A 144,179-nucleotide genomic window follows, 5' to 3' on the forward strand; every position below is an offset into this window, starting at 1 on the left:
AGGACCTATATCTATCACTCAAAGATTATACATCCAAACAGCAGCTACAAGAACAGCCACCACAACAACTATCCATAAACTGGGAAGATATACACCCCTTCAATATAAACTACGTAGCAAAAGCAGAAAGACTAGTCTCCCAACATGTACTCCATTGTTCTCCGTTTGGAGAACATGCTGCAAATAGGACAGCATATTGTCGTAGTGGATACGACCTGCGAGAATGAATGGAGAGGATTACCGATGATAACCACTAATCACCCAATTTTGCCCGCTCGCGCTCCTCCAGTCCCGATTATTTCCGATATTCCTGTTGGACAGTTATCCTCAACAAACATGACTGCATTCTGTTTTAATGTTGACAACATTAAAGTTACCAAGTTGCATCCATAATTATTGCGATGACCGATACGGGATTGACTGTCCAGCCACTTATGTTGAGAAAAGAATGCTGGTGGCTCAAATCAAAATACACATACCCGGCATGCAAAAAATAAATAAAATATTGTATCGTCCGAAATACGAATGAGAGGGATGACCCTAAGATGGGGTCCAACGGTTCTCAGAAGATGCTTGTGTGTGAGTTCTGTGAGATTCCCCCCGATAACACAAAGCACATATTCCTGGACTGTACCATAATAAAGAGGTATCTATCCGAAATTGTAAAGTTTTTAAACAACTTTTTAAACACCCCATTCAGTGAAACGCAGGAGGAAATCTTTTATAACAGGTATAATGGCCCAAACCGAACATATGTCACAAAATGCTTCGTTATATTGAAAAGCAACTAATTGGCTCGGAAAAGAAACTTGAGGTATTAAACAAATATTTGACCCCCACTGACGATAAAATAATACCCAGCACAATTGCCCACTTCATAGCATTTCTGACCACAATTGAAAATAAATTCAAAAACATTCAATTTTTGGACTCGAGAAAAACTGGAAGGAAATGTTAAACGGATACTCAAAAAATTAGAAAATCATAACTCTCCAGTCACCACAAATGGTAACCCGTAACCGACAACAAAATTGTGTAATATTGTCCGGTTTTTTAATCCTGACGGAGAGGATTACCGGTGATAACCACTAAACACCCAATTTTGCCAGCTCGCGCTCCTCCAGTCCCGATTATTTCCGATATTTCGGTTGAGCAGTTATCCTCAACAAACATGACTGCATTCTGTTTTAATGTTGACAACATTAAAGTTACCAAGTTGCATCCATAATTATTGCGATGGCCGATACGGGATTGACTGTCCAGCCAGTTATGCTGAGAAAAGAATGCTGGTGGCTCAAATCAAAATACACATACCCGGCATGCAAAAAAAAATATTGTATCGTCCGGAATACGAATGAGAGGGATGACCCTAAGATGGGGTCCAACGGGTTCTCAGAAGATGCTTGAGTGTGAGTTCTGTGAGATTCCCCCCGATAACACAAAGCACATATTCCTGGACTGTACCACAATAAAGAGGTATCTATCCGAAATTGTAAAGTTTCTAAACAACTTTTTAAACACCCCATTCAGTGAAACGCAGGAGGAAATCTTTTATAACAGTTATAATGGCCCAAACCGAACATATGTCACAAAATACTTCGTTATATTGAAAAGCAACTAATTGGCTCGGAAAAGAAACTTGAGGTAATAAACAAATATTTGACTCCAACTGACGATAAAATAATACCCAGCACAATTGCCCACTTCATAGCATTTCTGACCACAATTGAAAATAAATTCAAAGACATTCAATTTTTTGGACTCGAGAAAAACTGGAAGGAAATGTTGAACGGATACTCAAAAAATTAGAAAATCAAGACTCTCCAGCCACCACAAATGGTAACCCGTAACCGACAACAAAATTGTGTAATATTGTCCGGTTTTTTAATCCTGACGGAGAGGATTACCGGTGATAACCACTGAACACCCAATTTTGCCCGCTCGCGCTCCTCTAGTCCCGATTATTTCCGATATTCCTGTTGGACAGTTATCCTCAACAAACATGACTGCATTCTGTTTGAATGTCGACAATAGAGTTACCAGCTCAAATTTCATCGAAAGTTGCATCCATAATTATTGCGATGGCCGATACGGGATTGACTGTCCAGCCAGTTATGTTGAGAAAAGAATGCTGGTGGCTCAAATCAAAATACACATACCCGGCATGCAAAAAAAAAATAAATAAAAAAATATCGTATCGCCCGAATTACGAATGAGAGGGATGACCCTAAGATGCGGTCCAACGGGTTCTCAGAAGATGCTTGTGTTTAAGTTCTGTGAGAATCCTCACGATAACACAAAGCACATATTCCTGGCCTGTACCATAATGCAGAGGTGTATATCTGAAATTGTAAAGTTTCTAAACAGCGTTTTGAACACCCCATTCAATAAAACGCAGAATGAAATCTTTCATAACAGTTATAATGGCCCCAACCGAGCAACTGTAACAAAATGCATTGTTATATTGAGAAAACAACTAATTGGCGCGAAAAAGAAACTTGACGTATTAAACAAATATTTGCCCCCCGCTGACGATAAAATAATACGCAGCACAATTGCCCACTTCACAGCATTTCTGACCACAATTGAAAATGAATTCAAAGACATTCAATTTTTTGGACTAAAAAAAACTGGAAGGAAACGTTAAACGAATACTCGAAAAATTAGAAAATCAAGACATCACTCCCGCCACCACAAATGGCAGCCCGTAACCGACAACAAAACTGTGTAATATTGTCCGCTCTTTTATTCTTGATGATACCATCCAAGACCAGCGTAAGTGATGAACCGGGAGCTCCACGGTGGAAGTCGTGCTGCGTAATACGTGGTATGTACGAAAGCCGTGGTGGCGGAAGTAGTGCTTTGTCCTGCATGACATGGACAGAACCCTTGGGTGGAAATTATGCTGCGTTACACATAGCATATACAGAAGTCCGGGGCGGAAGTCTTTGCTCTGCTGGTGCACGGCGTATACCTAAGCTCCCAGAAGTAGATGGATACTACTGCATACAGTAGTATGCTTACGAAGCGATACACCGATATGACGTGTCTTGTGTGTCAAAATGGTCGTGACAAAATAGGGTCGTCGAGTCAAGTTAGGGGTGGCGAAATAGGTCGTTGCGTGGGGTCAGGGCAGGGGTGACTGAATACGGTTGGTAGTGGTGTCAGATTAGGGGTGACGAAATACGGTCGAGGCACCGAGGTCGACGACAAAATATGACTGAGCGTGTCAAATTACCGTAAATCTGGCAGTAGGGTGCCGGTACGCAATCAGCGAGCTGGATTAAATCAAAAACTACTAAAATTTGAAATTCGCCGAGTATTTATATGTTTATTGTAGCAATTGAGCCTCTGATAATTACTATCAACCTAAATAAAGATGCGAGGGGTATACCGGTATTGACGTCAGGGAATATAGAATTGAATAGAAATTATTTATGAAATCGGCGATGATAAATCTTGAAAAGATATCGGAAGTTGTGATTCATGAAATTGTGCATGCATCTGGTGTTTTATTGCATGAATGAGGAATCGATCACGGACCAAAATTTCGGAAAAGAGCACGCCGTATTGTAAAAACAGTCAAAGCTCAAAAGAACAATCTTCACTCGGAACTTCGCGCCCTAGATGTAACATTCAATGAAAGTCAATAACGGAGGCACAGTTCGGATGCCAACGTTATAAAATACATCTGCATATTTATTATCTTGTAGTACAATGTTGCCTGAAATACGTTTGTGTTCGTCGGGAGCTCTAAAACAAGGTATGAAAAACGAATAACAGAATAGTTTACAGTTAGTTGAATTTGTTTTAAGAAAATTCCCATGTCCTCAAATAGTGTCAAACAATTTTTTTCCTATTTCTGATATTTTATGCATAGAAATAGCATGAAACAAAAAGATGTCATCGTGCAAAGTGATTGTGATTTAATTTAAATTTGACGTACGACTGGGATCACTCGGCATAGAGAGAAAGACTAAAATTAACAAAATCTCTCTATGCAGAGTGATCGAGTCGTATGCCAAATTTAAATTAAATCAAAATCAGCTAATTAAATTTAACTAAACATTGTAAATATTTCTTAAAGTTTCTTTCAAATCGATTATTTCTCGAATATTGATTTGAATAAAATTTTTAATGTGAAGGTATGTTTGATACATTATTACGTTTTGCTCTTCAAGTCTTGAACATCTCGAAATAGTTGCAGATTTTTCATATTTTAAGTTGAGAGTTTATTTGTTTCGCCAAACAGAAAACAATAATACGACATAATAATTCTCGGTATAGACTGTGTAGCAACTGGTATCAATAGGATCATGTGGACATCGAGATCAGTTACCAGTACCACTCGATATTTATAACGTGAAAGACAAGGGCTTTAGATGTGATAAGACATCTAGGATGTGATATTGTAGGTTTGTCCGAAACCATCAATAACTTTCAATGGAAGAATAATTCAGTTGGCAAGCGTTTGAGATGATATAAGCATTAATTAAATTTACCTAGATATAAATGCAGACAAATTGCTTGCTTGATCAATTATGATATTAACGAATTTGACATTTTTGATTAATGACTAAAATAATAAGAGAAGGTTTTCATATTAGTGTATGGCATTGGTTACTTAAAATATGTAAATGGCGAATGACTCTAAGTAACGTCTATATAGGTACATCAAAACGTCTGCAATAGTCAAGTTGTTCGAGAGGTTAAAGTTCGGAGCAACAAAGTAGGTATAAAAAAGCAATTATATCAAAATTGAGCTTAAATGTTTTCGTATGAATAAGGTCTACAAGCATCATGTAAAATATCAAGATGAATACCCATGTTAGAATGTAATTTACACTGGTTTTTCACTCTTTCAGTTAGGAACCGAATTCTATGAGAATGTCTTTAAGTGATGAAACGCTATTCAGTAGATGTTAAGTAAATGAAACGAATTCTATAGTGCAGAGTGGTCCAACCTTTTTGGCCGAAGGGCCACATTTAGTTCACGAATGATCGCGCGGGTCACTTGACATGGTGGTTATGTTGTAGTTTTCACTACGCCGACTGCAGATTAATGAAAAACAAACAAATACCGCAAACCAAAATTATAAGCACAATGAAAATACGAAGATACAGTAAAGTCAAAAGTTTTTACTACGCATATATATTTCAATGTCAAGTATGACGCCGCTTTTATCCAGAATGCATTAACGAAATTAGTGATCTCATGGGGGATTTGACATGGTTCATCTGTGAAAAAACTTGCTCGCGCAAGTAAGTGCTGTCAAACATTGAGGTCATGAAAACTGCATCTTCTAGCTTCGCAGAAAAAAAGACAGGAAATCAGATTGAAATACACGGCAGACGATAAAAATAAATTCAAACATCTCTCTCCATCAATTACGTCCACAAAGAGACATAAAAATAAAAGCTCCCGATAGCTGGGTGGTGCTTCTCGCGCGTTTAAACGACGAGGAATAACTTTTTATTAGAGGTTTCAATAATGGGTCAGATTTATGAAAAACAATGGGATTCGAATAATATCGAACAGGCCACTCGGAAACCTTCGGCGGGTCACATGTGACGACCACATGGGTTGGACGACCCTGCCTTAGTGCCACTCATATATATTCCATCTGATGCAACTAAGGATGTACAAAGTCGAAATGAGAAATAGTTTTTGAAAGAAATGATTCCAATCAGAAGATTGCACTCGAAATGTTACGGAGAATCTTTTATATGTTTATGTAAATATGAAATGATAATTTGGTGGAACCTTTTAAATTAGTGTGTTTCATTCTAGATGTGCTGGATAACATTGGATGCTACATTTGAAATATACAGGGTGGTCGCTAGGAAAACAGAAATTTGGAAGCTCGAATGAGATCAGGGATAAAATCTATTCTTACTAATTTCTTGAACTAAGATACTGCTGTGCACAGACGACATTTTTAGCATTCATGAAAGTAATATAGCATATGCCTTTAATAATTTCATTAAAGTTATTCTTTGTAAGGATTAAATGTTTGATAAATTTTCTGCTTTTATAGCGACAACCCTGTAGTTCGCATAGACAAGCAACAGTAGCCATAAATAAACTGTAAAACAAGTATTATGAGAATGATTGATTACAGTTGATCTATTACTTCTATGCTACCACCCCTGTAAGTTCCGGGAGCTTCGTGGGGCCGAGGGATGTACATTTGAGCATTACTTTATTTTCGAATCGGAATGTTCCGAATCTGATTCTATTAAATATAACATCTTTTAATATTTATTTTTTCAATATTTGAAATTTACAAGAATGAATTATTATTTAAAAAATGATCAAATATTGTTAATGAATTAAAAAATGAATAAAGTGAGTAAAAAGATACATTTGTTATATATGAGGGTTGTGAAAATGTATTTGTAACATAGAGCTACACCTTTTAATTATTATTTTTTTTATTACATAAATTTTAGTTCACAAACAAACAACGTATAAGGGATACTTTTTCTCCTGAATTGACTTTCAAGTACCGCCATGCTTTTAATAAAAGCTATGATTACTAGGGAGACTATGTTTTTATTAATAAGGAATAATCAAATTATGTTGTTCTTGTAATTATATTGGCGGTAACGAAGCGTTTATACACGGTGGTCGCTAGAAAAGTAGGAAACTTAAGTGCGGGACCACGAGAGAATTGTGACAAATTATAAAAATAAACGCAAGCGATTCCAACTAATAGCTAGAATGCGAAATATCTCGGAAATTGGGGGGAAATACTTAAGAGGTTCCATCCACCTCCCAGAAAAAAAAGAAAAAAACCGTCGAAGTAAAACATTCAGAAATACTGAAAAAATGTTTTTGCTCTCACCTGTTTGATTTCTTAGTTTCTCTAATATTCTTTCCTCCAGAATCCCCGCCATTTTGTCCACACCTGAACAGATAATAAGAATTCTATATGTTAATAAATAAACACTGATTAAAATAAAGGTATATTAGGAACTGACTTCATAACAAAATTGTAACAGGACTTCGAGAACAACCTGTATATCATTGGTCGTGTCTAGGACAAACGAATCTGAGTGATGACAAGTCAAAGCATGTGCGAAACCGATTGAGCTCAATTTCCGTTATGGCTGATTAATTATTTAATCGTACTCAAAACTTCATCAAGTTCATGGGTATGAAACTCTGAAATATGATCCCTGTTACCATTCGTTCCAAGAACTATATTTTATTTAAACAAGCATTAATTTTTACTTTCTCAATTATAGTCCAGTTAATAGGCTTGATTCCGATCCTAATTTTGCAAAATCTGACGTTGCTTTATCTGAGTATATCTTTGCAAATTTTAGATAATGCTGTTGGCATTGTCAAAATATTTCTTTGGTGACCTCATATAATATGTACATTATTATTGCTTATGTGTTATTGCTCAAAGTGCCTGTTAAGTGAATTTCCCACTAAATACTTCTTTTTCGTGTCTGTAATTTATTACCTATCGATTTTAATCGGTAAGTATGTTGATAGGTATTTGTCTGTATGTATGTCTGTTAGATGCACGCGATATCTCACGAAAGCGAGATTGAATCTGCTCCAGATTTTGCATGTGCATTCATCTTATCTCGGACCAGAAGCCTATTGATATTGGGCGAATTATGTCGTATAATTAGCGAGGTATTAATTAATTAGTGATGGGACACAAGGTGTCACTATGGAGTAAGAGCGCTGTTTTGGGGATCTCCTAACTTTCGATCGATAAGTCTTCGGTCTCTGACCGATATTCTCGTTTATATATTGCTCTATCAGTATAATCCAAACCAAAGTGACTATAACAAAAGTGAGAACATGCATTGGTAACGTTATAAGCACTTGTGTGACTTCACACCCGCCAATTTGGGTCCAGAGTTTTATCGCTGTGTAATCCTAACTAAGTGATTTAAACCTGCGTTCGTTAAACATTTGAATAAAAAAAAAAACGACGCTCAATAATTCGGACCAAACTTTCGCAGCAGCAAAACGAAGAATATTCTTCTGAAAATCAATTTTCCGCAGATGTTTCTCAGATAACTCGGCTCAGCGGTATGGTCAGCGTATACGAAGTTAAGGTTAAAGTCATGCAACTAAACTCGATAAATCAACACCCAATAAGACCAAAATATTGAAAAAAGAGACACACATTTTAATATAAAAATTCCTGATGTAAGTATCGCTAATTACACAAAACTTATTTTAACAAACTGACAGAAATATCTATCTTATCTAACTACAATGCAAATTACTACAGAATCTTGCAACTATTTGTACATGATAAAATTTTCAACACGGTGTACATTGCCAAAATATAATAAAAAAATATACTACATGCATGGAATGAAGGATAACGGTATATATCAAAGTTACAAAAACATCTAATAATCTGGAGTGTATAAAATAATATATTATCTATTTGACTTGCGCTCTTGCTGCAGTTTTACTAGCATACTGTTTTTCAATAATTTTACTTGTCACCTCTTTTGCGTGAATATTTAACCTTATATTAAGAAAACATTTAAAAATTTTAAAAGTGACATTGTGGCAAGATGGGAAATTATATTTCAAGCAGTCAACTTTATCTGTCAGAAAAGTAACTGACGAACATATATTATCAAAGGCATTAATATTGGCGCGATATATAGTTTATACTCCGCGCAAAAATACGATTGCTTTTTGGACGGGTGGCATAATTATTGGGTAAAACTATCAATTTTCAAATTATTACCATGTAAGACCGAAAAACAGTCTAGTAACGATTGTGGTAAAGATTGATTGAATATAGATAATAATTCCTAAAAAACAAGGGCCATGATATATACATTTGGTATCTGATTATGGGACGTAACTAAATGGCCAAACCAAAAAAATTGAACCCCGTGTCTTTATAGGGTTCCGCAGCAAACATCAAGGCTAATTCATTGTTGGATCTCATTACAATTGCAATCAAGTTTTATCAACGAGAACGTGGAGGACGTGATGGCGTCGCTAGATCACCTAGTAAATATTTTACATTTTCCGACGCAAAAAAAATCGAAATATTCTGCCAAGAGGTTGATAGGTGCTGCAACATCAGACGCGGCGATTGGTCTTCAAATTTTGTACGTTATAATGTACAACTTTTATACTTTGATGAAATTCATTAAGTATGGGCTAGCCATGAGACCGTTTATATTCTATAATTTTTGGAGCAACTGTTGCAACAGCTCGTTAAATCAAGAAAAATTGTCCCGGGAAAATTCGGACTATTCATCATCTTCTGGAATGATTAATGCAAAACGCAGACTTTAAACGTTCTGCATGGTGTGAACAGATATCACAATACCTGTTCAAATAATACCTGCGTTTTTGTTTTGAATCAAGGGTTTTCAACTCAAAATACGTCACGGCCCACTTTATAAAATTTAGCGGCAACACGGGCCACAAACCAACAAATTAGGTACAGAATTGATACAAAAAAAAAAATAACAAAAGGAATCTGAATATATTTGTTGAAATTATACTTCCACAAAACGAGACATGAAACATATTCATTTACTCGTGCTGGATATTTGGCACCGTTTTGTAGCGATGAACTCGATTTTTATCCTTATTTTGCGTTGGTTTGCTAGTATTAAGACAGCACGCAAACGCTCGTCTGTTAGTCGTGAGCGAAAGGCTGATTTTTTGACTTCAATTGTTGAAACAAAAATAATGCTGCTGTTACTTCACAGGCCTCCAGCATACACTCTTTAATAAAGCTTCATTCAACGAAATGACGCGACTATTTTGCAATAATCTCACTTATGGCAAAGCTTGCTTTCACTGAAGCTTCACAAGTTTTGTTTATGTCTGAAAAATGTGTTGGAGATCCCTGCTTTAGGTAAATGACGTTTGACACTTGCGAGGGACAGCGATATGTGTTTTTCATGAGGAACCCAGAGTTGCTAAATTGCTCCTAAAAAGCTCCTTAACAACGAATCGCTTGCAATTTGTCAAAATTGGTACAGCCGAATCATCATATTTACTCATAACATGTGGAGTTCCGCAGGGTTCAAATCTAGCCCCATTGCTATTTTTAATTTTTGTTAAAGATTTACCAAATGCCTCTTCCCTTTTCACAAAACTGTTCGCTGACGATACAGTAGTCTCAAAATCTTCCAAGTCTTTAGTGCAACTGGGACAGAAAGTTAATATTGAACTAAATAAGGTCGCAAACTGGATGGCCAGCAATAAATTGACCATAAACATGAACAAATCAAAATCTATTCTGATTTGTCCAACCACCACTGAGACCAATGCTCTGTTCAATGTTACCATAAATAGCAACTCACTAGAATTAATCCAGTCATACAAATATTTGGGCATTACAATAGACAATAAATTAAGATGGGACAAACATATTGACTTAATTATAGCAAAACTTTCAAGAGCTGTAGGAATATTACGCAAACTTAGAAATTATCTACCTAGATGTACCCTAAGGCCGGTATATTTTTCCCTATTCCAATCATATGTACAATATGGGATAACAGTTTGGGGATCGTGTCTCCAGAAGAGCCACAGCCGCAAAATTAAATCTTTACAAAACAAAGCAATCCAATTTTTGACAAATTCCGTACAGTCCTCGAACCTGGGCCAACTCTATAAACTATCCAATATCCTTAAATTTGATGATATCCACACATTTGAGATAGCCAAAATCATGTATTAATTCACTCATGATATGTTGCCTAGAGCTTTTCATGGTTGCTTCACGACTCAGTCATCAGTACACGACCACAACACCAGTAGATAATCTTACCAAGTTTAAAGATTTACTTCGAATCGAACCCAACAATTCTTGAAATATACCGGAGTCAAAGTTTGGAATAATATACCCTATTACTTTAGAAACCTGACGTATTGCTCCTTTAAAGCTTAATATCGTGCATACCTAATAAGCCAATAAACAGCTATTAACGTTATAACTTACATGCAATGTTTTTGGCTATGATGTTAATACAGCCATACCGTACCGGTAACTGATTTGTAAACCAATGATATTAAATTTGTTAATATTGTTTTACAAAACCCTATTTTCACAAACTTTAAATATTTTGTTCGTTGTTTAAAACTTACCCTGCTGTTGCAGTTTTCATTTGCTTCGGAGGTTGTTTGTTTTGTTCACAAGACTCGGGTTTTCTCCGGTCAATCACGTGGTTTGAATTTGTCGATTTCCCATAATGCTATATTAGAGGTTTGATACTGTCACCACTAGTGTACGCCAATGAGCAACCGGAAATCTATTTAATTCTATTGTGATATACTGTTCATTCTCTTTTTATTTGTTCATTATTTTTCCCTATTTTTCAAAAGGTGCTGTAGACTAGATGACGGAGCAATCCGTCCTTCACATCACCTGTCATTTTGATACTGTATTTATTACATACACTTTATTGTTGAATAATTTCTTTATTCGAAGTGACAAATAAAATATCTCTGACACTGCTCGCATACGGATCCGGCCCGCAATATGCCCACTGACGGGTTACCAAGTCAAAAAAGTTCAATAGTAAACGGAAGAGTAGTCGCGGTCCGTTATTCAGTGGTTCCCAAACTGTGGGTCGAAGAGTTTCCGGGGTCGTCTAATTTCTGTCAAACATGCGCACACAAGTGACTAGCATTTGAAAGTTGGAAAGTGAAATTTGTTCTGGTCGACAAGTTCCGTAAAAGTGCCTAACGAGTCGCGAGTATCTGCAGGCTTTGATTTTATGAAAACTGGGGTCGCGAAAAAAAAAGTTTGGAAACCGCTGCAAGGGTTATATCAAGCCACGCCAAGTTTGACCCGGCGAAAATTTACGATTGACGTGTTGTAAACATAATCAGACCCCGCAGCTCTTTAACTTATTCCCATGCTGGATAACCAATTTTGGTTTCCCGCAGTTTCGCTTCCCCAGTAAAATCTGTGTTGAGTTTTATTATTCATTTTTCACTGGATGGAAAAAATAAACTTGAATATGACTCCGGTCTATCTGCGCTGTTTACCGCACAGAAAGCAGTGGTTTTCCATTAAGCCATTTGATTAAGGAATGTCTCATCAACATCACGACCACAAAAAACTAGCACCTGCTAAATCTGGAAACACCCCCTCCTCATTGAACACATAAGTAATCGAGGCCGAACAAAAATGTATTATCTTGTAATTTGTGATATTTCAGGCGAAAGCCAATGCCAAACCCGTCGATAGAGGCTTCCTTGTAAAGGGAATGGCGACAAGAGAAACCGCAGCCTATGAAATAACTTTAACATTAGCCGAGATTCTGTGGACACTACTGGCAACCAGCAATATGACTCGAACTAAGGAGAGTTTGAAAATACAACTCCAACTCCCGCTGCAAATCTTTGCTGATTTTCATCTTTGGACTCGGTTTCTCTTTGATGTATATTAAATAGATAGATTGTTTATTAGAACAGGGATCCGCAACTACGGGGTCGCGACCCAAATTTGGGTCGCGAAGCCCTCCGCTCTGGGTCGCGAAACAATTTAAATTTTCCATAAATATGAGCATCGCGTCTGTGCAGCGTATTTATATATAACAATAAATCTCTGATTATAATTATGAATGTTTCCCCGAGTATACACTTCCTTATTTACTGCTGTAACATTGGCCAATCAGCATGAGTGCAAAATTGAAGTAACAATAAACGTTTCAGAAGCGCTCAGATACTTTTGCCATTCAGACAGTCTTTCGTGGTTGTGATATTACCTTGTTTTGTCGGTTTTCGCGTGTTATTTGTTAGATTTTAGTTGTGTTTTGGTAAATATAAGTCCTAAACTCGAAAAATCATTTTTGAAAAAAGTACCAATAATTTTGCAATGGTAGAGTGTAAAGAGGAAGAATCCAAGAGATCAAAAGTCGGGGAAACATTCGTTACTTAGTTGTTCGCATTGTTATATCCTACCTACTACGTAGACTTTGGGTTCTCATAGTGCTTCGTACGGAGCCCCAGGACTCCGTTAAAGACAGTTAAAACTGTCCTCGACCCACTGCCCTATCTCCCCCAACCTTCCTATCCTCGACCCACTAGGCTATCTTCCTATCCTTGACCCACTGCTCTATCTCCCCAACTATTGCATCCTCGAACCACCGCTTTATCTCCCCCAACCTTCCCATCCTCGACCCACTAGGCTATCTCCCTATCCTCGACCTACTGCCCTATCTCCCTCAACCTACCTATCCTCGGACCCACTGCCCTATCTGCCACAACTTACCTATCTTTGACCTACGGTGCTATACTATTCGGTACCTGACCTAACGGCGCTTTATTCACGACCCGATCGCCACACTGAACTTTGCTATCTTGCGACCAACTTCCATGGGTTATACTGGTAGTGTATGCCAATGAGTTTATTCAATCGTACGTCGACAAAACATGATTGGCAGCATTCGTATATGTAGGCTGGAATCTCAAATAGTAAACAATAACCTTAATTGGCAGTTTAAAAATGTTTTACTAATTGGGCTACTGATGGTCTTTTGTTGGGAATAACAGTTTTCTAAATTTTAACAAGCCGTTTTATGCCCTTAATAATTGGCCATGCCGTGAGTCTTGTGACAATATGATGCTGATCCGAGATAAGCAATAGTGCTCTGGTCCGTATCAAGTATTTTACTTCAACATTTTATAGTAAAAGCGATGCCGAAGATTACGTACTAACTGCGTCCTTTGCAACTTCATTAAGTTGCAGATAAGATAACCTCAATTTATGGACTATACGCTAAATTAAAGGGCAGTTGGCAACGCTAGCTAAAACAAAACATTTCATGGCTCAAAAATAGTTTGGAAGGGATTACACTTACTGAGCTCACTCACACTGTTTTTGACTTTTCGGCCTTCTCAGTCACGTAAAAGAAATTTGTATATATAACAGAATATGGCAGAACATTTGTTGCAAATGACTAAGCGTGCAAATATTTGATTATTTCCTCATGGTTTTGCCTTGCATGGAAATACAGGCGACATTAAATGAGTTTCTAGAAATGAATTCAGGTATGTCGATATCGAATGGCCTTTCAAAATTTTAAAAACAGTCACCTCAAACCCGATGCCATCAGTAGCTTAATTAGTAGCACATTTTTAAGCTAGTAATTATGGTTACTGATTACCAATTGAGATTCCAGCCCACATTTTTGAATGCCGTCAATCATGTTTTGTCTACGTACGATTGAATCATCTCATTGGCATACTCGACCAGTATAACACATGGAAGTTGGTCGCAAGATGGTAAAGTTCGTTTTGACGATCGGGTCGTGATTGTAGCGCCGTTAGGTTAGGTACTGAGTAGTATAGCTTCGTGGGTCGAAGATAAGTAAGTTGAGGGAGGTCGGACAGTGGGTCGAGGGTGGGAAATTTGAGGCAGATAGTGCAGTGGATAGAGGAAAGAAAAGTTGAGGGAGATAGGGCAGTGGGTCGAGGATTTGAGTTGGGATGACTGTATAACTTCACTGGCCTCAAAGTCTAAACTAGAGGTCGGCAAACTTTTGTCGTTTGCGGGCCAAAATTAAAGGTTGGTCATTGGTGGGTAGCACGTATTTTAGCAAGTTAAAAACCAAAGGAATGGCCAATGAATCACATTTTTTCACCCAGAAATTTCAGGCAGTGCGCGAAGACTGATTATTTGAATATTTTCAGCGTCATTAAACCATTTGCACTCAGCATCAACTTTTTTACGTTCTGTTGCCATGTCTCTAATTATAATCAATGATAGTCTCATTAAACGAGTGATTGTGAATTATATACTTGTTAGGTTATAGTATAATTTAGTTTCTCAAAACAAATTTTGTCACGTAAAAAATATATTCGTCAATAAAGCTGTTTTGTTAATACAATTCAGTGAAGCGTCGAGGGCCGAATCCAGATAAGTGTTGCTCGGAAATTTTCTATTCTGAACCCCCTCCCTTTTCACAAAACTGTTCGCTGACGACACAGCACTCTCAAAATCTTCCAAGTCTTTAGTGCAACTGAAACAAAAAGTTGATATTGAACTAAATAAGGTCGCAAACTGGATGGCCAGCAATAAATTGACCATAAACATGAACAAATTAAAATCTATTCTGATTTGTCCAACCACCACTGAGACCAATGATCTGTTCAAAGTTACCATAAATAGCAACTCACTAGAATTATTCCAGTCATACAAATATTTGGGCATTACAATAGACAATAAATTAAGATGGGACAAACATATTGACTTTATTATAGCAAAACTTTCAAGAGCTGTAGGAATATTACGCAAACTTAGAAATTATCTACCTAGGTGTACCCTAAGGCTGGTATATTTTGCCCTATTCCAATCATATGTCCAATATGGGATAACAGTTAGGGGATCGTGTCTCCAGAAGAGCCACAGCCGCAAAATTAAATCTTTACAAAACAAAGCAATCCAATTTTTGACAAATTCCGTACAGTCCTCGAACCTGGGCCAACTCTATAAACTATCAGTACACGACCACTACACCAGATCAGCCAGTTGATAATCTTACCAAGTTTAAAGATTTACTTCGAATCGAACCCAACAATTCTTGAAATATACCGGGGTCAAAGTTTGGAATAATATACCCTATTACTTTAGAAACCTGACGTATTGCTCCTTTAAAGCTTAATATCGTGCATACCTAATAAGCCAATAAACAGCTATTAACGTTATAACTTACATGCAATGTTTTTGGCTATGATGTTAATACAGCCATACCGTACCGGTAACTGATTTGTAAACCAATGATATTAAATTTGTTAATATTGTTTTACAAAACCCTATTTTCACAAACTTTAAATATTTTGTTCGTTGTTTAAAACTTACCCTGCTTTTGCAGTTTTCATTTGCTTCGGAGGTTGTTTGTTTTGTTCACAAGACTCGGGTTTTCTCCGGTCAATCACGTGGTTTGAATTTGTCGATTTCCCATAATGCTATATTAGAGGTTCGATACTGTCACCACTAGTGTACGCCAATGAGCAACCGGAAATCTATTTAATTCTATTGTGATATACTGTTACTTCTCTTTTTATTTGTTTATTTTTTTTCCTTATTTTTCAAAAGGTGCTGTAGACTAGATGACGGAGCAATCCGTCCCTCACATCACCTGTCATTTTGATACTGTATTTATTACATACACTTTATTGTTGAATAATTTCTTTATTCGAAGTGACAAATAAAATATCTCTGACACTGCTCGCATACGGATCCGGCCCGCAATATGCCCACCCCCGGGTTACCAAGTCAAAAAAGTTCAATAGTAAACGGAAGAGTAGTCGCGGTCCGTTATTCAGTGGTTCCCAAACTGTGGGTCGCGTGAAGAGTTTCCGGGGTCGGTCGCGAAAAAAAAAGTTTGGAAACCGCTGCAAGGGTTATATCAAGCCACGCCAAGTTTGACCCGGCGAAAATTCACGATTGACTATTGACGTGTTGTAAACATAATCAGACCCCGCAGCTCTTTAACTTATTCCCATGCTGGATAACCAATTTTGGTTTCCCGCAGTTTCGCTTCCCCAGTAAAATCTGTGTTGAGTTTTATTATTCATTTTTCACTGGATGGAAAAAATAAACTTGAATATGACTCCGGTCTATCTGCGCTGTTTACCGCACAGAAAGCAGTGGTTTTCCATTAAGCCATTTGATTAAGGAATGTCTCATCAACATCACGACCACAAAAAACTAGCACCTGCTAAATCTGGAAACACCCCCTCCTCATTGAACACATAAGTAATCGAGGCCGAACAAAAATGTATTATCTTGTAATTTGTGATATTTCAGGCGAAAGCCAATGCCAAACCCGTCGATAGAGGCTTCCTTGTAAAGGGAATGGCGACAAGAGAAACCGCAGCCTATGAAATAACTTTAACATTAGCCGAGATTCTGTGGACACTACTGGCAACCAGCAATATGACTCGAACTGAGGAGAGTTTGAAAATACAACTCCAACTCCCGCTGCAAATCTTTGCTGATTTTCATCTTTGGACTCGGTTTCTCTTTGATGTATATCAAATAGATAGATTGTTTATTAGAACAGGGGTCCGCAACTACGGGGTCGCGACCCAAATTTGGGTCGCGAAGCCCTCCGCTCTGGGTCGCGAAACAATATAAATTTTCCATAAATATGAGCATCGCGTCTGTGCAGCGTATTTAAATATAACAATAAATCTCTGATTATAATTATGAATGTTTCCCCGAGTATACACTTCCTTATTTACTGCTGTAACATTGGCCAATCAGCATGAGTGCAAAATTGAAGCGACAATAAACTTTCAGAAGCGCTCAGATACTTTTGCCATTCAGACCGTCTTTCGTGGTTGTGATATTACCTCGTTTTGTCGGTTTTCGCGTGTTATTTGTTAGATTTTAGTTGTGTTTTGGTAAATATAAGTCCTAAACTCGCAAAACCATTCTTGAAATAAGTACCAATTATTTTGCAATGGTAGAGTGTAAAGAGGAAGAATTTGAAAGTCGGGGAAACATTCGTTACTTAGTTGTTCGCATTGTTATATCCTACTACGTAGACTTTGGGTTCTCAAAGTGCTTCGTACGGATTAAAGACACTTAAAACTGTCCTCGACCCACTGCCCGACCTCTCTATCCTCGACCCACTGCCCTATCTCCCCGAACCTTCCTATCCTCGACCCACTACGCTATCTCCCTATCTTTGACCCACTGCTCTATCTCCCCAACTTTCGCATCCTCGAACCACCGCTTTATCTCCCTCAACCTCTCTCTCCTCGACCTACTGCCCTATCCTCAACCTACCTATCCTCGGACCCACTGCCCTATCTGCCACGACTTACCTATCTTTGACCTACGGTTCTATACTATTCGGTACCTGACCTAACGGCGCTTCATTCACGACCCGATCGCCACACTGAACTTTACTATCTTGCGACCAACTTCCATTGGTTATACTGGTAGGGTATGCCAATGAGTTGATTCAATCGTACGTCGACAAAACATGATTGACAGCATTCGTATATGTAGGCTGGAATCTCAAATAGTAAACAATAAAAATGTTTTACTAATTGGGGTACTGATGGTCTTTTGTTGGGAATAACAGTTTTCTAAATTTTAACAAGCCGTTTTATGCCCTTAATAATTGGCCATGCCGTGAGTCTTGTGACAATATGATGCTGATCCGAAATAAGCAATAGTGCTCCGGTCCGTATCAAGTATTTTTCTTCAACATTTTATAGTAAAAGCGATGCCGAAGATTACGTACTAACTGCGTCCTTTGCAACTTCATCAAGTTGCAGATAAGATAAGCTCAATTTTGGGACTATACGCTAATTAAAGGGCAGTTGGCAACGCTAGCTACGACAAAACATTTCATGGCTTAAAAATAGTTTGGAAGGGATTACACTTACTGAGCTTTTTGACTTTTCGGCCTTCCCAGTCACGTAAAAGAAACTTGTACAAACAACAGAATATGGCAGAACATTCGTTGAAAATGACTAAGCGTGCAAATATTTGATTATTTGCTCATGGTTTTACCTTGCACGGAAATACAGGCGACATTGAACGAGTTTCTAAAAATGAATTCAGATATGTCGATATCGAATGGCCTTTCAAAATTTTAGAAACAGTCACCTCCAACCCGATGCCATCAGTAGCTCAATTAGTAGCACATTTTTAAGCTACTAATTATGGTTACTGATTACCAATTGAGATTCCAGCCCACATTTCCAAATGCCGTCAATCATGTTTTGTCGACGTACGATTGAATCATCTCATTGGCATACTCGACCAGTATAACACATGGAAGTTGGTCGCAAGATGATAGAGTTCATTTTGACAATCGAGTCGTGATTGTAGCGCCGTTAGGTCAGGTACTAAGTAGTATAGCGTCGTGGGTCGAAAATAAGTAAGTTGAGGGAGGTCGAGGGTGGGAAATTTGAGGCAGATAGTGCAGTGGATAGAGGAAAGAAAAGTTGAAGGAGATAAGGCAATAAGTCGAGGATAAAGAGGTTGAAGGGGATAGGACAGTGGGTCGAGGATAGGGAGTGGAGCAGCTGGCCGAGGCGAGGGAGACAGGGTAGAGGATCGAGAATAGGAAAGGGGAGAGAGATAGGGCAGTGGGTCAATGATTTGAGTTGGGATGACTGTATAACTTCACTGGCTCTAAAGTCTAAACTAGAGGTCGGCAAACTTTCGTCGTTTAAAATTAAAGGTTGCACGTTATTGGTGCGTAGCACGTATTTTTGAAAGTTAAAAACCAAAGGAATGGCCAATGAATCACATTTTTTCACCCAGAAATTTCAGGCAGTGCGCGAAGACTGATCATTTGAATATTTTCAGCGTCATCAAACCATTTGCACTCAGCATCAACTTTTCTACGTTCTGTTGCCATTTCTCTAATTATAATCAATGATAGGCTCATTAAACGAGTGATTGTGAATTATATACTTGTTAGGTTATAGTATAATTTAGTTTCTTAAAACGAAATATTCGTCAATAAAGCTGTTTTGTTAATACCATTCAGTGAAGCGTCGCCGGCCGAATCCAGATAAGTGTTGCTCGGAAATTTTCTATTCTGAACCCCCTCCCTTTTCACAAAACTGTTCGCTGACGACACAGCATTCTCAAAATCTTCCAAGTCTTTAGTGCAACTGAAACAAAAAGTTGATATTGAACTAAATAAGGTCGCAAACTGGATGGCCAGCAATAAATTGACCATAAACATGAACAAATTAAAATCTATTCTGATTTGTCCAACCACCACTGAGACCAATGCTCTGTTCAAAGTTACCATAAATAGCAACTCACTAGAATTATTCCAGTCATACAAATATTTGGGCATTACAATAGACAATAAATTAAGATGGGACAAACATATTGACTTTATTATAGCAAAACTTTCAAGGCTGGTATATTTTGCCCTATTTCAATCATATGTCCAATATGGGATAACAGTTTGGGGATCGTGTCTCCAGAAGAGCCACAGCCGCAAAATTAAATCTTTACAAAACAAAGCAATCCAATTTTTGACAAATTCCGTACAGTCCTCGAACCTGGGCCAACTCTATAAACTATCCAATATCCTTAAATTTGATGATATCCACACATTTGAGATAGCCAAAATCATGTATCAATTCACTCATGATATGTTGCCTAGAGCTTTTCATGGTTACTTCACGACTCAGTCATCAGTACACGACCACAACACCAGATCAGCCAGTAGATAATCTTACCAAGTTTAAAGATTTACTTTGAATCGAACCCAACAATCCTTGAAATATACCGGGGTCAAAGTTTGGAATAATATACCCTATTACTTTCGAAACCTGACGTATTGCTCCTTTAAAACCCAATATCGTGCATACCTAATAAGCCAATAAACAGCTATTAACGTTATAACTTATATGCAATGTTTTTGGCTATGATGTTAATACAGCCATACCGTACCGGTACCGGTAACTGATTTGTAAACCAATGATATTAAATTTGTTAATATTGTTATACAAAACCCTATTTTCACAAACTTTAAATATTTTGTTCGTTGTTTAAAACTTACCCTGCTTTTGCAGTTTTTATTTGCTTCGGAGGTTGTTTGTTTTGTTCACAAGACTCGGGTTTTCTCCGGTCAATCACGTGGTTTGAATTTGTCGATTTCCCATAATGCTATATTAGAGGTTTGATACTGTCACCACTAGTGTACGCCAATGAGCAACCGGAAATCTATTTAATTCTATTGTGATATACTGTTACTTCTCTTTTTATTTGTTTATTTTATTTTTCAAAAGGTGCTGTAGACTAGATGACGGAGCAATCCGTCCCTCACATCATCTGTCATTTTGATACTGTATTTATTACATACACTTTATTGTTGAATAATTTCTTTATTCGAAGGGACAAATAAAATATCTCTGACTCTGACACTGCTCGCATACGGATCCGGCCCGCAATATGCCCACCCCCGGGTTACCAAGTCAAAAAAGTTCAATAGTAAACGGAAGAGTAGTCGCGGGATAAAAATGTATTATCTCGTAATTTGTGATATTTCAGGCGAAAGCCAATGCCAAACCCGTCGATAGAGGCTTCCTTGTAGAGGGAAGGGCGACAAGAGAAACCGCAGCCTATGAAATAACTTTAACATTGGCCGAGATTCTATGGACACTACTGGCAACCATACATACATAACCAGATACTGTTCGCTGACAACACAGCACTCTTAAAATCTTCCAAGTCTTTAGTGCAACTGAAACAAAAAGTTGATATTGAATTAAATAAGGTCGCAAACTGGATGGCCAGCAATAAATTGACCATAAACATGAACAAATTAAAATCTATTCTGATTTGTCCAACCACCACTGAGACCAATGATCTGTTCAAAGTTACCATAAATAGCAACTCACTAGAATTATTCCAGTCATACAAATATTTGGGCATTACAATAGACAATAAATTAAGATGGGACAAACATGTTGACTTTATTATAGCAAAACTTTCAAGAGCTGTAGGAATATTACGCAAACTTAGAAATTATCTACCTAGGTGTACCCTAAGGCTGGTATATTTTGCCCTATTCCAATCATATGTCCAATATGGGATAACAGTTTGGGGATCGTGTCTCCAGAAGAGCCACAGCCGCAAAATTAAATCTTTACAAAACAAAGCAATTTTTGACAAATTCCGTACAGTCCTCGAATCTGGGCCAACTCTATAAACTATCCAATATCCTTGATGATATCAACACATTTGAGATAGCCAAAATCATGTATCAATTTACTCATGATATGTTGCCTAGAGCTTTTCAGGGTTACTTCACGACTCAGTCATCAGTACACGACCACAACAGCAGATCAGCCAGTAGATAATCTTACCAAGTTCAAAGATTTACTTCGAATCGAACCCAAAAATCCTTGAAATATACCGGGGTCAAAGTTTGGAATAATATACCCTATTACTTTCGAAACCTGACGTATTGCTCCTTTAAAGCCCAATATCGTGCATACCTAATAAGCCAATAAACAGCTATTAACGTTATAACTTATGTTTTTGGCAATGTTTTTGGCTATGATGTTAATACAGCCATACCGTACCGGTAATTGATTTGTAAACCAATGATATTAAATTTGTTAATATTGTTTTACAAAACCCTATTTTCACAAACTTTAAATATTTTGTTCGTAGTTTAAAACTTACCCTGCTTTTGCAGTTTTCATTTGCTTCGGAGGTTGTTTGTTTTGTTCACAAGACTCGGGTTTTCTCCGGTCAATCACGTGGTTTGAATTTGTCGATTTCCCATAATGCTATATTAGAGGTTTGATACTGTATTTATTACATACACTTTATTGTTGAATAATTTCTTTATTCGAAGTGACAAATAAAATATCTCTGACACTGCTCGCATACGGATCCGGCCCGCAATATGCCCACCCCCGGGTTACCAAGTCAAAAAAGTTCAATAGTAAACGGAAGAGTAGTCGCGGTCCGTTATTCAGTGGTTCCCAAACTGTGGGTCGCGACCCCGGATGGGGTCGCGTGAAGAGTTTCCGGGGTCGTCTAATTTCTGTCAAACATGCGCACACAAGTGACTAGCATTTGAAAGTTGGAAAGTGAAATTTGTTCTGGTCGGCAAGTTCCGTAAAAGTGCCTAACGAGTCGCGAGTATCTACAGGCTTTGATTTTATGAAAACTGGGGTCGCGAAAAAAAAAGTTTGGAAACCGCTGCAAGGGTTATATCAAGCCACGCCAAGTTTGACCCGGCGAAAATTTACGATTGACGTGTTGTAAACATAATCAGACCCCGCAGCTCTTTAACTTATTCCCATGCTGGATAACCAATTTTGGTTTCCCGCAGTTTCGCTTCCCCAGTAAAATCTGTGTTGAGTTTTATTATTCATTTTTCACTGTATGGAAAAAATAAACTTGAATATGACTCCGGTCTATCTGCGCTGTTTACCGCACAGAAAGCAGTGGTTTTCCATTAAGCCATTTGATTAAGGAATGTCTCATCAACATCACGACCACAAAAAACTAGCACCTGCTAAATCTGGAAACACCCCCTCCTCATTGAACACATAAGTAATCGAGGCCGAACAAAAATGTATTATCTTGTAATTTGTGATATTTCAGGCGAAAGCCAATGCCAAACCCGTCGATAGAGGCTTCTTTGTAAAGGGAATGGCGACAAGAGAAACCGCAGCCTATGAAATAACTTTAACATTAGCCGAGATTCTGTGGACACTACTGGCAACCAGCAATATGACTCGAACTAAGGAGAGTTTGAAAATACAACTCCAACTCCAACTCCCGCTGCAAATCTTTGCTGATTTTCATCTTTGGACTCGGTTTCTCTTTAATGTATATTAAAAAGATAAATAGTTTATTAGAACAGGGGTCCGCAACTACGGGGTCGCGACCCAAATTTGGGTCGCGAAGCCCTCCGCTCTGGGTCGCGAAACAATATAAATTTTCCATAAATATGAGCATCGCGTCTGTGCAGCGTATTTAAATATAACAATAAATCTCTGATTATAATTATGAATGTTTCCCCGAGTATACACTTCCTTATTTACTGCTGTAACATTGGCCAATCAGCATGAGTGCAAAATTGAAGTAACAATAAACGTTTACCTCGTTTTGTCGGTTTTCGCGTGTTATTTGTTAGATTTTAGTTGTGTTTTGGTAAATATAAGTCCTAAACTCGCAAAACCATTCTGGAAATAAGTACCAATTATTTTGCAATGGTAGAGTGTAAAGAGGAAGAATTCAAGAGATCAAAAGTCGGGGAAACATTCGTTACTTAGTTGTTCGCATTGTTATATCCTACTACGTAGACTTTGGGTTCTCAAAGTGCTTCGTACGGAGCCTCAGGACTCCGTTAAAGACACTTGAAACTTTCCTCGACCCACCGCCCTATCTCCCCCAACCTTCCTATCCTCGACCCACTGCTCTATCTCCCAAACTTTCGCATCCTCAAACCACCGCTTTATCTCCCTCAACCTCTCTCTTCTCGACCTACTGCCCTATCTCCCTCAACCTACCTATCTTTGGACCCACTGCCCTATCTGCCACAACTTACCTATCTTTGACCTACGGTGCTATACTATTCGGTACTCGACCTAACGGCGCTTTATTCACGACCCGATCGCCACACTGAACTTTGCTATCTTGCGACCAACTTCCATGGGTTATACTGGTAGTGTATGCCAATGAGTTGATTCAATCGTACGTCGACAAAACATGATTGACAGCATTCGTATATGTAGGCTGGAATCTCAAATAGTAAACAATAACCTTAATTGGCAGTTTAAAAATGTTTTACTAATAGGGCTACTGATGGTCTTTTGTTGGGAATAACAGTTTTCTAAATTTTAACAAGCCGTTTTATGCCCTTAATAATTGGCCATGCCGTGAGTCTTGTGACAATATGATGCTGATCCGAGATAAGCAATAGTGCTCTGGTCCGTATCAAGTATTTTTCTTCAACATTTTATAGTAAAAGCGATGCCGAAGATTACGTACTAACTGCGTCCTTTGCCACTTTATTAAGTTGCAGATAAGATAACCTCAATTTTGGGACTATACGCTAATGGCTTAAAAATAGTTTGGAAGGGATTACACTTACTGAGCTCACTCACACTGTTTTTGACTTTTCGGCCTTCTCAGTCACGTAAAAGAAATTTGTATATACAACAGAATATGGCAGAACATTTGTTGCAAATGACTAAGCGTGCAAATATTTGATTATTTCCTCATGGTTTTGCCTTGCATGGAAATACAGGCGACATTAAATGAGTTTCTAGAAATGAATTCAGGTATGTCGATATCGAATGGTCTTTCAAAATTTTAAAAACAGTCACCTCAAACCCGATGCCATCAGTAGCTTAATTAGTAGCACATTTTTAAGCTACTAATTATGGTTACTGATTACCAATTGAGATTCCAGCCCACATTTTCGAATGCCGTCAATCATGTTTTGTCTACGTACGATTGAATCATCTCATTGGCATACTCGACCAGTATAACACATGGAAGTTGGTCGCAAGATGATAGAGTTCATTTTTACAATCGAGTCGTGATTGTAGCGCTGTTAGGTTAGGTACTGAGTAGTGTAGCGTCGTGGGTCGAAGATAAATAAGTAGAGGGAGGTCGGACGGTGGGTCGAGGGTGTGAAGTTTGAGGCAGATAGTGCAGTGGATAGAGGAAAGAAAAGTTGAGGGAGATAGGGCAATGAGTCGAGGATAAAGAGGTTGAAGGGGATAGGACAGTGGGTCGAGGATAGGAAGGTTGAAGGAGATAGGGCGGTGGGTCGAGGATAGGAAGGCTGAGGGAGGTGGAGCAGTTGGCCGAGGCGAGGGGGACAGGGCAGAGGATCGAGAATAGAAAAGTGGAGGGAGATAGGGCAGTGGGTCGAGGGTTTAGGTTGGGATGACTGTATAACTTCACTGGCTCTAAAGTCTAAACTAGAGGTCGGCAAACTTTTGTCGTTTGCGGGCCAAAATTAAAGGTTGGTCATTGGTGGGTAGCACGTATTTTAGAAAGTTAAAAACCAAAGGAATGGCCAATGAATCACATTTTTTCACCCAGAAATTTCAGGCAGTGCGCGAAGACTGATCATTTGTTTTTTTTGCAGCGTCATTAAACCATTTGCACACAGCATCAACTTTTTTACGTTCTGTTGCCATGTCTCTAATTATAATCAACGATATTCTCATTAAACGAGTGATTGTGAATTATATACTTGTTAGGTTATAGTATAATTTAGTTTCTCAAAACAAGTTTTGTCACGTGAAAAATATATTCGTCAATAAAGCTGTTTTGTTAATACAATCCAGTGAAGCGTCGCGGGCCGAATCCAGATAAGTGTTGCTCGTAAATTTTCTATTCTGAACCCTCTCCCTTTTAGAAAACCATGGCTGCTGCGTCCTTAGTTATAGATAAAGTTATATTTGAATCACTACCACATTTCGACACCACCATCGTCAAATTTTATTAGTGACGGTAATGCTTCTTCACAGATACAAAATTAACCAAGTCAGTTTTTTAAGTGAACAAATAGCTCGCGGAGCCCTGAGGCTCCGTACGGAGCACTTATAGCAGTGGGTTTCAACGCCCGACAAAAGACTCATCTTCTCACCGTCATGGGATAGAAATACATCACTCAAACCATACATATAAGCGGAATAACAGCGAATAATGTATAAAGATTGGTTTCACGTGTATCTTAGAGCAAAGCATCCAAAATTCATTAAAAAAACAATACATTTTTTCCCGCCTATCAGCGTTTTCATACATAAAATACAATTACAGATCAAGGCTAGAGGTAGAAAAATATCTTCGAGTTGCCGTCTCCCAAATTAAACCTCGATTTGATATGTTGTGTAATATACACAAAGCTTATAATTTGCATTAGTCATAATAAACGCTATTATTCACAATTTTATGTGATAAGTCTTATATAATTTTGTGCAAGAAAAATGCTAGTGTCGACAATAGTCTTAAAATCGATAACTAATTACATGTTTACCAAATGCTTGGGTCGCGCTAAAAAGTAGTTGCGGACCCCTGTATTAGAATACTCCATAATATACACATATTTGAAATGGAGAATTCTGGAGGGCGAGCAAAACCTTTAAAAAAGTTTAAAACATGAGAAATATTATGTACCCGCCGACCAGCACACACACACACAAAAAATAAATCACATAAAACACAAACCCACCTAAAACAAGGCTTGGGCCAGAAATAATCAAACAAAAGATACTCGAATGTATTGAATTTCCGGGCTGTTATACTTTTAAAACACCTAAGCTATTGCAGTAATAATGACCAATTTAATGTGTACCGTATATGCCAGCAATACGCTGTTAATTAAATGTCTATTTTGCAGCATCGTATTTACTCTTTATCTTTGAAATTTTGTTGATTTTACTGTTTTTTTTTTATATTAATCCAACTTGAATATATAATTAATTGAACGACAATCACCGTTTTGAGTCGTCATATCGTTACGCCGTCTTTCCTCGCTCATTAAAAATCGAAAAACAAAAGAGTATAAGAATGAATGCATTACAGTCATGAAATTAACACTTAATTTACTTCAAATTAATGTAGTCCGAACGACACTTTACCCGAAATAGCCTTAGTAGCTTCTGGTGCTTTAGTGATCGCTAAGAAATTCGCTTAGAAATCAATCTCCTTTACTTCTGAGTCATTATCGTTAAGACGGCTCATCGGCTTTCCTCTTCCCCGTGATAATTTAAAAATTCCTCCTTTGCTTATAACGGAGCCAACGAACGAAAGTAAAACAATAAATGCATTACGGTCACAAAATTTAACAAAGCACAGGTAAGTTCATTAAAAATAATGTAGTCATCGAGAATGGCTCAGTTAAAGAGCCCTGTAACTAGGTCATTACGGCAACAGTCATCGACCATGTCTGATTGAGACTAACCCAAATTATCATTTCCCAAAGCCCGTGAGGATGATTTCCGTTTAGAAGGTACATGAACACGGAAGTCCCACGCAATGCACATAACTGCTAAGCTTGCGAATAGAACACAGTATAGATAGTTGTTCATCAGGCTATTTTGGATTTGAAACAAGATTGGCAGAAATTGATTATGGTAGAGACGCCGCTAGCTTCGTAAACGCGGGGCAGGATATGGTGGGTCTTCGCAATGATGATAAAATGCCGTGCCCCACTGTTTTGTGTTACTGTTAAATATGTATATTGCGAGACTAATGGTTGCAGTCACAGTTAATTAACTTAAATTAGTGAAGTCCTGGCAAATGATACATAGTGAAGGTGATGATACAGACATGATACATTAGTGTTCGAGGGGAGCCGCTCTGTAGTCCTATAGACCTTTTCCCGACCTTTGACCCCCGGAAAATTCTTCCTATACTTTACCATTGCAAAATTTTCGGGGCTATTTTAAGTGTGCTTTTGCGAGTTGGTGCCTGTGAAATGGGATATGTGTTTCTAACCCTCATTATGATTCATCGCATACAACAATCTGTTTTTTAAAAGTACCGGAAAAGAATTTCAGGCTAGTCTATCACAGCTATTTCTACACTAATTTTTATTACTGCAATTAAATTAAAACTCCTAGGAAGACAGAGTGATCATTGAATTATCTGATTTATATTCAAGTTTCCGAAACACATCTAAAAACTAACGAATAGAGTTCAAAAACGAGGTAATGTTTACAACCACGCTTGAAAATCTGTCTGAGTGAGAAAAGTGTCTGAGCGGATGCGAAAAGGGGGCATTGTTACGTCACTTTTTGCATCTTGCTGAGTGGTCAATGTCACGAAGTAAACAAGGAAGTCGATGTTCGGGGAAAAGTCCATCGCAGGCCCAGTTTATGAAACCCTGCTTTAGACTCAAAAGTACCGCTTAGCAAAGCTTGATAATATTGTTTGAATGTTTTGGAAATATGCACTCAGATTTTTTGTCAATACCGCTAAGATATTTCAAGAGGGCAATTGCGTAGAACAGAGGTGACGAACCTGCGGCCTGCCAAGGAGTTTCGTGCGGCCCGCGAAGCATTCAGGCGATTGTGTATATGTTTGGCTTGAAGTCATAGGCCTTTTTTATTGACACCGCTATTTCCAATACATCTTGTTTGGTTGTATCATCGATACCTTTACCGGAGGCGTTGGTGTTTTTTAGGGCGAGGGATTTGTACAAAAGATCTCGAAATACTTATCGGAAGCATTATTAATTGGAATGTTGCATATTAACCCGACACAAAATGTCACAAAGTACGAGGGTTCGATAAGACTTAAAATACGTTCAAGGGCGCCGTCAGAATTACCAAAAGTTGTAAAAAAATCACTTTTTCGACGGATAATGTTTTTTCTGATATGGTATGTTGTCGGGTAATGTTTCGCAGTTGCGCAAAATATTCAATTGACGACTGATCCGAGTCTATTCATGCTGCTTTGCATTTTATTAATCTAATTCTGTGTTTTATCGGCGGTTGCGTCGACAAAAGAACATTACTACGAAATATCACAGCAATCCGCGGCCATAAAAAATATTTCAAACTGCCCGATTATATTTAGTTTTGATTTGTATTTTTTGCAATGTTACAAATCATACAAATTTAATCTGTTCTTGAAACACTGACTCCGCTTTGTCACAATGGTATCTCCAACATTATTTTCATGATATCAACATTAGGAAAATTCCTAGATCTGTGATAAAATATCAAAGACTACAATTTCATAGTGCAATATAAATTGATTGCACAGTGATACCTAGGTATCTAGGTAGATCAAAACATTCGAGTCAAAGATGATGCTGTATTCTAACGGAAATTCGGATCTCGAATACCCGAACCGAGCGGAGCTCGCGGCCGAGTGAGATGACAATTGTGTGTAGTTGAGAGTTTCCAAATCGTCAATTCGTCTTAATAAGAAGCGCTTAGTAAAGTAAAAAAGTTTCCAAAAACCTCGATAAGAACATGCATTGAATGTTCTATTTTTATTTTATGCTGCAATTTATCATCAAATAGCTTCAACTGTATGGATGCAGTTGTTCGTTTTAGTTGTTGAAAATTAATAGGCATCACAGTATGACTAAAAAGTTGTGCAGTTCGCTCACTCATCGGTGACTGATAAAATGGCCCGCGTTAGCAAATGGGTTCGTCACCCCTGGCATAGAAGCATAAATGAATTACCGAGTTAAGAGTTCATTGAACCGGATATACCCGCTTCACGAAGACGATTCATTTTTCATAGAAGACGATACAATAATATGACGTCACTATGATACAAGGAAATCATTGTTCCAGCACACTGTAATCAAAATAGCAGGCGCTTGTAACACGAGTTAGTAGACACGAAAGATAAGACAGGTACAGTAGCTTACGACATAGAGGCAGCAATGGAAGTTAAGTCAGGAAAATAAGGTCTCATTTCTTGTTGTTGTTGACTTGCTGTTAGGGGGAGGGGATTGTTGTTGTTATTACTCGCTTTTCTCCGTAACCATACGGAAAAATCTATTTCAATTTCGAGTACTTGAATACTCTCAGATTATTTCAACAAGCTCAGTAATGCGTTTCATGTCAATAGATTAGAGCATTGCTCGCTTGTCTGGCTTTCAATCTGTAGTTACTAAAATACATAGAATTTCAGTTCAAACTCCAGAGATTTTGACTCGGATAATTTTCAACTATGACCCCGACCACTAGTCTCAAACCAGCAATTAAGCCACCAGAAAGATTCTTTCGTAGAGAATTCTCTAAATACCCTCCCTTCATCTACAAATAGTGCACGGCATTGTTAATATTTACATATTTTTTTTTATTTTAGGACTTGGTAATACAATACAAATCCGCGTTAACGCTAATAGCTCATTACCAGATAGCAGAAATGAAACAAATCATTAACCTGATGTTAATTGGTAAGTTTGTTAAATATTTTTAAGTCGGCTTTCTTCTACTATTAACAAATTTCACTAGAAAGTTTATAAGAATTGACTTCACCTCCAACATAAAATTTTTTTGTACTTCCTGCTTACGTCACCCACAATTTCGTAAAACCAACGGTAGAACGTGAGGCTATATAATTAGTAATCATCCAGAATGGGTTAAGGTGACGAGTGCAGATTGCGCTGTAAATTTATAGAGTCAAATCATTTCTAATCCGAACTCTAATTGAATAAGCATAATTTTTTTTTTAAACGTGGCGGTTGTGATTTTCTCAAATCCCACATTTTTGCGTTAGTGACGTGTGCTTTCCAGTGGTGGGATTCAGCCGGTTTGCACTGGTTCTATAGAACCGTCTCACGGAATTTTATGAAATCAGCGAACCGGTTAGCATTATTCAGTTTATCTGCTAAAAAATATGACTTTTTGTAATAGAACCGGCTGTAAAAATATGACTTCTGTGATGGAACCGTCTGACAAAAAATTTGAATTCCATCACTGGTGCTTTCTACAAAATATCCCCAAATTCTTATTAGCAAAAAAAAAATTCAAATGATGAAAAATAGAAAAAATTTATCTAGAACCGGAAGTTGGGGAACATTCATTTCGAAAGTCATCAAGTTTAAAAATGTTGAGAGCGACTCAAGAATTTCAAAATCTGGACCTGATTACAATAGCATTGAAAATGGCAAAGTTAGACTCTTAGCACGGCAGACCCGGTCGCTTTAGGATAGCACGTATTAGAAATAAATAGATATCAGTGACCGCTTGTCCAGATCCAAATAAAACCCAAAATGAACAAAAAAAAACATGTTTTTGGTATTTCTGGACCCCACAAGCATTTTCTGTCCACCGACCTCAGTGTCTCTCATCACCGTATTTTACGGCCCTGCGCGCACCTTCAATGAATTGCTTAGATTGGGTTTTGTCCACCCATAAGGCAAACCAAAGACGCATAGGTTTTTAGGGAGTATCGGGTTACCGTACAAAGCTCATTGAACAAAAAACTCCATATTTTACTAGTTTTAAGTGTGGACAATAAAGCACTACATGTGCACACACTACATGTGACTTATAAGGCCGTTTAAAACATAAATGAATTTAAAGTGCGTCATGTCGTATACAATTTGTTTCCCAGCATTGCTCGCATTTTGTGCGAGTGGAGAATGGAGATATAAGACGTTAAGAGATATGCAAGGGAATATTACATACAACGACTTCAAAACTACTGATCACAATGACTTGAATCCAATTACAGAGTATAGCGACAACCATGTACTTTTTATCCACATTAGAGATGTTTCTATGTATCGATGGAAGGTCGGAAACTTCGGATATAAATGGAAAGAATGTACAGCGGATTTGTACCTGCCAGGTAAAACAGCTTATATTTGGTTTAATATCAACTAGGCGCGTCGGTGTGGCTCGTCGTGCTAAGCGTTGGGAATACACTCGCCGCCGGACCTCTGATTACTCTGCGTGGGTTCGAATCCCATGCGGGGATGTTTATGTGCGAGGGGATTGCTGGATGGTTCATGGCAAGCGGATTATGGCTTCCTCCACCATCAAGTCCATGCTTCCGAAAACAAATAACTAACTAATCCCATACCCGACATGAAATGGTAACCGACAAGAGGTCGTGGTTTGCCATACGGTCAAGCCATCTTATCGGCTTTCCTCTCCCCCAGAATAAATATGTAAATCCTATCCTAACTACCTAATTCGCCTAGTTCACATCGTTGCAGTGATTTTATATTGGCACCAATTCCAGACCTACAGGCTTCATATGAGTTAAAGTCACTGCAACGGTGTGAAATGGTGCCACTATAAAGGGTGTCTCGAAAATGCCATATGCACATTGTCTTGACGTAACAACTCGCTGAATATATAAATGTCATCTTCCATTCTGTCAGATATTTCGGGAAGGGCATCCATCTGTTTGACCCCGAAAGTAAGATGTTTATTCTACCAACCGATTGGATGTAACATAGGAAGTAACTTCGATTTTGTGACGGATTTCAACGGCTTCGAATGCGACAAATACGCGTGGTTTGTTTTACCAAAATTACCATCGACTCTCAAAATATACAAACGGTGGGAAGGCGAAAACGTTGTTCAACTTCAGTACAAGTATTTCGAATGCCTGAAAAAAATCTCATCGACAGTGACCGGTAGGCTTCCTATTTTTCTATTTTCATTTTGTTATATCAACGTTTTCCTACCGGGGGGATTTCAATCTCGGGTAGTATTTGCTAATATTCCTCAAAATTCTTACTATAATGCTCATATATGGTACTCCCGAAGTATGTGAACCAAGAGGGCGGACACCGGAGAATGTGTATGAAGTACTAGGTTAGGGATAGGCCATAATTTCATTCCAATTTCCCTTATTTTAGTTCTATTATAAGTTCGGGGACTAGCCAATGTACCTCAAATTATGGCCTAGCCCTAACCTGGTACACATACTACGTTTCGGTGTTCGCCATCTTGGTTCATATACTTCGGGACTACCCATTGCTGTACACATAAACTACTTAAATAGTACAAAAGCCCGAATGCGACTCGTGCAAGCCTAGCTAATGATTTATGAACAATTCAACAAATAGTAGTTTTTATGCATAGGGAGGGAAGAATATAAAGTTCAAAAATGGCCGAAAGGGATAATTAAACGAAAAAGGTGAGGAACAATCCGCCTCGCCATTCACTCTTGCTCCATAGTCCTCGCTGCATGAGCTGGCCCGACATTAACTATTGCGGGGGAACGAATTGCCCAAAGTGAAGTCTGGGTAAAGATTAAGAGAATAATTGAAGATTTTGCAATAGAAAATTCGTCTTTAAACAGAAAACCTGATTTTAAAATTTTTACCGCCATCACTGAATAAAGGTAAGTATATTTTACGACAGACGCATCAACCATCGCAAATCCTGATTCCACGACACTTGACTACGATCACAGCGTGTCGACAAATGAAGAAATTGTGAAGACGGACAGCGGGGCGCAGATGTTTCAAGGCAAAATGCAAATGACTGCTGGACTTTCGATCGCCGTTGCTTTGCTTGTCGTATCTTGGGTGGTGTTCGGGGTCGTATATATGCGAAACCGGTAAGTATTTTTTAAGTGAGTATCAATCTACCAATAAATTGCACCCAACACATTGCTGATGGATGTTTCTCCGAACATCGCTTTCTCGTTTATTTCCGTAACAATGACCAGTCAGCAACGTCGTTCATATTGCAATTGGTGCAGCCGCTCAGACAGATATCCAAGCATGATTATAAGCATTGCCTCGTTTTTGTGGGTTTTGCGCGGTATTCGTTACTTTACAGTTGTGTTTCCAAAAGATATTTGTGAATTAAAAGTGAAGAGATGCTTTGATACTTTTCTTTCCCAATGCTTTGATACTATCCTGTTATTGCCCACCGCAATTTTGTCCCATTTCGTGGTTTACTTAGATTAGGATAAGTTTTCTCATCGATGTGCAACTTTCGATACAGGTGGGGCAGATACAAATAACTGGGTGAAACCGTGCACCGCGCCATTATTTAACATAGGCTTTCTAGTAGTTGCCACTTGCAGGAACAAAAATTTTGGTTGTTGATCTTATGACATGCGTTGTTCTCTTTGCATAAGCTAGCTGTTATGGCATTGTAACGTCATAGGCAGAATCGGGTGTAGCCTAAGCTCTTGAAAAATGATATATTTAACCTCAGGTCAAAGGCCACCTCACGCAAACCGGATGTCAAAGAAACTGAGGCGGAAGAATCAAACACCCGGGAAATCGTGGTCAATGCAATATATGGAGAAAATTTCGAAAGAATGGGAGACGATTCGCAGCAGACTAGCTCGAGTGCTGTGTATAGCGTGGTCAAGAAATAAAGAGTCATTTGCAATTGCACGGTGTACACTAACGGCTTGACGTCTGATGCATCGCGATAAGCGATTGAGACACCTTCGCCATCGCACCTCTGATTACCTTGCGCGGGTTTAAATTGAGCGCTCCAGAAGTGTATGTACCAATATGGAGGTAACTAATTTTGTTTGCCGTACCTTTAATATAACTAAAATAAGCAAAATCGGAATAAAATTATGCCCTAACTCTAACCTGGTACACAAACTAAGCGAGTACCAAAAATGCATCATCTTGTAATTTACTATGTTCTATTTCAAGCGAAAGCCAAGCCAAACTCAACGATAGAAGTGTCATTGTAGTAGCAAGGTCGACAAAAAACCGTAGCCAAAAATATAACTTCATCATTAGCGGAGGTTCTTACCACACTACCGCCATCTAGTTATTTTTTTGTTATAGCTATTTCTGTACGTCTACAGATACTGGTACCGGTATATATAAATTCTATAGGTAAACCATATTTGTGAAACAATTTTCGTCATTATTTATGCCTTTTTTGATCAAATTGTCTGTAGTATGATTTATTTCCTTTTATATATCGATATGGCTATTTCCCAGAAAGTTAATATAACGGCTCAATCATATAGCAAGGCAAAGCCTTTCATCCGGTTACTAGTCAAAGTCCAGTTATTTCAGTTGTATTTGATATGAAACTGCCGGTTTTTATGTTTGGGCTCTGTTTCTCTTTTAATGTCTATTAAACGTGTTTGCTTGTTATCTGTGAAATTTTGTTGATTTTACTGAATTTTTTTTATTTTGTTTCAACTTGAATATATAATTAATTGAACGGCAATCACCGGTTTAATTAAATCAAGGTGAGTCGAATCGAAGAGTAAATTATTCCAATCGGTTCAGAGCAAAATTTTAAATCGCCGCCATCTTGTTTTTTATCTTCTCGCCAATGGTCGAGGTGAATTCCCCTTTTTTTTCATGCAAGTCATATTTTTTTAACGCAATTCTCACATATAACTATTTTCTGTAGTGAGTTATTGATAAAACGTGTTTGTTATTGTGTGTGAGTTGTCAGTAAACTATCTGAGTGATGTCTTCTATGTTTTCAGTAATTCATTTGTTGAGAGGACCAATTACAATAAAAAAGTCGCTTACAATTATATATTTCCAAGTATTCGAGATTCGATTCAAAAAAAATATTCGATTCGGTTCTGAAATCAGAAGGTATTCGAAAATGCCCAGGCCTAACTCATACCCGACATGGATTGGTAACCAAACGAGAAGTCGTGGTTTCCATATCGTTACGCCGTTTTATCGGCTCTCCCCTTCACTTTGATAATATGAAATTCCTTCATTGCTTACAAAAAGCCCAACAAACGAAAGACAATAAATGTCACCAAATTTTAACAAATTCCAGTTAATTTACTTTGAAATAATCCAGTCATCGCGAATGACTCAGCTCTATGTCATCACAGCAACAGTCATCGACCACGTCTGATTAAGAGTAATTCTATGATCAATTCTCGAAGGCTATGAGGAACGCACAAAAGATAATTTCCGATAGAACGGTTTAGGAAGTCCCACGCAATGCACCACATAATGTTTGCGAATAGAGCAGAGTATAGACTATATAGACAGATGTACATCAGGCTATTTGGATGGGGATTGTGAGACATTGCTTATGATAGGAATGCCACTAGCCTCGTAAACAAGGGCGGGGCAGTATGTTCTCAAGCTTTTTATATTAGGGGGGTAGGTATTATGTTTTTGGTGATAAAACTATTTTTAACCTATAAAAATGTGTTACGTATTTGACTGATCGTCTTCACCGGCATATGAACCACTTTCTGATTATTTGATTACATTTTTATTTGCGTTAAGAATTGGTGTATGCTGTCAAACCTGAAAATTAGGGGGCTGTCTGAAATTTTAGAGTGTTCACCCCCTATAAAGGGATGTAAAGAAATTAATGGGGGAGGGCACGATGAGCTTTCGCAATGATGGTCCTTATAGTAGTGTCATGCTATACTGTTTTAAGTTAGGGCAGATATATATTGTGGACAAATGGTTACAGTCACATTTAATTAACTTGAAATTAGTGTGAAGTCATCGCAAATGTTACATAGTGAGGGTCTGCTCGTGGAAAACCGCTTGGTAGTACCATAAAAAGCATCGGATGCCCAGCTTATGAAACATCGCTTTAGACTGGCGTTGTCGGACATGTCCGCGATTTTAATGGTCAAATTTGCGTCAGGGAGAAATGTTAGTGCTTTAAATGTCAGAGATTTTTGAACATCGTGCCACCCTGCTACAGATCCTTGAGTTTTCAGATATTGCGCGTCCGCGAAATTGATTTCAGAGATATAGATGTCATAAAAATTTGTCAACGTGCCAAATTAAAATTTTGTCAGGGATTTTGTTTTTTCAGATATGGCAACGCTACTTTTGACCCAGAGGCATCACTTACCAGAGATGTCGAGTTTCAATATTACTAGAATGCTGTAATAATGTGTAATAACCTCTTGTTTGCCAAGACTGTTAAGATGCGGTCCAACAGGGTAATTGCATTTAAGCCTAAATGAATCACCGAGTTAAGAGTTCATCGAGCCCGTTTAACATGAATGGGACTCCCGAAGTATGCGAACCAAGATGGCGGACATCGGAATGTAATATGTGTACTAGGTTAGGGTTAGGCCATAATTTTAGGTATAAATACTACGGGAAGCTCTTGGCTAGTCTTCGAACTGATAATAGGACTAAAATAAGGAAAATTGGAAAAAAATTATCGCCTAACCTGTTACCCATGTTACGTTCCGTTGTCCGCCATCTTGGTTCGCATACTTCGGGAGCACCAGACGAAACCTTATTATGACGCCAATATTGTATACGGAAATCATTGTGCTGTCACACTGTAATCAAAATAGCAAGCGCTTATACCACAGGGTACTCGTCATCAACGATAGGTAGCAGAGTATGAATGTTTTCCCGAGCATAGATTTTCGTAATAATGATCAACCAGCAATAAGTCAACAATGTTGTAACAATTGCAATTTGTACAGACGCTCAGACACTTCTTTAGCTCAGACAGATAGGTATTCAAGCATGGTTGTAAACATTGCCTCGTTTTCGTGGTTTTCCGTGTTATTTGTCAATTTTCAGTGGTGTTTTCAAAAAATATTTGCAAATCTAATAACTCTATTGTCATATACTGTCTTCAGAGAAGCTTTGCAACACGAGGTTGTCTTCATGAACGATAATGTAGTTTGTACAGTTGCTGGCGACGGCTTTCTATAATTCAGTATATGTAATTAATTGGGATATGACAGGGTGGGCAAATTGCCGTCCGGATCCGGCCCACCGGAGTATATCATCCGGCGCCTTTGCGTCTGCCGATATTACGACTATATTTTTTATGAATATAAATTTCGGTTGAAGATATCTATGTAAATAACGTCATAATGACCCCGATTGTTACATGGTGCTTATTATTATTATGTAAACGTTAGCCTTGCTGTTGGAATAACTTTTGTAAATAAACTGTTTTATTCATAGTTTTTCATATTGAGTTTTTCGACTCCGGCCCAGTAACCAAGTATATTATCCAAAACCAGCAAATAAGTCACAAGGAAGATTTCTCTGTATAAAAATTTTTATCCGTCCTTCACTTATGAAAAGTGCACGACATTGTTAATTTTTACATCTAGGACTTCGTATTACAGTACAAATCCGCGTTAGCGCTAACAGCTCCTCAGCACAGTTTCCAGATTACTGAAATGAAACGAATAATTTGCCCGATGTTGATATTTGTTGGTAAGTTTTGTTGAATTTTCGTTGACTTTGTTTCCTGCAATATGACCATTAACAAATTGTAAGAATTGACTTTACTTCATCGCCAAAATACGAGTACTCCCTGTTTACGTCATTCAACATTTCCGCGAAGTCTACTCAAGAAAAGATCAACGTACGTCATATTGTATTGCCAAAACTTTGTTGCAAAGTTGAATGTCGACTTGACATTTCGCGCATTTCGTAAAGCTCCAGGACACGCTTGCCATAGCTCAGATGATTACTAGTCTATGAACCATACGAAGCCTGACATGAGAAAACTACGGCCCGCGGGCCAAATCCGGCCTGTTGGGTAAATTAATCTGGCCCACCTGATGTTGCCACAACCAAACTACAGCCAAATTTTAATCTTTTAGCTGAAAAATTGCTCAAGGAATTCGTTGAGATTGCGATTAAATTCAGTTTTGACACGTGGCTTATTGTTTTCCGCATTTGTTTTTGTAACACTGTTAATTTTGTTCATGAGATGTAACTTATTAGGTCACACTTACATGACCCGCCAATCTGGGTGGGAAAATTTTTGGATACTCCCGAAGTAAGTGAACCAAGATGGCGGACACCAGGAACGTATTATGTGTACTGTACCAGGTTAAGCCATAATTTTATTCCAATTTTCCTTATTATATTTCTATTACGAGTTCGGGGACTAGCCGTAGTTCGATTTGTACCTTAATTTTTTGGCCTAACCCTGACCTGGTACAGTATCTCCGCCATCTCGGTTTGACATACGGGAGCACCAATTTTGGGGCCCTTATGCGAAAACCTTGCTCACCCCTGATACAAAGCTGTGGTCAGTGGTAATGGACTTTCTTCCATGAATGAAGAAGGACTACAAGTTCTGATATTGTTTTTGCTTTGTTTGCAGCATTACTTGCAACTGGGGTGAAAGGAGGCCTGGTTGAGTTGCGCAATCGATCGGGAGAAGTCACATATGAAAGAGTCGACGCTACTAAATACAATACTTGGAAATTTCCTCCTGATTATAATAATAACCACGTGCTATTTATATTTATCAAAAATGTTTCGATGCATGGATGGATATCAAAGAGAAACTCCACGGGCTGCATTGGCAGGTTGTATTTGCTAGGTACGCTGTATATTTTCTTGAACATGATTACATTCCTTCCAGTGATTCACAACCTTTTTGGTGGAGCTCAATGAAACATCCAAAGTCTCGAAAATATCCCGAACAATTATTATAATTACTTATTATTTTAATGGTCTGAATTATATAAATATGAATATATATATATATATCCAGCAAACCAAACTTACTTACTATTACTATTACTTACCAAACAAAATGATACTTAAAATATAGCAAGTGTTATAACAGTTCCAAACACTTTAGGATTATTACATTTAAACAATATGCGTATGGTAATATAGTCAAGAGATGGGCAAACAAATCCGGCTCGTTGGGTAATTTATTCTGGCGCCCCTGATGCTGCCACAACCAAACTAAAACCAAATTTTAATGTTTTAGCTAAAAAATAGCTCAAGGAATTTGTTGAGATTGCGATTAAATTTAGTTTTGGCACGAGGCTTATTGTTTTCCACTTTTGCTTCTGTAACATTGTAAATTTTGTTCATAAAATTTAACTTTTCACGTCACACTCACATGGCCCGCCAGTCCAGATGGGCAAAATTTTTGGCCCCCAGTCAAAAACCTTGTCCACCTCTGATATAGACTCTTGGATTCAAATGAAAATTTGCTGTACTGGTGGTTGGAACCACTGGACATCCCGAGTCCACTTCATCGCAAGTAAGCTGCATCGCATTTTGTTTTTGTCTCAAACTAACTGCAGCTGGAATTAAAACAAACTTTTCAGGAATAGCAGGGACATGTCAAAACACCGAAATAAAATGTCTGTTCTATCAACCTGTCGGATGCATTTTGAAAAACACAGCCAGCATATTCACAGGACCGCATATAAACGGCGTTGCCTGCGACAAGTATATATGGTTTCACCTGTCAAAAATGCCACGGTCTTTTAGTATATCTGAATGGTATTACGGTGAAAAATTCGTTCAAGTACAGTACAAGTATCTCGAATGCCGAAGAAATGAAACGGAATACTCAACAACGGTAACCGGTAAGTGAACCAGCTTTTGAGACCTGAATGGTAATATAAAAATTATTATTTATTTCAACACCGGGCATAGGTTTACTCCATCACCCAAGTCTACCAGTGGTTAAACGACAACACTATTCATTACGGGTCGTACATGAGTGTAAATCAAGAATGGGCAAGGTTTTCGGACCAGGGGGCCGGTGGTCGAGGGTCAGTGGTCGCATGAAACTCACTTATTATTATCATTTTAACTGAGGTCTCGAGTACTCCTTTACAGAAAATTTATATTCTTAATTACAGACTCATCTACCGATCAGACTTCTTCTGTGACGGCAAATGACGTGACAAGCGACAATTCACCACAGATGCTCAATGGCAGAACCGAACTGATTGCTGGCCTGGCAATCGCCATCGGATTACTTGTCATGTCGTGGGTGGTGCTCGGAGTCGTGATTTTTCGAAACCGGTTAGTAAAATTACCATGCTTTTGTATCATCCTGTTATTGCCCCACCACTAATCCAAGAAAAAATAGGGATGAGGCAATAGCAGTATGGTAACCGTGCTTTTAATATAGGTTTTGTGTCTACACTTGGAACTAGGCGCTGTACGAGCATGGGGGTTAAAGGTCGAACCCTCCCTCCTTTCGAAATGTAAAAAAAATTATTGTATCATACATAGCGATTTTTCGTAGCCTGAAACGCTCTTAAGACGCTAAAGACTCTAGCCGGATCCGCTTGATATTACGGTCTAACTTGGCCATTAGAAATTTCCTCTCTACGAAAAATCTTGAATGAGATATTTAGAGCACCCTCATTTCCTATCTGTAATATGAGGCGTTTGTGAAGAAATAATGTAATTCTATCCTCAGACTATTTGACGTAATTATTAGATCTTCGTGTCCTTTTATTTGAGCATTGATTCTGTTATTAGGTAAATTTTACTGACTAATATAGGGTAGATGGGTTATACCAGTCTTTGAGTGAAGATTAAAAGGGTGCACCATTCAATAAAAGGTTGACAAGCACTGATCCACGGCAATTAACTGGTTAACTATTCTCTGTTTTGAAGAGTTAACAGAACACTTCACACTCTCATGGGATAAATCTTAAAATGCGTGATGAGCACTGCAGATTCTGGTGTAGCCTAATCTCTCGATATGATATATTCAATCTCAGGTCAAAGGCCATCTCACGCAACCCGGATGTCAAAGTAACTGAGGCGGAAGAATCAAACACCCGGGAAATCGTGGTCAATGCCATATATGGAGAAAATTTCGACAGAATGGGAGACGATTCGCAGCAGACTAGCTCGAGTGCTGTGTATAGCAGGGTTCATAAATAACTAGCTTACAACTTCCTTACCAGACATATGATCCAGCCGTTGGCTCTTTCCTTGCCATGGAAAATTATGTAATAATGAACGCCAAAACGTAGCTACTCTATGTTTATTCGAGTAACACGCATACCCATACTGCCCCCGTTTTTATATATCTCGCCTACTAAGAATAATCCCCAACCAGTCTTGGACGATGTACAGGATTAACTGATAAAGCAAAGCGGCTTGATATGTAGATATATCACATTTTAAGTGTAAACTATGCAATACTATTTTTATCGGGTAATATTTACGTTTCAGAAAATGATATTTAAATAAAATTTTCAGTTGTATCGTACATACAGGGTCGTAGCCGGAAAGTGGATTTTCAAGAATGTTGAGTCTCTTTTTTACATTTCAAGGGGGGTGGTTTTGACCCTCAAAGGCTTGTTGCCACATTCCGACGCTACCGCTTTCAAATTTTATTAATGCCGTTATTGCTACTTTGGAGTGCTATAAATTTAGCCAAGTCGGTACTGTATTTCGATGAGTAAATGAATATCTCACAGATCCCATTAGTTTCTCGCACGGAGTCCTGGGACTTCGTATACACAATTTTTACTTCGGGAACACAATATTTTACAGTCAAGGATCACATAGATTGAATTTTTTAAGGTAAAGATGTCTTTTTCATTAGCAGTCACGGTCAAACAGAAGTTTTTAAAAGGCTCGAAGTTTGGAATTGGGTGTTTATTTTCCCGACTTCACAGCATAGTCGTAGCCAGAACAGATTCCTGATTCAGACATAGCTTCTTACATTAAAGTTGGGGTCAGTGGCTGCTTATGCGTAACCTTGTTCGATGCCAAATTCGTATAAATACGTCGAGTAAAAATAACGATGTCGGGATTGGCGGATCACCTACTAATCAGTTTGAGTATAATAATATTATGGTTATCGTCAGTGGTGTATCTACCTAAAATGGCGTTCATGGCAAAGTTTGAAAATGCAAATTTTAGTTATTACCAACATTTTGCGATTCAAACTTTTGCCGAAGGCGCTCCAGAAGTGTGTGTACCACTACGAGGTAATTAATTTTGTTCGCCTACTTTACATCAAGTTGCATAAAGAGACTGAAGCCTATGGGCGGGGCTATATTCACTTGGCTAACACAGACAGTTCCCGAACTCGTAATAGAATTAAAATAAGAAAAATCGGAATAAAATTATGCCTGAACCCTAACCTGGTACACACACGACGGGAATACCAAAATAAGAATTTCTGGACTCCTCGCCATGACAAAGTGGTCGTTTGGGGCTTCCTTCATCGCCAAGTTCATGAGTCTGGAACAAATTACTGGTTTACTATTCTCAAGGACGGATCATGGCCTTTAGAGGCCCTAAGCACTCATGACTTTGGTGACCTATATATAAATAATTTAGGCACTCCCTTAGTATGTGCAACAAGATGGCGGGCACCTGAACATAGTATGTGTACCAGGCTAGGGTTAGGCCTTAATTTAATTTCCCTTATTTTAATTCTGTTATGACTCCCGTAGTATTTGTACCTAAAATTATGGCCTAACCTGATACACATACTACGTTTCGGTGTCCGTCATCTTGTTGCACATACTACGGGATTACCTAAACAATAATAATGAAATTGTTGTTGTGTGTTATCTGTTATTGATTGAGTGAGTTTCAGAATAAATTGATTACTGATTTGAAGGCCGAGTTATGATTAATTCAGATAATTATCATACCTACAAATATTTATAGAGAGGTTAAAGACGATACTTGAGAAAGAAAAAAAAGGCAAAATTTATTTCACTCAAGCAATATTAAGTTCTGAGTCGTCTGACCAATCATTTCATTAAACACTGAGGCCCTATTGAAAACTCCGCTATGAAAATATGCCGCCTTTTTCTTGGTATCCCAAGCCCTGCCTATTTTACTTAAAATTCAGCCCTTGCTACAACATACTTGCATTATTATACGCCTACAAATCTGAGGCATAATAAAGTAAGACCAAATAGAGTTAGCCTCGCGCTGTCACCCAAACTATTACCTTCAGTGAAATCGAATATTGATAGGATCGAAGGTACTGTGAAATGCTATTCAAACATTTCACGACTGACGCTTTTTAACAGTATTGAAAATACAGACAAATGCTATTTAAACGCAATCATCTTAAATAAATATGAAAAACCCATTCCAAGTTTCTTTTCGCAAAACACTCTTGTCAAAGCTGTCGAGTTCCGATATTATTAGAACGTTTCCATAATACGCATTCAGCTTGTTATTTTGCTAAGACAGCTGAGAAATACCCAATGGCGTAAACACACATAACAATATATGAATCACCAAGCCGGATATACTTGAAGACTAATAATTTTTCCTAGAAGACGATACAATAATGTGACGTCACTATGATACAGAGAAATCATTGTTATGTCATATTGTTATCAAAATAGCGAGCGCTTGTAACACGAGGTAGTTTCCTACATGAGCGACAAGATAGAGTAGTATGTAGTAGTAGTGTAGCAGAACTTTAGTCAAGTCAATTTGTTAAATTCCTGTTGTTTTGGAGTGATTATTTTTGGGTACTCCCCAAGTATGTGAACCAAGATGGCGAACACCGGAACGTAATATGTGTACCAGATTAGGGTTAGGCCATAATTTTTTTCCAATTTTTCTTATTTCTGTTCTATTACGAGTTCGATGATTAGCCAGAAATTATGGCCTAACCTGGTACACATGCTAAGTTCCGGTGTCCGCCGTCTTGGTTCACATACTTCCGGAGTACCTATTTTTGTACTAGAAATTGCTTATGTCTGCAGCGAAGCACTGATCGATCTCAAACTTTCAGTTCTGGAAAGTGTAAACTTTAAAACGGCCCGATATTTTCCAAAATTTTAATTCTATAATTGATTATCCCATATTGCTCTACTGCATTGGTATCGCTTGTCCGAAGACCTTTTGAGTAAATTAGGTGTATTGTAAGGCAGGGGTGCACAACTCAAATGGGGATGCGTGCCAAATTATACGAAATAATCTTGTCACGTGCCACGCACAATCGTTGGTATTGTAAACGAACTTCCGTAAAACACACATCAAACAAATTTAAATAATAATACATAATAACGAATATCTATTTATTGAAACGATTTAATGTCCTGAATGACTGCTGATTTGAAGACGTGTGTGACGAGTCATACGGTAGTCGCTTTGGTATGAATGAATATTCCGATTTAGATTATTACGACATAAACAGACCTTATTGCCATCAACGATAAGTGGAAAATCACGTTTCACCTACAGCAACTACCTTCGGAAAACAGGGCCACGAGCTAGCAATTTGTGGATAAACATGACACCATTTGGCATGCGTTCCCCGTGTTGTGCACCCCTGTTGTTAGGCCTTACCATGCCGGTACCGATGCGCAATCTTTGTGTCCATATATTTTAGCATTGATCTGTTATTTGTTTGTTTTTTTCATCTATAGTTAGATTATATCTGCGGCTAAGCATCAGTACAAATCCGCGTTAGCGCTAATAGCTCTTTAGCAGTTATCAGAATGCAAAAATGAAACGAATCCTTCACCCGATATTGATGTTATTTGGTAAGTTTGGTTGAAATTTTGAAGTCGACTTTGTTTCTGAATTAACATTAACAAACAGCTCGAAGAAAATCACTGGATTTGCCTTCACCTTTCGCATCACATTATTTAGTACTTCCTTTTTGTGTCATTCGACACTTCCGCGAAATCTGCCCCTAATAGAACGAATTTGCCTAGTTCTGGTTATGATACTAAATAGGTATTTCTTGTTTACAGCATTTATTGCCACTCAGGTGAACGGAGTCTGGGTTTATGAAGAGTTGCGTAATCCATCGGGTGAAATTACATATGATAACGAAAGCGTTTTCTCTAAGATTTGGAAGTTTTCTGCCGAATATAAGGACAACCACACCCTCTTCATATCTGTCGAAGATGTGTCGATGTATGGACAGATACCTGGGGAAAACAGTTCAGGCTGCAGAGGATGGTTGTATTTGCCCGGTACGCTTTATATTGTAACTATTTTTGACCGCGATTGCCTTGTCTATTCCAAGTCACTAAATGCATTTTCCCTTGGTCATAGGCGCACGCACCCAAAATATCGACGTTTCGTTGCTTTGCTATCAATCCTTTCTCCAAACGAACCAATCTAGATAAATTACATTGAATAAGATTGTTAAAAATATCGTTGAATATCAGTGGCCATTTATACCTATACTTGTTCAGAGCGATAATTACACAGTTTCACTGGGAAAGGTAATTTGTAGGGAACCAAAGCATGTCACTGAGCAACGACACCATGGTTATAATATTTAATTTAAAATATCGAAGATTCAAGTTTCGTACTGCTGTTGTTGTCGGCCAGTGGAGATTTTGGCGAATTACCTAATCAACGTCACTTTCGAGAAGTTACGGATTATATTATTGAAGCGCTATTTTTAAAAACAGATGAAAAATGAATTTTAATAAAAACCCTTGATTTTCAGAAAAGTATGGAATATGCCAAAAGCCACTAATAAAATGTCTGTTCTATCAACCTGTTGGATGTATCTTGCCAAATACAGCCACTTTAATGAGTGCGGGTGTAGACGGTATGGTCTGCAACAAATATATGTGGTTTCGTCTGTCAAAAATGCCGGAGCAATTGAAGATATTTGGCCAGTATTTCGGTAGAAAATTCGTTCAAGTACAGTACAAGTATTTGGAATGCCTGAGGAATGAAAAGGAATACTCAACAACGGTAACCGGTAAGTAAACCAGCTTTTGAGACCTGAATGGTAATCAGCGGCGTGTCTAGAGTGTGGCAGCCATGGCTCGTGCCATGGGCGCCGTTTGGACAGGGGCGCAAAGTTGGCGAAAAGTTGTAATTGTAAAATGTTTCAATAAATTAATTTCAAATTGGAAATAATTGAAACTGATTGATTAAAATTATTTGGTATTTTTCTTAAATAATAAAATAAAATAAAAGTTTTTTCACGTATCAATTCTAACCCCCACCTGACTACACCATCCAAAAATTACGTCATTACGACGTCACAGTGACGTAATAGAGCCCTTCAAACTATACGAACTGCCATCTAAGACGCGCAAACGAGCACCCGAAATCGAACAGTTATTTCTCTCGTTTTCTCGTCGCAATGATTCCAATAGGAGAGAGATCGATAACGTCAGTCAGTTCTTTATCGTCGGCGTCGATGCCATTTCGGTCGATCGTGCGTATATTTGGCAAGCTCTATGACGTGATTGTGATGTCGTAGTGATTTAATTTTTGGATGCCGTAGTCAGATGGGGGTTAGGATTGACATATCAAAAAATTGTTATGCTACACCCACTATCTCAATTCAACGACAGTCGTTAAAACTTGTCGGTCAACAATCAAAGGGGGCGCATATTACGTAGATACGCCACTGATGGTAATATGAGAAAAAATAATTCTTTTCAACATAGAGCATAGGTTACCATATCCATATAAGTCCATACATCGTTGTAAACGACATGCTATTTATTCTGGGTCGCACACGAGTTGCAAATGCTTCCGGATTCTGAAAATCAAGCACATTTCTCTTTGCTGTTTCCTGTACGACGTTGAGATTAACCTAATATATGGTGTTACCTCAAAATACACAAAGCCCAGGCCATTTGGAACATATTCTAGAGATAACATAGCTTTTGTGCAAAGCGTCCTAGATAGATAGTTTATTTTGAAAACTCCATAATTCACAAAATTTAAAAATAGAGAATTTGGGAGTGCGCGCAAACCTTTAAAAAAGTTTAAAACATGATAAATATCATGTGCCTGCTCATCACCACACACACAACAAGAAAACTAATTAAAAGAGGTTTGGGCCAAAATGAAAAAAAATTAAAATACGCGAATGTATTGAACTTTTAGACTGTTGTACTTTCAAAACGCTAAAGCTAACAATTCAATCTGATACAATATATGCCTTCATTTATATGTCTCGGAAGGATGGAAATATAAAATTTAATTTTCAAACGTCATGAAACTTAGTACACCAATATACAGATATATGTTGTTAATTAAAGTAATTTTCATTTTGCCCTATCTCTCTGTGTTATTGCGATTAACCAAAGATATTTAGCATCAAATGTAAACCATGATTTTTTTATTTTCGTAGAAGTCATAACGAAATGTATGCCAAATTTGCATTCTGAATTACAGACTCATCTACCGATCAGACTTCTTCTGTGACGGCATATGACGCAACAAGCAACAATTTACCGCAGATTCATGTCGGAACCGAACTGATTGTCGGCCTTGCAATCGCCATCGGATTACTTGTCATATCGTGGGTGGTGCTCGGAGTCGTCATTATACGAAACCGGTGAGTGTAAATACCAGAGAGAGATTTATTGTTTGGTCAATCAGAAAAACAAGCATTGCAACAGCAATAAAAATATACAACAATAAAATTATTCGGTATAGACCGGGAGGAGCGATACGACCATACGGTCATCAGAGTCAGCTCCCCCCATATTCACTATTTTATAGTATGTACGTATAATATTTTTTGCTTGCAGAGAGATGTCAAAGTAATATATAAGAAGACAAGTGAATGTTAAATAAAAATGTAAATATTTATAATAGTATGAGTTGATGTAACAGCAAAATATAATGCAGTATCGTAATTTCATTATCACAAAATATGAATATAAAAAGCACCATTGGCACCATCGGAGTTGTCAAGTCAAAGGGTCTCGAATGTAGAGCAATTCAACCTAAACACAACTGGCATTTAACATTGCCAGTTGTGTTTGAGGATTTGTTTCTTGATTGAGTAAATAGTTGATTTATAAAGGACACTATGATTTAACAAGCCACTGTCTACAGATGCAAAAAATTTTCACATTTTAACAGGATGTACTACTGAGTTGGTAGTATTCCACAAGTATAATGATGGAATACGAGACCAGGAGGAAAATATTCAATGATGTCTAGGACCACAGTAGGCCCGAACGAGTTGTATAATATATACAGGAAGTACTTAAGACATGTACGCTCAAAAGAAGAGTATAAGCTGCAATATACTATACGAAATATATATATTAATATAATTTGAATGACAGAAGTACAATGTTAGGTGACACCACTCACAGTGTTCCCTCTAAGGTGTGCGCAGAGGCTGCGCACACGCATAGATTTACTGCCCACGGACGTATTTCGATGTAATGTAACAATGTGCTCGGTTGGCAGGTTGAGATAGTTTGTTGTTGGCCCACTTATTACCCGGTTAGAACGCCAAAATTTTTTCATTGGTTTTTGCACAAATATGAGTCATTTCCAAAAATGTGCGCACACACCAAAATTTCTGCGCACACATACTACAAAAAATTGGAGGGAACATTGACCACTAATTATATACACTTGGAATAATACAAAGTCTAAATGATCTACACTATACAAAATTGATTTCATATTCTAGAATCCGAATAGTTGTGAAAGATTTTTCATCATTGTTCAGTCCCTTATCAATTTTTATAATCCATATTGCCCACATATAGGGTCCCAGTTTCGTATGGACTCAACGTAGGAAGAGAATGTGGCATTTTTTATCAGTATAAACAATAATCATGATTTGAGACGTATAGATGCAAGTTTGAACACAGAAAATTGGATGCAGCAATTTATATCAACATATACAATAATAATGATATGAGATATAAATCCTTTAGATTGGATGAATAATATAAATGCAAATTTGGTTTAGGGTTAGGCCATAATTTCAGATACAAATACTACGGGAGTCACTTGGCAAGTTGGACCGGAACTTGTAATAGAACTAAAATTACTAAAATTGGAATAAAATTATGGCCTATTCTAACCTGGTACACATACTACGTTCCGGTGTCCGCCATCTTGGTTCACATACTTCGGGAGTACCGATTCTGGTGTAGACCTATTTCTTGAAAAATTTTATATTTAACTTCAGGTCAAAGGCCACCTCACGCACCCCGGATGTCAAAGTAACTGATGCGGAAGAATCAAATACTCGCTCACTCACTCGTGAAATCGTGGTCAATGCAATATATGGAGAAAATTTCGACAGAATGGTAGACGATTCGCAACAGACTAGCTCGAGTGCTATGTATAGCATGGTTCATAAATAACTAGCTCACAATTTCCATACCAGACGTGGACTGGTAACCAGATCAGATGACGTGTTTCGCCACGTGATTAAACCGTTTTATCGGCTTTACTCTCCTAGAGATGATTATTAATTGCCCATGCTTCACATCCTAATCTTAAACAACTCAAACGCTTGCTGCTTTGTGTTATTGTATTTCGATGCTTATATGCCTGATTTGCCAAAACCGCATTCGCCGACAACAACAGTAGCAGGAAACTTGAATTTTCTATCTTTCAAATTAGATATTTCAACTTTGGCGTCGTTGATCTGTAACCAGTTTTGGTTGCCTGCGAGTTTCTTTCCCCGGTCCAATTATCGCTGATAAAGGCCAGGTTTAAACAAACATCCACTATTATACAACGATATCTTAAGCCAGTGGTTCTCAAACTTTTTTTGCTCACGGCGCTCAAAGCAAATAAAAAAAAATTTGCGCCACACTTGTAAAAAATAAAGTTGGCTTTAAACGAATTATTCTGCAAATGTTAATGCGATGTGTGTGCCTGTTTTGAGAAACAATTGAAAAAAGGTTCCGTCGCTCCTTTTTTTGCTTTTAATTTCAGCCATAGCAGATAATACGTTTTTACAGAGTCATGAAGATGCAAATGAATAGATTATTTTGCACCGATGATTGGATAAAACTTATAAGGCGGTAAGACTCGCCCAAAACTGTTTCCCTGTTAATCTAACCTGAGCACGCAAGTCAATATACTAATACTGTATGCGACAGTCTCACAAGCTTACCTGTTGCATGCATAGCTTATTTTCTAAAATTCCAAAAATCTCCGCGGCACACTGTTTGAGAAACGCTGTCTTAGGCCGTCGGCCTTCCCTTGGATAAACATAAAATTCCTATCCTTTTCCTAATATATACCGCATGCTACTCTATTGGTATTGGGAGGTATTACAGTGCACATAACCATACTGGCCGTGTTTGTATCTATTTTGTTTGTATTATCTGTGTGATGAACTGATTAGCAAAGCGCCTTTATATGTAGATACATACAGGAGGCCAAAAAGTTTCGCCCGATTTTATGATAATAACAAATGTAAATTAAAATAAATTTATTGTATGATAATAGATAGGCACAACATCCAACATCTATAACATCAAATTCAATACAGGCTGACTGTAAATCTTTTTACAATTAAAAAATAAATTATCATTCGATTTTAAAGACTTTATGACCGGGCGAAACTTTTTGGACGCGCGTAATTTAAAATAGGTGTAAACTATGCAATATTATTGGACGCGACGTGGATCCATGGATTGTTTCAATATTTTTTTGTTGTTGTCATTATCTTAGTATTTTTCTTCTTCTTGTTGTGAAAGAATCACTTTTCTCATTAATTTCTGGACCAATTGCTTTGAAATCTCCGATGGTTGAAGATGCATGGAGTCTATCTTTACATTAACGACAGTCTCAGGATTTTCCAAAAATCCTCTGGATACTTGAACGTTTCCAATATACGAATTTATTAGTGTGAATATTTTGTTTCTACATTCATATTCAATTTTAGGCTTTCTATTTTCATGTTGTGGTTAGACCCCATCCAGAGTGTCGCTGTTCAATAACCAGTACTGGTTTTTCTGACGTCTTCCTCCACCCTGAAATGCTATTTATTCTTCTTTTATTCTACTTCGTAAGGTACATCCTTACGTATTTTCAGCATTGGTGAAATTACTGTATTGTTCGCTAGAGGGCTATTACTTTTATTTATTTCGAAACTCCCTGTGACCTGTAAGTGATTTTGTGTGATGACCTCTTTAAGATTAATAAAAATTATTTGTAGCGGTTCTGCAAACTCATCCGCGCTGCGCGAAATTCGGAAGTTTTTGACCGTACCTTATACTAGTTAAGGTGCACCACTGCTTCGCTTTGGACTTCGTCTCCACATATTTAAGCATTGCTCACTTGTAATTATTAATATGGTGTGGCATAATGTTATTTAGTTTGATCATTTACTAAGCGTCATAACTTACGTTTCTCTTTTCTAATTTTATTTTGTCTGCGTGAATGTGTCAGCGGACACTTACCGTGTTTCCCCGAAAATAAGACCTAGCCCGAATTTTGAAAATGATTTTAATATAAGCCCTCCGATTAAAATAAGACCTAGTCGACAGCGCAGATTTCTTTTTGTCTCCTACTCGTTTTAAATGATTAATCTAAAACGTGTGAGAGAGGGAACGGTTCAATTGCCTGAGGTAACGTGTGGGTCACGCCACTATTCATATTTTGTGAGTTTGAAAATCTCGTAGTTCTCTACTTTGTAATTTTATCCTTGATAAGGAAAATAAAAGACATCCCTCCAAAACAAGTCCTAGCGTTATTTTACTGAAGTTGAAATAAGACCGTCTTATATTCGGGGAACCACGATATTACTTATTTTGACAACGACATTAAATCTAAAATCTGTACGTTTTTTGTTTGAATCAGTTGTATTTATTTTGTTTTTATCAATCATCTTGTCGTTTTTTATGCTGATTATGGAGTCAAAATAAAATAACTCATTGCAACTGAATATCGAAGTCATACCTCAAACTGCTATACGCCACCTAGTGATCTGAAAAGCCGGGGAAACATAATTCTGAGTTCATGCATTTGTAAACAAATCAATGGCTAACAAATCCCATACACGACATGGACTGGTAACCGGACGATTGGCCGTGGTAAGCCATATGATTGAGTCGTCTTATCGGCTTTCCTCTCCCCCGGGATAAATGTTTAAATCCTATTCTAGTATGGGATTACTTATCAGCCCGAAGGCCTAATACTATCGCGTGTTTTGTTCAATTTTGGCCCAAGCCTAATTCAATTGGGTTTGTGTTTTTGCGTGTGCTGGTGTGCAGGCACATGATATCTATCATGTTATAAACTTTTATTGGACACGTAGTGGACATAACGATCGTTTCAATATTATGTTGTTCTTGTTCTTTGACACGTTTTCAAAAAGTCGCTCTTCTCTTCGAATACTGGACCAATTGCCTTGAAATTTTCAGTGATTAAAGATAAAAATTTTCTCCAGAAGGCTATTACTTTTTTTTTCGCTATGACGTCATCAAAATTATGTGACTCTACGTGTCCATATATTTGAGCATAGCTCTCTTGTATAAATTTAGCTTGCCCCCCAGAATTCTCCATTTTTAAATAATGTTTTTATTATGAAGTTTTGAAATAAACTACCGGTACTCATCTATCTAGTTCAGGGGTTCTCAACCTTTGTTCTGGTAAGTACCCATCCGGCCCGCCCCGCCCCAAGAGTCACGAAACAATCAAAGGGAACCCCCAATAATCAGACACCAAACAAAGTTGTGATATATTGACTGACAAATTGCTGCAACGACAACTGCTGTAACTATTCGTGTATCGTGCTGTATCTATTAGTGTTGATGTTATTGCCCTTGTCCTCCACCCAAGACCCAACTAATGAATTCTTGAAATCACTCTCAAGTTTCGATGAGCACATCACTTTCTGCAATGCTCGCAGCGCATTGTCTTTTGAGATTTCACAGTTTGGCTGAAAAGCCGTGCATTTCACATTGTTGCGTCACAATCACAACAACGTTAGATCAGTGAAAATTAACGCTGAGTTTCAATTGGCATTCATTTTCATCTGGTAGTTACTTAGTTTTCCTTTGTTAAAAGATATTGAAAAAAAAAAAACTCGACTGCCATCCAAGTACCCCTGGAAATCTTCTCGTGCACCCCTGGGGGTTCGCGAACCCCAGGTTGAGATCCCCATCAAGTAACACCTCATATATAGTTAGAGGGCTCCAGCAAAACTCTCAAAGTTACCTGTAATTATCTCTGGCGGGAATAGTGCTTCTAAAACTAAACACACATATTGCTTCAGATATAATGCTGAGTATTGGGAATGAACGAGAGGAATATGAAAAAACATGATTATCAATGATTTACAAAGAAACATTTGATTCAGCAAGAACTGTTAAGTATGAGAGACATTGAAAAATAGTAAAGGTATATAGCACCAATGAAAATGTTGACATTTGGATATCTATATCAGGAATATTGAGATAAAGTATATTTCAAGCATATTCCACTGCAGTGCAAATAAGGATTGAGTTTTTTTGAAAATTGGGAAATATATAGTGAATGAAAGGTACTCCAGAAGTATGTGTACCATGTTAGGGCCATAGTTTTATTCATATTTCCCTTATTTTGGTCCTATTACGAGTTCGGGGACTGTCTGTGTGAGCCTAGGGAATATACCCCCTGCCCATGGGCTTCTGTCCCTTTACACAACTTGAATTAGGCAGGTGAACAAAATTAGTTACCCTAATATTGGTACACATACTTCTGGAGCGCCGAAAAAATAGAATATAGCACCAATGAATATGTTGACACTTGGATGTCTATATCAAGAATACTGAGATGCACAGGGTATCCATAAAGTCTCAATTTCATTATGAAGTTAGTTCTCAATAAATGTTGACCAGATTTGTTGTTCTTAAATCAGTAATTGTTCAATTATTTTAACTTCATTTAATACATCTGTGAGGGCCAAAACAATATATAATATCGATAAATTCCCTTTGTAAATCAAAAAAATCAGACTTTAAAGACACCCTATATTTTAAAACACACTTTACTTCTGTGCAAATATTAATTAAGAAGCGAAAATTTCGGAACTAAATATTGAATGAAAGTATTGTTATTCAAAAAATTCCTGAAAAATGTCGAAAAATAGTAAAAGCACTGAACACGCACAGGCACAACACTGTGGAGTTGATTAGGAAAGGAAAGTGCTTCCTACAATATACCCAGTTGTGGGATTCAGCCGGTTCTATAGAACCGTAAATAGAGTATAGACTCAAAATTTTATCAGTTCAGCGAACCGGTTAGCATTACAGAAAAAAAACATTACTTTTTGTAACAGAACCGGCTGAAAAATATGGCTTTTGTCATGGAACTGGCTGACAAAAAAATTGAATCCCACCACTGATTATACACCAGGTGCAGATAAGCTTGGCAGTCCATGGAAAGTGAGGGAGTCATTCATTTAGCATTTACGGTTTCAAAATTAGAGGGAAATTCCATATGATTAATAACAGTTGCATTTAAACTAGAACTCTCGAAAATCGAACTTTTCAAAAGTGGCCCATATTAACAAGAGTTTGCCATATTTTTTGATGGCCCACAAATTTAAAAACATGTCTGCGAAGCTAAGTATAATGAAATCACAGAATCCAACCTGATGATATAATATGTGCACCATAGAATAAAAAATTGAAAAATGTGAAACAAATAAATTTCATGTACCAGTTAAAAAACATAAGTAATATTCTGTTACCGCTCCAACATTAATTTTATAACCAGTTGTTTTCTAACACAGTATGTTCCCCAACATTTTTTGGGGGGGAAATGGGGGTGTTTCCAAATTTTAGGATGGTAGATATTTTATTGGGGGGTTGATCACCCCCCGTATAAAGAAAAACTGATCGGAATAAAAAAGTACCAATCAAAATGAGTGGCGATTGCAGAAAAGTATTCAACTGTATCGCTAGTTCAAAATACGAAAAGCAGTACCAGAAAAAACAAATAACTAATAAGTATTTAATTTTCACACTGAGGAACACTGCTACTGTACCTGTAAAGTTGTTGCCTATTTGTAATTAATTTGTTTAAAACATGGTTCGCTCACTCAAAAGTAGAGAAAAAAAGCAGACTCATCCTGGAGTCTGAGCAAAGTTATGTTTAGCCCCTGAAATGCTAAAAGCTGGAGTGAGAGCTAGCTAGCCCACTTATATTTTACGAAGATCAAGTAACACTGAATGGCGCTATATAATTATCCCAACCCGTATTTGACATGATAAAGACAAAATTTACAGCAGCTGAAAATTAAATAATTGCATTTATCAAAAAAATGTACAGAATAAAAGTTGAAAAAAAAATTGTCAGAATAAGAATTAAAAATTCAAAATTTGATATGTTTGGCTGTATATAGGCTACATTGTAGCAATTAAATTGCAGTGATAAACTAAGAGAGGACTTTTCATAATATCTTAATGGAGAGGAGGGCCGACTGGATGGCTTACTCATATTTCAAACCATGTCCTCTCGTCTAGCAGGACATCCAGTAATTTGTTCTAAAATTTCACCTTAACACATTGGTTCTCAAACTGGGGTCCACAGTCCCTTAGGGTCCGCGAAGCGACTTTAGGGGGACCGCGAGACAACTTTAACCTCGGCACAGAAGCACTGTGATTTGAAGTAAAATTTTGATAGTGTTTCTCCAAAGCACGACACGCTCTACCGAAGACATTATTACGTATAACAAACGTTGGAGAACGTGTCAAGTACCGTAAATCAGAGCGCATTGTTTATGGAAGGCGTGTGCGTCTGGTTGTAAATCTTCACAGGGTAATTTAAAAATACCCCTGCCATAAAAAATAAATTTAGATATAAAATTCTGCCGTGATAAGTTCTGAAGGAAAAAAAAAACCACAGTGGCAGAGATGGCGCTAAAAATGCTTATTCCATTTGCAACAACTTACGAATGTGAGACAGCTTTTTCTACGTTACTCGCTATTAAAACAAAATGTTGAAACAGAATGGACACAATATGAGAGTTGCATCATCCAAAACAGAATCCAAGTTGGAAGAACTATTGGAAGCCAAGCAGGCGTACCCATCTCATCGAACTGTTTCAATATCATTCAATAAATAAATGCTTGAAATACCGCGTTGCTATTTGCTTTCATTTCTTTAGTGGGCCGCGAGTAATCAGAAAAATTAAAAGGGAACCGTTATGCATAATTTTTGAAAAAGTTTGAGAACCACTGCCTTAACAGCTAGTAGGACTGGCCGGAGGCGTCGAAAATGTTGGTTTTTAATAGTCTTGAGGGTCTAAAAAGTGTTTCATCCCACGAAGAATTTCTATGCATGATACAAAAAAATTCTATTTTTTACATTTTAGAAGGGGGGTGGGGGAGGGGATGAATACCCAACATCCCCCTTCTTCAACCCTGCCCATGTATTTGAGGCTGAAAAAGTTGAAACTTTGAGGATTTTCCTATTTATCTCTGGAGAGAAAAAGTAATAAGATTGGCTAATCAGATAGCAAAACACATCCTCTCTATCTGATTTACTAGCTAGGGAGTGAATGGAAGAGCACATGAAATATTAATCAGCTAATTAAGAAAATTGTTCTAGATTTGATATTACAAACAAATTTTGAGTTGAAATTTTACAAAAATTATGTACCAGTCATGGCTATATAGATATGGAAATTTTGTTCATACGTGATGGCCTTCTGCTAAATGGATTGGATATGGTGTTCTCTAGAAAGGTTCCACAAGAGTGATTTACGATGACATCATACTGTTGTAGTAGTGAATTTGAATTTATCCCAAACCAAAGCAATATATCCATAAATAGGGGCGCCAAGTTGGGAAACAGTGCTTGAGGTAGATACATAAATGTGATGTTTTTCTTGCATCTAGGGCTGTCCAAGCGAACCAAATATTCAAAAGCGAATCGCAAATTATTCGAAGCGTTTTTGGTACATAATGCACCTCACGACCATCTTTTCACCGAGCAAGCAAAAACGTATTTCTATCGATTTCTTTGCTATAAAACGGTTTCTCTCCGGTGACATGTAATTATCCATTTCATGCATGATCATAAATGAAAAGTTATCGTTAACAAAGATTTAAAGATGACGTTTTTTGATAGAACACAAGGAGAAAAGGGCAATTTAATAATATCACCAACGGCGTCCTATAAATAGAATCGATTTTTAGCTGCTGAGTTAGTAATCACAGGAAAATTTGGAGGTCCAATATTTTTTTTTTAATAGAATTCTAATGACAATACTTTGTACTGTATTACTCATCTATTACTTTGACAAATAATTGCACTTTTGCATGTTGATAGCTGCTGTAAAAACATGGTCATCAAACTAGCTCTAGAATTCCCGAAATACAATTCTAAATTTTTTGGGCAACAGTTATTACTTATCTATCTCAAGTATGTTGATAGGTATTTGTCTGTTTGTCTGTTAGATGAACGCGATATCTCACGAAGGCGAGGTTGAATCTGCTCCAAATTTTACATGTACATTCATCATATCTCGGATCAGAAGCCTATTGATTTTGGATGAATTATGTCGTATAATTAGCGAGTTATTATTTAATTAGAGATGGGAGACGCGGTGTCACCATGGAGTCATGAATCGAAACTGCAGTTTCGATCGATAAGTTTTCGGTTTGCGACCGATATTCTTGTATCTATATTATTAGTTGTTTATCATTTTGCTGAAAATCACACAAGTCTGTGCAATTTCCAACTTCCAAAACTCGATAGTTTTAGAATCCCTAATTTTTTGACCATTTCAAGGAGGCTTGTGATCTACTCTTATAACTCTGAAAACATAGTTATGCAATAATTTAGATGTAACTGCAAATACGTTATCACAATATCGAAGAGGAAGTTTTTATTGTGCAATAGAGACAAATTTGGAATTGCGCAATAATATTCGGTTCGATTCGAGAAAAATATTTGATTGGAATCAAAGAAAATATTCGGTTTTGGACAGCCCTACTTGCATCCACTCTTGATTTGATGGCGTTCCACAGTTTTGTAACTAAAAATTGTCACATGAACACTCTAGGTGTATTATGTGATTCTGTGAGTAATTTACAATGACTTAAGATGTTTGTTGATAGTAAATTTGTTCAGCGATCCGCCACCAGAAGCAAACTCGCCCGAGGAGGGTGTTTTTCCAACCCTTATGCGAGATGAGGATAACATACAACACCATTGCACATCAAATTTCATTTATCGTCTATTCGATGGACCAGCTGATAAATCTTCTCTTGACGTGTACGGGGGAGGCGGGGTGGAAATACGCTTGTTCGGATCCTCTTCACTTTGGGGAGAAGATGGGGGTGGGTGTAACAACGCAGGCATGATTGGTTCACTGTTATTACCCCCTGAAGGAGGCCCGGGATACCCAGGTGGCACAAGGGATTCCCCTTGTATTAATATATATTGCCCATTGCCAAGTTCCACAAGTTGTGGTCGTCCAGAAGAATAAAAAACCTGTCCGTGATTGCGTTTTGGAATGCAACATATCGCAGCACAGCAGAAAGCAGCGTGAACAATATTAATAATAAAACCAGCTGACGCTATGATACTTAAAAACACATACACAGCTAAAAGTGTAGATACATTGGGGAACGCTGCTAGTATGGACATAATAAACATCACACACATAAATATACAGGAAATAATACTCAGGGCCATGTTAATTCTGATGATACAAGCGGATGATTGACGGTTGACACGAACTCCAGCGATCCCAGAAAATATAAGAAATATTCCGCACCATAAACCTGGAAAAAAAAAGACGTTTAGTAAGAGGACCACAGAATACCATGAATGTATTTACAGCACATAATTATCACCCTTCAATATACAGGGTGATCGCTAGAAAAGCAGAAAATTTGAGGGTCAGATGAGAATGCGTGCTTATTTATTTTCCCATACTTTTTTTTTCCTTATAGATTCTAGGTTGTTTTAGGTACTATTTGATTTCAATTTGACACCCACATCATTTCTGTTTTTCTAGCGACCACCCTGTATATGCATGTATAGGATAGGATTTACATATTTATCCCGGGGGAGAGGAAAGGGATAAGACGGCTTATCCATATGGCGAACCACGGCCTCTCGTCCGGTTACCATTCCAAGTCGGGTATGAGATTAGTTATATTGTTTTGTTTTCGGAAGCATGGACTTGATATGTATATCCCCTCAGGAAGACTTTGCAAGACTGAGATGCCCATCATGTCCCCAATACCCACAACAAATACAATAACAGTTTAATAAGACTGCTGCATTATAATTGGACAATACAAATAAAATAACAAAATACAAAAGCAAAATTCTGACAAATTAAACAAGCCAGTTTGGATTTCATGGACTTTTTCCACAACAATTTGGGCATGCAAACACAGATCCCGGCGTCTCATGAAACCGGCGATAATGCGTATTTTTGCATAGGTTCAAATAATTGGCGCAAACAGAACATGCTAAAATTAGAACTGTTAATCTGTTAGAACTTTTTATTGATGGCTTTTTCATTCCACCACCGTTCATACTCTCAGATATATTGGTGAGCAATCAAGAATTTTCTACGGCATTCTCGCATGCATTTTAGGGGAGCACAGCGTACTCAGGCCTGTACCTGGTACACAGGTAAAAGGTACAGTTATGTTATACATGACAAGTTGTGATGTGTGTAGTGACAACTGACAACAATTGTCACTTATGGTTCTTGACACCCCATTTACACATTTTTATTTGGAAGTAACCTGATGAAAGATTTTCTATTAAAAGAATTTTCTTAAACCAAGGCCGGGTTCAGTGAATAAGTAATAATTCTCCAGTTTTTCTATGAATCTTATATTTTGGTTTGCATTTATTGTTAGTGTCATATCATAATTTCATTGTATACTTCACTGGTCACTAGTATAAATACCATTTATTCAACTGTAAAAGGGATGTCTGTCCCTTATGATATGTTCTGCCTGTTATTTACTCTAATAGTGAACATGTATGATACAGAAAAATGTCGTTTATTGTTCCATTTCAAAATGAGAAGGGGGGTCCGACACTCTAAACCAGGGGTTCTCAAACTTTTGGTGTTGCGGAGCCCGTGAAGATGTTGACTATTATTCAAGGAGCCCTAAAATGAATTTTAAAATTGTTACTTAACGATTAATACTACTGAGTAAGTTAAAAGTACTTTACTTGATTTAAATGCTAAACCTTTTTTAATAGGGTTAATACAAGTCATAAATAAATCTAAATTTCAAAGATAAATCATATATATTAAGGCTGTAAATTTGACACTTGACCAACATATTAATAAATTAGGGGTCGAATCTTTTTCCTTTTGATATTTTTGGAAGACTTAAAATGTTGCTGCGCGATTGCATTTTGGTACAATCGCCGACTGTTTTCGTCAGCGAGAAACGTTATACCTTATTAAACATCTTTACGTCGGTGTTTATTCTCCCTAAATCAAAAATTTCCTCCGGCATATACATGTATTGTTCCATAATGACGACGATAATTGCTTTTTTGTTCTCGTGGGGAATCATGAAATCGATGTGAAAAACATGTTAATATATTATAGTCATCGGCGACGAGATGCTAAATATAATTATTAACAAATCGGCGGTAAATCCGCAACTCAAATTTCTTGATTGAAAAGCGGCATTATGAAATATTAAAACTAAAACTAAAAACCGAAGATAACACTATAAATATTGTTTCAGCAGACTCACGACAGATTCAAAATGCTTTTTTAGACATTGCAAATGACAATATAAATTTGATGTTATCTTAGGTTTTCTTTGGTTATTTATCGTAGTAACTGAAATCGAAACCCATTCTGAAACCACCAACGGAGCAGCATGCGATAACATAAATTTCAATCGTTCGTATTTTGCCTAGACCTTGTGATTCTTTAAACGATCGGGTGATATCTTGCAAAGAATCTGAGCGACAGACCTGCGATAGGGTGGAGTCAGTGCTGCAAGAAGGGCTCAAATTTGTCGAATTCGCTAAATCACTATGATCCACCACACTGCCACGCAATCAATCAGTCATGATTACGATTTGATCGGGACGGGCACAAATATCTTATCAAACTTCTGGCACCGGTAGTAGGTATTATGTTCTTTTGTCGGCAATATGACTCTGTTCCTAATATCTTATGATAACAGCGTTGTTCAGGATATACGGTAGTCCACAAGAACTTCGTTCACTTAACTTTGTTTAATTGTTTCTCGTTTCATGTCCGCGGATTGCTGTGGTTATTTGAGAAGTAATGATTTTCTATTGTAAGTCGACACAACCGCAGGTTACATTGAACACAATTAACCCAATAAACAAGTCATTTTAAATATGCCCGCATCGGTCATGGATTGCACAATTGTATATTGTACTTATTGAGTTTTAACATCGACCTCAGGATTTTTGGAACAGGGATATCTTGCTTAAAAATAATCTCGAGTGCGAAGGAACAAATCAAGTTTGACAAATCCCAAGATCGCGAAAATACGATTCCAATTTATTTATAGTTGGCAACTTATCACGTATTTTATGCTATTTTAGAATAGTAATCTTTTATTTAAGTAATCCTCGTAGTAATCTTGAATCAAACGTGAGTGACGATGAGCACAATTAAATTATTATGACAAGACATTTTAAATGTTGCATTAGTCATGGATTGAATATTTTACGCAACAGAAATCTCGTTATCCACTAAAAAAGTTTTTTACTTAATCGCGATTAACGTTGCGCGGAAATTTCCGATTCCAATTTTGATCCCCCCCCCCCCCCGCTCCCTTAAGAATTCTGGCTGCGCTCTTGCTTATAAATAATGTAAATCTCGAATTCCGTCACTTTGTCATATTTCGAGACTATACTGTTGCCAAATTTTATTAAAGCTGTATTGCTTCTTTGGACAGTTACAAAATTAGCCAAGTCAGTCTTTTGAAAACTAATCAAATAGCTCGCGGAGCCCCTAGGCTTCTCTCGCGGAGCCCTGGGGCTCGGTACTGAGCACTTTGAGAACCTATGCTCTAAACACTCTGCATCAAGATCAGAAAACACAAAAGCATAGAAGAGGGATATGCAATTAGTACTGCAGAAACCAAATTGATAACAAGCTAAATAAATACCCGAAGATGTTGATATCATGCTGTTCTTCCAATGTACTGAAGCAATAACGAGGCCGACAATACAAACACTGCAGGATGCAATCCCAAGTATAATCTCGATAAATCCAAACCAATATAACGTTCTTTTGTAACGTCTGCGCTCCACTTTTTGTCCTCGGGTGTGAGAGTTCATTGTCATCGTAACTCCTTGCATAGCCATTACTCGAGCATATGTATCCAAAATATGTGGTCTCGTGTGCATTTTAATCTAGATTCAAGTAATATTTTTACACCTATGTGCCATAGCTTCTACACCTGATAATGAATTATCATGCAACATGAGAGCATTTCGTAACTTAGAGGTATAATATAGGATTTATATTATTTATCCCAGGAAAAGTAATGCTGATAAGAGGGTTACCAGCTCATGTCGGGTACGGGATTAGTTAAGTAGTTATTTGTTTTTCAGATACATGGACTTGATGGTGGTAGACCAGAGTAATCAAAGGTTTGTTGTCCGAAGCGTTAGACAGGGCGGCCCAAAAGTTGGTATACAGTTATTTCATTTATTTTCTTTTACCTTCCAAACAGCTTGAAAACTAATGTAAAATTCACACTAGATTTACTATCTAAAAAAATAAGCAATTTTTGTGGTACTTAACAAGTAACATAAAGTGAACTGCAAGTAGCTCCGAAGCATATAAAATAGTTTAATAACTGTATACCTACTTCTGGGCCACCCCGTATATAAAGAGTCATTTCGCAATTTGCTAAAAGTGGTCAATCTCTTGCTTGGAAACCCCCTCACTCTGTCAAAATCCGTTATCTTCCAAAAATGGCAAGAAATGTGCAAAGGTTAGCAATGAAAATTCTGAAAACTAATGGTGATAGAGTACGTATACATAAGCGCAGTAAAAATATGCGAATATAAAATAGATTGTAGATTAATAATGAAAAAAAAATTGACAGAGGAATTTACTTAAATTTGACATGATTAAATCATATGATATAAAACAATCAAGCATGTACCATGAATAAAATACAATTTAAACCAGTGTCTCGTGCCCCATCTCAAAAATAACTAGCTAACAATAAGCTATAAATAACAGATAATACGGCGAAGGTATCACGTTGAAAATACATGGATGGAACATAAATATCCAAAATAAGGCGGCAATCTAACAAATATATTTATTGGGTGCTCCCGAAGTATGCGAACCAAGATGGCGGACATCGGAACGTAACAGGTTAGGGTTAGGCGATAATTTTTTTCCAATTTTCCTTATTTTAGTCCTATTATCAGTTCGAAGACTAGCCAAGAGCCTCCCGTAGTATTTATACCTAAAATTATGGCCTAACCCTAACCTAGTACACATATTACATTCCGATGTCCGCCATCTTGGTTCGCATACTTCGGGAGCCCCTTTTTATTATTTTTAATTAGCTTCGCGGCCCCTTCAAAAAATTGTCCATGACCGCCTTGTGGGGCCGGATCCACTGTTTGGGTACCGCCGATATAAACAGTACCACTCACTCAGTAAGACGGTAAATTAATAACGGCGCTGAACATTGTCAGTTGTCGGAATCAAATACCATGAAATGAAAGTAAGTAAATGAAATTACCTCCTTAAATATAAGGAATCGTGCTCCTAGGAACTAATACAGGGGGGGGCAAGGTTCTTAAACCAGGGTTCAAAAATTTTCCCCACCTAGACTTGCGAGCCATGTAAGTGTGACGAAAAAAGTTACATTTTATGAACAATATTTAGTTACAAAGACAAAAAGTCAAAAACAATAGGCCGCGTGCCAAAACTGAATCTAATTGAAATCTCAACAAATTTCTTGAGCTAATTTTAACTAAAACATCAAAATTTGGTTTTAGTTTGGTTTTGGCAGAATCAGGCGGGCCAGATAGAATTACTCAACGGGTCGGGTTTGGCCCGCGGGGCAAAGTTTGTCCATGTCTAATCTAGAAATATTGTGGAAATATTACAATGGAATTGTTGAAATAAAAAGTATAGATAAGCGATGTATTGAAAAAACGCCTCCGGAAGTATGTGTACCAATATCAAAGTAACTAAATTTGTTCGCCTACTTTACATAAAGTTGTATAAAGGGACTGAAACCAATGGGCAGGGGGATATTCATTTGGCTAACAAAGACAGTCCGCGAACTCATAATAGAACTAAAATAAGGAAAGTCGGAATAAAATTATGGCCTAACTTTAACCTGGTACACATACTGCGGGAGTACCAAAAAAACAGGAGGGGGGATAATTAAATGTGATATAGTTGCCGAAGTCCATCCATTTGGAAATCATTTAACTCATTTCTAGTGTAGAAACGACTTCGATTGACACAGCAGCATCCATGGGCTAACACTACATGGAATGCTGATAAAACCGATATAAGAAAACCAATAACAGCACAAAAAAGGTATAGAAGGTTCAAATCCTCTTGTCCTATAAATGCAACAATCAAAGCCATCACAACATAAGGAACACAAAAAACTAAAGAAACTATTGCCAATAAAGCACTTATATTTTTTACCCTAACGCTTCGTTTTTGTTTCATAATATAAACTGCTACGCCAGATGAAAAAGCTATAATACTGCATACAATACCAATAGCGCCAAGAACAATGTCGAACACAGGTTTCGGTGGTTCAATACACTCCCTAATAGCAATAGTGTCGTAGCACAGCGTTGATTCCATAGGTCCATGTAGCAAATAGAACGCCAATGAGAACAGAGGAATGGCAATAATGATTTCTGTGACCCCGATCCCCAAAGTTATTTTTATTTTTTTAACAGCTTGTTTCCGTTCCCTCCACATCTCTTCATCCATACCACATCGGAAAACTCTGTGCTCTCTCTCCGAAGATTCAAATCGCAGATTGCAACACATTTTGATCTCTTTTTGAACTCTTTTTTGAAGAAAAAATTATGAACTGTTAACGAAATATAGCTACATATAAATGATTATTCAAAGTATTGCTGCGAACTAACACAGAAATATATTATGTTAATGCGCAGCAAGACTCTTGTATCGGTCAGAATAATTTTTTTCACTCTCGCTACAGCATCCTTTGACTCACCTTGGGAGTTGTTTACAAATTATAATATATGAGTACAGTACAGAAATATTTATTAGATTTATTCACCACAGTAGTGACTTGTGGAGGGGGGAGGGGGGTACTTAACAACGGCAGAAACGCATCTACCCCCTAATGTGCGAACATATTAATTATTTAATAACATAAACACATAATTTTAAATCTTAACTTTACTTAGTCAAAACATAGGTCAAATCATTTATATTTCTCGCCACCAACAATTTGCTTCAGCAATCTTTGGTGATAAATAATTAATACGTCGCCATAATAACACAGCGAAGCATGCCGTGAATACGCGTTTCCTATAATAATAAGTATCATCCCTCGTTTCCACAGAAGCTTTGTACCCAAAACACAAACGAGTCATCCAAGTTTCTAAGAAAAAATGGGCCCTCAACTCAAAAATAAGCACTTTTCTTGGAAATAAGCACATTGTTACTTTATAACACGCGGGCTAGAACATAAGCACAAATCTTAGAAATAAACAGGATATGGTAACCCTGCTTATACCGATAACATGATACAGCGAAAGTAAAATAAACTCCAACATAAACAGTCTTGTCTAGGTAAGTTCCACCGCCTATGGGTAATAACATCCATGGGTGAAAAGTCGGTACTCCTTTAACATACAGAATAAATTGTGTATACTTTGAATAAGTTTTATATGCATGTAAATCGAGTACAAATAAAACATGTAACATCTTTTCTGGCTAATAAGCAGAGGACAATTTTTATCACTAAAAATGAGGGTTTTCCATTTTGTCACCAAATAATCAGATTTATTTTTTTTCCACAAACATATTGAGAACCATACATAAATTTTAATATAAAATCAAAATACCAAGCCCTCATCTAAAAGTTAATGAGTATTGGTAGAGCGATTGCAGGCTTTCACAGACATACTGAGAGCCATATAAAAGATCTGCTCAATGCAACATCCCCAGACTTCAAACTAGAAATGAGAGGATCACAAATAGAATAATTACAAGCTAAGACAGTAACTAAAATTTACACATGCATACATTTTAATCAAATTTGCTCAAAGAAAGCTCAAGAATCTTAATCTTAAAGTGAAAATACTAAGAGTCTCAATAAAACAATTGCAACTGCAAGCATACTAAATACATAAAATAATCCAAAGAAGTCTTCAGCCATTTCGATCCAATATTCCCTAAATCATTGGAGCATAACTAGCCAGAATAATCCCATCCCATTTGTAAACTGTCAGTGCCGCTTTCTTAAAGAACTGAACTAGATCCTATATACTAAAAACCTGCAGATGAACAAAAAACAAAGAATTTAAAAAACACAAAATCCTGTATTTTTCAGCTAATAAGCTGACTAATAAGGGACAATTATTAGCACTAAAAATGAGGGTTTTCCCATATTACACCCATTAAGCATAGGCAGAAAATGTGTTACTTTTCTTCTCTGTTTGTCAGTTTTGGTATTTTCTGGCCGAAAGGTAATAACAGGCCGACCCCCGAAAAAGGGTAAATAAGCTGATCCTCCCAATAAACTGATCAGAAAAAAGGCCAAAAAATTAGGCCCAGAAAATCAGCCTATTAGCTGGAAAATATGGTATAATAAGCATTAGTTAAAGAGTTCAAGCAATATACTGTATAATAAGCATTATAGTTAAGGAGTTCAAGCAATATACAGGCTTTTTTGAGAGTGAGAGGCTGGGGATATCATAATGGATTGCTCAGTAAGACTCAATGATGTGAATTCATAATTTGAGAAAGTGTTCAAAGCAGTAGCTTATAAACAGTATGTGCTACCCGCCGGTACAGTCCAAAAGGTCCGTCTCCAACAAATTTCATTTTTTTGCATTTTCAACATTTATTTCATTCGCCCCATTTAATATTAAAAGGGGCGTGGCCAGGTGTGGGGCGTAGCCGGATGAGGGTGGTTTGAGGACTAAAACCCCCCACTCTTGGTATGTGAAATAAAAAACTTTCGGACCTCCTGAAGTATGCGCACCAAGATGGCGCACAACCTGAACTCAGGTTGTGTACCAGGTTAAGGTTGTGCGACATCTTGGTGCGCATACTTCAGAAGTACCAAACTTTATGTATCATACATAACTTTTTAGACCCTCGGGATCAGGAAAGCCCACGTTTACCGACCTACCGGCGGGCCTGGTACTTTGAAATTTCCTGGCGACGTCCCTGACAGTGATATAAATACCTGCAATACATAGATCAGTGGTCTCCAACCATTCTGGTGAAGGGAAACCCCAAAGGAACCCCCTAACAATACATGTAAGGTTGTGAGAAGAATTATTCAAACTATAAATATATACAGGGTGTCTCTAAAGTAAGTACCATATATACTTTTATTTTGATTTGCTTTTCAGGTACTCACCATAGAGCGTTCCCTTCTCTAGAAAACACAGTATGGATAAGTAGTAAAATTTAGGTATTGTTTGCATTTTTCATCAACCCACAAAATGACAAGAAGATTAACCCAAAAAATGAAGGGCAAAATTACTGTTTGGCAAGAAGCATATAAATCAGTAAGTTAAACCCAGCGCCTCTTACTTTTGAGATACCCTGTATAAAAGCAAATTTAAAACTGCCTAAATAAAATGATCTTTATTAAAGCCTAGCAAAATAATAACAGTGGCAAATCCAATTCATATTTGAGTATATTTATTAAACAAAATACATATATTATTAATATAAAATTGAATAGAAACTTGCGGAATCCCTGGACTGAACTGCAGGAATCCTAGGGAAGGGCTACTCAATTATTTTTACCAAAAGTCCGTTAACAAAACTTAAAAATTACTGGGGTCCGGACATAGAAAATTTACTTCATTAAATAACTAACTTTCAAATGCAATACTCAATTAAATACAAGAGCAATGAATGGCTCGCAAATATGGACACAAATGTCACACATTGGTACCAGTAGGACAAACTGTATAGCTGTGCATTTAAATTGTATCAAAATCATCTAAAACTAAAGCAATGCTTATGCTGCCAAATTAAACAAGCAGACGCGGTCCAAATTAAATAGTTGAAAAGTCTGGATTCGGACCGTAGTCCACCAGTTAAGTAGCCCTGTCCAAGGGTACCGCTGAACCGCAGTCGGAAACCAATGAACTAGACAAACACACAGGAAATTGGGAAAATTGCCAAAACATTTCAGTACAGTAATAAGTATCAGTTTAAGACGCTCTATAAATAACATATCGGGTGATTAGACAAGGTATCCCCAGAGAGTTGCCTGCTTAGGCCGGCTAACCATCTACACTAGACTACTGCCTTAGTGTATCAGTTTTCAATTCTTCTACTGGTACTCTACTCACTCTTTCAGATTGGGGTTTGAGCTTTTTTACAGCTGATTTGTATAAAAAATTTACTTTACTAAATGAAATATAAAATAAATTGTGATAGAGAACCAAACCATAATTTTATTTTCTCTATATCACAGTAATAATTATTTTTGTATGATGCTTATCCACACATTTTAATCCGAAAGAGTCACTGTATAAGCAGCCAATGATATTTAACAATATGCGAGGGGCCACCGTCTTTGTGAAGAAGTGATTTTTTATAAATCTATAATATAAATATTCAGAATTCAAAGCTAGGTAACAAAATTACTTTAAACAAGATGATCAAAAACAATATTCAAAAAAAGTACTCTCAATGATTGGAGTCTCTACTATTTTTATCATGGAATCAGGCTTTATCGTATATCCTCGTATATAAGCGGCGTTTAAAATTTAAAAAAAAAGGTTGCCAAACTGAGGGGTCGGCTTATATGCGCATAACTCCGATTGCATTAGTTCTCCCCTGCAACCATTTGTTGTGATGGGTGCGTACGGTGGTTAAGGGTCTCCTTATATGCAAATTTTTTTTATAAATTCATCGTTTTAGGGCCGTTTTCTAGGGGGTCGGCTTATATGTGAGATCGGATGATATGCGAGGAAACGTGACATCTCAAATTTCAATGCAGTTTCTCGAAGTCTAATTCCAGTATTCAAACATTGAATAAATATATATAGATCTTTATTTTATTTTAAATCTACAGAAAAATCACCATATTTTACGGACTGTAAGGCGCATCATATTATAAGTTCAATAAATTGCTTAGATCAGTAGATTGAGTTTTTATTCATACACAAGGCACATCACACCATACACAGATGCAACCCTTCTTGAAGCAATACACTTCTTAAAGTGTGAGTGTGCCAGCTTAAAAAGTTCACGATTAATTTTTGAAAAAAAAAGAATTTAAAATCAGCTTACGGTCCGTAAAATACTATACACATTTCAAGCACTTTCAGTATATGCCGGTGGGAATAAGTCTTTTGGAACAATGCGGCCATCAGATAACGTGGTAATTGCGCCTTGAAAAGGCTGATTCTGCAGTACAACAGCACGGCTAGTGTTATTTAATTCAATATATTGCCCTATAGTACCATGATAGATAATATTGCTTTGTGATAGCCATGGAAAACAGCATTTTATAGTGCAAGTATAAGAAGAATGAAGAACAGATATAATAAGACCAAAGAAAGCTATGACAGCTAAAAAAGCATGAAGAGTTGTAAGCGTGTTATTTTTGTCTCTTGTGAAACAAGCGACCAAAGAAATGATGAATTGAAGAGCCATGAAAAATGCAGAAATTACACTCATCATTAAATTTACATTCATGAGCGTCTTAGATTGCCGAGATCTCCACAAGATACCCAAAACGCCGCTTATAATTGTCATCGTTCCACACCAGACTCCCGTAGCCATATGTGTGACATGGTCACTCAAGGTCACGCTCCACTTAATCACGACAAGCGTCAAACACGTAAGAACAATTGAAGTAATACCGAGTAAGACTTCTACGATTCCAAAATCATGGCAAAGTTTTTTATTTTTTGCATTTTTTTGTTCTCTCACTCCTCCTCGGATGATCGTCACATTTTCAGAACCCGAAGACGAAAAAGCAGACATTTTAAGAAAGAGAGAAATAGATAAGAAACTAGAAAAAGAGAAGAAAATAGGGAGATAGGTCTTACTTAGGGCAGCGTTAGGTATGAGCTTTAAACCCTAAGTGAGTCACAAATCATCATAGTCTTCCAACTCAGCTCCGCTACGATATGCACTTGGATAGGATAGTGGATAGTTTATTTCGAAAACTCCATAACAAACCTAAATTTAAAATGGAGAATTCTGGAGGGCAAGCAAAACCTACAAAAAAGTTTAAAACATGAAGTATCTCATGTGCCTGCCCACCAGCACGCACACAAAAACACAAGCCCAATTAAATGAGGCTTGGGCCAAACTTAAAAAACAAAATACACGATAGTAATAAACTTAATAGTAATAAACTAACACTTAAGTCTTGAACTTAGATAGATCATGGATAGATAGTTTATTTTGAAAACTCCACAATCTGACAATACAAACAAATTAAAAATGGAGAATTCTGGCGAGCAAATCCTTTAAAAAAGTTTAAAACAAGATGAGTATCATGTGCCAATCGCTATTTATCTATCAGTTAGCAGTAAAATAGAACAAATGTCAGATTGTACAGTACAATACCCGAACTGGGGTAGGTCTACTTCAATGCTTCAGTTCAAAAACTCTAAAATCACAGAATACAGGAATAATAATCACAAACAACAAACAAAATTTATCTTTCTCGGCTAAAACCTACCGTATTTTTTTTATTTTCTCTTCTCGGCTAAAACCTCGACTACGATCAGACGGTACCGGTAACGTACTGAAGTTAAAACCAGGAAAACTATTACAGTATTACCGTAAATTCGTACCGGGACCTGTACGCGGCTGCACACCAACATCAAATTTGAGAAATCACGACAGTATGTGGTACGGTACGATGCCGGTTCGGCGTCAGGTTAAGTCAATGTTTTCATCCGATACGGTACCCATTACTGCCATTAAAGCAAATAATTCAACGAAAACTGAACACGCTACCGTTTACATAAAATTCAGAACTTGAAAAACAATTTTTGACGTAAACATTGACCAGATATTTTCTAGTCGTTGTTCTCGCGCTATGACGTCATTCTCAAGTTCTTATTCCCCAATTTGAAAAACAATTTTTGACGTAAACATTGACCAGTTATTTTCGAGTCGTCGTTCTCGCGCTATGACGTCATTCTCAAGTTCTTATTCCCCGTTTCATCGCATTCGCAAGGTTGTAATCATCGATACTTTCTCCTTCTCGTTTCAGTAGCGAAGATTAAAGAAAACTGTTGCTTCAATTTGGTTGGAACTGCACGTCACATGACTGCCCACACACGGGATTCAAACCGGCCATTTTGTCATCACTATTTTGTTACAAAATATTTTAGCAGCGGCCGCCGTGAAGAACCAGTAATTTATTTCTTTACATGCTGAACATACCAACTATACATACACAAATTAAAAGACATATAAAAAAATTTCAAGGTGAAAGGAGACGCCGAAAATCAATAACTATTTTCAGTACAATCTTCTATTCGAACATTTTCAGGGACGTTTCTAGTATTGAAATACGCACGCAGCCATTTTGTATAAAATTATTGTCCGCTTTGCCCTAAAATGCATGCGAAAACCATCTCCTAATGCTGGGGTTTTTAATACGCTTGGCGGGCCGCGTATTGAAAACCCCAGCATTAGGAGATGGTTTCCGCATGCATTTTAGGGCAAAGCGGACAATAATTCGATGAAATCAAGCTTTGCCATAAGTGAGATGATTGCGAAATCGTCGCGTCCTTTCGTTGATAGAAGCTTTATTGAAGAGTGAGTGTATGTTGAAGGCTTGTGAAATAATTTTTTAACAATGAGAGTTAACAAATCAGCCTTTCGCACACGACTAACGGACGAGAGTTTGTATGCTGTCTAAAGACCAGCAAAACAACGCAAAATGAGACCAAACATCGAGTCTCACCGCTACAAAACGGTGCCAAATACCCAACACAAGTAAACGAATATGTTTCATGTCTCGCTTGGTGTAAGATTCAAAGGTAATTTCAACAAATATATTCAGATTTACTTAGTTCATTTTTGTATAACAATTTTGTATATAATTTGTTAGTTTGCGGTCCGCGTCGTCAATAAATTTCAAAAAGTGGCCCGCGACATATAATATTTTGAGTTGGAGACCCCTGTCCTACTGAGTTATGTTTTCTAATCGGATGTTATCATTTTGTCGATTATATCGAGAAAAGGTTATAAAATACCTGAAACAGTTTTCTGGCAACTGTTCCATTGAAACTTGGCGAGTTACAGTGTTTACCATGGTCTTTATGCCATTGTGTTTACTTCATCCTATCGGCCGTGGTTCACTGGGACTTTATGCCCAAGTTTTTAGATTTTTTTTAGATTAGATTTTAATATTTATCCCGGGGGAGAGGAAAGCCGATAAGACGGCTTATCCATATGGCGAACCACGGCCTCTCGTCCGGTTACCATTCCAAGTCGGGTATGGGATTAGTTAGTTATACTGTATTGTTTGTTTTCGGAAGCATGGACTTGGTGGTGGAGGAAGCCGTAACCGACCAGCGGTTACGTGAACCACCCCACGACGGCGAGGAGTCCAGCAATCCTCTCGCACATAACCATCCCTGCATGGGAATCGAACCTGCGAACCCACGCAGAGTAATTAGAGGTGCGGTGGCGAGCGTATTCCTAACGCTTAACCCGTTGAGCCACACCGCCGCGCCATGTAAACATGTAGGTCCAGAGAATAAAGGCAAAAGGTCAACTCTTCTTCCTCATCTCTGCCTGATTTCCCTTTGAAATGCTAAAAAAATCACTCATGTTCGCTAAACTCGGTCCAGCAGATAAACAAACTAAAGCGCACGAAACCCGTCGGGAACCGCTGCACTAGGATATATATATTTGAATAGGGCGATCAATCTTATCTGACTGCATTCAACGTCAACAACCTCAAACTGCCTAACATCGACTGTTTTTTTTTTTTTGTATGTCATTACTGGGATTTCGCTTTTGCTCAATGTAGACTCCGGGTGCTATTATAGCGGGAGACCAGTGGCGTATCTAGGGTGTGGCAGCCATGGCTCGTGCCATGGGCGCCGTTTGAACAGGGGCGCAAAAACGGCGAAAAGTATCAATATTAAAAACGTTTCAATGAAATAATTCAAAATTGGAAATAACTGAAACTCGTATTTTTACTCAAATAATAACGTACAAGTATCTCGATTCAATAATAGTCATTATAAATTGCCAAACAACTATCAAGTGGGCGCATTTTTAGACTTTGCCATGGCCGCCATTTTTTGTAGATACGCCACTGCGGGAGACCTACCCTCGAGTTTTGTCCCATTATTTTTATCGCGGGCTAGGGGGACTTGATCTCTCATTTATCATATGGCTTTTAAATAATTTGTCCAATATTTAAAATCTAAACCAGTGGTACTCAACCGATCTGCTTGCAGCACAATGTTGATCATCTTATCATCATCTTAATACAATCATAAACAAGAGAACTGTGCTCAAATATATGAACACGTCACAAGGTGTTTTTATTCTGACACATAAAAAACGAATCTCTTGAAGTCCACAGAAATTTTTGAAATGAGTAAAAGTAATAGCCTTCTTATAGTGTCTCGCCTCTATCTTCAATGTTCCTTATCTTGCTAAGGTTTCACCAAAGCAACACACGATATTTGTAAATGATGGCTCAGCCGTCATTTTATTTATTGCCCTTTGTCGCCTCATTGTGGTACTTTAAATTGTTGCGCAAGTTTGTCTCGTGGTTGCGCCATTTTCAGGATTTTGTTGAACAGGCTGACAGGGTTTGTGCTGGACAACACTAAAAGGCTGAAGGAAGAAACGGATGAAGTGGAGGGAAAACGGAAGTTGAAGTGTTCCCAAAGGTGAAAAATTAAAAAACACTAAAAGGCTGAACACTAAAAGGAAGAAGTGGATAAAATTTCTTCCGACGGGTAGTTAGGTGGCTGAAGTCACTAAAAAGCTGAACACTAAAAGGAAGAAGTGGATGAAATTTCTTCCGACGAATAATGAGGTGGTTGAAGTCACTAAAAAGCTGAACACTAAAAGGAAGAAGTGGATGAAATTTCTTCCGACGAATAATGAGGTGGTTGAAGTCACTAAATAATAAGGTGATTGACGTCACTAAAAAGCTGAACACTAAAAGGAAGGAGTGGATGAAATTTTTTTCGACGAATAATGAGGTGGTCGAAGTCACTAAAAAGCTGAACACTAAAAAGAAGAAGTGGATAAAATTTATTCCGACGATTGATGAGGTGGTTGAAGTCACTAAAAAGATGAACAGTAAAAGGAAGAAGTGAATGAAATTTCTTCCGGCGAATAATGAGGTGGTTGAAGTCACTAAAAAGATGAACACTAAAAGGAAGAAGTGGATGAAATTTCTTCCGATGGATAATGAGGAATACTTGAAAATTTAATATATTAGGAATTGGGTAATTTAATGTTTGTTCTGTTCGTATTTATGAGACAATGTCCTCGTGGATTCGTTTTTTGTTAATTTTTTATATGTTATGCTCAGTTCGAGCCTGGCGAATTGAAGGCCATGACATTCTCGTTATATTCTTTTTAATTTTGATGTAATGTGCAAACAAATTAATATATATATATTTTCATATCTAGCTGTTCGAGATCAACAAACCTTGTAATTTATAATATGTTTGTGGCCCACCTCAAAATGCCTCTGAGGCTTACCAGTGGCCCATTGGTTGAGAACCAGTGGTCTAACAGGACTTCGATTTGACTAATACATAATTATTCAAAGTCTTCGTGCGTGAACTGCTTGCAAAATTTATAAAAACAGATATTAAGTTCAAGGAATGAAATACGGAATCAAAAATAAATTATATTCGGGCACAATATCACGGCAATCTATTATTAATCACGGCAATTATCACGGCAATTATTATTAATTTTTGATTCCTATTTTCGTATTTACAAAATACAACGGCGATCCATGGACTTAAAATGTGTGGTAAACTGCCCGATTATAATCAATTCTTGATACATATTTTCGTATTTATAAAATAATAAAATATATATATGCGGACATTGAAGTGCCCGAATATAAAAAAAAATCCATTCGTATTTACGTACTCACGAAAAAATTGTCGCAAGTCAGAAATATAATTTATACTTTATCCCGCTTTTTAGCAAATAATTTGGATAATGGTTGGTATTTAAAAGTATGGACTTTTACTAGGATGATTTTGTGTTGCGCAAAATGTTTAAATCTATGACCGATAGCACTATTTTAAATGCTTGCCGTATTAATTTAATTCTGATAACGTAACTCATGGTATATAAAAATATATCGCAGTAATCTGCAAACATGAAATGCATGGTAATATAGTCATGTTGTAGATAACAGTTATTCCATTGTTTATTGTATGCAAATTCCTTCATATACTATAGATCAGTAGTCGGCAACCACCGGGTCGCGGCCCATCGCCGGTCTGCGGAAAGGTCACTACCGGTCTGCAGAAAGGTGACATGAAAACGTACAATGCCATTGTTATCTTCATGTGAGGTTGGGTTTTTAAAATGGCAATTACAAAAACGAAAGATCGAAGTGGGTTTAACGTAAGAAATACGTTACGTGAATAGTATCACCTTCGTTTTTGAATGTATTGTCAACATACATTTTCTAACGCATATTATTTATTACATTAGATTAGTTCGTTTGTATAAAGGTGGTCCGCCAAAATTTTGGTCAGGCTTTACCGGTCCGTTACTGAAAAAGGGTTGCCGGCCACTGCTATAGATCATTGATTTTCAACCGGTGTTCCGCGGAACACCGGTGTTCCGCGAGAGACCTCCGGGTGTTCCGCAGAAAATTGCTTTTTGCAGTATTATGACGTCATAACTGATATTTAACCGTCCGATGGATTTATATAAATTTCACAAAGCGCGGTTCACAACCGCTTCCAATCTTGCTATCATTTTCCACTACCTATCTTTGCGAAATGAGTTTTTAAGCATGGCCGGTCTAGGGCTGTGCAAAATATTCGAATAGCGAATACAATATTAAAATATTCGAATGCCATTTTACTATTCGTATGTACAATACCACATAATCTGTACCGCTTTGCTTGGGCACGGAATTCACGCCGGTAAATCGATCGCTTGGATTACGCGAGAATTCACCCTCGGCTTCCACTGTTATTATGCAAAAAGCGTGCCGACACTAGTCCGTAAATGTAGAAACGTCAACCCAAATAAGATATCTAAAATAAAGTTACCAGATTTTAAAGATGTTATTAGCCTCCGCATGCATGACCCGAATAGAAAATCATTTTCGGAAATTAAGAGTTACAAAGACGTTTTTTTTGGAGTGTTGAATTTGCAAATTCCGTAAATAAAATTATGAATTTCCCGGTAACGATATTAGCTATGATATTGGTCGGGGTATTGATTTGTTGTAAATAAATGGTGACTTGAGGTGATTAATTATAATTAGCGTCTTCCCTTCTACTAGGTACGAAAAGCACTTGGGCACAAAATTGTTTACAATTTTTTTGGTATCAGGTCGCGTATGTAAAATATCGTTCAAGAGTGCTGCCAAACGACAACGTAGAAATGCCTTTATTTCAGATTTTAAATCAACATTCTTTATTCACGCAATCACAGCTTCACAGATTTATCTAATCACAGTATCAAATTGATTTATTTCGAAAATAACACTGAGCCTAAGAAAGTCAATTGTCGTCCTAATAATAAATGTGTGCATCCCGTTGACGATAATGATAATATTATTTGCTTAAAACTGGGACATTTAATTTGCAAACGGCGATAAGTTAGATCAGAGTCGGCGCAAAAGATAAATATCAGAATACAATTAATTTGGCTTTGAAATCACTCCTTAATGTCATTAAAATCTGTCGCTGATGTGAACTCATAGTTATATCAATAATATGAAACTTCGATCTCCGCCGACCCACGGGAATTAATAGTTGCGCAAAAGAACAAATGGCGGGAATTTAAAAACGTTCAGGGGGACAAAATATCAGCGCATATGACGAAATTAACCAGTAAAAATCGCTTTGTTGCCGATTTTCAATGTTTCTATTAATTTCCAAATCTACCTCCGACGTTCTGGACCCTGCTGCGTATAAAAAATATTCGGTATTGGACTATTCGGTATTTGTTAAGAATATTCGAATTATTTGATTCGAAAAAAATATTCGATTTTGCCCACCCTTTTCTTGGCCGCCATAAGAGTATAAAAACACGAAAAATTGAGAGTCGTCGAGAAAGAGCTGCGTGTTTGTCTCTCTCAATTAAATTCCAGCCAGAATAAAAAATTGAAACTCATTGAAACAGGCCCAGATATTACATTAAAATACCATTTCTGTTCCTAGCTCATCGGTAGCTCTGAATCGGAATATGTGTAACGTCTTTTCCAGCTGAAGTTGACAAGCTAATATTAAATCTCGTTAATTTATTTTTTTCCGAAATGATCGATGTCAGTTAATTGCATAATATAGTTTATTTCCAAAAATCTCATTTGGTGTTCCGTCACAATTTTAGAATAAAAAAAGTGTTCCGCGATACAAAAAAGGTTGAAAATCACTGGTGTACGAGGTTAGGGATCAGGTTGTGCGACATCTTGGTGCGCATACTTCAGTAGTACCAATATTTCAATTTCAACGAAGTTTAAATTAAATTTCAATCAAAATTAAATGTTTTCTAGAAGTCGGTATCTGATCGTTTATCAAATCATGTCAAGGCGTACCATAACTTAGTCGCAGAGAAGGTGTGCTGTTGCATATTTTTATCAAAATTGCAACGAACTTTCGGGTATACGATCCATTTAAATTTGCGTGTGATAGAAACTTAGGTCAGTCACTCAACTGACAGATTGAAGGAAATTAATTACCCACACAGCACGTCAGCATCTCGAGTGATGATCAGGGTGTGTTGCGCTGAACATGAAAATGAATGAAGGCAGATCATTAAAAGTAAATAACGAAAAATTCATTTACATTCCCGTCTGGCAATTGGTGTTATTTGGAGTGTTTGTTTTTCTTCGCTAAACGGCTCTCTTTCTTTCGAATCGCGTAAATCAGATTCAAAAAAAATTGCGATTTGAATCGATTCAATTCATAAATCTAAAAGGGGCATGCCTACTCATCAGTCCGCTTTCAGGGTCTTCATCCAATCTCACTTCCGTCGGGATATGTTTTGGCTATTTAACTCTCCCAATGTTCGGTATTTTAGTGACTTCAACCGCCTCAAAATTGATAGGACAAAATATCATCTAACCCTAACGTACTTCTTCCTTATAGTGATCAGATTTTTAGTGACCTCAGCCACCTCACCACCCGTCGGAAAAAATTCCATCCACTTCTTTCTGTTAGTGTTCAGCTTTTCAGTGACCTCCGCCACCTCATTATCCGTCGGAAGAAATTTCATTTATTTTAGTGTTCAGCTTATTAGTGACTTCAACCACCTCATTATTCGTCGGAAGAAATTTCATCAACTTCTTCCTTTTAGTGTTCAGCTTTTTAGTGACTTCAACCACCTCATTATTCGTCGGAAGAAATTTCATCCACTTCTTCTTTTTAGTGTTCAGCTTTTTAGTGACTTCAACCACCTCATTATTCGTCGGAAGAAAATTTCATCAACTTCTTCCTTTTAGTGTTCAACTTTTTAGTGACTTCAACCACCTCATTATTCGTCGGAAGAAATTTCATCAACTTCTTCCTTTTAGTGTTCAGCTTTTTAGTGACTTCAACCACCTCATTATTCGTCGGAAGAAATTTCATCAACTTCTTCCTTTTAGTGTTCAGCTTTTTAGTGACTTCAACCACCTCATTATTCGTCGGAAGAAATTTCGTCCACTTCTTCCTTTTGGTGTTCAGCTTTTTAGTGACTTCAACCACCTCATTATTCGTCGGAAGAAATTTCATCAACTTCTTCCTTTTAGTGTTCAGCTTTTTAGTGACTTCAACCACCTCATTATTCGTCGGAAAAAATTTCATCCACTTCTTCCTTTTAGTGTTCAGCTTTTTAGTGACGTCAATCACCTTATTATTCGTCGGAAAAAATTTCATCCACTTCTTCCTTTTAGTGTTCAGCTTTTTAGTGACTTCAACCACCTCATTATTCGTCGGAAGAAATTTCATCCACTTCTTCTTTTTAGTGTTCAGCTTTTTAGTGACTTCAACCACCTCATTATTCGTCGGAAGAAATTTCATCCACTTCTTCCTTTTAGTGTTCAGCTTTTTAGTGACTTCAACCACCTCATTATTCGTCGGAAAATATTTCATCCACCTCTTCCTTTTAGTGTTCAGCTTTTTAGTGACTTCAGCCACCTAACTACCCGTCGGAAGAAATTTCATCCACTTCTTCCTTTTAGTGTTCAGCCTTTTAGTGTTTTTTAATTTTTCACCTTTGGGAACACTTCAACTTCCGTTTTCCCTCCACTTCATCCGTTTCTTCCTTCAGCCTTTTAGTGTTGTCCGTTTGTGCTTCTCTGATTTGGTCTTATATATTATTCTTTTCCATACAGTTAAGATTGTTTAATGTTAAATATTGAAGTACCTGCTTGTTTGTGATATTATTAGCCGAAAAAATCGGTAAGTCATATTTTATGTGAAGATATTTCTGTATTTAGGAATTCATTTGCTGAGTGTTCCTACTTGCTTAATATATGATTTTCATTCCAAATTCATATTAGTATAGAATAAGTAAAACACTGTGTGGACAAGTTATTGTCTGCTCTTTATTCATAAGTTATTCATGCCTTCTTTATCGTGTGATCAAGTACCGGTAGCCTATACTGTATTTTGCCAATGTCTCTGGTATTTTTAGATCATCACTGTTGTGTTTTGATTATAAGTTTTACTCTTATTTTAATTGCAGTTTACACACTTCTTCAATTCATTGAGACTTTATATTGGAACATTTCATCAGTCCACTGAGACACTATTTTGGAACGCTTCATAACATCTAAGTTACCGTATTTCATTTGGTCATTTTTGAACACGATTTGGAAGTAACATCAAAACATTGTGTTGGACAGTTTCTTGGGGTTTCCAGGTTTCGGTGAGTGCAGCAGTGAGTTAAACGACGGTTATACCTACACGGCGGAACATACGACTGCGAGTCTGCGACAAAAGGGTTAAATAGACTGTTAGATTCGTAGCATCGTGAACAGCGGCCGTAATAGTAAACGATTTTGTCGATTGCTAACCAAGTTAGTAAACGATTTGGCTTTACTAACCAAGTTAGTAAACAATTTCACACTATTGCAAACAAGTTGGTAAAAGATTTCAAGATCTACTAAGCAAGTCAGTAGAACAATATCAGAATATTGATGATCAATAAACATGTTATTGTAATTTTGCGAAACTTCACCCTATCAGTGAATACAAGATATTTATACCAAGAAAAGGGAATATACATTATTAATCATGGCTACAGCAAGATCTACAAATGCAAGTGATGACGTGGACTCTAATTCTGGTAATGATATGAGAGAAAATCCCAGAAGGTCTGAACGTAGCAGAACACTTACAGAAAAAGGACAAGAATATCAAGTTAAAATGCTTCTGGAAAGGTGTAAGTCGAAATTTGAATTGTTTTCAAAAATAAGAATGAAGCTCCTGAAAAGTATTGATGATGGTGTCTCATTGCGTACTATAAAAGACGATTTGAAAACCTTCGAATTATGTTTTCATGGCTATCGTACAGCACATAAGGAGTATGTAGCACTGTTAGTTGATGCCAATGCTATTAATGAAGAAAATGATATTTTCATAAATGCTCAACATTTGTTTGAAGAATTTCGTGCTAAAGCGATTGAAGAAATTAGAAGCATCGAGACTGATAAAGATGTCAGTTCTGTACATACCAGTCTTTCAAGATATTCTCATAGATCTTATTCTTCATCATCGAGTTCATCTGTGGCGTTTAGGCTGGCTGAAATAGCTGCCAAGAAAGCCTCATTACAAGCAGAAGCTAGTTTTGCTGAAACTGAAGTAAAAATTGCACAAGAGGAGGCAAAATTGAAATCAGAATTAGCACAAGCAGATGCAAAATTGAAGTCAGAACTAGCACAAACAGAAGCAAAACTCAAAGCTGAAGCTGTAAGGCTTCAAGCAAACGTACAACAAGCTGAAATACAATTACAAGCTGACAAGAGAAGAATGAATCTGCAAAAGGAAATTGCTAAAGCAGAAGCAGAAGAGAATATTTTTGCTCAAATTGATTGTGAAAATGATAGCTTTAGTAGACGTGATGTGACACATTTTGCACCGAACGAACCTTTTGTAGTAAGTCCGCATCAATTCCATACTGCTGAACAAACTGCTTTAACGAATGAAAATTTGGTACCGGCACCTGAAAATACAGCTGTACCATTTGTTACAAATCATATGAATGCAAATCCTGCTTATTCGAACACTGCTGAAAACGAAGTTTCATATCCATTGAATTTGTCCACTGCACCACAAAACCCATCGGCAGATGGCGCTAGTAGTTCAGAAATTAAAAGACTAGTTGAAACAGTTGTTGATATTCAACAAAGGGCTTCATTGCCAAATGAAGAACCAGAAGTTTTTGATGGTGATTTATTGAAATTTCCTATATGGCTTGGAGATTTTGAAGATCTTATTGAAAGAAATGTTCGAAACCCTAACAGGCGTCTTCGTTATCTTTTGAAGTATACGACTGGAGATGCAAGAAAGGCTATTGAAGGTTTCATGGGCATAGATGATGAAAACGCATATAATGAAGCAAAAGCGACACTAATGGAGTGGTATGGCGACTCGGCTACAATATCCAGAGCTTACAAGCAAAGACTGAAGCAATGGCCTATCATACCTATGAATGATGGCGGAAAAGGAATGCGTGAGTTTTGTCATTTTCTTACTAGTTGTAAGCTATTGGTAAAAAATTCTACGTTACTGAAGAAATTGGATGATGAAGACTTAATCCAAGTTCTTGTTTTGAAATTGCCAAAGTCGACAAGAGATAGATGGTCGTCAAATGCATGTGAATATCACAGAAAACATGGAAGCTTTCCACCATTTTCTGAATTCTGTGATCATGTCAAGAAAATATCGAAAGTAACTACACTTCCTCTGTATGGAACTGGAGTACTTGATGAACTTGTGGCTAACAATAAGAAAGCTGCAAATGTACCCGTTAGAAGAAGGACTTATAATAGAGGTTCTCACTCGTACTCTATTGATGCAAGCGAAGAAGTTCACAGTTCTCGACAAACAGCTAAGTCGAAAACTACCCATTTCTCAGATTCGTGTGTGTGTTGTAAAGGATCACATGATCTGAATGATTGTACAGCTTTTCTCAAGAAATCTTACAATGACCGAATCGAATTTATCAAGTCAAATGGCATATGTTTTGCATGTCTAAGAAAAGGTCATCGTTCGAAAGGATGCACCAAAAGAAAGACTTGCAAAACTTGTGGTAAAGGTCACCCTACTGCCATACATTCAGAAGAATTCGTTCGCAAGGTCAAGACGAAGATAGATTCAAATGAAGAAAATAGTTTAACGAATGCTGATTGTAAGAAAAGTATAATCTGTCATGCATCAGAAGCTCGAGAAGTTATTCGAACTACAAGGATTGTACCAATACAAATACTTTGTGCTGATCGACCAAGTAAGAAATTAAAAGTTTATGCAATTTTAGATGAACAATCTGATACCACATTCATTTCGGATGATGTCAGACGAAGCTTGGAATCAAATGGATTTAAGGTGAGATTGAACCTTTCTACTATGACCAGTTCGACTGTGGTGGATTCATACAAGATTATGGGCTTGCAAATTTTAGGTTGTAATGGCCACAAGATAAATTTGCCTCCATGTTACACAAGAGATTCCATCCCAGTAAATCGTAATCAAATTATAGACAAGAGGGTTCTGAACAAGTATACAAAGTTCCAAGATATTCTAGATGAAATCCCGGACTGTGATCCTAATATTGATATTGGTATACTCATTGGCACTGATTGTATGCAAGCATTGCGTCCGTTGCAAATTATATCAGATGCCGACACAGAAAGTTATGCTATCAAAACAGCATTAGGATGGGGAGTTGTTGGAATGAATGATGCAGTATGTGTTGGTGGATATGCTACCAAAACTTGTAACAAAGTGATATCACATGACCTGTATGCACCTGACATCATTTCTCCTCAATTTGTACCTATAAATCAAGTTAAAGAAGTCATTAACCCTTTCATGATTTTGAGAAGTTTCGAACAAGATTTCATTGAATGCATGCACAAGAATAATATCAAAAAGCAAGAAATTGATGGTACATCGAACAAACCTATTTCTATCGAAGATCGTAGATTTTTGCAGAAGTGTCAATCAAGTATTCACAGGACACATGATGGTCATTATGAGATGTCTCTCCCTTTTCGAAACAAAGAAGTGAAGCTTTCAAACAACAAGCAATTAGCTCTCAGATGCTTACAAGGAATTAAGAAGCGTTTTGAGAAAGATGAAAGGTTTAAAGAGCTTTATTGTGCATTCATGAAAGATGCAATTGAAAAGGGATATGCTGAGAGATTGTCCGATGGTGACAATGGTAATCATGGATATGTATGGTATATTCCACATCATGGAGTGTTTCATCCTTGTAAGCCAAACAAGATCAGAGTTGTATTTAATTGCAGTTCTGAATTTGAAGGTCAAAGTTTAAATGGGCATTTGCTACAAGGACCAGATCTTACCAACTCACTGATATCAGTACTTGCTCGATTTCGTGAAAAGGAAATTGCGTTCATGACAGACATCGAATCAATGTTTTATCAAGTTCGAATTAACGAAGAAGACAGAGATTTTGTCAGATTTCTGTGGTGGGACAATGGAGATTGCACGAAAAAACCTAGTTGTTACAGGATGCGAGTCATGGTGTTTGGTTCTACGTCGAGTCCATCGTGCTGTAATTTTGTCCTCAAGAAGACTGCAGATGACTATGAAAAGGAATTTGGTGGAGAAGCAGCTCAATTCTTGAGAAAGAATTTCTACGTTGATGATGGTTTAAAGTCAGTTGATAGTGTTGAAGAAGCAACATCGTTGATCAAAGCAAGTAAGAAAATGTGTGCTAAAGGTGGTTTCAATTTGACAAAATTTGTGTCTAATAATAATGAAGTTTTACAAGCTGTTGATGAGAATGATCGCTCGACAAAGTTCAAGAATTTAGATCTTGGAAGTAACCCAATACCAGTTGAAAGAGCACTGGGTGTTCAATGGTGTATTGTGGATGACAGTTTCACTTTTCGTATTACTTTGAAAGATCGTCCTTTCACAAGGCGTGGAATTCTGTCAACAGTATGTTCAATCTATGATCCGTTCGGATTTATTGCTCCTGTTGTCTTAGAAGGAAAACGCATTCTTCAGGAGTTGTGTCGTGATAAGTGCAAATGGGATGAACCCGTTCCAGATAATTTGAAACCAAGATGGGAGCGATGGAGAAATGATCTTCATCATCTTGCCGAATTAAAAATTCGACGATGTTTCAAGCCAAGTAATTTTGGTGAAATCAAGGAAACTGAATTACATCACTTTAGTGATGCCTCGACTCGTGGATATGGCCAGTGCACCTATTTAAGACTGACCAATCAGAAAAATCAAATTCTAGAGTAGCACCATTGAAACCTATCACGATACCTCGATTGGAATTGACTGCGGCACTTGTATCTGTTCGGGTTGGAGTCATGTTGAGGCAAGAATTGAATTTTGTCAACATCAAGGAAACATATTGGACAGACAGTAAAGTTGTTCTTGGTTATGTTTCAAATGATTCTCGTCGATTTCACATATATGTGGCAAACCGTGTTCAAGAGATTCGTGATCATAGTGAGCCAAATCAATGGTTTTATGTGGATACAAAGAACAAACCAGCTGATGATGCCTCAAGAGGTTTGTGTCCAAAAGATCTACTGACCAAACATGATCGATATCTAAAGGGACCTGATTTTCTGTGGAAACCACTTACAGAGGAAAAAGAGTTTTCACATGAATTCGAAGAGCTTGATGCTTCGGATCCAGAAATACGTAATTCTGTGACATTTTTGACTGAAGTAAAAGAGCAATCCTTCCCAAGTCTTTTGGAGAGATTGTCAATGTTTTCAAGTTTATACAAAGCTCAGAGATTTGTTGTCATTTTATGCCGATGGCTGAAAATTCTTCAAAATCGTAGAAACAAGAATTTGACTTCATCTTTTGATTCAATAACTGTACAAGAGATGGAAGATGCTAAGAAGATAATTTTAAAACTTATGCAGTGTCAAGTGTATCCAGATGAAATCGAAATATTGAACAAACCTAAGAAATTCGATACTGTAAAGAAATCTTCATCATTATTCAAGCTTGATCCATGTATAAGATCTGATGGATTGTTGAGAATTGGAGGAAGATTGAAAGATTCAAGTTTGCCTGAAGAATTGAAGCATCCTGTCATATTGCCCAAGTCTCATCATATTACAATTCTTATAATCAAGCATTTTCATGAAGTCGTGAAACATCAAGGACGTGGAATTACACTCAATGAAATAAGATCTGCTGGATTTTGGATAGTTTCTGGCATTGCTGCTGTCTCAAGTTTCATACATCACTGCACAAAATGTAGGAGACTTAGAGGAACATTTCAAGAACAGAAAATGGCTGATTTACCAAAAGACAGAATGGATGATAGTCCATGTTTTTCATTTTGTGCTACAGATTTATTTGGCCCCTTCATTATCAAAGAAAGGAGAAAAGAACTCAAGAGATATGGAGTTTTATTTACATGTATGGCATCGCGTGCTGTTCGTGTTGAAATCGCCCCAAGTTTAGAAACCGACAGCTTTATAAATGCTCTAAGAAGATTTATTTGCAGAAATGGGCCAATCAGACAACTGAGATGTGACCGTGGAACCAACATGGTTGGAGCATCAAGAGAATTAAAAGAGGGTCTACAGGCAATGAATCATTCAAAAATTCAAGAAGTTTTACTTAGAGAAAATTGTGATTATTTCCCATTCAAGTTCAATGTCAGCGCTGCAAGTTATCAGGGAGGTGTTTGGGAACGTCAAATTCGTAGTATTAGAGCAGTTCTTTCATCCATCCTGGAAAAGAATGGAAGGCAACTAGATGAGGATTCTCTTCGCACTCTGATGGCAGAGGCTGAAGCAGTTGTCAATGGACGTCCTCTAGTTGTGGATAATTTGTCATGTCCTGATTCACCACTGCCTCTGACGCCTAATCATTTGTTGACTGCGAAGACAAGACTTGTATTACCACCACCAGGTGTATTTGGAAGGGAAGATTTGTACTCGCGTAAAAGATGGAGGAGAGTGCAGCATTTAGCCAATGAATTTTGGATTCGATTTCGTAAAGAATATTTACAATCACTCCAAGTTCGTCAAAAGTGGAACAAAGTTCAACGTGACCTCAAAATTGGTGATATTGTCATAGTCGTTGACGAAATTACACCAAGAAATCAGTGGAAGATGGCAAGAATTGTTGATGTCTATCCCGGTGCAGATGGTCATGTTCGAAGAGTTCGAGTTCACATAGGAGATTCAACACTCGATGAGAGAGGAAAGCGTATAAAGGATGTTCTCTTTCTTGATCGTCCAATCCAAAAGTTGATTCTTTTTTTGGAGAGTGGAGATACAAGAGAAGATTCCCGACGAGGGAGCCAGAAATAGACATTGTGAAATTGTAATTTTATTTTAGTATAGAAATAGCATTTCTAGGGGAGCCATGTAAATGATGGCTCAGCCGTCATTTTATTTATTGCCCTTTGTCGCCTCATTGTGGTACTTTAAATTGTTGCGCAAGTTTGTCTCGTGGTTGCGCCATTTTCAGGATTTTGTTGAACAGGCTGACAGGGTTTGTGCTTCTCTGATTTGGTCTAATATATTATTCTTTTCCATACAGTTAAGATTGTTTAATGTTAAATATTGAAGTACCTGCTTGTTTGTGATATTATTAGCCGAAAAAATCGGTAAGTCATATTTTATGTGAAGATATTTCTGTATTTAGGAATTCATTTGCTGAGTGTTCCTACTTGCTTAATATATGATTTTCATTCCAAATTCATATTAGTATAGAATAAGTAAAACACTGTGTGGACAAGTTATTGTCTGCTCTTTATTCATAAGTTATTCATGCCTTCTTTATCGTGTGATCAAGTACCGGTAGCCTATACTGTATTTTGCCAATGTCTCTGGTATTTTTAGATCATCACTGTTGTGTTTTGATTATAAGTTTTACTCTTATTTTAATTGCAGTTTACACACTTCTTCAATTCATTGAGACTTTATATTGGAACATTTCATCAGTCCACTGAGACACTATTTTGGAACGCTTCATAACATCTAAGTTATTTCATTTGGTCATTTTTGAACACGATTTGGAAGTAACATCAAAACATTGTGTTGGACAGTTTCTTGGGGTTTCCAGGTTTCGGTGAGTGCAGCAGTGAGTTAAACGACGGTTATACCTACACGGCGGAACATACGACTGCGAGTCTGCGACAAAAGGGTTAAATAGACTGTTAGATTCGTAGCATCGTGAACAGCGGCCGTAATAATATTTGCACACAGAATAAGAGGCTTTTACTGCTACAATTCAGTATGCACAAAAGTAACTGATACAACTTAATAAACAGCGAATAACACCTTACAATAGAACCAGCACCAGCCACGCCGTCAATGTCCTTCTGCCCCCCTTGACATGTATCCTTGCGCATTTATATCGCGCAGGACTAAATCAATCATGCAATTCATGACCATCGAACCATGAACACTACACTTCTGGCAAAAAAATCAATCTTTAACCACTAAAAATTTCAAAGCAATTGGTCCAGTATTCGAAGAGAAAAGCGATATCATCATGACGAAAAAGAAGAAGAATACTAACAACATAATATTGAAACGATCGTTATGTACACTGACGTGTCTAATAACCCGTTTGAAATTTTGATGGCGATTATTTTCGTTTTCATAGTGATGCCTAGCCTGAATTCTTAAAATGATTTTAATATAAGCCCTCCCCTAAAGAATAAGACCTGGTTGATAGCGCAATTTTTTTTTTAAATAAAAATGTATTATTTCTAAGTAAACGGATATCGGTTTTCGCATTTTATAAATATATATATGTAAAAATCTCGTAATTCTGTATTTTGTAATTTTGTTTTTGCTAAATGTAAATAAAATACATCCCCCCAAAATAAGCCCTACGCCAGTTTATTTGGGTTTCCTTTAAATTATTACATGTAACACTCTAATAAGTCTAATCAACTCGCTCATGCGTGTAACCTTTTTTCCCGTCGCGCTCTTCGAGCGCGTTCTGCTATTTCTAATCATTCCTTTTTAAGTTGTCTTAAAAGTTTTGTTACAACTTGTGTGTTGTATTCGTGAAGGATTGTGGCAGGATCTATTAATATACGCCGATAATGGCGTGGCGGCAGCGATACGGAGAGAATCCATTGCCTTCAATATTCGGCTAATGCCCGAAGATATCGATAAAGTAATTCATCACGGCAAAGAAACTTGGAATGAGACCCTGCTTTATTTTCGGGGAAAACGGTATGATTTTGGAAATAAAATATTCTAAGGTTTTACCTGACAAAAATGAACGCTTATTTGCCAGACGGTTTGTACTAAAATATATCATACCTATGTACTACAATATTATTTTCGCTATAATTATGACTTTTTCGGAAATGCGCACCGCCCCTCCCTTTCCTCCGTTTTTTCGCCTCCTATTGCGTCGCTCTTAAAAAAAAAAAGTTAGATATTGAACCTCGGTGTCGCTGCTCGATAACCATTCCTGGTTCCCCGCGACTTTTCTCCCTGACGGTTTTTCAGCCTCCGGCCTGACCCGCTAACTATCTAACGTAATTTCCTTAAAAAATTAGGTTAGTATTGAACCTCGGGTGTCACTGCTCGATAACCATTCCTGGTTCCCCGCGACTTCCCTTCCCCAGGTTTTTCACGCGTTTTAGCAGGGTTATTGGTGTTTTTTGACGGTTTTTCGCTGTTTTAAAGCGTTTTAGCAGGGTTATTGGTGTTTTTGACGGGTTTTCACTGTTTTTAAGCGTTTTAGCAGGGTTCTTGGTGTTTTTTGACGGTTTTTCACTGTTTTTAAGCGTTTTAGCAGGGTTCTTGGTGTTTTTTGACGGTTTTCCAGCCTCCGGCCTGACTCGCTTACTATCTAACGTAATTTCCTTAAAAAATAAAGTTAGTATTGAACCTCGGGTGTCACTGCCCGATAACCATTCCTGGTTCCCCGCGACTTCCCTTCCCCAGTAAAAATGTGTTTTCAGTTTTGTATTTTGTTAATTTCGTATGTTATTTTTTACTGAATGGGAAAAAATAAACTTGACTATGACTATCTTCCCACTTTGATAATCAGTGATGCAAGAGTAGGATTTACTTATTTATCCGGGGGTGAGTAAAGGCAATAGGACGGCTTAATCATATGACGAACCCCGGCCTCTAGTGCGGTTACCAGTCCAGGTCCGGGTATGGGATGAGTTAGCCAGGTATTGATTGATGCATAGACTTGATGGTGGAGGAAGCCGTAACCGAATAGCGCTTGCGTAAACCAACCTACGGCGGCGAGGAGTCCAGCAATCCTCTCGCACATAACTATTCCTACAACCGAACCTGCGAACCCACGCAGGGTAATCAGAGGTGCGGTGGCGAGCGTATTCCTAACGCTTGGCACAATGAGCCATAACGCCGACTTCACTCTTTCCCGCTTTGGTAATCACTGATGTTAAAGTACATGATAGTGAGTTGAAAATCTTAACGGGTCTTTCCTACATCAAGATAACCAAGGACTACAAATTATATTTGCGATCTTATTTATTAGCAGAAAAAAATAGGAAATGTTTCCTATAATCAAAAAAATGTCTACCCAGTACGCTCTTATATTTAAAATTTCAAAGAAATGAATATATACAATCCAAAAACCATTTTTGTGCAAAATACTGGATTTTAACACGAGATCAAACTGGTTAAAAGAAAAAAGTCATTTTCATTAAAAGTGAAAAAATTGCACGTCTGACGTCACAATTAGGAACAAAGCTGTCTTAAAATGAATAATGATTTCATAATCATTAGCGACAGCCATAACAGTCAAAACTACAAGAAAAATTTAGCAAATTTTAATGGGATTTCCAAGTTGTATCTAATCTAAAACAAACTAGAAATTCAAGCTGAGGCGCCCGTTTTGTCCAGTTGCAAGCAATACTTGAAAATGCTTTAAATTTACCCCATTTTATATTGTAGTGTGATTTTCAATATATGTACAATATATACAAAATGACTTGAGGCAGCATTAGGAATTGCTACAAGACATCTTATCTGATTCCGTGAATACAGGATATTTATCATGGAAAGATGGGTTCTAACAGAATCCTGATATTGGCCCACCCAGACTAGCTTTTTACTTTGGTTATTTAATGTTAGATATTGTTACATTCTGGTTTTATGGCAATCCAAACCAACATAACCTAAACAAAATTAAAGGAAACAGATTGATAGGCCAATAACCTCAACCTAACGGAATAAATATGTAAATCCTATCCAATAACCAGAGTCAAAAAAAAAATAAATCAGAAATAAAGTCTTGACTGATAGCAAGATAAAGTCCGTTTACAACTTCAATTGTTTTGAAGTCATTTCTCAGTATATCTTACCAGATTTATTGTTTTTTAATCAATTATTGTTCAAGTATTTTTACTTCATTTATTACATCCGTGAGGGCCAAAACAATATAGGGTATCGGTAAATTCCTGGCAATTCCAAAAACTTTTAGGACTTCATGGACACCCTATATCTTATAGAATGAGGCCTACAGGAAGGAAATAGCTAACAAGTTAATGTTTCGAAATTTGAAGACTTCAATATAGAGTTGTATATTTATCTAGAGATAAATCGGAGACCATTGAGCTGGTAATACCACTTTTTTATTAAAAAGAGACACTTTTCCATACCCCCTCTCAGAAAAATATTAAATACACCAATGTTGACAGCAGCAAAATTGTGTCCGCCCCATAAGAAAAGAAAACAAAAACTCTGTTTATAGAATGATTTTGGTCCAAAGACTTGCAACAAAGCAAAAAAGCATGATTCAAAGCAGCAAAAAAGAATAAAAATAATAGGTAAAAAGAGCAAAAGAATTGTCAAAAAAAGTCATCGATAAATTTGTTGGGATTTCACTCTGTGAGAAGAAAGCTGATGATAATTCTCGTTTCATTTGCAGAGTAGAAAACTAATTACCGAGATAGCACACATTGAGTTAACTGGCTCACTTGGGAGAAGGTCAACGGGGAATTCCCCCTCAAAGCCTGAAAATTTATTGGTACATCATATTTTGTATATATGACGACAAGCCCTTTATTACATCATATGATGTCATAACAAAGACATATGGGAAGATAATTAAGAACCTTGCAGCACAATCAATCTAAGTTATTATTACATCACATTATGTAAATTGTCTTTGAAAAAATAGATATTAAAGAGCAAAAAATTGTGGAATGACGAAATTTTATCAGGTGTTTAAGATTCAGTACCATGCGGCAATAAGAAACAAACAAGCGTAAAAACTTTATAATTAAATGAGTTGAAAGAAAGAAATATTAAAAACAAAATAATTTATGTACATTTCAAAAAAAAAAAAATTGACTTCATGGGCTTTGAAGAGTACGCCAATTAATTAAAAAAGACAGTGCTTGAGCTGTTTCTAATGTATGATTGAGATAGTTTGCGCATAAAATTGTATATTTTTTTGCAATTTGGTACTATTTTGCAGGGAGTTTTTAGTATCACACAAATAACTACCACCTTAAAAATAGAAAGCACTGTGCTATGTTACACTTGATAAGTCTTCAATATAGCTTTTATAATGGGGAATTTAAACGGATTTTAGATAGCGTATGATTTCACAATTATACTTGGGTCCGAGGGAGAGGAAAGCCTATAAGATAATTAGATTCTCCCGTCAAAATTTGTCAAATGATTTTATATCTATGCAGGAGGAGAGGAAAGCTGATAAAACAGCAGAAGTCTCTCATCAAAATCCAAATAGCCAGCAATCCAAATACATGGAGTAATATTGAAATACAAATGCTTCATTTACTCAATTCCTCATATCACGCTTCATTTAACATCGACACGCTTCAATGGATATTTAATTATGATTAGCGGCATTGAAATCGATACACATTAGAATTTTTGCCTGCCCAAATAAAACGAGTAAACATGTTTTGTGCGAAAAAGCTGTCACAAAAAATTTGAACTAATTATCAGTGGCCGACATCAATTTTGTGCAACTTATTTAAAATATCACAGCACCGAACTGGGTATGAAACCTCCAGAACCATTTAGGTTATCACAAATAAAATGAAAAATAAAAGTACCATCAAAGTTTTGGAAAACTTTTTGCAACAATAAAAAGCAAAATGATAAATGTAATTCAATAATCAATGTAACAGGTGATATATTTAGTTTAAAAAACACAGTTTCGGGCCTAAGAGAGGATAAATGGTCTGGATCCTGACAACAAAATAGAAACAAGTCAAATCCTATTCACTTCACTAGTTGCCAAATGCTAATAAGTAAATCAATGAAGCATAAAACTACATAACTGTTACTTCCCTTTTGGAACAGAATTATTCTGGCCAGTTATGGTCTGCTGATCACCAATAGTGTTCCTAATTCCTATTTGAAAGAAGATTACTCTGGCCAGTCACGGTCCATTGATTACCAATAGTGTTCATTTTTGAAAAGAGAATATTCTGGCTAGTTATGGTCTATTGACTCTCAGTAGTGTTACTTTTTGGAAGAGGATTATTCTGGCCAGTCATGGTCTGTTGATTACCAATAATGTTCATTTCTGAAAGAGGATTATTCTGTCAAGTCATGGCCTATTGACTATCCATAGTGTTTCTTTTTGAAAGAGGATTATTCTGGCCAGTCGTGGTCCACTGACTCCCAGTGGTGAAAAATTCTGAGTGGCAGAATTTGGACCAGACCTTACACATATATCAATTGGCTTATTAAACATTACATGACAAATTAAGTAAGGGTTAATATTGTGTCATGGTACAAGTGAAAAAATTCTTTAATTATATTATTTAAAATCCATGAAAATTAACCCTTACCTTACTAAGGGGTGGGATAAAAGACTTGAAAGAAAAATGAACCATAAAAAGTTGTAAAGCATTTCATTAATGTATACAATATCATATTAGCAAGTCAATTCAAGAAATAAATAAAATAGACAGCTTCGAAATTTAAAAGTACCGTCGTAATAAAGAAATAAAAATTGATTAACGAGAGGATGAATGATTCTTCTTCGTAGTACTGTTGTGGAATGTTTCCATTGTTGAACTCTGAAATAGAAAAGATGAAGATTATTTTGAACATCATCCTTGCTAGTACATTCTAGAAATTATAAAAGTGTTTGGGATAGGTAGGATTGTTTGTTCTCATTGTTGGTTGAAGGAAGTTTGTACGCCCAGTGATAAAGAAAATATGAGACCAAAAATATAAATTTCTAAACTATTGTTTGATGTAGTAAACTGAAATAGCCTAAACATATTGCAATGGGTTAAAATGAATGAACGATAGTTCTACATCTGTATAATAACATTATTGATAATTTTTTTTTAAAGAGGGGGTAGGGTTAGAGTTAAGTTAGATGTTATAGCGGTGAAAGATTTGGTTAGCTGAAATAGGTAACACGGAATACGACCCACATATTTAATGTGTAAATGGAAGACAGCTCGAATATACGTAATACTTGACATCGGAGTATATATCCAATTTCAAAACTTATCAAACTTTAAACAACACTATAATTGTGCATTACAACGTAAAACAAATTACAGAATTATACAATATGTAGTAAGACCAAAACATAAGATAAAAAATATATAAACTGTTTTGCGTAAAAATACCCTTTTTCCCCCTATTTTTTTATCATATATCATGGGATTTTTAGTTTATTCTAGAGGAGAAATGCCCAACCGTAATAGTTTGAGCGGTGCCACAATGCTAGCGCAAAACTGTTTTCATTTTGTTGAGCATGAATTGTCTGATCATAATGCGATTTGGAATCTACCAATCAAAATACCACTGGAATGATAACTGGGGGCCATGAGTGCCAAAAGCCTCCGGAAAGGGGCCACGAGCCATGAAAGGTTGGGAACCATTCTTCTAGTAACTTCAGCATCGTTACAGGAGTAGTTAATCAATTCAGCTGTTCCTAATACAAGGATTCGCCAGTTTTGATAAGGTGAATACTGAACCTTCAAAAATTTTAAATTGAATATGATATAAATTCTGACTATAACTGTTACAGATTGCCCCTATGATTGGGATGTTAGCAGGAAAAGTAAAAGCCTAAGTTCAAATCATGTTTGTGTATCCATGGTGCTATAAAATAAGACAGGTGATACAAAACAGGGAAAAAAAATTTGATCTTGAAGTATCTGTGTTTATGAGTTTTATTTGGGACAGATTCTGAATTTTTCAGCGCAATGGTAAATTAAACAAAAAACATTTTAACATACACCACAAACATTTGTATAAGGAGACATACTAACAACACAATAAGACAAGAAATTATAAACAGCCACTACGAATCGATGGGAACCTGCACAATAAAGGTTGTTACAGACGCTTAAAATAAAGTACAATCCCCCAGCGCAAATGCTCGGAATTAAGAAGAAAACAGCTCAAACAACACTGTTCATATTTTGAATTATCGGGAAGTAGCAGAAGACAATATAGTTGTATCTTGAAAGCTTATACCTCAAGGATCTATTTTTAACTGATGTCATATTTATTTTAGAAAGTGCATGAAACTTTTTTGATAACTTTTGTGAATACTATGTATCTATATTTTGATATGTATATTTGTTTTTAGACATTCACTGTTTGGGCATCACTGGATGAATTAGGATTTATGAAATTTTATTGTTTAATTTGTTTATGAACAGGCTTCATCTAGTAGGCGTTGTTGAAAATACTTGATCTTTCATGTACAGTAAAACTTAACAAACGTCGCACAACCTGGTGTGTATAGTCCCGCATTTTTTCTAAATTTGCCCCAAAAAAATAATCGATTTAATGCATATTTGGCTTATAAAATTTTAAATTGTGTTCTGATTGAATAAAAGTATTCTTTATTTGATGGTTGATATCCAATATTTATTCTGGGAAGAGACAACCAAATTAAAATGTACTATTATATGGTAGGTTACATTTTGAGTATGCGATTAGTTTAACAGATCATCAGTTGAAATGAATTAACTTGGATATAACTTTAATCAAAAATGAGAAAGACTTGATCTACACTAGTATGGATTTTTTTTGTGTGAAAATGAACTACTCTCTACAAATGAGACTCCCTATTCATTACAAGACTCACCAAAACACAAACAAAACGTAAAAAACTTAAATTACTGCACAAAATTGGGGTTTATGAACTTATTTCACATTTATTATATTAACTACGGAAGATATTCATGCCTACTTGAACTCAGCAATGACCACAACACAAACTATTTTTTACTAAATAATTTTAACCACATTTTTACGCACATACTGACAAAATAATTGACACTATATATTTCATCACGACACTACATTATATCCATGTTGGACATTGAATAACAGACCTAACTCGCCTTCACTTTTTCATCACTGTATGTCACCAGAGAGGCATATTCTCCGACTAACTCAAATTTAACTGAGGGAAAATGAAAAATAAACATAGTAAGTATTCGGAAATGGTGCCAAATACATCCAATCACATATTCATGGCAGAATAAATAAATCTGATTTGGTGTTAAAACATTCTGTCAATCATAATATCTAGCAGAAAGCTGAAATTAATGATTCATGTAAATAATATATTATGGCCGTTCGGTTATTCCCAATAAATTAGAAAATATCAAATTAAGTACAAGCAGAACTGTTAGGATGCAAACGATATAAGATTCTAAATTCTGAATTGCTCTGTTTTGAAATGTGTATGACATTTCAAAACAGAGCAATGAATATTGAAATTGAATTGAAAAGACCACAATTTTTAGACATCTAATCAATATAATCTTATCTATAAGAATATCTTATCTGTTCTTTCAATCAAAGATAAAGTGGGAAGATAAAAAATATAACTGGACAGAGATTTGATAAAGGTTATATTGTTTGGTTCTACCAGTTATGCATGTACGCAGTGTAAAAAATTTGCAACCATTTGCTGTTCAACAACAACATTATCTTGAAGTTGTGAGACTTACCATAGTTAAATTTATTGGAATGTGGTTACACTGGAACAAATTCATAAATCAGTATGGTCTGCTTTGCTCCTTTGGTCTCTTCAACTGGACTTTAAGTCTTTTCATTCCAATCTGGAATCCGTTCATGGTCTGGATTGCAGTCTGAGCACTGACTGGATTGTCGTAACTTACAAATCCTGGAAAAAAGAGTTTGATAAGTTCGCTTACGAGAAATAGTATGTATACACAATATTTATCATAGTAAGCGGTGAAATATTTGATTAAAATAAATAAAATAAAAACTGTATATGAAATCATTAGATAAAACGACACCTTAACTTACAAATCCAGAAGAAGGAAAATTTGCATGAGTTTAGGATATGATATACATATTTATTCTGTGAGAGAAAGAGCCGATGAGATGCGCTAATCATATGGTGAACCACGAACTCGAACCGATTACCAATTCATGTTGGGTATGGAATGAGTTACCCAGTTATCTATTTCAGATGCCTGGACTTAATTATTCCCTATGAGATTCGAACCCACGCAAGGCAATCAATCTGAGGTGCGGTGGCGAGCATATTCCTAACGCTTAGCACGATGCGCCACAACATCAATCTTTTCGTAATAAATTTGAAAATTTTTTACCAAAACACTTGCTCTGGTTCGTTGCTCTATCAATGAACACTTTTGCAGAAATAACATTTCCGAAAGGTTGGAAAACATTTGCAAGATCAGCATCCGTGAACTCTTGTGGAAGATGGTAAATGAAAAGATTGCAACCTTCCGGACCTACAGATGAAAAATATCAGATTATAAATTTTTATGCGACTTATTGTACACCTTTAACTCTGAACAAGTCTCTGTATAGGAATTTACTGATAACCACTTCATTTTTATGAGGACCGGATTGTTTCCAGGTCAGCATTACCAACTACAATTTATTGCAATCTTTGAACAGAGAATTCTTTTAGGAAATATTTAACCTAATAATTAAGAATACCCTAAAATTAACCTAATAAATTAAGAATAATTTTCTATAATAAGTAACTTTGTATTTTTCTTGAAGTTAATAAATCAATTAAATGACGAAAGCTCAATTAAATGACAAACCACTGACTATTGGCGAAAAAGCCAAAATGGAGAAATGAAATTTATATTATATTACAGGCAAAAATCAAATTACTATCCTTGAAATAGTGGCACAGCGCAACTGTAGCAAAGTATGCCAAAAAGAGAATACCATATGGGACATGGCCAAATAACACAACTAGTAAAGTGCAAAAAATATAGGTTTATCTCTAAACCAAAACCAATTTTACCCACCTTCTTTCTGTGGTGCAGTCGGGCTGCTGATAACAGCTGGTGCAGCTTGAGTGGGAGTGATTGGGGTCAGTGGGGGCTGAGCAATGTGTTGGGGGGCTGGTACTTGAGCGTATTGTCCTGGTGGCACATACACAACTGTAAAAAAAGAAAAATATGAAATAATGATATAAAGCAGTGGTTCTCCAATAATGGGGCGCCCCACACAAGGGGCGTAAATAATTTTTTGAGGGGGGCGAGAAGTTGACTGGAAGATTTAGAGATAAAATCATAATTTTTGGATTTACACTGGCATACAGCAAGATGAGCATATATGTAACAAGTTTCCCCAAAAATAGGACTGGTTCGTATTTCAATTTTCTTTCAAAAATAACACTAGGGCTACTTTTTAGGGGGTGTCTTTTATTTTCATTTATTGAAAACAAAATTGCAAAGTAGAGAATTGAATAACACGTTTTTATTCCTCTCCAGGCTTAGTTCAAGGAAAGGACTTATATTATAATCATTTATAAAATTCAGGCCAGGTCTTATTTCCAGGGAAACATGACAGTACCGAGCAAGTTGGTAGTTTCGCAACTTTTTTATCAGTACCCATTTTAGTAACTCCTTGCTTTGAGTAAACTTGCAACGCTTAGTAAAGGACCCGAGATCTTGCTTTAAAAAAACTTGTATAGGAGGATTCACATATTTATTCCGAGGGAGAGGAAAGCCAATAAGACGACTTAACCATATGGCCAACCACGGCCTCTCGTCCGGTTACCATTCCATGTCGTGTATGGGATTAGTTTACCTGGTATGAGATTCAAAACTGCAAATCAAGACTGAGACGAGCCTTACTTAGGCTATCTTATCACGGCGGTGTGGCTCATCGTGCTAAGCCTATAGGAATACACTCGCCACCACACCTCTGGTTCGCAGGTTCGAATCCCATGCAGGGATAGTTATGTGCGAGAGGATTAGGAAGGTTCACGTAACCGCTGGTCGATTACGGCTTCCTCAACCATTAAGTCCATGCTTCCGAAAACAAATAACTCACTACTTATACCAGACATGGAATGGTAACCAGACGAGAGGCCGTGGTTCACCGTATGGTTAGGCCGTCGTATCGGCTTTCCTCTCCCCTCAGGATAAATATGTATATCCCACCCTACTTTGAGAAAGCATGTAAAAAACAAATCATACCTGTATATGGTTGTGCATAACTTGGTGGCTGCATCATCTCCATGGTTGGTGGAGTTTGAGCTGAAAATTAAATTAAAATTGATTAAATTGATGAATAATTTAGAATACAGACATGAGTCATCGTTGTGATTTTAGTAATGCATGGAAGAAGAATTCATGGCTGATCAGTAATGTGAAATTGTGGGGAAAAAGATATAACCATGCTGTTGTTGTTGTTGATCACAACCATTAACACTACAGAAGAGGAAAGAAGATAATATGGTTTAATGATATGGCGAACCACGGCCTTTTGTCTGGTCGCCAGTCCATGCCGGGTATGGGGTTAGTCAGTTAATTGTTGTCGTAAGCATGAACTTGATCATGGAAGAAAGCGGTTATGTGAACCACCCATATAATGATGTTTCATATAAATTTACTCTTGTGTACTAAACCCTATCAAGGTATTGAGTACATTTTCACTCACAGCATAGTTTCTGAACTATAAGATACAAACATTGACTGCAAGCATAATCCGTGTGACGTGAAACCAAACACTAAGTGATGTACTCAAATAATAATTCAAAATATCATGAAACTAATGTTTGTAACAATTCGAATCAAAATCAAGGATATATTGCTAAACATGATCATGGGCACATAAAAAAAGCAGGAATAACCCAATTAGTAATATAAAATATCAGTAAAATAAAGGGCATTGCATACATTTAATATTCCAGGCATACTGCTGGAACTCAAACGGTTGGCCTAAATATTCTTTTTAAATCAGGTTAATAAATTATTAACGAACACCATTAGGTGTCCAATGTTTTTGATCAATACATTTAACTTTGCATAGTAAATTTCTTCTTGTGTCAATTCAAAACTTTAGGAACCGAATAACTTCATGGTTTTGATGGAACATACTCTTTCAATGAAATATTAAAAGATATTCTTCATCTCTAATTCCTCCAAAAATAAGGAAATAGTATTAAAGTGTGGTGTAAGAAAGGAATGAATACTCAGACCACAAAATTGGTACTGAGGTAGATATTTATGACTGAGAGCATGAAATCATGATTTTAAAATGTCATACCACCAAAACAACTCTAGTAATGGTAGCACAATTTAAAGTGTCCTGGAGGTACATAAACAACTGTAAAAATAGAAGATATGAAATATTGATAGAAAAGGGTTTTGACACTTCGATTCCAAACAAGCTTGCAAGGCATTTTATTTTGTTTTCATGCTTTCAGTAAGTAAAATGTGCCTGTGCCCACCATGCCCTTCTTGGGCAAAAGGGAGAACGACACAATGTCCCACTCGCCCGTCCGCTATTGGAAGAGTATGTTTAGTACATAGATACAAACATTCATTGATTGAAATTACAACATGTTCATTCAATACAACAGCGCAAGATGTGAAATGATGATTGTTATGGTTACAAGACATTCAGATTTTAGTCAAGAAGTAAAGAAACTTTAAAGTTGACTGTTTGCTTCAAATGTCACTTAAAAGCAGTAGAGATATAGCAATATTACCAAATTGAACATAGATCAGAAACAAATTTTTATTTTCTGAATTATTATATTATATTTATTGTAATAAGGATAATGGTATGATTCAATTTACAAAGAGTTTGAAGAAACTTGCTAACTTTGAATTTGAGCATGCAATTTTTAAAAAGTGAACTGGCTTTTGAAATGAATGGGCGTTCTAGATAGTAAATTGTGGCAACAGTCAATTTTGATTGAAAATCATGATCATCACAGTAAGTTACAAATTTAAATTCAATATTTTGATTTCCAATAAGAATCGAATTGAGTTGCTTAAATTATAAAATATGGCAACAGTAACAATGATTAGACTGTCATCAACAGAGAGTACAATGAATTGACTACCGGTAGACATTTTGTTAGATGGAAAATACACTTACATGCACAAATACTGACAGTGTCAGGGGATCCATTTTGCACATTCATGCTATGAGCACTTGCGGTGGTCACAGGGGCTAGCCTAGTACCTGGGTAGGCCTGTAAAGGATAAAGAGCTTCTTGTGGGGTTGCCAGTCCGTTGGCTTGGGAGACAATAGGTGGTGGAACGAGATTCAAAGTTGTGATGGATGCAACAGGACTTTGCGGAGTGCTTGGAATTCCTGCGATTTGAGTTGGACCTGAAACAATGGAAAGTAATGGTTTAAGCGTTAGAATTGTGTTGGCATTACAAAGTGAGGTGCTCCCGAAGTATGTGTATCAAGACAGCCTGAACATAGTATGTGTACCAGGATAGGGCTGCTCAGGTTGTGCATCATCTTGGTATGAATACTTCCGGAGCGCCCAAAGTAAATATCTAAAAGTCAAATTCCTTGACCCCCGCCTCCCCCGGGGTGTAATAAATTGATTGGCAATGCCAATCCAAACGATCTCTGTTCCTACAAAAATAATGGCTCCTTGTGCGGGATCTGAGGAAATGACTTGAATGAGCGTCATAAAAATAGTTAGCTTTGTTGGAATGGAATCATGTAAATTTAACTGATTCGCTAACTTTTGTGTTATTAGATAAGCCAAATTGGATTTTCATTTTTTATATTTATTCTTTAGGAGAGAAAAGACAACGAGATGGCTTAATCTTTTATCAAACCTCGTCTGGTTACCAGTTCATGTCGGACATGGTGATACCTAACCAGTTATTTGTTTCAGATACGTGGACTTCTAGATAAACTATATCTATCTAAGATTTACATATTTATCTTGGGGCAGAGGAAAGTTGATAAGACGGCTTAATCATATGGCAAACCATGGCCTCTCGTCCGACCACCAGTCTGTGTCCAGTATAAAAATAGCTAACCAGTTACCTGTTTCAAATGCATGGACTTGGTAAATAAACCCTATTTATTTATTTCTATGCCAATAGAAAAAAGTAGAGGCCCTCTTATAGTATAGGCACGGCGGTGTGGCTCCTTGTGCCAAGCGTTAGGAATACGCTCGTCACAGCACCTCTAATTACTCTGCAAGGGTTCGCAGGTTCGAGTCCCATGATTACGTGCGAGAAGATTGCTGGACTCCTCGTCGCTGTAGGGTGGTTCACGTAACCGCTGGTCGGTTACGGCTTCCTCCACCATCAAGTCCATGCTTCCGAAAACAAATACCTAACTAATCCCATACCAGACATGGAATGGTAACCGGACAAGAGGCCGTGGTTCGCCATATGGTCAAGTCGTCTTTTCTCTCCCCCGAATAAATATATAAATCCTATCCTATCCTAGTAATACACTTACCATTGGCAGTTTGCATTACAGATCCAGGAGTGAGATGGCCCAGCTGTGTGGCAGTTGTAAGGGCTGTGGCAACAGGAGACCAACCAGCAGTAGGCATGACTCCGGGGGCAGCGACTATAGGGTGTTGAGCCATCTGTAAAATAAATTTATAAGTTTTACATTTAATTTAAACTAGGATTGGTATCAGGCATTCTTTCTATTAACTTTTTCCTATAATGCAGTTGTTCCAAACCTTTTCGATATATTTTTCCCACTCTGGCTTTTGTTAAGTTTGAATATCTTATAATGTGTGCTTAAATATGGGGGCTCCCGAAGTATGCGAACCAAGATGGCGGACATCGGAATGTAATATGTGTACTAGGTTGGGGTTAGGCCATAATTTTAGGTATAAATACTACAAGAGGCTCTTGGCTCGTCTTCGAACTGATAATAGGACTAAAAGAAGGAAATTTGTAAAAAAATTATCGCCTAACCCTAACCTGTTACCCATGTTACGTTCCGATGTCCGCCATCTTGGTTCGCATACTTCGGGAGCACCTAAATATGTATTACAAGGCGCTCCCGAAGTATGTGCACCAAGATGGCGCACAACCTGAACCCTAACCTGGTACACATACTAAGTTCAGGATGTACGTCATTTTGATGCACATACTTTTGGCGGTCCTATTACAATAATGTTAAACAAAATTAATGAAGCTTCATCATTTAGAATAAAATCTAATATGATTAAATAATGAATAAATAATAATCGAAAATTTCAAATTTCTCTTCAAATAAACAAGAAATATATTTGTAATTTAGACTTCTATGCTAGAATAATAAACAAGGTTGAGGTTATACAGCAGTCAGGGACACACTACAGAAGAAATATGCCATGCTGTTTGCCCATGTTTCACCGTACTGAATAATTTATGCGAGAATTCTTCGTAGCTAAACAAAGGCCTTTTGAAACTGCATGCTCGAGTTACTTTTAAATTCAATTACGAAGCCATGATCCATATGGTTTTGCCAAGATGGCTAATGTAATAAAATTAAAATTTAATGGAAATTGAAACTTTAAAAAGGAGAAATTACAAGATAAATAAGACATTAGGGAGTATTTTTCAGCTGGAGTATTTTTTAGAATAAATATATTTTCGAAAATTTTTTACTGTAATGAATACCATACAGACGCAATACCTCATTGCTCATCAGCCCTACATCATGACTAAAATGATGAAAGTACTCTGACGACACGTTTGGGCATTATGACAGAATACTATATGATCACATTTATTTGTATTTTCCAGTTATCGTCAGTAACTTTTTTCAAAAATTTTTAATCAAGAGTGAATGCTGGAATCTTGCTCTGAGCAAATTCTCTCAAATAAATGCCCCCCTTGCAAAATCTGCATACCTCACTGCTTTATATAGGGTGTCCTTGAAGTCTTGAAGAAATTTAAAATTGCGAAAGTAATTTATCAACACCATGTATTATTTTTGTAAAAATTCTCAAACAATCACTGACTAAAATAATAAACCTGGTTAAGATATATTGAAGAATGAAGCGAAAATACTTAAACAATTACTGATTGGAAAAAAAAAACCTGGTTAAAATATATTGAAAACTGACTTCATAACAGAATTGAAATTATAAAGGAACTTTATGGACACCCTGTATATCATTTGCCTGCTCTTACTTTATTTAAACTGATTAGACTCAGAAATACTACAGATCGCAAAGCATTCGTTTTACCTGTGGCAAGGGGGTTCCATATGGTCCAAGTTGCAGAGTCACTGGGCTAATCAAGCCGTAGTTCTGAGCCATTTGCTGCATTTTTCTAATCGCTCTTTCCTTGTCTGTGTCAGCAAGTTTTACAACGATGCTTGACGACGCTCCCTATATGAAAAAAGACAATTTAGAATTAATTTATGGAAACATTAATTAACCAAAGTATATGGAAAGACTTTTACACTACAAGTGTATTTTCATTATTCAAATTGTTGTCACAGGATTTGGTACTTTTTAAAATAAATAACTGAAAGATGTTAGTAAAATGTTATAATATTACAAAACCAACTTCTGAGAAGCTGTTAAATTGCATTATACAAAATGACAAATATAAATTATCGTTAAAATAAAGCAACTACCCAGAATACAACACAAGGCATAAAAAGCTGTTTAGAATTTTCGATTACCAATATATATGATGAATTAAGGTGCATGATATTTTGAAATGTGCCAGACAATGGCCTATCATCAAAATAAATAAACCTTTTTCCTCATACCGGCTGCATATTAACTCATTCCAAATAAGTGTCTTGCTACTTACCGGCATAGTTTGACTTCCATGCAGGGATTCAATGGCAGCTTTGGCAGCAGCATTGGATGACAGTTTCACAAATGAACAACCTTTGCTTTGTCCATCAGGAGTTCTGTGAGAATATGGGATAAAATAATGAAATACAATTCATTCATTCATATATTCGTGTACGAGAAAAACAGAAAAGACTCATTTTTCATTCAAGTTTGCTTATAGCAAATGAGTACTAATAATAGAGTTTCGAACGGCACTAAACTCTAAGAGTTATGTCTTTCTTTGTGCACAGATGCCAGTCATTAATATAGCATAGATTTGGAATAAAGAGGTAAATTATAATCAAGACTTGGACACTTTTCTCTGTATTTTTGTTACTTAACTATATGGAATAACATAATGGCTCCATTTGCACAATTCATCAAAAGCAAAAGCACTCATTCAAATTCAGCAAGCATTTTTGGTTACCTGAGAATAGTGCATTCTTCGATGTGGCCGTATTTTTCAAATATTTTTCTGACGTCATCTTCAGTTTGTCGCTTACCGAGCATTCCAACAAAAAGTTTTCTGTCTTCTGCAAATATAAAATAAAGATTTGTTTATAAAAATATTTTTTTAAACACCAAATCCACTAAAAACCATGATTGTATAACAGATACACAATTATGGGCGCTCTGAAAGTATTCATACCAAGATGAGGCACAACCTGAACAACCCTAACCTGGTACACATACTATGTTCAGGTTGTGCGTCATCTTGGTTCGAATACTTCGAAAGCACCCAAATCCCAGACTCACATCCACCCAGTGTGTCATGAATTGGGTCTACAATGCTGAAACAGAAAAATACCGGTACCTTCAAATAAACTTATTTCGTTACATGGCAGTGGATTTGTATTGAATGAAAGACATAATCTGTTTCCACGAAAAGTTTATTTATGAGCTTTCGTTAGCTAGCATCTTTCGAGCTAGCATCCTTGCGGCGACTGACACATACGGATTCGCAATAGAAAGTAAACAAGGAGAATAAACTTTCAGTCCATTACACCCCTAGTGCACCCCATAAAAATAGTTGATACTAATACAGTATGGTAATAATACATAATATGATCTTTCAAAATGTCTTGCATCATTTAATTCTTGTTATAAATAGGACAGGGTGTTCACTTTGTCCAGAAAGAGAGAGGAAAGTCAATAAGAGTGACAAGCCATGGCTTTTTATGCAGTTACAGGTCTAGCTCAAACACAGGAATATATAACCAGTCACTTGAATGTAAAAAAGATTCATCTTATCTGTTTCCAAAAAGGGACCTCCTGAAGTATATGCACCAAGATGGCGCACAACCTGAATTCAGGTTGTGTACAAGGTTAGGGTTCAGGTTGTGTGCCATCTTGGTGCGTATTAGTATTGATTTTGAATAAGATGCAATTACAATTCCCAGAAGCATAATTGAGATGGAAAATCAGCTGACATACAAATTACTGCCATTAGTTTACATCAAAGAATAAAATGCTAAAAAATATATTGAAAATTGGGGCTGCTTTACAGTAGTAGTACAGTACACATTGCGTACAACAGGCACCCTGGTTAAATTGGCTCAGAATGAATATGGGGAGAAGGATTACAAAAACGGGAAGGAATGACGTATAAAGTAGTATAGTATAGTATAAAGTAAACGTTATCGTAAAGTAGGCTTAAAATCTGCTTTGATAGGACTCATTGTTGGGCCTTTTGTATAGGGCCCCACCAAAAAATACACCCCCCTAAATTCAAATTTTCAAATCATTGTTAACTAGAAACATAACTGGAAAATTACTTATTTCTTATTTCAAAGCGTGATGGCGTGATTGTTGGGTCTTTTGTCAAGAGCCCCCACCAAAAAATACACCCCCAAATTCAAATTTTAAATTCATTTTTAAGCCGAACCTTAACTGGATAATTACTTATTTCTTATTTTAAAACGTGGCGGGCTGTTTTTCTCAAATCTCACATATGAGGCTCTGTGGCTGCTTGTATTGGTAAATTGTTGGAGCTGCTGAAGTATGTGCACTAAGATGGCGCACAACCTGAATATAGTAGGTGTACCAGGTTGGGGTTCAGGTTGTGCACCAAGATCTTCGAGAGCGCCAAATTGGGAGATCCTGAAGTATATTTAAATAAAAATTGCAAGTACAAACAAAAATGCCTTTACCTCCTTTATTCACAGTGTCAGCAGGCTTTACTTGCATGGGGTGGTTCATCTAAAAATAAGGACGAGATTGAGTGATAAATTCACAATACAAACATAAGGATAGGATAGGATTTACATATTTATCCCGGGGAGAGGAAAGCCGATGGGATGGCTTGATCATATGGCGAACCACGGCCTCTCGTCCGGTTACCAGTCCAGGTCGGGGATGCGATTTGTTAGCCAGTTTTTTGTTTTCGGAAGCATGGACTTGATGGTGGAGGAAGCCGTAACCGACCAGCAGTTACGTGAACCACCCTACGACGGCGAGGAGTCCAGCAATCCTCTTGCACATCATCATCCCCGCATGGGATTCGAACCTGCACGATGCGCCACACCGCCGAGCCAAAGAAAACAAGATACTGATTACTGAAAACAAATTACTGATCTTAAGTCTAACTCACCGTTTCCATTATCTTTGAGGAATTGAGAATTTTATTTTTGATTGACTAATTTTTATTTAAATTACTATAGTCGAAAACAATGTTTTTTTACCAATTAATACTATCTTTTCTATTAAAATCTGGCTTAATCAAAGTTGCGAGCACTCGTCAGACTAATATATTAGTGGTAAAATAAATCGCAAGCTTGAATCATTAATAGCTATATGGGGGTGCTATATAAACCCTATTCAACACTATATTTAAATGTCTGCTTATAAAGAGCCTTGTTTAGAGATAAGCTGAAAAACTAAATTTATCAAAAGAAATCTGGGGAGACAATAAAAGCCACGACCGTCCTTTTTACGAGTAAAAAATTTCCACAAGCCCACTGTTTACTGTATTTAATACCTGCTTATAGAGAGTATTGTTTAGAGCTGAAAATGTTTTACAATACAAAGATTTATATAATCCATTAACCATATGAATTAAATAAAGAAACTCTGGAGAAAATAACAAAACTATGGCCATAATATCTTTCTAGGGGCATAAATAGCTGCTTAAATCAAGCCTTGTTCATAGTAAAACTGAAAAATATCTCAATAATAAAGATTTAACACAATAAAGATTCATATTCACACATATAAATTTTTTCTGAAAAACTCTAAAAAGCTAAACAACCCTGGCCAACTTATTCACCAACTTCTAACTGTCCTACAATCTAGAATCGATCATTATGCAGGGCGGGTATCAGCACGCAAAGTATAAGTACTCTTCCCTACTGAAATATTCATCATGGCTTGAATACAACATGAGAAAGCTCTTACAGGACCAAACAATATGTAAAAGAAAACTGAAATTTCTTGAATAAAAAGGCAAGTAATTTGAAATCGATGCATTCAAATTACGTCTGGTTACCATGGTGATAGGGCATTGCCATAGTAAAGGTCCGAATATTAATGAGACGTGGCAGATGGCAAATGCGCTAAAGGATGTCGAAATTGACGGCTATTTAAACTCAAACTTTAATATTTAATACCAAAATAAGATTATAACTGATATAGGACATGGTGGCCTACTTTTAGTCTGTCGTTAAGACAGCTGATTTTTGCTTTAATGACTTTTAAATTCGGTATATTTCCAGAACGTTAGCGAGGGGCCATTTACATAGGTGAGCGTCTGCTTTTTGTAGTTCACTTCGTACTAACTGACATGTCATGTCAATATGTTGCTAAATTAAAACTGTATTTATATTTTAGTGCGTGCTCCCTAAAACTCTTCTATTTCAACTTTTCGTTGATGAATAGGGCTTCGACCAAACTTGTATTTAAAGAGTATATTATTTTAAAAATTTCAAGATTTTACTCCAGCGTTGCCAGATGTATTATTTATTATGTGTGAGAGAACTCCTAGTCGCCGTAAGGTGGTTCACATAACCGCTGTTCGATTACGGCCTCTGTCCCCATCACGAATGGAATCCCTATCCTTCTTATATAAAAACTGAAACTGTCTACTTACCCCGGGCAAAGTCTTCTGTTCATGAAGAAAATTCTGTGCTTTGATAGCTGAAGATTTCTGGCAGTAAGTGAGGAACGCACATCCTGGAATAAAATAAAGTCATTGTTATTGAGATACTTTTGAGATTAATAAAAGAATATCAGAAGTATTTTTAAATGATTTATTCTGGGGAATTTGTTCAGAGCAAGATCATGCGCACTCACTTAGAAGTGAAGAGGATTGATTTAAATGTTAAATGTATGTTCGAATACTATCATATTCACAATACCACAATTTTCGATATTATACTGTTATTAGAATTACTTATTTTTCGATGTTTTCTTTCATTCTATTATCTTAGTTGAGAATAAGATAGGTTATAGGAAAATAGAAATAACATCTCGATATCCATTTTCCTAGTCATAGGCCCTCACTCCAAAACAAAAACACTTCCAATAAATTAAATGTTTTCAAAAACGCAAGACTGAAAAATAGGCAGTTGATTGTCAGGTGGAAACCGTCCAATACCGAAAGCATGAATATTTTATGTTCTCGGGAAGCGTCGCGATTAATATGGGCCGCAAAACGCTGGCAATCTGGAGATGTAAAATTATCGTCCCGGCATTTTTGAATAACGCTCGATTTTGTGGTTTATGTTAATCATGTTTAGCCCACACTAAGACTGATGATAACAAAGAATTAGCTATTATGGAAAAATTTATCGATTTTATTTTCCAAAACACGGCTCTGTAGCGACATCTCCCGTATTATCTCTCGATTACTAAATTATCTCTCTGTCTGAAGAAGTCTGATGTGAGGCGAATCGTTGCAGAAATATAATGTATATTTGTGTTAATGTGGGAAAGACTATTAAATCATAAATGTTATATTTAGCCTTTGAAAATTTTATAATTTGTTACCAAATACACGGAATACATGTACACATATTTACATTACTCGTATATTTGAAAATTTAACCACTTTTTGTTTCGAGTTAGCGGCCTAAGCCTACGGATTGAGTAACACTTTACATATTTGTTACGTCACAGAAGTGCTTTCGTCGCTGTGGATGACACGATTCGTCTTTGTTCGCTAATGGTTGTCGTGTCCTTTTATTAGGTTAATAACGCTTATTTGAAAATGTGGCAACGTCTAATTTAGCATAAGGGCTTCTGTAAGTGATTAATAGAATTGTTAATAAATAGAGTGATATTTTGTTACGTGACTTGGGTTCACTGCTCGATAACATGCTTTGGTTCCTCGCGGCTTCCCTTCGCCAGTAAAATTGTGTTAATATCTTTTTTCTCCGTATTTTGGGGCATTTTTTTTACTGGTCCGAAAATAAATGCACTTGACTTAGGGGGAGGTTAAATATTCACATGGACAGTGTCTTTTTAGAAGTCAAGGCGTGAAAACGTGACTAAAAACACATAAACTAGTGATTTGGCACTCACATTGTATAATGCTCAATTTTGACTGTGATAAGAGATAAAACGCCACCGAAAAGGAGTCAGATTTAGCGTTTTAATAACGGGCTTCTAGTTATATTTCTCTCGAGTATACTAGCGACCACCCAATACGTTTGAGCGGTCAAAATCATACTAAACAAAATTTCGGCTGGTGTTCTGCAACTAAATATATTACAAAGAAAAAAATTTTACTGAATTTTTTTCCAAATAGCGTAGCGTATAGGGTTTGAATCCGACCACCCTGAATTGCGAAGATTCCTGCATTTTCCTGCTTTCTACTTTGCGTTTTACTTGTCTAGAGCCTTCTTAGAAGCTTAAAGACGTAAAGATTTGTAAAAAATGATAGTAACAGACAGTTGACTATTGATAAGTTTAAATATCACAATTCCGAAAAGTAAGAATTATGGTTTTTCTAATGACGCTTCTGTGCCAAAGGGAGCAGTTGGACGGGAGCACAATACTAAGGTTATTTCACAGGGTGTTTTCACTTTGTTGGGCATGAATTGTTTGAACCTAATGAGATATCTTTCAAAATAACACTATAAATACCATAAACAGAATAAACAGAAAGTGGGTGAGTGCTAAAAGCCCCCGGTAGCGAGCCACGGTGAAAGATTGGGAACCAGTGCTCTAGAGTCTATTCGAGGGGCAACTGGAACGTTTTACGTATATTTTTAAAGAATTATGAACACTGAAAAATGCAGTAATGTAATGTGAATCTTGCACAAGATCTTTTCCCGCTTATCTGTAATACGTGTGGAGTCTAACCATAAGGACATCGCACCCAATAAATTTTAATTTTTACGAGATTTTCATTTATCAAGACTAAAATTACCGGTATTGACTGATTTTAACCTTTTTATGACATATTTATTTGAATAATTATTACGTGTGATTTGTTTCCACAAAATCGTTTGGCTAACGTCACAAAGCACCATCTGTTCATTAAATCGATCGAAACGTAAAGGATTATCGAACGAATTGTGACGGAATAATGCCAACATTAAAAAGAGCGCCATCTGTTCCAGAACGAAACAATAATTGCAAAATTTTGAACAATAAGCATGGCCATAGAAAAGTCATTGATAAAACCGTATCTTGAATCCTACCATACATGGCTTGGCCTAAAATGGCGACTTCAATTAAAAATTATGCTCTGCCAAAGATAAGCCGTAAATAATTTGGAAAGAGGTATTTAAAATCGAACATATGTCACGGAAAGGAACCAAGAATATTAAAACATTGTGGGTGATGGCAGGTACAACAGAAAAATCGATTTTTATGATTAAACATGAAATTCTGACGAGAAATATTTATAAGTAATACCAAAATATGTAACCTTCGCGAAAAGTCAAGCCGTATATGCAATAAAGCCAGCGTTTCGAATGCTTTTTGAGAAAATCAGGGCAAAGAATAATAAATATAAAAGTCCCTTTAGATATATACAACTATATAGGTTGCAGTGATACACAAAAAAGCTCTATTAATCCAACAATACATATTTTTGTCAAACGGTTTTTGTCCCTATATCAAACGATCATACATTACGTACATTTCCACTAAACAAATTAAATTTCCTTTAACAAGTTTATTACGCGGTTAAATTCAAAATTTCCAACGAAATTGTCGGGCCTTTAAATCTTTTCCATTTTACTATTTGGGCCTAATTTGCTGACCCTCGATTTACACCAAGCCTATAGAAGTGCAGCCCCACTGCAGAGGCCTAACGTAGGTGTCCTAGATAGCTGGTTAAACAACCTATTGACGCATTTCCTCGTCCAATTGTGTATATTAATCTTCTAAATTGACAACATTCGAACGTTTTAACTCAGTCAGAGACAATTTTTCAAGAAAAAAATCGATATTTTTTGGAAAATCAATTCGACGACCTCACTCTAAACATAATTAACGGCAGTGTTTTCGTTGGAATTAGATTTGTGTGAAAAACAATCGATTTTTCTTTGCAATCTAATAAATTTTCCCTTTCTGTTATTTATTAACGTAAAAATACCTTTTGAACCCACAAATTCTAGTCGTACTAAGAAAGAATAATAAAAATAACGTGGAGTGCTATATGTAGTTCCTTTGAACAAGACCTTTTGAACAGCCTTTTTTTTTATCCAAAATCGCCCCCACCCTGTTCAAAAAAAATGAAAAGTGCAATCACAAAAAAAATAAGCAATGATCGAAAGTACCACTCAGACAAGTCAAAAAATTTGGTATAATATAATAATTCAATTAAAAAATCCTGCTAAGTGTGGATAGAGTTAATTTTCGCCTGGATGAAAATTTTCGTTGAAGTGTCAATTTCCCTATTAGCTTTCAGCCAATAACGTACATAAACATCGTCGTTCGTGAGCGGTAGTGGGCGTGGCTTTTTGTCCTTTCCAACCATTGGCGTGGCATGCACCATTATCGCGCGGAAGAGAAAAAATATACAATACTAATCAGCGGCGATAATTGGTGACTCCTTTGCATGAGAAAGTTGGCAATTTTAATTGAAGCCACACAAGTTGCTTAATTTGTATTTTATCTCGTGATGGGCGCGTAAGACCAATAGTTAGAACAATGGTTTCCAACCTTTTATGGCTCGTGGCCCCCGTTCCGAAGGCTTTCAGCACTCATGGCCCCTGATTATCATTCCATTGGTATTTTATAGTGCTAATTTGATTGATGTATTCCAATTACCGTATATGCTCGTTTTACAGCCCGATCTTGATTCAGGACCAGTTTGAACAGAACATAAAAATAAATAGGGGCCGGTGCTTGAATACCCGCCTGATGTAAGAGCTGATTTTTCAGGGGTAGAGAACAATAGGACATAAGAAGCCGTTTTGTCACAACGCTGTTGAATTTTAAGCGCTGGTAGATAACACTCACGCCTCTGGCGTCCAAAAGTCAAAATTTTCGTTATTCTTGTTTAAATCATACTTGAGAACTGGAAATAACAATATATTAATTATTGTAACGATCGAAAATAACAAGCGCCCGTGCTTGAATAAGGGCCGGTTTTGAATAAGGGCCCGGTTAGTGAGTTGGTTGAAAAAAATATGGGCCCGGGCTACAAAACGAGCAAACACGGTATGTTTAAACAATTCATGCTCAACAAAGTGAAAATATTCCGTGAAAAAACCTTATCAATATATGAAACAAGAAGAACGGGGCATTTTCGTGCAAATAAAGAAGTAAAATCAGTTTTGCGACAAGGCCATACCTAATCAAACGTCGTTTTAAAGAATATACATACAGTGGATGGGCCTTATGCAAATCGAACACTTATTGAAAAAAAAAACAAGCGCTATTTGCGTTTTCTGTTTTAGAGTTAATATTGCATCACAGTAAATATGAGTTTTACGAATTGTATCTGCGGAAGTATAATTTGCAACAGCCAATTATCATTCGCTTCCGGTAATTTGTCATAAATGCTTCTTTATTACGTGTATAATTCACGACGAGAAAATATAATTACAGCCTTATCTGTCGCTCTTGTCTTGTTAGTTTTTTGTTTTGTTTGTCAATACAAGAAACTCACTGTTGTCTGACTGTTCTACAACAAAAGTTTGTTTTTGTGTATTTTACCACCCCTACCAAGCGACAAAGTGTGTGAATGAAGCAAAAATACTTAAACAATTACTGAGTGAAAAGCAACAAACCTGGTTAAGATATATTGAGAACTGACTTCATAACAAAATTGAAATTGTAAAAGGACTTTATGGACACCATGTACACCTCCTCGCATATACAAAACTGCTTGTCTCGAGCCTTGTATTGAGTGAAAGACGAAAATCAATTGTCCGCGCAATTGTGTTGCCGACATAATTATTCTAATTTTCAACCCTAATCCCACCGTAATTATAAAACCAAGTTTCATTACGTAAAATAATATTCTTTCGAGGGATGACACTTCAAATATAATCAATGCAACGTGTAAACACAATTATACGAAACTACGGCCATTAAATCCTTCACAATGTCAAGAGAGCGATCGACGACTAAATTGGCTTTGCCTACTTCACCCGAATTCAGATAGATTCTGATTTAACTTTGAGTTGGGGTTGCGCGACATCCGTATGCGTATATTGCAAGGGTGCTATAGCAGGAATAAACATGACTATTCTATCCAAATAAAGAGTCATGCTGCACACTAACGCACATGTATTGCTCTAACGTTTCGTCTGATCAAAGTCAGACTTCCTCAGACAAACAGTTCACAACAATCACTTCTGATCATAGATTCTGATTGGACATAGTGTTGGGGTTTTATTTATTAAAAAGCGGACCTTTTCCTGGTTTGTGTTCATTGCAATAAGCCACTCTGCTCAAACCAGCATTTCACCTTGATTCTGTATGTGCTCTATGCGATTGGAAAGAGTTTATTAATAATTATTCAATATATCTCACCCAATACCGTTCGTTCTATATGACTAATGGCGCTCTGTTTTTCGCACAGGTTATTCAATTTCATATATTGTTACGAACACATAAAAATTGTCTTCAGCTTTGTGCGGCAGATTGGAAAATAAAACTGAAATTAGTATCTCAAACAATTTATAGTCAAATATGAGAGGCGAGGTTACAAAATGGCGATCTTTTGTATAAAGTCCCTGCCACTGACACAAAAATGTGAGATTTGAGGAAAACATCCCCGCCACGTTTTGAAATAACAAATAAGTAATTATCTAGTTGGGAATGGGGTTAGAATTGATTTGACCATTCGAATTTTCAAAAGCCTCACTGAATAAGTACTGATTTTCTTACTTTGACCGTTGGTGCGGTTTTTTTTTGACAGGGGCATTGTACAAAAGATCCCGGGATGGAAAGACTATTTAAAACGCAGCTTCCTATCGGGTCATTTCCATATATTGCAATATATTATCGGGTTAGGCAGAATCGGATTAATATCGTCACGCGCTATTGATTAAAAGTATACGAAATAGAATCATGTGATTAGTTAAGCGTGGCCGATTATATTTGTGAAAGCGAAAGTGATATACAGCTGTTATTGACAGAAAAATTATTGTAATTTCGTTGTGTATCGAAACACTCGCTCAGGATATACTGTCACTAACATGTAAAGATCAATGCATTTTGAAAAGACCGTATTCATTACTGATTCGGCATTTCCTGCCAATTTTAACGGGCGCTACCGATAAGTAATAATTTTAGGGTGTATATACAAGGTGGTCGCTATAGAAAAACAGAAAATTTGTCAAACAGCTAATTATCCCACAAGTTAACCTTCAAAGCGCCATACAAGCTTGGACTTCTAGATTAAGACACTGTTCTGAAGTGCACGGACCACATTTTGAGCATCTTTGAGTGTGATATAACATATGCCTTTAAAAAACTTGGTAAAAGTTATTCTTTGTAAAGATAAATAGTTGTTTGACGAATTTTTTGTTTTTCTAGCGACCGTATATACATCCATTGCCGGGCGAGGCCATTTATAACCCACACGGGTCCTTGAATAGTCTTTATTTCAATGCGGAACGAACTTTTTAAGCGATTTTTAGAACGACAAGAGGGCTGGATGCTTCCACTTTACCAGATGCTTTACAATATATGAGTGTCCTTCATTACCGCGCGTGAGCGTTGAAATGCGCGGACTCCTGATTACCTTTAGGATATTCTACTGAGTTACAAATGTATATACTGAACGAAATATATCTGGTTAGTATGAAAACGCTAAATGCAAATATTTTCTCACGCGACACATCCCACTAAAAGCGGGAAGTGCCAAACTTTTCTGCTTCCCAGAGCGAGTTTCTGATAATGATGCCACTTATATCTAACTTCAATTTGTTTATCCCCCAAATTATGGATGTTGTTATACATGAGAATAAATAAATTGAAGGTAAAGTAATATTGAAATGTCTGTAATAGCAACATAGCAATTTTTCGTAGCTTGAAACGTTCTTTGAACCCCATGAATCTTGGAAACCTACTTATTCGGCCCGCTAGCTGTAAGCTGTTACTGTCTAACTTGGCAAAAAGATATTTCAGAATCCTTACAATTTTTGACTGCCCTATGGTCAGTGATATGTCAAAAGATACTACTTCAATTCTATATTTTGAAGTGATATTTTTATGCGACGATTTTGGTGTTTTTATTCCGAGAAAGGCCCTGTTGTGTAAGAATCCAAGTGCAGTTTTAAGTATTCTGTGGCGTCTGCAGCTGCCGCAAAACCAAGGCGGTATTTCCATACCATGGCCGCTACGACCAAACCTATGGCCACATTTTAGCTGCCACAAACCAATGTCGAGCTGCCGTTACCGCGGCAGCAAATTGAAAACCAATGGCAGGTAAAATTTATATATATTGTGTATATTGGGTGAGTTGGAACGTTTTTCTTATGGATACAGTTTTGATGGATTCGGGGTTAGGGTTTAAGTAAATATAATTCCACATGATCAATTAAAGTCTGGTACATTAATTTGTGGATATACTGTTAATACTGATTACTGAATAGCGCTATAAAACCATGGCAAGAGCTGCCGCGGTTCGTTCGTGGCAGGAGCTGCCATGAAGTGGTAAGAACAGCGCCTCTTAGAATCTACTATTTGCTTCTTTCCAAGGCTTTTAAATTCATATACCTTCAAATACCATTCCATTATTATTTTTTTAATAGTATATTTCTAGTAATACACACTTGATCGGCGAAGTGTGCGCAATTCACGAGATATTATAACAATATATCCTAAGCTTTTAATAGCATTAAAATTATTGGGGCGAATCAGTAGTCGAATAATATAATTACGAAGAATCAATGACTATTGAAGTCAGGGCACACGTTGTGAATTGTCTGAAAAAAATTCAGTGTTCACTTTATAAATTTATCCAAGAACGATTATGGTAGAAAAAGCATGGTACACATTTAAATTAATTTAGCAATTTATATTACACATTACATGTTGGATAAAAATTTCGAAAAATTCAATTTTAGTGTTAATATGAAGATTTTAAATTAATTTATTCGAGTAGAACACGGATCTTGTCGCAGGATGCAGCGTACATATTATAATGACACTCAATATAGCCTATATTACGTTGTTGTTAATAATTTGAATTGACACTCATGGCTTCTAAGATTCACGGCCGAAATACGAACATAGTGGCCAAATGGGATTGTTTTTTAATAAATAATTATTTAAACAATATTATGTCCTTTCTTAGTTTTGTTTATTCTCTTCTCACCAACACACATACACATAAAATATGCTTAAAAACGATCTTGCAAGTACCCACTATGTGCTAATTATCACATACCTTTATGCATTCCTGTATATTTATCGTGCAGAACAGACAGTTCGTAAATTTCTCCATACGGCTCAAAAATTGGTCTCAAATCGCTTTCCGTCCAGTGTTTAGGAACTTGACCAATAAAAAGCTTGACAGCGTCATCATCCTTGTCTGGCAATTCTAAAATGACGCAACTCGTGACGTAATTCATGACGTAATCGTTAAAATTCGAATTAATGTAATTCAATTTACCATGCATGCTGATATTCGATGGAGTTCCACAGATTGATGGACGAGATTGTGACGTAACAATGTGTTGTGAACATGGTGGTTGTGGCGGAATAAAACCTGAAATTTAAATAACAACAAATATTTTAAACCATTGTCTTGAAGAATTTTAGGCTATTGAGCCATGATACGTGCCAAAAGCACGTCACATTTTAGGTATTATTTGCTTTTTAGCGCTCAGACCGGCTTTGATATAGGATTTCTGAAATATGAACGAAAAAGAGGTGAATTCAGGCAGATTTTTTAAAATTTTGTATATATATTTAAAACAACGTAACGAAGTATACATGCAAAAAGCGAGTCAAATTTTCATATTGCTGGATTTTCAATACTTGAAATACTTTTTTGATAATGATTTGCCAGTTTAAATCCCAGGTATTGGGTATAAACGGAGAGTCGGTCACATTAAAATTCTATGTCTGAAAATTAGTTCAAGTCGGGAGAAGTGAAAAGTTCATTTACGACTAAATTGTCTGGCGCATTCGTCGCAATTTGTGAGTATATATATGGTTTTATTCAGCGGAAGGTGGAATTTATCTGATATAAATTCAAAAACCAGATTTGAAGTTAAAAAAATTGAAAACCGGATTCGGATATTGTACAATTTTTGACTCCTAGATACCCTGTCAATCACCAATTTTCACGACATTAAATCCCTAGTGCAAAGGGCAACATCTTCATTAAAAATTCATCAGTTTTTGCCCATAATGGTAAATTATTTTCGTTGGAAATCTGAAGCCGGGAATGATAATTATCCAATCTTGCATTATTAATGTCCTACGGGAATTTGGGCTGCCAAACGCGCACTTAAAAACTGCCTTTCCAAGCGAAATTAATGAAAAATTCCGCGAATTTGGTTATCAAGTTCAAATCGGGCGAAAATTGATGTTTAACCCCGCCAATGAATCAGGCATATGCGCTTAGTATATTAGTATTTACAGATTTATCATATACATTAAATTAACTCCATTGGGAACACGGAATAAAAATCAGGATATGGGTGTCACTGTTAGGTTTCAACAAAGCTAATTCAAACGAAACTCGAAAGAATTCACATATTCGAAAAAGCCAAGTCTGAAAATTAAAATTTCAATTTTTTTTCGAGATTTACTGTGCAAAGGAATCTACACGGGATTTGAAAGTCGAATTTAACTGCAAACAATAATTCTAGAATATGTATTTCATCTCTTTTATCATTTAATATTTCTTTTAAAATTTAGGTTTAAAAAAAGTTTTAAAGGTTCCAAATTTATAATGAAACGATTAGTTTTTTTACATTTGCGAGCGACTCAAACACAACCAAAAGTTGCTGCTCCATAAGGTAGCCGAATAGCAAGCACTCTGAGATACCATTTAAATGGTGATTGTGACAATATATCTATCCCTATCCTGTTGTCTCTATATGGCAACCCAATGGCCATTACAGAGAAGGGATTAAAATGCCATGTATTCATCTCTATTTCCAACTACTCTTCATACTAGAATCAATTAAAAAAATCCTTACCATTAAGTTGCATTACAGGAGATTCCATTGGCAAATGGCTTGTATTTGTGGCAACGGGGATTACATTGTTGACAACTTGAAATCCAAAAGGATTGGCAGGGTTGCCACATCCTCTAATTCCTCCCGCAGAAGGAAGAGTGTGCTGTAAGACTTGTGTAGCTCCATGCATTGCCATAACCATCTTGTCTTCAATTCAAACACAAAAACACGAACGTAAACTTCACAGTGTAGTAAATACAATAATGATCTCAAATATATATTTTACGTGAGATTAAACTTAAATCTGAAAATGCAAAAATTGATTTCTTAAAGCAGGGGTTTCCGGGTATACTCATAGCAAGACATACACAACCGGTAACAGTAAACAATATAAGTTTGAATGTAGCAATTCGGTTGTAATTTGACCCTTTATTCCGAGCGATTGTGTTCCTATATATGAAGATCAAATAAAACATATCCAAGTTTAGCCAATGATTCGAATGTCCATACAGGCCACCAAAAACCTCCCCAAAACAAAGAAGACTTGTGAAAAAACTCCTGAGATGTAAGTTGCCGATCGCTGGTCCATACATACAGAGCATTCGAAGTGAAACATGTACAACTGGTAAAAAGTAAGAGTTTTCCAACGTTCGGAATGTCTATAAAAAAGCATTTCATCGGGATAATGTCGACCGAAATACTATAAAATGTAAAGATCTCGCTTTGGCTTAATATTCATATCTCGGTACCTACACTGTATACATCGCAATATATTCGTCACAATAGGCCTACATTACCCACACTACATACAATACAGCATAATACGCAGCACCTATACTCACAACAACCGTTATTCTAATATAATAAATAAAATAAAGAATGCCCTTGAAGAATTTTGAGTTACGCGTATGCCAAGACTGCATGCACCACACAATATATTTAGTGTGAAAGAACCAAAGCAGCAGCAAAGCCCAAATAAAATAAAAAGACGGAAAAAAGTGATTGGAAGCATTCAGCGCCCATCAACAGTCTAAACCTAACAGCTAAGGCCACAATACAGCGCAGCACCTACTCACAACAACCGTTATTCTAATAAAATAAATACACTATCGTATCACAAGAGCGTACGGGATATCGATCCTCCCAAAATTATATACGTCGACGATAGCGAGTAACAAAAAAATCTCGACCCAAATCATAACCACGCAGTATTATATTGATTACCGATACTGGGATTATCGTAGAGAAGTACTGCTGAAAAATACGTAAAATTCATTTTAAAATCGCAGTAAATTAGGTTTTTAAATGCAAGCTTGACTAGAAATGGCGCTACTTGGAATTAAATCATATTATATATATGCCAAGCTTGTTACTGCATTAGTGTCTGATATTACTAAATGCAGTAGTGACAAGAATTATAGCAAAATTCAGAAATATTTGACGAATTTGTTAACAGCGTAATTCTAATTAGAAATATAAAGAATTAAAATTCATAGGCAGATGCCGAAGCGTGCTTCCAATCGATTATAACTCGTATTGAAATATGGTTCGTATGAAGAATAAATATGTATCGGTGTACTCTTGGTATTGCGCCACTATGCTATATGTGAGGCTAAACTGAAAGAATCTATAGCAGGGTGGTCCAAACCCAGGCCCACGGGCTACATGTGGCCCGCCGCTTCATTATCTGTGGCCCGCGTCACATTCGGAGAGTAATCAAATATCGCATTTTGTGTTGTTTCGTAATAAAATTAATCAGAAAAAACTTTTGACATATTGTTACATCAATAATGTCACTAAATTGACTAGTGTTATGGCTAACTGAGGCAACTAGCGAAGTTGAATGAGGTGCTTGGCAGTCTAAATTATTATCTGGCTTTCTATCTTTTTGGTCGGGAATATATGCTTACAATATAGGCATCATGGAAAACTAAAAATAAAATACAGATTCTATTAGCCTATGTCTGATAACTATGTGTTTGCACAATGAAAGTGTTTGTTTTGTATTGCACTGTTCACCTATTCTTGGCAGTTGGCACTATTGTGGCCCGCGAACAATGAAAAAATAATTTTGTGGCCCGCGGAGCCGACAACCTTGACCCACCCTGATCTATAGTTATTATCCCACCTAGCGTAGCCAGGGATTTTTAGGAATGGGGGGCTGAAACTTGTAATTGCCGATTTAGACCGTAACAGCTAGCGAGTCCTACCGGAGGCCGAAAATGTGGGTTTTCGAAAGTTTGAAGCGTTCAAGCTAAGAAAATTGCTGTATGAAACGGGAAAATGCTTTTTTTACATTTCAAATATTATATTCATCTACACTCAGAACATACTATGAGTCCCACTTCAAATGCTTGCTTTAACCATTTGCCTGAAGTTTTATATCTATCCGAACCCAAGTATTTTTAACGCGTGATTCTACATCTGATTTATAGTCTCAGCAACCCTTTGCACTTCAGTGCCGCCCGAACTTCGCTTAGAGATCGGATCAATCTCCTATATTTAGTGTTTGTGACCTTGCTTTCAGCAAATTTCCCTCCTATTTCATATGTTCACTTATAATAAGATATAAGGTTATCATTCAGGCATTTATTAGGCTCTAAATCGCGATGCAATGTTCACTGCGGCTACAATACACATGACCTGATTATCCGCTACCATTTCCGTCTTACAATTTGAGCCTTCATATTAGATAATACGTGCTTATATAGGTTCCTCACAGCGACGGCCTAGCTTTGACAAGTATGCTTACTTAATAATAATATTATTAGGAAATAATGACATATTTTATTACCGCATATACAACAGAGTAAGACAAAAAAAAACAGACCGCAAAATTTTTCGATTACTTCTAGAAAATTTAACACTTGAACTTCTAATTGTGTATGATTGTACCCAAAAGTTTCTGTAATCTAAGACGCTTTGCACAAAAAATTTTGTTCTCTCTAGATTCTGGAAAAAGTTCCAAATTACCTGTGCGCTTGGGCATAGTAAATAAATTCAGGCAATAAACGACATAGGTTTTTAACGACTATAAAGATACGGCATTGACTGATAATACACATTTTGTGAAGCCGTCTTGAAAAACAGACCTACTGCCTAAACAGCATAGCACTAGCCTTCTACGGTAGAGTTCATCAAATTGCGATTGTGGTGTCACTTTCTTCAAATTTAACATCTTGTTACGAAACAAAATGTACAACAGAAGCATCGAAAATGTATAGGTCCTCGGACGAAAATCGCAAGCCGACTGACCGACTTCCAATTATTATGAGGTCCTTCTGAATTCATACCGTCCAGATTCGATATTTAGAAATACGTAACCGTGCACCAAAATTCTTATAGCGAATGATCCGCAAACATAAGCATTTAAGATAGTTAGTTAGTCACTAAGCAGAAATTGCAATCCCACCTCATATCTTAACTAAATAATTTCTAACAATACGTACACCGAAGATGCATAAACCGAATTCTATTTTCTGGTTCTTTAGGATACCAACCCTCCGGATTCGATATTCAAAATTACCCAAAACGCCTATACTGTAACGTTAGGCCAATGGACACTGACATAAGCATCGAAGATAGTCAGTTGGTTACCAAGCAGAAATTACATCCCAACCTCATATCTTAGCTAAATAACTTCTAAAAATACGTAAACCGTCTCCCGCTGCCAAAAAGGCACAAACCGAATCCTAATCGGGTCCTTTTGGATTCAAATCCTGGAGATTCGAAATTACCCAAAACGCCTATAGCGTTAGACGAATGGACACTGACATAAGCTATGAAGATAGATAGTTACTAAGCAGAAATTACAACCCCACCTCATAACTTAACTAAATAACTACTGAAAATACGTACATATACGCATTGTGCTAAAAGGGCATAAACCGGATCCTGTTCTAGGGTCCTTCTAGATTCAAACCTTCAAAATTCGATTTTTTGAATTGCCCAACCATACACACAAAACTTACAGCTTTTTCTGGCATGCTCCTGCTTCGCTTACTCTGATTAATCAACACGAGCTTCTGCCTCCTTTCAACTGCCTAAGTATGAAATTTGACGCCATCTTCTGAACTGCTATTTCCGCTTGCACGACTGCTGAGTGTCTTGTGCCATATTGTGAATATTCTGTTATAAGAACTTATTGTAACCGTTACATTATTTTCTCGCATTTGCCCCAGCAGCCTGTTGCCGGGAAAACCATTTGCGGGAATAGCTTATTTATGCGCTGAACAGGTATTTGTTATGGCAGTATATTGCCGAGAAAGCTATTTGTGCGGATAACTGATTTTATACACCAAAAAAGATATTTTTGCGAAAGTGCGTTGCCTTAAATAGCATTTACGCGAATAATTGATTTTATATTTTTCGCAGCAGTTCGTTACAGAGAAAATCATTTGTGCGAATATCTGTTTTATGCACATAGAAAAAAAAATTCGCTGTTGTCCATTGTTAAAAAGCCTGTTTGTGCGAATAATTAATTTTTAATTTTATAGGCGTACATACAAAAACAGCATACATGTTATAATCCCGGTTTTGAATAGAAACTTGTAAACCCCCTGATAAAATGGTCATTGTCTCATTATTTAAACGCTGGTTACTGATAAGGTAACGATCGTCAAATTAAAAGGACAGACGTTCGTCTGCCAGATGCCACGTAGCGGTAACCATTAGCAATATGTAGATCTAAAACAAAGACGAACTACTATCGTATTATTGCATCACGATTATTATTCGTTGGTTATGTTAAATAAGGATAATATAATCTAAAGAAAGGGTGGGCAAGTTTTTTATACCGGGGGGGCAAACATTTTGCCCACCTAGACTGGCGAACCATGCAAGTGTGACGTAAAAAGTTACATTTTATGAACAATATTTACGGTGTTAAAAGAAAAAGCGGAAAACAATCAGCCTCGTGCCAGAACTAAATTTAATCGCAATCTCAACAAATTTCTTGAGCTTTTTCTAAGCTGAAATCAAACTTGGTTTCAGTTTGGTTGTCGCAGCATCAGGTGGGTCAGATTGAAAAACCCAACGGGACGAATTTGGCACGCGGGCCCTAGTTTGTCCATGTGTATTTGTTAGATCATAATCTAACTTCTCAGACAAAACAAGATATAACTTATTCAAACAGCAAATGAATTAAGTTATAGTATTTTCTTCTGAAAAAAACGGCGATAAGAATGGAGATTTTAACCAACCTAACCCTAAGATAAAGGGGTTCAATAAAAAAAAACAGCTGAGAAAGGCCTTACGTACCAACGGATGCTGTTCAGAGTATATAGTATATATAAGTATGAAACACCTAATAAAAAATAGTAACTCTACGAACATAAGTATAATGTTTCGCACAGCCTAGTTCGGAGTGAACGCGGGAGGTATAAAAAAACAAGGGTCTTACTTGTTAAGGGTTCGCGCGAGGGGGATAATAAGATTTCAAAAACAGATGAAAGGAATTTAGATTGAAAGAGTAAAACATACAAATAGTTACTCTATGAACATAAGTAGAATGATGTCCACAGCCTACATCGGAGTGAACTTTCAAATTTCTTAAAAACGAGCCAATATATACGAAACTACGCGGCGTTTTATGCCTGTAACATAGTAATAAAACTAGTAATTTAACCACAATGGAGCTACAATGTTACATAAATATTTCATTACTTTAATAATGATTAGCGGGTTCGCGCGAGGGGAATTATAGTCTTTAAAAACTGAGACAAAAGAGTTTCATCGAAATATTAAGTTTTCTACCTCTGCAGCATAGTTCGTCTGGCTTTACCACTTCGCTGTTTAATTTGGGAACTGGCGATAAGCGCATATATATATTGTTCATTTTACTTCGATTCAACTTTATTACGTAAAAAAAATCAAAAACTAAGCAATTTGTTTGTTTTGCATATTCCTTACTGATGCGATTCCCGCGATATGAATAGCTCGGGGACCAACCAGATATGCTCAAAATGAGTCATCGAGCTTGAATGAACTTTCTCCGAATAACTAAATATCCCACGCGCAAATTTTATCTTTCACCAAATTGGTTAGATCTTTCTATCGCGATTTTAAAATCAATCAAACGTATACCTAGTGTTCTTACCATCTCGTTCCCTGCTAAAGTTCTTCTGTACAGGGATTCGAAACATCGACAAATCACTTTTGCTAACACCGCCCGTGCTCTATATCGCCTCACTAAAACCAGTATATAACCTATATCGCATTATTCAGTAATGGGCTTTTTTTGAGCTTCTATAATTATGAACCAGTGTTCATCTTTTAGTGAGGGTTTCAAGCTGTACCTGTTTTGGTTTTGAATGCCCATTTTCAAGTTTGGTTTAACAGATCTGAAAACTACAAAAATGCAATTTCCCACAAGCCTAAAATACCAAAGAAGCTGATATAGTTCTGCAGCGACGATATGGTCTCAACATGAATATACATAGCAACAAAAAGCCGCTACTAACGGTACTCCCGTAGTATGTGTACCAGGTTGGGGTTAGGCCATAATTTTATTCCGATTTTCCTTATTTCAGTTATATTACGAGTTCGGAGACTGCCTGTGTATTAGTCAAGTGAATATACCCCCTGCCCATAGGTTTCATTCCCTTCACACAACTTGATGTAAAGTAGGCGAACAAAATTAGTCACCTCCATATTGGTACACTCACTTCTGGAGAGCCCAACTATCAACTACTAACTAAGCGACATTAATGATTACTGACGATAAAATACAACTAGTTAGAAAGTACATCGAAAGTATCTCCGTCTGTCGATTTGTTTGCGATCCACTTTACGCTACTTAATAAGAAAAAACGTAAAATTACTAAAAAATTTAAAGTGTTTAGAGACCTGTAGTATCGATCGGGATTCTGCGGGTCTACATGTTAACCATCAGTTGGAGTTACGCCAGTCTAACTGGAAGTGCATCCGTATGCGAGTAACGCAAGGATGTCGTGGCAGGAATAAAAATGACTATACTATATCAAATACTATATGTTAAGTTATAAAAAAGTTAACACGCGGGACGAAAAGTCAGGAATGATGCAAAAACTTCAAATGAGGTTTAAACATGCGATATGAGAGTACTACATAGTCAATATCGTATTGTGACATAGAATGTGTGACAAAGGATATAAAAAACGTCTAGAAATGATTTATTATCGGACTTTAATCTTGTGAGCATTGTAACTGACCATTACTTCTTCTTCTATGCCTTTGCCCTTTATAAGCACTTATGAAAATAACAGCGTCAAAACGAAATAATGACTTTTTTCGTTGAATTATGTTATATTCATATGTACAAGTAACCAGGCATAACTGGCAGCATTAATAGCTCTATAGTAGAACGAGATTATTCTGATCGGTCACGGGTCATCGCTTCACCTATCGCGGATATATTAAATTCAATTATCAAGCACAAAATTGATTTACCGCAAAAATCCTTGAAATCCGATGCACTTTTCTAACAGTGTACTCCACATGATCTACTCTTGTTTACATACTTTGCAGCCTGGCGTGAGCATTCATGCGTAGCGTCTGTTTTTCAGGGTTATAAATAAACTTATTATTTGGGAAGATTAGTTATTGTTTGGTTTTGACTTAAAAATCACTTTATCTCAAATATTTTAAAAGTTTTCGATTTTTTGGAATAAGTTTAGTAGCAGATGTGCTTATATGTAAACGAGAACTTAAGCCTTGTCAATATAACGTAAATTATAAGTAAATGTCTTAAAAATCTCGAAGATTTTTCGTGAACACGGCACAGTGGCCGAGCTGTCTGTACTTTTGAGTTAACTAGCTGTGCTGGTGTTATATGCTATGTCCGTCATCTTATACAGAATGATATAAAATTACATATGTTCTGTTGAACGCTCCTACTCTATTGCTTATTGTTCTATTTATGAATAAATTTCTGATATTTCTGGCAGCGGCTAACTCAAAGAGACCCAATGCAATAGCTCTGCACGGAAAACTGCTGCCTATATGGCAACCCAAGTAAAGATTGTAGCCCATATACTTATACCCATCTCAAACTTCTGTTGTCTATGGCTCTACACGGAGTAATTTAACTGGCGATCGGGGCCGTGTATCTGTATTCATAATATCTCTTAGTTTGTATCGCAGCTCAATAGCCTCAATTTTGCATACTCTGGCATTCAAATGGCGATTAAACCATATTTTCATTCTATTTCTATGTCAAAGATAAATAAAGCAGAACCGGTGTATTGTGCTTTATTTATCTTTGACATGAATATACCTGGTGGCAATCATGCGCTATTCTATTTCTAGCCGATCTCCGCTGGCACAAACGATGTACACACGACCCCTCCAGTCAATGCTATTCTAGACAAAATAACTACAGTCATACCATTGATACCAATCTTTATAGTTTCGTTTTCATCATTATTTTCTGTTTATACGAACCGACTTTTCTTTGAAAAAAAAAATCTTGAATTTCTGTACCCGACCTCTTACTACGGACATCGTATACCAGATTGCGAGCGATTGCTTGGCCACCTGCCTTTATGGAGAAATACTACGTTATAATATGCCTCCATCTGGCACGCGTCGTTTCTTTTTTCTCGCTTTGTCAAAATCTCGGCTCTAAATAACAACAATAACTCGCGGCGTGAGATAATAACGTTCGGTAATAAGCGGCAGCTCGATAATGGCGTAAGAACAGCGAGGAACCGATATTATGAAAGCTTATTAAGAGATTGATAACCACACGACGGCAAATATAATGCAGGAAAGAGAGACGATTAGTTGAGTATTATCGACATCCTGCTGCGCTTTACTGTTGAACAATACCGTAAAATTGACCCCAATTTTACTGTCATTATGTTCCGGACGGGTGGATTCTGTCTGTGAGAAAATGACACGCTCGAATAGTCAAGTTTAATAGAAATTTGATTATGATTTTGATTTGTAATTTGTTATCATCTACGTTTCTGCGTCACAAAGTACTCATCTTCTCTTTATGCTTTTGCGCCGGTAAATCCGTATGTAAATAGTGCAAAACTACTGTGGCAAGAGTGACGGTAATTATTTTAAGTGATTCAAGAGTCTTGCTGCACATTAACACAGACATATTTCTGTAACGTTTCCTCTGACTTCCACAAACAAATATAATTGAACTAAGTCTGAAACATAATTTTATTAAAGACGCCTCGACATCGAGGCTTTTTCTAACTTTATGACTATAGTAAGGTCTTTCTTTGGCTGCTTTATTTTCTAAATTGAATTGTTTTAAATTTCTGAATTGCTTTTAGCTCAAGAGAAAAGCAATATTACACGAAGAGAAAAGCAATATTACACGTAGCCTACTCACTCTGGAGTAAAAAAGAATCGCCTTTCAGCAGAATCACGGGCGATCATTGAAATGATGAGAGCATAGATTACCATTTAAAATTATCGAGGTGCATTACACATACTCATTCAGAAGTGAGGGAGACTCATCTCTGATTAAAGTTACGGCGAGCACTGGAATGGAAAAGGTTATGTCACCTCTGAAAAGCAAAGTTCCCTCTCTTTTGAAATGTAAAAAAATCAATATTTCGTAGCTTGAAATGCTTTCTCTTGAAAACCCAGGCCATCTGACCACAGTCCAGATCCGCTAGGCGGTCTAAATGAGTTTCCTCGAATGGTTTCACTACAGACTAGAAAGTAGATACGTGAAAATTACAGTCAAATATCCGAAACTTTTAATAGTGTTCAATACCCACTCATACCGTAATTAACTGTAACTAATACTCCGCATTATCTAATCATTCTAATGGAACTTCCTGATTGAAATATGATATTCGGAATGATTAATGACAACTTATGTCCGAGTATGATAACACTCAGAGTCTAATTTTAGGCGCTCCAGAAGTGTATACTAATGTGGAGGTAACTTATTTTGTTCGCATATATACTTTACATCAAGTTGTGTAAAGGGACTTAAACCTATGGACATTTTCACTTGGCTAGCACAGACAGTCCCCGAACTCGTAATAGAACTAAAATATGGAAAATCGGAACAAAATTAATGGCCTAACCTTACCCCACGAGGTATATGAGATCATCTTATATAACCTCTGTGTGAAGTGGATGCTACTGGTGGTGCCAATGCCATACTCACCAACGACAGTGTTCTAAAAACTTAATTTCCGACCTTACAAATTTGATTAGAATGAACCTTTGGTGTCGCAGCTCGATAACCGGTTCAGGTTCCCTCTGACTTCCATTCCTCGGCTAAAATGGGTATTGAATTGTATTTATTTTTTCTCAATTTGGTGTGTTATTTTCTACTGGTTGAAAAAAATAATCTTGACTATGACTAATTTATTTGTTGTTATTGTTGCTTAGTAACGCCTCCACTAATTTTTTATGGAGTTTTCTCCGAACAAGATCACGTGCACTCACTCAAAAGTATAAGACTTATCTCTGAGCAAAGTCATGGGTGCTCACTCGAAAGTGGAGAAGACGGGTCATTTGTATGAAGACCTCGCCAAAAAACAACCCACGGCGCAACAAAATAAATAAAAAGAGTAAAAAAAGTACGGCTAAATCATATGACGAACCACTGGCTCTCGTCCGGTTACCAGTCCATGTCGGATAGATAAGTAAGTCAGTTATTTGTTTCCGAATGCATAGACTTAATGGACGGACGGGATATATGTTCAAGACCTTACTGGCCTAAGTTGTCCAACATGTATTCGTTATTCCATTTATTAATCAGCTGTGTGCACCATAACAAACGCACAGAAGAAGGATAAGCGGTCGGCTACACGAAAACCCCATTGAGAACACCTGATCGACCTGAAATCCGAACCAAAGTCATTTGAAACATAAATTTTGTGCACAGAATCCTAGATTACTACAACTTTTTCTATAATCATAAATAAAAATAAGTTCAAGGGCCAAATTAATTTCTTCATTTCTGTAGGTAAGTCATTTGGAACATATTTTTAAAAGAAGCTAACTTCTGTGCAAAGCGTACTAGACTACGAAAACTTTTGGCAAAATCATACACAAACACAAGTTTAAGGGTCAAATAAATTATTATATTTAATTCAAGAGTCTTGCTGCACACTAACACAAATGTATTTCTTTAACATGACAGTTATAAAATACTTGTCTAAAGAAGTCTGAACTCGGTCGGACGAAACGTTTGTGTCAGTGTGCAGTAAGACTCTTGAATTAAATAGAATAGTCATTTACACCATTGCCACAGCATCCTCGTTACGGATCAACTTGCGCAAAGGCACTTGCAGCAAGACTCGAAGTAAATAGAATAGTCATTTACTTTACACCATTGCTACTGCGTTACGGATCCACTTGCGCAAAGGCATAGGGCAAGGAAAGGTAGTTAGTTTCGCGTAACCCCAACTGTTGGGTAAATAAACTAACTTTCTTTTTGTCAAAGTAATTATGAAATTTATGGGTTCTGTTCAACTATTAGCCCGGTATACGATTATTTTTGGTCTTATTGACCGATGGAAATCAATGCCCGAGGAGCCATCTGTTATTGCAAGAACTCATGAATAATTTAGGATTCATGTCAAGAGGACATCATCGCATATGTTGAATATAACATAACATACAAAAACGTCGTATTTATGGAATAATTAATTAGATTTAATGAAGTCAAACGCACCGTGGAATACAGGAAGCGACAGACTGATTATAATATATAATGTAATGCATACTTGCAACGAGATTTTGGTCTCTTGATGCATCGCAGTGGTTTCCAAACTTTTTTGGCGGGGCGGTCGGTGTAGCGCATAAGCGTTGGGAATCCTCTTGTCACCGCATCTTTGATTCCCCCAATGGGATCGCAGGTTCGAATCCCATGCGGGGATAATCATGTGCGAGAAGATTGCTGGATTCTCGCTGCCGTAGGGTGGTTCGCGTCACCGCCGGTCGGTTACAGCTTCCTCCACCATCAAGTCCATGCATCTGAAACAAATATCTGGCTAACTAATCCGATACCCGACATGGACTGGTAACCGGACGAAAGACCGTGGTTCACCATATGAATAGGCTGTCTTAGCGGATTTTCTCTCCCCGGGATAAAATGTAAATGCTATCCTACTGGATTTCTAACAGCATTCACAGTATTTCGCCACTATCAAAAAGCGCTTTCATGCGGAATAAATAACTGGTAGATTGAACATTCCTATACCTGAACTGGTGTGGTGTATCCTGAAGTATGTTATGGATTTATTTTCTAGCTATTATAGCACGCATCTTAGTCGGGTTAGGATTTTTGGCTGAACATTCGGATCATCCAAAATTGCGATGAAATATCACGCACTGGGACTGGTAAATAACGGCGCACGCCTAAATTTACGGTCTTTTTCACTTGACTCTGTTAATGTTAGTTTATTGCCCTGACTTTTCCTGTTTGCCACACTAATAATTACCTATAAGGTAAATATATAAAAGTGGGATCTTTCGTACAAAGACCCCGTCACTGATGCAAAAATGCCAGATTTGAGAAAAACAACCCCCGCCCCGTTTTAAAATAAAAAATAGTGATTGTTCAGTTAGGGTCCGCGTTAGAAATTATCTAAAAATTAGAATTTCCAGCTTTTGACCGGCCCGCTGACTCTAATCAACCACACTCTGTAATGTGGTCCGACGCATCATTCCCGAAAGTTGCCGATTGTTCTACTCTCACCGCACTGTTAGTGCGAACTGGTGAAATAAAGAATTGCCTTAGTGAACAAACAATTGCGTTATCACACTTGTTAAACAAACAATATAAGGTCAAAGCAGAGAGCGTTGTAAACAATCCCCACTACTGTTATCATTTATTGGACACGTAGTGGACATAACGATCGTTTCAATATTATGTTGTTGTTGTTGTTCTTGTTCTTGTTCTTTGACACGTTTTTAAAAAGTCGCTTTTCTCTTCGAATACTGGACCAATTGCTTTGAAATTTTCAGTGGTTAAAGATAAAATTTTTCTCCAGAAGGCTATTACTTTTTTTTCGCTATGACGTCATCAAAATTATTGCCATTGGGTGGCGCTACGTGTCCATATATTTGAGCATAGCTCTCTTGTATTTATATTCCAAATATAAATAGATTTTGAAAAATAGTTTTATATTAAGTTTTATTAAACATGGAATATCCCAAGAAACTTAAAGTTGACAGAGAGTGTCGAGCATTTAATAAAGATTGGATACCGAAGTATTTTTTGTAATAATCCGACCCACCAAGGACTTCATCTTCCCACATCCGGCCCGCCGCTATTTTTTGCGAGGGCTCTTTACAAAGCATCCCAGGATAGTACCTGTCTTTAATTTATTTTTCCCACAGTATCACAATTATGTAGATAACACAGGGCAACAGCACGCGAACGCCACTGCATACCGGTTATTGACTTAATTAGCGATGTAATCAATTCGGATTCCAGCTGGCGACAAATGGTGCATTGTTTCGTAACAGAATGACCCATTGTCCCTCGTTTTGTTATAATGACTGTGTCGTCTGCTATCTAGTCTGCTGCGAATAGTGTTCAGTATGCAGTCTCCTGCTTTCCCTTGCCCCCTGCGCTAATTATAGGCGTTGATTATTAATTTTAACCATTAGAAATTATGATCATATAAAATTATGAGGATTTACTAAATGACTTCGACATACGCAAAGCTCGTAAAATAAAGTTTTTCGTGATTTTGTACGCTGTAAAAGGTAATCAAATGGGATTTTTGTACAATGTTTCCGTCACTAACTCAAAAATGAGCTATTTGAAAAAAAACGCCACGTTTTTAAATAACAAATTAGTAATTATTTAGTTGCGGTTAGGAATGATTTGAACACGTATTCTGGTTATATAGTGTTGTTGTTGATTTGGTACGGTTAGTATGATATCGCCAAATTTTCGAATTGCCTAAAATCGACCCCGGTCAAGAGGACTTGGTTGCGGTACTACCGACGTATGTGAACCAAGATGGCGGACACTGGAACGTAGTATGTGTACCAGGTTAGGGTTAGGTCATAATTTTATCCCAATTTTTCTTATTTCAGTTCTATTACGAGTTCGGGTACTAGCCAAGTGACTTCCGTGGTATTTGTGCCTGAAATTATGGCCTAACCTGGTACACATACTACGTTCCGGTGTCCGCCCAGCTCGGTTCACATACTTCGGGAGTACCGTGGTTGTTTATGTGATTAAGTCATCTAATTCTAACCCCTCTTATCTTTCGATAGTGATAAATATTAGATACCCGAATCTCGCGCGATGGATTTAGTTAATTAGAACATAAATTACCTCCATTCTGATTGGCAGCAAATCACGCATTGAACCGTCACAAAATGCTTGCAAAAAATTTAACACGCTTCGATGGCTTTATGGACTCGGTACGTTTGAACAATGCATATTCTACCGCATGATCTTATGGTCGCATAATTCAGCATAATTTTAAACGCCGACTGCGGCCGGGCTTTGTCGTAGCGTTTTTCGAAAGGCATTTAAATATGCATTCTAAAAATGAAAAAATATACGGTTGTATATAAAGTTAGAGTTCACTAGCTGAGGTGTGTGCAATTTTTGTCGGTGGGCAATATAACCAATTTCTGACATCTATAGCTGGCCCTCACACACAAATAGAAATAATTTTCCATGAACACAACGAAGTAAAAATTTTCATACCGAAAAGACTATCGCATAGCCTTCCAGTAGTAAAGGCATAGGGCAAAACGGCAAAAAATTTAAAGCAGAGACAAGAGCAAAAAAAATTCTGGATTTTTACACATGTGTGCGGGCACTTTTAAACACAAACTGTCGAGTTAGGATTTTATGCTTGATGGGAAAAAATCTGAGTGTTGATAAGGGCCACACTAATTGACATGGCGGGCCTGGTTGAGGCCCGCGGGCCGACCGTTGCACACCCCTAGACTAATTCATTTTAAAAGTGCAGAAGCAATTAAAATCTGATAACTCAAGACCTTTTTTGAGTGAGAGCTCAGAACACTCCAGAAATAAACATCGACAACAAAGGGGCGAGTTAAATTCAGCTTCTGAAATAAAAACGATGGCTGTCGTGAGAACCTGCTACTTAAGCATTGACATCCTGGCATAAGCCGGCTATATCCCGTTAAGTACTTGTAGGAGTAGTCTGTAACAAATTATAATAGAAATTGGACTAATATAATTTAAACGAGATTGCCTTATTCTGGCTATTTCGACGGGTTATAAGCTATCAGGGTTCGTTTACCTGAACTGTGAGAGGTGCGACCCCCTTTCTATTTGAAATGTAAAAATAAGAAAGACTACGGGACAAACGAAGAGTTCCTGATCTCGCTAAGACCTTGTGAAGTAGTTTGTGACAAACTATTTATTGGTAAAATGGATTGTTGTGAGAAGTAATTTAATTTAAACAAGAGATATCTAGCGAGTGCGCACTTTTGTGAATACACTTTGTCAGATTCATAGTAGTAACATAGTAATGCGCCAGTCTTAATACTGATATAATTTAAACGAAAAAGGGGAGATGAGGAGTAATTAATAATCTGATGATGCTATATTTGAACTCTATTGCATTAATAAAGAATACAATTTGTAACAATACACAAATGTCCTTATAAAAATTTTCATATCATTAGATTAATTATGACTCGTGCTTTTTCGAAAAGCAACTAACTATATGAACGATTCCCGTCAAATCGTCGAGCGTGGTTAATGCGAACTGAATGCCTAATAGGCCGGAAATCATTTGATATAATTGCTTAAATTTGCATTCAGTGACTTTAATTGGTCGTTCTGGTTGCGACTGATCGATCGGGTGTTTTGTTTTTTATGTATGGATATATACGTAAGACGCTATATCTGCAGTTAGGTCCCGGGAATGAACTTTTGTAAAATGTATTTATTCCGCGGAGGGGAACGGTGATGATAAGAGTAAGTGTATCATGGGATAAACCATCGCATCTCGTCCTGTTACCAACCCAGTTAATCGTTCCAAAATCACGGATTCGGATGGCTGACCCAGCGATTACATGAACCACCCTGCGGTGGCGAGGAGTCCAGCTATCCACGCAGGGTAATCGGCAGTCACTTTGAATTTTTCAATCAAAATCATTCCATTTCTCGAAGCGATGCTACGGAGACTTGTGCGCCTTATCTTTATCTTATCCCAAACACTCAAAAATCTATGTTTCACACCTAACAAAGCAATATATCTGAACGTGTGAATATTTTCATAATATTGCAAAATTTTATTCTACAAACTACAAAAAGTGATCAAGTTTTATTCGTATACACACAGAGAGTCAAAAAAAGTTCATCTAATTTTATAGTAAGAACAATTGTAAGTTGAAATAAAATTTATTGTATGATAAATGAGAATACAAGCACGATAATAAACAAAAAAGGCTTAATTAATTGTTAGTACTATAAAACCGGGCGAACTTTTTTGGACATCCTGTATTATTGGCATTCCATGCATATTGTCTTAATATACCCCAGCAATCGTACACTGCTGGTATATTCGTGAAGGGTAGATGTTGCACAACTGTGTCTCAGGCCATCGATGTGTCTTGTACATGTATACCGTGTCTGTTACACAGTCATAATGTTCATTTATTATGCAGATGTCATTAAATTTTGATTCAAATAATCATACATGTACGCAACATACATTACGTAAAGCAATTGTTCGCTACACATAAGCTTGTAAAGTAAGGTTTCTCCAATAGTTTTTGTTTTTGTATTGAGTTAACAGTTAATAAAATGCGAAGACGATTCTATTTTCTGTCACATAATTTCACTTTTCAATTATATTCATTAATATTCCTCGGACTTGTGTCCAGAACAATATGTTTTGCACAGTTAAGGCCAATTCATCAGTATTGCGTATGGGCTCTTCCACGCATAGGTGTCGCAACATTAGTAGGAACGGGACCATATCTTCCTCGTTGCTGTTGTTGAGTTGTGTGTTGGACAACAGCTCGGCGCACGTAGCGTGGCTCGTCGTACCATTGGCGCCTCACGTGTTCCGAGTGTTGGCGAGAGACGTGGTATGACTCCCCTAGAGGTACATTATCGTACGGACACTCTTGGGTTTGCTTGGTTGAAATTTGGTTTACAACACCAAGATAGTTTCGTTCTATTGTTGGGTACATTTCTCCAATTAATCCAGCTCGTCCAGCAGTTTGTCATGTCGTAGGCCTCTGTGAGCACAACTCTTGGCAAAATTTGAATGATATTCTGCAGTAAATGTATGTTTCGTTACACATAGGCTCGTAAAGTAAAGCTATTTCAACTTTTTTTTGTACTGAATTATCAGTTAATAAAAAGCGGATACGATTCTATTTTCTATTCCAAAACGTCGATTTTCAATTATAATCATTAATACTACGCAGACTTGTGTCCAGTACAATCTTTTTTGTACAGTTACGGCCAGTTCATCAGTACTGGGTATGGGCTCTTCCACGCATAGGTGTCGCAACATTAGTAGGAACGGGACCATATCTTCCTCGTTGCTGTTGTTGAGTTGTGTGTTGGACAACATCTGGGCGCACGTAGCGTGGTTCGTCATTCCATTGACGCCTAACGTGTTCTGAGTGCTGGCGAGAGACGTGGTATGACTCCCCTAGAGGGACATTATCGTACGGACTCTCTTGGGTTTGCTTGGTTGCGATCTGGCTTACAACTCCAAGGTAATTTCGTTCTATTGTCGGGTACATTTCACCGGTAAATCCAGTTTTCTTACGTTTTTGCTTCTTCGCTTGTTGATCCTCTGGAGGCGGTAAAGGATCAACAGGCGGTGGTAAAGGGTCAACAGAAGGCGGAGTTTCGTAGTTACGATGATACGCCCTTCCTTGTACAGGTGGCGTCAAAGTTTTTGGTAAAGTTTGTGAGCGATTTGTTTCCACAGCTGCAGGCACAAATGCTCCCTGTTTTGTGTCCTCATAAAGTATTTGCTGTTCTCCTGTACGCGGGTTCTCATAAATCACGGCAATCACAGGTCGAGGGCGACATGTGGCGGCACAACAAAATGACGAATGAATAATACAAAGCATGCATGCTAGTCCGCTAATCCCACATAAAGTTAAATGCAGATACACAACTGTAGCGTATTCATATTCTCTTTGTAAAATGAATGATAGAACAAAAAGTACGGCCATAAACATGGCGCCGATGATACTGAATATCAAATTAGCTCTCATGATACCGTTAGAACAATTCGGCGACTTTTTTGTTCCAAATATTCCTGTTATAATTAGCACAGCACCGCACCACATTCCAGCTCCTAATATTTTATTGGGCTCGCATTCCAGGCAGTTCGTAACTATAAGTACAATAATGGATATTCCGATTCCGAGACAGACAAGTCCCAGGATGATCTCAAAAGCCCCGAGAATATTTATCGTTCTGCTAAACTTTGTGTGTTTCGGTAAATCGTCTCTTGCTAGTCCTCCACGTCCACGGTAATGCTTTGTAGATCCCATGATTATTTATTTTAACTTCTAATGGCTATTTGGCATAATGAATCTGAAATGAATAACGACAATGTCGAGTTATGAATACTATGGTGAAACATATACTTGTCTGAACAATTCTAGCCATTACAGAATTACATATATATATATATATATATATATATATATATATATATATATATATTAGATATTCGTGTTTATTACGACTCTTGAATTACATAGAATATATGGACTTCCAGAAGTATGTGCACCAAGATGGCGCACAACCTGAACATAGTAGTTGTACCAGGTTAGGGTTCAGGTTGTGCGCCATCTTGGTGCACACATTCGGGGGCGCCGTATATATAACATTTTTTAAATATGCATAGTATAATATGCATTGGAGAAAAACGGCGCACTCCAGAAAAAAATACGATAAATAAGAGGACAAATATAACAATGGTACAAGAGCTACTTGACATTTCTGAGATCCCCATTTTTGAAAAGGCTGGAACCTCCCAGTCAGGCGTTGTCTGCCCTATTTATTATACTTTGGTCGGAGTGATGTACATAGGATTGAATGGTAAAATGGAGGGCTTATTGTAATAAATTGGTAGTTTATAATAGAATAAACATACATCATAACAATAGTTGTACTGATTATTGTCTCCTAGAAATCCATTACATTTATATATATTTTTTCAATTCCACGGGATGACTCTTGCTTTGGCGCTCCGGAAGTATTCGTACCTAGATGACGCACAATCTGAACAACCCTACCCTGGTACACACACTATGTTCAGGTTGTGCGCCATCTTGGTACGAATACTTCGGGAGCTCCCTTGCTTTACCTCAAATATCGCTATTTATAAAAAAAAAAAATGCCGACATTTAGAGCCTACTCATTGTCGCGTTAGCACAGGTAGATAACTAATTCGCCATCATTATTCAATCCGCATACACGGATATTGAATGTATACACTGTAGAAATTAGTGATTTCACTGAAGCTTGACAACATTTTCGGCACGACGAAACATATCACTACTCGTTTCACAGTAATCAACGAGAATGGCTGTGGTTTTCGAGTTAAATTATATTTTTGTTTGCGTAAAAATTGTCACATTACAGTATTCTTGACAGCATTTCATGTCGTAAACAAATTTTTTACCACAAATGGTAGTGTGCACCAAAACCCAAAACTGTGAGTGCTAGACGTTTACTGTGGTTTGCGAGTAAAACTACTGTTTTTATTGCGTAAAAATTGTCATATCACAGTTTTCCGTTATGGTAATTCGAATAGCATTATTTACGATATATCTAGGAAAATAGGATTGAATTACTAGTACTTTAGCAGTATTGAAGGTTCACTGTGATATTCGAGTTAAAATTGCTGTTTTCTCACCGTAAAAACTGATATACATGTGTATATTATATCTGTCATATATTATAGTCTTTAGATGGCATTTCAAATCAAAACATCGCACTTTTACGATATTTTAAAAAACTGTACTTCGCTAGCCTTAATTGTGATTTAGGAGTAAAATTACTTTTTTGTTGTGAAAATTCTCCATTTACAATTCGAGAGATTTTAACCCAAAAGGGCGAAACTTTTGAACTACGGAAATTTACTGGAAAATCACAGTTATTCTCGATTTGTCATTAAGTTAATCGATTTGCCATTAAACAAATTCGAGAGTTGCGAGACAAAAGAGCGAATATCTTTAAATAAAGTGAACCTGATTTAACAGTAAATAATAAAGTATAAAGCTTTTTCTTCTCTAGCGTTTATTAATAATTCATAAATGGCCAATCAATTTAATCGATTGTAAGACTATTTTGAGAGAATGAGGAAAACAAATATTTTAATTTTTTAACTTCAATAACATTTGTACTTATGAGGGTCAGAACCATTTCTTTTGAAATGCGGGGAAAAAAATTAAGTCTAACGCTTTAACCGATATGTTATCACGGTCGTTCTTTGGCAGAACTAGACGTTTACTGTAAGTTTCAAGTTAAATTACTGTTTTTCGCCGTAAAAATTGTTACCTTAAAAGGGCAAAACTTGCAAAAAAAAATTGTTTGGAAAACAGGGAAAACACAAATTTTTGATTTTTCAACTCGCCTGACTTTTTTGATAAACTTTATGAATATTGCTTCAATTTTTGATTAAAAAATCATCTTAAAAAACTAATTAATTTCTTTGTAATTTTTGTTCAAAATTTCAACATTCGCCCTTTTATTTTGCAACCCTTGGATTCTACTTAACAGCATTTCGATTAACAGCAACAATTACATTTCCATGAAATTTCTTGCACCGACGCCAATTCATTTTTGCAAATTTTATTTTTAGATCGAAATTGACTGTTTCTCGTGATAAAATTATCATTCATCTTTGTTATTAATTTATTTAAAACGTGATACTTGTGAAAATAATAGAAACGAGAATGTCTGGAAGATTTTCTATTATTGAATTTGGATATTTTCTTTTTCTATTGAGCAAGTCTGGCGTTAAATCAACATATACTGGCGCGTATTGCACAATCATACTAATGCGCTCGCCAACGCACGTCTGATTACTCTGGTTGGGTTCGCAGGTTCGAATTTCATGTAGGGTAAATTATGTGTGAGATGATTGCTGGACTGAACGTCGCTGGTCGTTAACGGCTTCCTCCACCAATAAGTCCATGCTTCCGAAAACAAATAACTCACTACTTATACACGACATGGAATGGTAACCGGACGAGAGGCCGTGGTTCGCCATATGATTTTTGCAAATAGGCAAAAGGAGTAATTGGTTTAACAAAAAGGTTGAAGAATCACCAGGCTAGAGATGTTAGAATACATTAATGAAGGAACAAGACTTGATTGACATTACACGTCTTGTATAGCTACTCTTAAAATCAAGTTCTCTCTTTCATTTTCGAAGCTCAAAACTCTTTTTAGACCTTCAAGACTTTGAAAACCCTCGTTTTTCGACCGCTAGCTGGTACGGTCTAATTCGGCAATTAGAAATTTTAGAAAAATCCCATTGAACCCCATTTGAAAAACCTTGGTTACGCCCCTAACTAAAAATCAAACTTTCTATTAAATTATCCGTGACTTGAAACACTTTTTTGACCCTTACGACTTTTGAAAACCTAGCTAGCTAGCTGAATCGGTGTAACTTGGCAATTAGGAATTCCAGAATCCCCCCTTCCTTTGAAAAATCATGGCTCCGCTCCGCTCATTATATACAATCTAGCTAGCCCGTGATACATACCCTGGTATTAATTACTTAGGGATTCACATCAGCTGTTAGCAGGTATTTGATATTTCACCGATTCTATAGTTCTTAACAGTGATGCATTTAACACCCCCCCCCCCTCCCTGGCTACCATCTATTCGATTAAAATTCAACTTTTATCTATTAGGTTAAGCCAATACCAACGTTTAATGTTTAAAAAAGTCGACAAACGAAAACAAAATAATAAATGCAATGAAGGCAAATAATTAAACAAATCGGGCAAATTTACTCCAAATTAGGGTGCTCCCGAAGTATGTGCACCAATAGGGCGCACAACCTGGACATAGTAGTTGTATCAGGTTAGGATTCAGGTTGTGTGCCATCTTGGTGCACATACTTCCGAAGCGCCCCAAATAGTTTAGCCTTCACAAATGGTACCCAGTGACGGCTTTTGCTCGTGTCCCCTAAAAAACCGTTCCGTGACCCCCTAAGCAGCGGCATGTCAAATTTTTTTTGCTGCCTGGGGCGAGTTTCTGATAATGCTGCGCCTTATATCCAACTTCAAAAATAATTCGGTGGAAATACAAATAACAGATGTTGTTATGCATGAAAATAAAGTAATCAAAGTTCAAGTTAGAGTGAAATATTTGTAATATTATTATTTAAATCATCAAACTCACCCCTATAACGTGCTGCCCGGGGCGGCAGCCCCTATGCTCCCTTCTAGGCACGCCACGGTACTCCCATAGTATGTGCAACAAGATGGTGGACACTGGAACGTAGTATGTGTACAAGGTTAGGGTTAGGCCATACTTTTAGGTACAAATACTACGGGAGTCACTTGACAAATCCCCGAACTCGTAATAGAACTAGAATAAGAAAAGTTGGAATAAAATTATGGTCTAACTCTAACCTGGTACACATATACTATTATCAGGTGTCCGCCATCTTGTTGCACATACTACGGGAGCGCCCGCGCCCCTTTTCCTAAACTTTAATCTAACCAAAACATGATGTTCTTTATCGCTTGCGTCTATTTCTAATATAAACCAAAAATATATTTAAATATCCTATATATGAGCACGAATTTATGATCAATACATTAATAATATATAATATTTGTATTCTGTGACGTCACTTCCGGGTGTTAATGGGTCGCGCGATGTTCAAATTAAATGCCAGAAGGTGAAAAAGGCGCGAAATAAAATACCCAAACGCGAGTCGTGTCGAGACAAAAAAATAATCGATTATTCGTGTTAGGTCGCGCTCCAAATGCATTGGATTTTATAATATTGGAACTTTCGGGTTTATTAATTAAAAATGAAAAAAGAGAGTTGACTTGCGTTATGGTAAAGGTCAAATGAATAATAAACTCGTCAGGCGTAGTTCATGTAAAATCACCATCGATCGGATTCGATTCGCTAACGGTTTTTGGGAGTCGAATCCGGCATTACGTGGTCGAATCCGATTCAGAAGTTATTAGACTCCGACCCTCTAGAAGAGGGATAACTAAACTGGGTTCCACGAACCACTGAGGGTCCGTGATGACTGCACGTGGGGTCAGCAACGATTAGGGCTGGGCATTTTCGAATACCTTCTGATTTCAGAATCGAATCGAATTATTTTGTTGAATCGAATCGAATCTCGAATACTTGGAAGGTATGAAATTGTATGAAAATTTCTTAGTATTTTAGGTCCTCCAGACACATAAATTACTGAAAACATAGAATACATCACTGACAATAAAAAAAACACGTTTTCATCAATACCTCAATACAGAAATGAGTCATATGTCAGAATTGTGTTGAAAAAATATGGCTTCAATGGAAAATAAAATTGAGAAATTTACCTCGACCATTGGCGGAAAGAGTAAAACAAGATGGCGGCGATTCGAAAATTTGCTCTAAACCGATTCGAATAATTTACTATTCGATTCGAAATGCCCAGCCCTAGCAACAATATGAAAAGAATCTGATCGACTGATTTTAATCAAAAAGCAATTGTATCTTTTTGGTTGAGCGTTGTGGACGAATATCCATTGCTGTCTGAAAAAGCAAAGAAATTGATGCTGCTTGAAATTGATACTGCAAATAGGGTTCCGCGGCACAAAAAGTTTGGGAAACACTGCTCTGGAACACTTCGACAACGGATTAATTTATAGCAAATACCTTGTCAGGGTTGTGTCATATCGATCAAAAATCCGGATTCCCAGATTGAAAGAATGAAATTTTAGAAAATGTACGTTATTCAATTTAAAAAAAAGATGTTTACCTACGTTTCCGTGCATGTCCGGAAAATTCGCCGTTGGAAATCTCGCCACAGGGAATTTCGCCGCCTAGGGTTAGAGTATGCTCTTGCATAACAAATCTTTTTTAAATAAAAGGGTACTTCAAAAACCTAACGACTTTTATCATAAACATTTGTTTCAAAGCAAAATGCTCTTGCGGCGATTTTCCCCTATATGGCGACATTCCCGGAGAACCGTTTCCGTGATCGCAAATAGTAAATATTATTGGTTAAAGTCCCTGAACGCCGGGACATTGACTCGAACCTTCCCAAAGCTGATATGCCAATGATGTAAAAATAGTTGTACATTTTATTTTAATAAAAGAGGGAAAAGGCGAGACGACTTGGCGTGATTCAATGGTCTTCCAATACGCTTTCACAAAATACTTTCGTCTGATCAAAGTCAGACTTTGTCAGACAGGCGGTTTTCCGACTATGAAAGAGAATTTCCTAGAATTCTCGAATCTGGCTGGTTCAAAGATTGACGCTCCAGAAGTGTGTGTATCAATATGGAGGTAACTAATTTTGTTTGCCTACTTTACATCAAGTCGTGTAAAGGGATTCAAACCTATGGGCAGAGGGTATATTCACTTAGCGAACACAAACAGTCCCCGAACTTGTAATAGAACTAAAATGAGGAAAATCGAAATAAAATTGTTCCCTAACCAGCTACACACACTACGGGAATACCAAGTGTTCTGGCTTTTAATCTTGTCCGAGTTATTTTATTTAGATGACTCGAGCAAGTCCGAAGTCCTGAATTCTAACTTTGTAAAATTGAAATTTTGGTACTCCCGTAGTATGTGTACCAGGTTAGGCCATAATTTTATTCCGATTTTCCATA

General features: G+C 36.9%; 7 protein-coding genes and 1 long non-coding RNA gene across 11 annotated transcripts; 6 read left to right on the plus strand and 2 right to left on the minus strand.

Annotated features, from left to right (window-relative positions):
• The first annotated feature begins 30,288 nt into the window (after nt 1-30,288).
• LOC120347911 (uncharacterized) lies at nt 30,289-35,404 on the plus strand. The gene is made up of 5 exons (XM_078118083.1): nt 30,289-30,375; nt 31,539-31,775; nt 32,314-32,571; nt 33,305-33,503; nt 34,112-35,404. The coding sequence occupies exons 1-5, from the start codon at nt 30,345-30,347 to the stop codon at nt 34,275-34,277; spliced, it is 891 nt and encodes a 296-aa protein (XP_077974209.1). The 5' UTR covers nt 30,289-30,344; the 3' UTR covers nt 34,278-35,404.
• Nucleotides 35,405-37,048: 1,644 nt separating this feature from the next.
• Nucleotides 37,049-42,273, plus strand: LOC120328881 (uncharacterized). Its single transcript, XM_078118112.1, has 5 exons — nt 37,049-38,070; nt 38,972-39,193; nt 39,939-40,202; nt 40,482-40,647; nt 41,358-42,273. The coding sequence occupies exons 1-5, from the start codon at nt 38,034-38,036 to the stop codon at nt 41,521-41,523; spliced, it is 855 nt and encodes a 284-aa protein (XP_077974238.1). The 5' UTR covers nt 37,049-38,033; the 3' UTR covers nt 41,524-42,273.
• A 2,806-nt stretch (nt 42,274-45,079) lies between these two features.
• LOC120328859 (uncharacterized) lies at nt 45,080-52,173 on the plus strand. The gene is made up of 5 exons (XM_039395412.2): nt 45,080-45,116; nt 45,330-45,554; nt 46,040-46,300; nt 47,737-47,899; nt 49,505-52,173. The coding sequence occupies exons 1-5, from the start codon at nt 45,080-45,082 to the stop codon at nt 49,680-49,682; spliced, it is 864 nt and encodes a 287-aa protein (XP_039251346.2). The 3' UTR covers nt 49,683-52,173.
• Nucleotides 52,174-53,549: 1,376 nt separating this feature from the next.
• LOC120328779 (uncharacterized) lies at nt 53,550-62,731 on the minus strand. Of its 2 annotated transcripts, XR_013479212.1 has the most exons (3): nt 62,418-62,731; nt 55,969-59,057; nt 53,550-55,820 (listed from the first exon to the last, which is right to left on the minus strand). XR_013479212.1 is itself a non-coding variant. In XM_078118225.1 (2 exons), exons 1-2 carry the CDS (start codon nt 62,656-62,658, stop codon nt 58,501-58,503), a joined length of 798 nt encoding a protein of 265 aa, XP_077974351.1. In that variant the 5' UTR covers nt 62,659-62,731; the 3' UTR covers nt 53,550-58,500. The 2 variants fall into 2 exon arrangements, 1 of the variants encoding a protein (XP_077974351.1); XM_078118225.1 differs by having other exon boundaries at nt 53,550-59,057.
• An 18,450-nt stretch (nt 62,732-81,181) lies between these two features.
• LOC120335644 (uncharacterized) lies at nt 81,182-85,125 on the plus strand. Its single transcript, XM_078117985.1, has 2 exons — nt 81,182-81,206; nt 81,287-85,125. The coding sequence occupies exons 1-2, from the start codon at nt 81,182-81,184 to the stop codon at nt 85,123-85,125; spliced, it is 3,864 nt and encodes a 1,287-aa protein (XP_077974111.1).
• Nucleotides 85,126-85,196: 71 nt separating this feature from the next.
• On the plus strand, nt 85,197-87,173 carry LOC144429781 (uncharacterized). The gene has a single exon (XM_078117986.1). It carries the CDS (start codon nt 85,197-85,199, stop codon nt 87,171-87,173), a length of 1,977 nt encoding a protein of 658 aa, XP_077974112.1.
• Nucleotides 87,174-87,226: 53 nt separating this feature from the next.
• LOC144429869 (uncharacterized) lies at nt 87,227-89,894 on the plus strand. Its single transcript, XR_013479125.1, has 2 exons — nt 87,227-87,472; nt 87,759-89,894. It is a non-coding gene; the product is annotated as an uncharacterized LOC144429869 (long non-coding RNA).
• A 1,661-nt stretch (nt 89,895-91,555) lies between these two features.
• LOC120347048 (CUGBP Elav-like family member 3) lies at nt 91,556-119,738 on the minus strand. 3 transcript variants are annotated; one of them, XR_013478816.1, is made up of 16 exons: nt 119,436-119,738; nt 117,896-117,991; nt 117,671-117,823; nt 108,956-109,038; nt 107,022-107,070; nt 105,299-105,404; nt 104,846-104,948; nt 104,269-104,412; nt 102,534-102,666; nt 101,193-101,429; nt 99,281-99,340; nt 98,102-98,236; nt 97,424-97,567; nt 96,794-96,969; nt 96,170-96,240; nt 91,556-93,877 (listed from the first exon to the last, which is right to left on the minus strand). XR_013478816.1 is itself a non-coding variant. In XM_078117582.1 (15 exons), the coding sequence occupies exons 1-14, from the start codon at nt 119,614-119,616 to the stop codon at nt 96,842-96,844; spliced, it is 1,665 nt and encodes a 554-aa protein (XP_077973708.1). In that variant the 5' UTR covers nt 119,617-119,738; the 3' UTR covers nt 91,556-93,877; nt 96,794-96,841. The 3 variants fall into 3 exon arrangements, 2 of the variants coding, with proteins under 2 accessions (XP_077973708.1, XP_077973707.1); XM_078117582.1 differs by lacking the exon at nt 96,170-96,240 and having other exon boundaries at nt 101,280-101,429; XM_078117581.1 differs by lacking the exon at nt 96,170-96,240.
• Nucleotides 119,739-144,179: the final 24,441 nt, after the last annotated feature.

The sequence above is a fragment of the Styela clava genome, chromosome 11, assembly GCF_964204865.1.
Source record: "Styela clava chromosome 11, kaStyClav1.hap1.2, whole genome shotgun sequence".
In the NCBI taxonomy this organism is placed as follows: domain Eukaryota; kingdom Metazoa; phylum Chordata; class Ascidiacea; order Stolidobranchia; family Styelidae; genus Styela; species Styela clava.

Bases quoted from the DNA above. Each gene is read 5' to 3' on its own strand.
- LOC120347911 (XM_078118083.1), top strand. From the start codon at position 30,345: ATGAAACAAATCATTAACCTGATGTTAATTG. The intron at 32,572-33,304 runs GTAGGCTTCCTA...ATTTTACGACAG, and splicing joins AATCTCATCGACAGTGACCG to ACGCATCAACCATCGCAAAT. The intron at 33,504-34,111 runs GTAAGTATTTTT...ATTTAACCTCAG, and splicing joins GTCGTATATATGCGAAACCG to GTCAAAGGCCACCTCACGCA.
- LOC120328881 (XM_078118112.1), top strand. From the start codon at position 38,034: ATGAAACGAATAATTTGCCCGATGTTGATATTTGTTG. The intron at 38,071-38,971 runs GTAAGTTTTGTT...CTTTGTTTGCAG, and splicing joins CCCGATGTTGATATTTGTTG to CATTACTTGCAACTGGGGTG. The intron at 40,648-41,357 runs GTTAGTAAAATT...ATTCAATCTCAG, and splicing joins GTCGTGATTTTTCGAAACCG to GTCAAAGGCCATCTCACGCA.
- LOC120328859 (XM_039395412.2), top strand. From the start codon at position 45,080: ATGAAACGAATCCTTCACCCGATATTGATGTTATTTG. The intron at 46,301-47,736 runs GTAAGTAAACCA...TCTGAATTACAG, and splicing joins ATACTCAACAACGGTAACCG to ACTCATCTACCGATCAGACT. The intron at 47,900-49,504 runs GTGAGTGTAAAT...ATTTAACTTCAG, and splicing joins GTCGTCATTATACGAAACCG to GTCAAAGGCCACCTCACGCA.
- LOC120328779 (XM_078118225.1), bottom strand. From the start codon at position 62,658: ATGCACACGAGACCACATATTTTGGATACATATGCTCGAGTAATGGCT. The intron at 59,058-62,417 runs GTATTTATTTAG...TTTTTTTTCCAG, and splicing joins CATGATATCAACATCTTCGG to GTTTATGGTGCGGAATATTT.
- LOC120335644 (XM_078117985.1), top strand. From the start codon at position 81,182: ATGGCTATCGTACAGCACATAAGGA. The intron at 81,207-81,286 runs GTATGTAGCACT...ATTTGTTTGAAG, and splicing joins TATCGTACAGCACATAAGGA to AATTTCGTGCTAAAGCGATT.
- LOC144429781 (XM_078117986.1), top strand. From the start codon at position 85,197: ATGTTGAGGCAAGAATTGAATTTTGTCAACATCAAGGAAACATATTGG.
- LOC120347048 (XM_078117581.1), bottom strand. From the start codon at position 119,616: ATGGTTATGGCAATGCATGGAGCTACACAAGTCTTACAGCACACTCTT. The intron at 109,039-117,670 runs GTATGTGATAAT...ATTTTATTCCAG, and splicing joins ATATACAGGAATGCATAAAG to GATGTGCGTTCCTCACTTAC. The intron at 102,667-104,268 runs GTAAAACGAATG...TTTATTTTACAG, and splicing joins ATGGAACCCCCTTGCCACAG to ATGGCTCAACACCCTATAGT.